The sequence below is a fragment of the Carex rostrata genome, chromosome 12 (genome assembly GCF_964058835.1).
Source record: "Carex rostrata chromosome 12, lpCarRost1.2, whole genome shotgun sequence".
Classification (NCBI taxonomy): Eukaryota; Viridiplantae; Streptophyta; class Magnoliopsida; order Poales; family Cyperaceae; genus Carex; species Carex rostrata.
Window position 1 is genome coordinate 3,002,474 of NC_135929.1, and position 144,179 is coordinate 3,146,652.

General features: G+C 34.2%; 12 protein-coding genes and 2 pseudogenes across 15 annotated transcripts in view; 7 read left to right on the forward strand and 7 right to left on the reverse strand.

The window, feature by feature from the left end:
- Positions 1 to 10,126: 10,126 nt before the first annotated feature.
- On the reverse strand, positions 10,127 to 18,916 carry LOC144562814 (RAD3-like DNA-binding helicase protein). The gene is made up of 24 exons (XM_078312110.1): positions 18,704 to 18,916; positions 17,792 to 18,063; positions 17,347 to 17,486; positions 16,790 to 16,871; positions 16,399 to 16,549; positions 16,155 to 16,317; positions 15,772 to 15,948; positions 14,720 to 14,844; positions 14,583 to 14,628; positions 14,283 to 14,424; positions 13,834 to 13,988; positions 13,604 to 13,695; positions 13,390 to 13,497; positions 13,223 to 13,291; positions 13,043 to 13,129; positions 12,858 to 12,917; positions 12,396 to 12,511; positions 11,733 to 11,790; positions 11,536 to 11,653; positions 11,353 to 11,411; positions 10,842 to 11,264; positions 10,545 to 10,690; positions 10,362 to 10,439; positions 10,127 to 10,266 (listed from the first exon to the last, which is right to left on the reverse strand). The coding sequence occupies exons 1-23, from the start codon at positions 18,803 to 18,805 to the stop codon at positions 10,364 to 10,366; spliced, it is 2,967 nt and encodes a 988-aa protein (XP_078168236.1). The 5' UTR covers positions 18,806 to 18,916; the 3' UTR covers positions 10,127 to 10,266; positions 10,362 to 10,363.
- Positions 18,917 to 22,807: 3,891 nt separating this feature from the next.
- LOC144562696 (zinc finger FYVE domain protein) lies at positions 22,808 to 41,303 on the forward strand. 2 transcript variants are annotated; one of them, XM_078311928.1, is made up of 33 exons: positions 22,808 to 23,664; positions 24,015 to 24,159; positions 24,426 to 24,668; positions 25,125 to 25,292; positions 25,559 to 25,872; positions 26,102 to 26,270; positions 26,665 to 27,050; positions 27,820 to 27,940; positions 28,323 to 28,580; positions 29,202 to 29,355; positions 29,702 to 30,045; positions 30,245 to 30,633; positions 30,937 to 31,239; positions 31,535 to 31,747; positions 32,647 to 32,737; positions 32,819 to 32,896; positions 33,115 to 33,405; positions 33,736 to 33,933; positions 34,321 to 34,791; positions 35,138 to 35,299; positions 35,755 to 36,081; positions 36,378 to 36,460; positions 36,555 to 36,659; positions 37,254 to 37,476; positions 37,986 to 38,345; positions 38,578 to 38,679; positions 39,080 to 39,229; positions 39,311 to 39,399; positions 39,820 to 39,902; positions 40,111 to 40,226; positions 40,594 to 40,679; positions 40,767 to 40,866; positions 41,030 to 41,303. In XM_078311928.1, exons 1-33 carry the CDS (start codon positions 22,976 to 22,978, stop codon positions 41,093 to 41,095), a joined length of 7,077 nt encoding a protein of 2,358 aa, XP_078168054.1. In that variant the 5' UTR covers positions 22,808 to 22,975; the 3' UTR covers positions 41,096 to 41,303. The 2 variants fall into 2 exon arrangements, with proteins under 2 accessions (XP_078168054.1, XP_078168055.1); XM_078311929.1 differs by lacking the exons at positions 37,254 to 37,476; positions 37,986 to 38,345; positions 38,578 to 38,679; ... (5 more) ...; positions 40,767 to 40,866; positions 41,030 to 41,303 and adding an exon at positions 36,807 to 36,904 and having other exon boundaries at positions 22,830 to 23,664.
- A 3,340-nt stretch (positions 41,304 to 44,643) lies between these two features.
- Positions 44,644 to 46,783, forward strand: LOC144563540 (uncharacterized). The gene is made up of 3 exons (XM_078313037.1): positions 44,644 to 44,785; positions 45,206 to 45,907; positions 46,247 to 46,783. The coding sequence occupies exons 2-3, from the start codon at positions 45,210 to 45,212 to the stop codon at positions 46,389 to 46,391; spliced, it is 843 nt and encodes a 280-aa protein (XP_078169163.1). The 5' UTR covers positions 44,644 to 44,785; positions 45,206 to 45,209; the 3' UTR covers positions 46,392 to 46,783.
- A 53-nt stretch (positions 46,784 to 46,836) lies between these two features.
- LOC144563541 (Ribosomal protein L25/Gln-tRNA synthetase, anti-codon-binding domain-containing protein) lies at positions 46,837 to 48,635 on the reverse strand. The gene is made up of 3 exons (XM_078313038.1): positions 48,081 to 48,635; positions 47,588 to 47,717; positions 46,837 to 47,273 (listed from the first exon to the last, which is right to left on the reverse strand). Exons 1-3 carry the CDS (start codon positions 48,531 to 48,533, stop codon positions 47,053 to 47,055), a joined length of 804 nt encoding a protein of 267 aa, XP_078169164.1. The 5' UTR covers positions 48,534 to 48,635; the 3' UTR covers positions 46,837 to 47,052.
- Positions 48,636 to 48,826: 191 nt separating this feature from the next.
- Positions 48,827 to 50,954, forward strand: LOC144563476 (structural molecules protein). The gene is made up of 3 exons (XM_078312951.1): positions 48,827 to 49,331; positions 49,756 to 49,982; positions 50,591 to 50,954. The coding sequence occupies exons 1-3, from the start codon at positions 49,108 to 49,110 to the stop codon at positions 50,596 to 50,598; spliced, it is 459 nt and encodes a 152-aa protein (XP_078169077.1). The 5' UTR covers positions 48,827 to 49,107; the 3' UTR covers positions 50,599 to 50,954.
- Positions 50,955 to 56,248: 5,294 nt separating this feature from the next.
- Positions 56,249 to 57,553, reverse strand: LOC144562995 (leucine-rich repeat extensin-like protein 3). Its single transcript, XM_078312368.1, has one exon. It carries the CDS (start codon positions 57,551 to 57,553, stop codon positions 56,249 to 56,251), a length of 1,305 nt encoding a protein of 434 aa, XP_078168494.1.
- Positions 57,554 to 59,442: 1,889 nt separating this feature from the next.
- On the reverse strand, positions 59,443 to 62,634 carry LOC144562996 (leucine-rich repeat extensin-like protein 7 pseudogene; annotated as a pseudogene).
- A 25,253-nt stretch (positions 62,635 to 87,887) lies between these two features.
- LOC144563423 (leucine-rich repeat extensin-like protein 4 pseudogene) lies at positions 87,888 to 90,040 on the forward strand (annotated as a pseudogene). The gene has a single exon (XR_013514346.1). The product of XR_013514346.1 is annotated as a leucine-rich repeat extensin-like protein 4 pseudogene (transcript).
- Positions 90,041 to 94,553: 4,513 nt separating this feature from the next.
- LOC144562998 (uncharacterized) lies at positions 94,554 to 96,456 on the reverse strand. The gene is made up of 2 exons (XM_078312371.1): positions 95,721 to 96,456; positions 94,554 to 94,684 (listed from the first exon to the last, which is right to left on the reverse strand). The coding sequence occupies exons 1-2, from the start codon at positions 96,454 to 96,456 to the stop codon at positions 94,554 to 94,556; spliced, it is 867 nt and encodes a 288-aa protein (XP_078168497.1).
- On the reverse strand, positions 96,418 to 99,937 carry LOC144563182 (mitogen-activated protein kinase 4-like). Its single transcript, XM_078312592.1, has 5 exons — positions 99,687 to 99,937; positions 99,011 to 99,182; positions 98,435 to 98,607; positions 97,838 to 98,322; positions 96,418 to 96,604 (listed from the first exon to the last, which is right to left on the reverse strand). The coding sequence occupies exons 1-5, from the start codon at positions 99,935 to 99,937 to the stop codon at positions 96,495 to 96,497; spliced, it is 1,191 nt and encodes a 396-aa protein (XP_078168718.1). The 3' UTR covers positions 96,418 to 96,494.
- Positions 99,938 to 106,698: 6,761 nt separating this feature from the next.
- On the forward strand, positions 106,699 to 108,811 carry LOC144563287 (mitogen-activated protein kinase 4-like). The gene is made up of 4 exons (XM_078312737.1): positions 106,699 to 106,958; positions 107,461 to 107,632; positions 108,037 to 108,209; positions 108,322 to 108,811. Exons 1-4 carry the CDS (start codon positions 106,708 to 106,710, stop codon positions 108,809 to 108,811), a joined length of 1,086 nt encoding a protein of 361 aa, XP_078168863.1. The 5' UTR covers positions 106,699 to 106,707.
- Positions 108,812 to 113,935: 5,124 nt separating this feature from the next.
- LOC144563304 (heavy metal-associated isoprenylated plant protein 44-like) lies at positions 113,936 to 115,687 on the forward strand. Its single transcript, XM_078312756.1, has 3 exons — positions 113,936 to 114,225; positions 114,571 to 114,646; positions 115,400 to 115,687. The coding sequence occupies exons 1-3, from the start codon at positions 114,016 to 114,018 to the stop codon at positions 115,576 to 115,578; spliced, it is 465 nt and encodes a 154-aa protein (XP_078168882.1). The 5' UTR covers positions 113,936 to 114,015; the 3' UTR covers positions 115,579 to 115,687.
- Positions 115,688 to 135,639: 19,952 nt separating this feature from the next.
- LOC144563421 (karrikin insensitive 2 receptor IA-like) lies at positions 135,640 to 139,840 on the forward strand. The gene is made up of 2 exons (XM_078312894.1): positions 135,640 to 136,101; positions 139,200 to 139,840. Exons 1-2 carry the CDS (start codon positions 135,758 to 135,760, stop codon positions 139,702 to 139,704), a joined length of 849 nt encoding a protein of 282 aa, XP_078169020.1. The 5' UTR covers positions 135,640 to 135,757; the 3' UTR covers positions 139,705 to 139,840.
- A 3,157-nt stretch (positions 139,841 to 142,997) lies between these two features.
- The window catches only part of LOC144562754 (uncharacterized), a 4,328-nt gene continuing 3,146 nt past the window's right edge, over positions 142,998 to 144,179 (reverse strand). For both annotated transcript variants that reach the window (XM_078312008.1, XM_078312007.1), the window contains exons 4-5: positions 143,828 to 144,095; positions 142,998 to 143,600 (exon numbers count right to left, since the gene is read on the reverse strand). In XM_078312008.1, coding sequence (XP_078168134.1) covers positions 143,254 to 143,600; positions 143,828 to 144,095 — 615 coding nt within the window. In that variant the 3' untranslated portion in view covers positions 142,998 to 143,253. The remainder of the gene's footprint in view (positions 143,601 to 143,827; positions 144,096 to 144,179) is intronic.

The window sequence follows — 144,179 nt, forward strand, 5'->3', positions numbered from 1 at the left end:
GGAACTATGATAAGTTAATTATAAAATAGTAAATTATTATAATTATTACTTATAACTATTTTTATGATACTTTTTTTATGAAATTTTTAGTTTTACTATTTTATAACAACATAAAAAATCTGCTTTTTTTAGAACAGTACAACCGAATTAATTGCCGAATTTAAAAGCGATATAAAAATCTCCTCCCTCATTTTAGTATAAAGAGAAAAAAAAAACCCTCGAAAAATCCTTCTTTTGTTATATATCAGCCCCAAATCAATATCTCTTTTCTCATTCATGGAAACGATAATGGAGAAGAAAACCCAGCTTCGCAAGTCCATCAAGCTGTACCTGTCTAAGAAACTAAAGAAGGTAGCCGTTCTAACCCTAAAGAGGTCGATCACCCCGAGCAGGCTGAGGTCAGCATGCAACCACACCAAAACGCCATCGTTTGACAAGATGGACCCAGATTCTAACCATCACACAATCAACCAAGCAGCTACGCTCTCTGACGCAGACCACGTCGTTTCCGAGAACTTTCAATCCCTCTCCATCAATGACGACGGCACTTCTTTGACTAGTATAGATACAAAACGAACAAAGGTGCATGAAAATTTCTTAGGCAATATAGCCTCAACTTCATCAACGACATCGCCATCAATGGCTGCTTACACCAGTGTGAGGGAGGCGGGTGTGGAGATAAGGACCTTATCCATGGACCCCTGCGAGGATTTCAGGAGTTCAATAAAGAAGATAGTGGAGGCGCACCGTGCAGATGCATCTGAGCCGTTGGATTGGGAATTCATGAATGGATTGGTGACATATTATCAGCAACTGAATGACAACAGCTTGCACAAGCATGTTCTTAAAGCGTCTCATGAGGTAGCTAAAAAATTTTGCTCGAGTCAGAGAACTGTACCAAGTATGAGGAAGCTAAAGGCGGTAGAGAGAGAGGAGCTGCTGGAATCACCTTGCAGCTATTTCCCCGCAGATTTTCCAGAAGATTTTGACAATGAACAAATTAAATGAACTGGTTGGTTTTTTAGATATTTACTATATGTTGAGCGAAGGCAGGGTGTTTACTTTTATTTTAATTTCTTTGATATGTGGTTTAAATATATGAATGAGCACACTGTGTTTACTGCCACCCGATCGCCAATTTCTTGTATTTTATTTTTCAGTTACTTTATAACATTCCTTTTTTTGTCATTTCATGACCCCAATTATATATGTAACTGGAGATTGAAAAACAGAACCAGAATAATTTGAGCGCCTATACTTCCAATTTTTCATGCATACTAGAATAATGCTTATATCGTTTAATTGGTTCAGGGCTAATTTTTCTGAACATGTCACCTTACATGTTATCGCAATTTAATGATATTGGTCTAGTGGTTGTTTGGCAAAAAAGCAAGTAAAGAGGTTTGACATGTTGATCCTACATGTAAGCTCTACAATTTAAGATATAAATATAAATTACAATTTCATGTGTATCTGATTTGATTATTTAAAATTAATTTCCAGATAGCAAATTTAGGATCTTAATTGATATAGTCATTTTTAATTTAACTTTCAGATAAATGTTATATCATGAGGCGTATGTAAATTTGGTGAATATTATATTCCTAAATTTTAGCTTCTGTACTGGAAATTACTTGAAGCCTTATTATAATAAAAAAAAAAGACAAGTTCTATTTTTTAATGATGATGTATAAATTATAATGCTTCACTTGTACCTAAAAAAAAGGTCAACAACATATCTTACAAAAAGTCAGAATTTAGGAACTCTAAGTTATAATCTTTTCCACAATAAACAGGTTTCAATCAGAGTTTAAAATTTCATAATCTACAACATTAAATCTCAAATAGTAAAATAAAAATAGATTTTTTGTTCATCCCTCTTTACCCAATTTCTATATATAAAATTATAGTTAATATAATTCACATCATTGAGAGAATATATAAATAAAGATTAAGTATGACATGCATGATAGATTATGCAAAACTCTCTCTCAATGTGAATTTTTATCTTAACTTCTATATATAAAAATTATAGTTTTATTCACATTTCTCGGAAAATACTTAAAATAATGATTAGGTGAAAAATGCATAATATATAGATCATACAAACTCACCCTGCTCTCTCCTTTACATGCAAAATTTTTCGTAATATATAACATCTCTTATATTTATCATTGCTAAAAATTGAGCACTGTAAGAATTCTTCATAACTTTTTTTAAAAATATTAATAAGAAAAATATATTTGCAAGTTCTTAGGTTTCCTAACTCAAGTGTCTACATCCAGCAGTAGAATTCTGTGTACACCAGAATTTTCTATCATTTAATATGAGATTATCACTTTGCATGTACAAAGAATGTATCACAAAAAAGAGAAATTAACATCTTTCTACAAATATTAGTACAATATATTGTCTAAATAAATGACAACTTTAAATATAAAATTACTTATTCTTTATGCAAGTTGAATTTCAAGTATGAGGATATCATATTATAGGAAGAGAATATAGCAGCAACTAAAAATTATAACAACAAATAAACTATATATATTAATCAACTTCTTCAAATTGTAAAAAAATAACAATAAACGTAAAAATGGCATTGTGTGCCCAACTACAACTACCACAAAATTGTCATAAAATATTTAAATATATACTATTTACTATATATAGCATATATATATATAGATTTACACAAGTTACGACTGATTGTGTAACACAACATAACACATGTCAATGGTTATATACGCATTGTGTGTGTATAATCCTGGTCATAAACGACTGATTGGTTGATATTCTATTATTGTTTAGACATCTGTTTCAAAAGACAATTATTTAAAACATATTTAACTGTATAATATGCAATTAGTTTTCAACTGTATAAAGCCTTAATGCGGTAAACAATGGAGAAAATTGTATTATATATATAGAGAGAGAGAGGTGTGCTATGGTGCATTGCAATGCATGGAGGGGTTTGTGCATTGGACCATAAATCTAAAATTCAAAATCCAAATGACCAATCCAAACCGTTCATCTTGTTTTTCATATTAATATGTGCTTGGAGACCAAATTTTACATTTTTCTGAATTTTTTTACTATTTATTAAGTATTTTACAAAATTGGTGATCCAACGGTGGCTTAACAAAACAGTAAAATCAGCAGCCACCGTTGGATCAACAATTTTGTAAAATACTTAATAAATAGTAAAACAATTCAGAAAAATGTAAAATTTGGTCTCCAAGCACATATTAATACGGAGAACAAGATGAACGGTTTGGATCGGCCATTTGGATTTTAAATTTTAGATTTATGGTCCAATGCACAAACCCCTCCATGCATTGCAATGCACCATAGCCCATCTCTCTCTCTATATATATACTAGTAATTGTGTCCATGCATAGCAACGGGAGCAAATTATGTAGTATAAAATATTAAGCTCCTTAATAAGGAGGAGAGATAATTTAAATCAAATTTGTAGAGAAAAATAGTTAAATACTATATTTATCTACAAGATAACACATGTGAACTCTAGTGTAGTGGTAAAAATTTTTGCACCAACAGAATCCAACTGGGTTCGAATCCCGCCTTCAGCAGAAAAAAAAGAAAAAAGATGCGTGGTGCACAGGTTCGGTCCACAGGTGTCGTGCGTTGTTCAGAGGCGCGGTCCACGGGTGCGGCGCGCGGTCTATGGGCACTGGGATCATATGCAGCGCGACCAATGCATACTTAAGTGTTGAAGCTCATAATTTGAAAAATTCATCTATGTGCGATCTGAAAATTCAACGGCTGAGCATCATTAAAAAAAACAGTAAATCAGGACCCTTGCAGGATCTAGACATTAAACTCCTTAATAATGAGGAGAGATATTGAGAGAAAGAGGGGTTGGCTAATATCAAAACATTTGTTCCTAGGCTGTGGAACAAACGATTCGATTTTTACATTTTCAAAGTTCAAATAGTCGATCCAAACCATTAACATTCAATCTATATTAAAATGTATTTGGAGACCAATTTTTTTTTTGGAACTTTTGAATATTTATTAAGCCAATTTTATTAAAATCATCGATTTTATTAAAAACGTTTTGATATTAACCAATCCCCTCTATATATATGTGTGTGATTTTTTTATATGTATTGAAAAAAATGAACAATATATTATAAGAGTCGAAAATATATAGCTAATAAGTCACTGCTATTTTGAGATATAACTAATTATTTATGAATGTTTTTGCGCCAGCTGGCAACCCTCATCTTCCTCTTTATTAAACCATCAAATTCACTTCCTTTCTTTTTAGCCAAGAAGAAATGGGGAGAAAGAAGATTAATTTTTCCAAGTCCATCAAGCTATACTTGTTCAAACAGCTAAAGAAGGTGCCTGGACTAAACCTAAACAGCTTGATCCACCCCAGGTCGTTGACATCAACATGCAATTACCCGAAAACCCAATCCATTGACAAGCGGAACTCAAACGTTAACTTTATAACTAACCATGAGTCAGGTCTCGCCGAAGTCAACCGCTATTTATTGGAGAACTTCCCTTCCATGGGAATCAGTGACGACGAGTCTTCTTTGATTGACACATCCACAAAACAGTCCCCAAATGAAGAATTCTCATCCTCGACATCAAACTCATTGGTGGTACCATCATCACCAACTGGTGATATTAGAGAGGAGGAGGAAGGGGTGGTGGTGGTGACCTTGTCCAACAACGAGTCTTCTTCAATCGACACGTCGGCAAAACAGTCTCCAGCAAGTCGTGAAGAACTCTCATCCGCGACATCAAACTCATTGGTGGTACCATCATCACCAACTGGTGATATTAGAGAGGGGGAGAACGAGTCTCCAGCAAGTCGTGAAGAATTCTCATCCTCGACATCAAACTCATTGGTGTTACCATCATCACCAACTGGTGATATTAGAGAGGGGGAGGAAGGGGTGGTGGTGGTGACCTTCTCAATCGATCCTTACAAGGATTTCAAAAGGTCGATGAAGACAATGCTGAAAGCTGACAATGCACGCAAATCTCAGCCATCAAATCAGGATAACTGGAATGAGTTGCTGCTTTGTTACCTGGAGCAGAATAATAAGAGCATGCATAAGCATGTCCTTAAAGCATTTAATGACATCACTAACGAAATTAACGAGCATAGTCACAGATACGAGCTAGAGAACTTGAATGGCAAGGAGGCAGCAAAAGACAGAGAAAGAGGACATGCCTGATGCATCCAGCAACTGACAGCAAAATTTTTACAAGATGTTCAGTATTGTTTCAGAAGTGTTTATTATTATTATTTTGATATGTTGGGAACATATGAATTAGCACATTATAATCCAGGCAATGTTTTTTTTTTTATGTACTTTCAACCATATGGTGTTTTATTACTGAAGATTGGCATATGTTTTATCTTGGTATTATCATTACTTAGCTTCCACAAGTATACCCAAATTACAGGTGAAAAAGAAAATCTTTTGGCAGAAATTATTAAGTTAAACAAAGGGCTCTTCAATTATTAGGTAGGATTAAAAAATAGAAAATTCATAATTTACAAATGAACAACTCAGCTTAATCCATAATTGGGTAGGAATGTAGGATTGATAAATATGGCTTTACAAAATCCATAATTAGGAATCCATTTAAAACATGGATTCAATGGCAGAGAAAAGAAAACAGAGAGAGTGCTAACAATCGCAGTAAATTTTCCACCATGCCACGCATCACGTATAAGGCTATAATTATGAAAAATAGGGACGTAAGCTGAAAGAATATAGAATATAGAAAAAAAAAAAAGCTGAAAGGATATAGAAAAATCGAATGCTAGATAATGTGAAGCACTCGGCTTGCTATCAAGTCCCAGTTAATACAAGACCATGCAAGCAAATTTCAAAACGACCTCATATTTTCATTAATATATGATACATATTATGATATCTATATTTCACGAAATAACAAATTAAAACTATACGATTGATACTTGTTAAAAATAGTTCGCACTTGATGAAGTAGATATTATCATATATAAAACATAGAGAGGCTATGGTACTTTGCATAGCACGTATTGGTTCATACTACATATTATTATTTTTGTTTTAAAATTCCTAACGGTTAATCCGAACCGTTCGACATGGTCTCCATATGAATATGTACTTGTAGACTAAATTTCACATTTTTTAGAATTTTTTACTTTTTTTTAGATGGATAGAAAATTATTGTTTTCTATCCATCTAAAAAAGAGCAAGGCTTGGGTGCTATGGATAGCATAAGGCCATCCCGTGCTACGGCCTCAAAAACATATCGTGTAACATTCAAATTTCAATTTAAATAACTCAATAAATTAGTTATATAATAAAATTGTAGAATACTGATTTTTACTATTTTTGAAATTTTTTTACTATTTATTATGATTTATTAAAGATGGTCAAAAATGAATAAGAAAATAAAAGAAAATTTAGGTCATTTTTGGCCATCTTTCTTAAATCATAATAAATAGTAAAAAAAAAAATTCAAAAATAGTAAAAATTAGTATTCTACAATTTTATTATATAACCAATTTATTGAGCTATTTAAATCGAAGTTTGAAGGTTATACGATAGGTTTTTGAGGTTGTAGCACGGGATGGCTTTATGCTATCCATAGCACCCAAGCCTTACTCTCTAAGAAAAAATGGCTCTGATAATTGTCCCCCCACTCTCATCCCCCAATTTTATTTGTTCAATTTTGTCCATATTTCTCACTATCTATAAGGAATTTTGCGAATCTAAAACCACGAACGTCTTCTATGCAATTTTATCTTTCAAATGAGATCCATGATGACATACTTTCGAGCTCGTCGTCACACAAGTATTTATACCTCGTCATTTAAGTATTTATACCTAGTATTTTACATATATGACACTGCTGACATTTAAAATTATTAATATCAAGTATTACAAGTATTTATACCTATGCATTGAAGTATTTATACCTATCTGGTCAACTATTTTTGTTAAAGAAAAAGTTGACGCAAAGACGATTGGAGATAAATACTTACAAGTATAGGTATAAATACTTTAACGATGAGGTATAAATATTTGTGTGACGATGAGCTCGAAAGTATGTCATCATGGATCTCATTTGAAAGATAAAATTGTGTAAAATACGTTTATAGTTTTAGATTCGCAAAATTCCTCATAAATCATGAGAAATATGGACAACATTGAAAAAAAAAATACCTCTAAAAACGTGTATGATTCTTCTCCCCATGTAGTTTGAGTGATCTCCTATATAGTCATATCAAGTTAGACATGCAAGTATTAATATCTTATTTTGCAAATATTAATTTATTATTTTTCAAGTATTTATAGCTATGAATTTAATTAAACTTGGAAGACTATAGTGTTTTGAATAAATTTAATTAAACTAATTAGTTTAATTAGTTTATGGAAGTTAAACACGATTGGGGATAAATACTTACAAGTATAGGTATAAATACTTGAACAATAAGGTATAAATACTTGTATGACGATGAGCCTGAAAGTATGTAATCATGAATCTCATTTGAAAGACAAAAATTACATAAAATACGTTCGTGATTTTAGATTTGCAAAATTCCTCATAGATTGTGAGAAATGTAAATGACATTGAAAAAAAAAACCACCTCTAAAAACGTGTATGGAGAGCTTAAGAAATGGAGAATGATAAGGAGATGGGAGTGGCGGAATTCATATAATTATTTAAGAAAAAAAATAGCAAACAAAATATAAAAAATGTGCAATTTAGTTTACAAGTACATATTTTATATCGACACTATTTTGAATAGTTCGGATCCACCATTAGGACTTCCAATCAAGCAATTCGTTTAATGTATCGTTGCACTTTATTTGCTCATATTTATTAATGAGAAAAGGTTTCTGTCCACTGGCTTTTGTCCACCATCTGTCCACAACCTTATTCAACTTTCATTTTAACTGTCAGTCCCCCCACTTTCTTCTAACGAGCTCTCTTTATCTCTTTCCGATCTCTCTTTCTCTCTTCTTTCTCTCTTTCTGATCTTTCTTTCTCTCTTCTTTTTCTCTTTCTAATCTCTCTTTCCGATCTCTCCTTCCCCTTATTCAATCCAGATCTTCACGACACCGCCTATGACAAGATGAAGAAGGCACTGGTGTTGAAGTCCATTAGCGACAAAGGAAGGGATGAGAATAAGACTTCCATCAATAAAGCGGCTACCAGTATCATTGGGAGCACATAGATATCCACATACTCAAGGTTACACTTATTCTTATAATTTTCTGTAGATTTATGATATTTTGACAAATTTCTTTCTGAAATGTTATGATTTTGTGATTTTCCAGTTTAGATTTGCGATTTTGATATTTTAAAAATGTGAAGTACATTTTTTGTAGGATTTGTTATTTAAGTTACAGCATTGAATGATGAATTTTATAGTATTGGTGCATATTGAAAGTTTCTGGATGTTTGAAAATTTGAATGACATTTTTTATAAGATTTGTTATTTAAGTTACAGTATTGAATGATGAGTTTTAGAAGATTAGTGCAAGTGAAATGACACTTTTTCTTTATGTTTGAAAATTGTTATTATATTATTTTAAGCAATGTCCTAACAGCAAGGTCCTAACAGCGCCAAACAGGTGGCAGCGACGGAGTACGAGCGTACGACTACTCGGTGGCGCTTTCTTCTCTTCGACGGACTTCTCAAACATCTCTCTTAGATTCTAATGGAGAGAGACGATCTAAGAGAGGCGATTTGGTGGAGAGAGATGAGAGCGAGGCGATCTGGAGAAGAGAGATCTAGCAGTAACAGATCTCTGTTGAAGAGCACGGCAAAATTTGTTGAAGAGCACGGCAAAATTCAAATCTAGTAAGTTATTTCTGTTGAATTTGTTTTTTTCGTTGTATGTAGTAACAGATCTAGCATTTCAAATGAAATCTGGAGGAAAAAGATGATAGAGAGGCGATATGGAGTATTGATCTCTTAATTTTACTGTATTGCCCCGTTAATTTTACAGTATTCATCTTGATGAAATCTGGAGGAAATAGATAATAGAGAGGCGATATGGAGTATTAATCTATTAATTTTACAGTATTGCCTTGTTAATTTTACAGTATTCATATTGTCATTTTACAGTATTCATCTGTAAAAATCTGGAAGAAAGAAATGATAGAGAGGCGATATGGAGTATTGATCTGTTAATTTTATAGTATTGCCCCGTTAATTTTACAGTATTCATCTTGTCATTTTACAGTTTTCATCTTGTGAAAATTTGAAGAAAAAAAATGATTGAAAGACGATATGGTGTATTGATTTGTTAATTTTACAGTTATTATCTTGTAATTTTACAGTATTCATCTTGTAAAAATCTGAAAGAAAAAGATAATAGAGAGACTTCTTACTCATCCGAACAAGATTTAATTGAAAATTCTACTGTATACAAGATTCAATTTTACAATTCTGCTGATTCAATTTTACATTATACAAGATTCAATTGTAAATTTTACTGTATAGAAGATTCAATTTTACAGTATACAAGATTCAATTTTACAGTATACAAGATTCTATTAAAAAATTTGCTGTATACAAGATTCAATTTTACTGTATACAAGATTCAACCCAGTGCGGAAGCTAATAATGAACTCTAACTGGCTATAACCGCTAATAACAGCTAATAACTAACTCTAACTGCTAATAACTTCCTATAACTGTAATTTCCGAAAATACAGTTTGAAAGTACATTTATTTTGTCCTGTTGTGCAAGTTGCAATCTTTTTCTAACTATCATGAAACCACTTTAAATAATTGCCGGATGTTTTATGATTAACTATTATATTTTATGTGATATATTGTATAATTATACAGCACGTAGAAGTAAATTTACAGTATTCGCGCAAGTCAAAGCTGTGGACAAATGGTGGACAAAAGACTGTGAACAATTAGACGCTTCCTTTATTAATTATTAATATAAAAATTTAAACCAAAATGCGAAATCTCAGTTGCTTTTCATTTTGCTGGAAGTTTTTTTCTGTTTTTCTCGCAGCATGCCTTAACCCAACAAACCCCTCGTCTGCTTTACCGGTTACCGCTCTTGCTTTTCACAGGGCATAGAATGCATTCATTGATAGCCTTGAGGGAAAATAAAATGAACCAAGACAAGAACAGAGATAAACGAATTGCTTGATTGGAAGGTGAGCAATCGCAAGTACAAAATTGAATTGCTATTCTTGTGAATAAATTTCGCTGTGGTCTTTGGCATAAGATCCTCCCTTGACCCTGCTGATCTGCATTTAACGGAGAGGAAATTGTTTTTCTGTTATAAATTAACATTACAAGATAATTAGTAAAGAAATAATTCGAAGGGAGGAGGTTATTATACGTTTAATCTTGGGATCCATGAACCCGAAGGAGCTCCTCGTACTTTTCATGATGTTTTGTAGGAACAAAATCCTTGAACCTTTTCAAAGTACCACAAAATATGAAAGAAAATTGGAATAATTTGAAAAGATAATTGATGATAGTTAGACAAGAAAAATATGATAATTTAACATGAAAATCTTACATCTTAAGAAGTGAAAACCTCCCTGGAAATGAGAACAATTTTGCAATTGATTCAAGTACAGGTGTTATAGACAAAGTTTTCGATTTTAGTGCCTTCATAAATCCCACAAACTCATTGTATTCCGCTTTACTCAGCTTCTCTCTGACCTATAAAATAAAACAAAACAAAATTAAAGGTCTTGTTTCTGTAAGAAATCCGTCATTTCCCAAATAATTCCTCTTGGCCTGTTTGATGCTTTCTACAAGCCTGTACATATGATTGTTTCGAGCACCGACTGATACAAGAGAAAGAAATTACCAAAGCCAAGAAAGCAGAGCCTTTACTCTCCACTTCGCCCCCACATGTGCTACTTGAAGTATTACCCATGATAACCTCTTTCTTTTCAGATTTTTGCCCACATAATGAAAAAGGCAATACTCTTTTATTCGCTCCCTCCAAATGAGCATTACCAGTTTCCAAAACTTTCGGCTTTTTCAATACCAATAGTGAGTTTACTGGTTCTTCACTAGTCAAGTCAACCACCTCTTCACAGTGAGAGTCAAGGTCTCTTTTAAAATATTTAAATTGCTGCGGAAGTTTATGAAATTTGTCTGGAAGGGTTGCCCGATTAGCTGGAAGAATAGAGCCCAGTGGGGTAAAGTTGTCAATTTTGGTCCTACTTGTACTTGCTTGTATCAGTAACCGAGGTTTTCCAGAACAACTTTGAGCAGCTGAGGAAACCTAGGAAAGCAACATTTTTCATTACTTCGGAGTTTTGACATAGAATAATATATATGGGAAACATGAATATTAAATGGTGAGAATGTACCAAACTGATGGGAGATTGTGATGATCGAACTGTGATCTCAGGAACCCTGTCTTTATCTACTTGGAAATATTAGAAAGTTTAGTTTAGTTTAGTTTGGATAAGTTTTTTCCATGACTCAATGGCTGATAACATGTATTTTATAAATCAAAAGCAACAAGTCTGTAAGTATCTATAAGAAATTACCAGAGCAGTGCTCGTGAACGGAAAAGGTCTCCTTTTTGGGTTTCAACAATGAAGAATTTTTCTTCTCTCGAAAAAATCTTGTCATGGTAAAAATTACATCCCCAAACTTCGAGTAGCACTGTGAAGAGAAAAATGGTAAGCACTAGTATTTTCCTTTTCAATAAATCAACAATAACAGTAATATTGATGCAAAAAACCTTGACATGGGGTCTGAGCCAGTAGGACATCTGCTCTTGACGGCCTTGTTGCACAAACCTAACAAAGGAAGATTGAAGGAAATGAGACATTCAGGAAAGACCACATTAAAACACACACACATGCACGTACCCATGCATGCAAGTGCAGATGCACAAGCGTACACACACGAGCACATACACTAAAAATATTTTTCAGGAATTCTTTTTTAAAGCCCCATATGTCATTTAGATATTACAAAAAAGTCTCTAGATTTTAGTTCTTCAAAAGTGCTTATATATATGCAGAAATTCAAAGAAGGTTTTCTAATACAAGTTAATCTTGTAATTCCTTTGGTACTATAACATTGTGGGTGACTACAAGGAAATGACAGAACTTCGTGTCAAATAAACATACTTGTTTTTAATGCATTGGTATAAAATATTATAAATACTAAAACAAATTGTGAATGTCATCTAGAAACATCTAACATATCTACCACTCATTATGGTCATTTGCTTTATCCTTGATTAATTAAGTGAAAGGAGTCGAATGATCACAAAAGCCAAATAACTCATTTTCAATTTTTTTTTTATCAAGTATGAAGAATAAACTCTTTTTTTTTTATTTCTTAAAATAGTAAAGGGCTTCTTATTTTTCATTTCTTTTAGTATTTGCAATGTGACCTTTCGTCGCAGAAAATGATGGCACCATAATCATTGCGATGTCGGATGACACGGCCAACAGCCTGGTTTACAGCCCTAGCTGCTTGCTGTACATACCACTCTTCCCCAGTCAATCCCTATACAGATAAGATAAGAAACACATATCAGATATATGTATATATAAAAACTGATAAGAAAAATGTACCGTGATGCTTCTTCTTTTCAACTAAATAAATCTAAGATTTTGTTGAAATGCTGAACTGTTGGTCAGGTCTAGCCTGTTATACCAACCCAAAACCAGAGTTAATGCTCATGTTTTATATATTCTTTCTTTTGTTCTTTTGTTCTTTTGTTCTTTTGTAACTTGCAGTATATGTACTGTTGCTAAAATTTATGTCATTCTAGGCATACGAGTTAGGTAGGATGTTGCTTTAAAATTAATGTACTGTAGAACATACATAACCAATTTTAGAGATACATTACCTTCAAGTTTGTTTTTGGTTTGAAAGCCTGCTGGTCCAAGTACTCCCGCTTAAGACGAACCTAGCACCAGAAAATTTAAAATTGAAACATTGATTAAATAATAAGAAAAACTGGAAGTATCTGTGGAATTTACATGTTGATATAAATCAATGAACTCAGCAAGATACTTTTACAAGGAAACAAACCTTGGGGTCAGTCAGCATAGAAAAGGGCATTCCGGTAATTACAACAGCTCTACCGGCCTGGTCAGCAAAATCAAGACCCTCACTGACCTAATCAATAACAAATTCAAAACAACAGAAATCATATTGTCTGGAAATTGCAGTCAATCATATAAATTTCAAATAAGAAAGAATGATACAAACTTTGCCACGACAAACAGCTAAGAATATTGCCCCAGATGTGGATTGATCACGTAATTTTGTCTCAAAATCCTGGAAAAAGAAAAGGCACAGAGAGAAGATAAAAGAAGAGTTTTTTTCGAGAATAATGTCATAATTTACATTAACAGAGGACAATGACAAAACTTTACCTCAATTGCATGTGAAAAGAGTGCGGATTGTTTAGGCTCAATAACAGGATGCTTGTTCTTGCAAATCCTCTCCCAAATAGTACTAGCTTGAGTTGAACATGCATGGCTCTATCAACAAAATTTAGAATCAGATTCTATTAACACTTTAAATATATAATTAATCAGATCCAAAAAGAATCAAAATAATGAAAATGCTGCAATTATAGCACCATACCATACTTTTCCAGCACTCTATGCACTGATTCATCATGTAGTATGAAGGGAAGAATACAAGAAGACCATCTGGCACAATTCTGGCAAAGTTCACTGAAATAAAACCATGAATTAGCGCTTTTACAATAGTTCCCTTAGAAAATCTCCTTTGCATAGCTAGCTCCAACTATTGTAGCTAGGCAAAAGATCGATCTAAAGCATGAAATAAACAGAGATGACATGAAGAGATACCTATGGTGTTCCCAAGTTCTTGCTTATATTCAAGAGAATCCCGGGTCCGGAATGACGAGTTAAGTGGATATCCAGATGGACCTGTTGGTACAACCCCGACCCATATTTGGTCAGGATTTATGACATGAGGGTTCTCTAGCCTGATTGGAAAGTCCCTGTGCTCATAATGTTATATTAATTTTTAGTGAACAGATATACAACAACAACCAAGCCTTTGGTCCCAAACAAGTTGGGTAGGCAAGAAATGAAACGCAACCGGAATCACAAAAAAATAAAAAACATGTAGCTCGCAGATGGACCAAACTGAATTATCACTTAGTACTCCAATTTGCAGGCAATAGCAATTAATTTGTCCCACCCCCCATCCCCCACCCCCTCCTTAGGATGAGGTGCGGAACCAAATAGGTAACATGCATCTGTTTACCAAAACAATCACACCCATAACTTACAGATTTAGCTCCAAAGCAAAGGAATCAAGAGGAGAAAGAGTTCCTGAAGTCAAAATTATGGACCGCACCCCCAACTTTTCAAATTCTTGCATAGCAAGCCCGGGATTAAAGCACCACCAGCTAAGAGTCCTCGAAGTCGTTCCTGCACAAAGAATTATAAATGAAAATAAAAAAGAACCGAAGATTATTATAGTGATAACAATCAGAGAGATCATAACAATATAGATTAACTAAGCAGCTCGAAAATAAATAATTCACCTTAACTTAATTGTTTGAAGACATAATTTGCGATAACAATACCTTTGAAAGATTCTGAATAATTTGATTGAGATTCTTGCACATGGAACTGTCAAAAAGGATGAAAAAAGTGAATGGGACTTTATGTATGGAAGACTACGAGAGAGACAGACAAAGTCATTCTCAGGGAACAGACTTACACGGTAAAACAAAGAATGGGATTTACCACCATCTCTGAAAATTATGTTAAGCACGTCCCTTATAGTCTCTAATCTGCATACGGTCCCCTTTGGCTTTGTTTCAGCACCACTAGCTGCATTATTCCCTGCTAATCAGGCAGCGCAAAATAATATGCCATTAGATATCAGCTAGCAACCAAAGGCAATTCAAAATTTAAATTCACCCTATGAAGTTGGAGGGCGGGGTAGACTATCAGTTGCTTAAGTTGATAACCCGACCCATCCTTATTCAGTATTATATTAAACTTTATTAAAAACATGTATCTTTAATTATTAGTCGACATAATAAAATGAATTACTCATACAAAACTTGTATCTATAATTATTAGTCAACATAAAAAAGTTGACGGATTGGGTCGATTCACAAGTGGGCAGACTTCAACAAATTTGTAATCTAGTATAATCAGGTATAAATTTCAACAAAACTAATATTAATCCGGCCGTTGCACACCCATATTTGAGCCAAAAAAACATGATGTATGGTATTTGAAGAAAAAAAAACAAAGGGAAAACCTACCTTTGATACTGATTCAGGTGTCAGAGGGAAGTAATATACTGTTTAACCCATATTATACTATAACTTATAACTAATAAAACTACAATCCCGGTCAGTCCTGAGTATGGACCGATTATACAACTCCCCATCGATTTCTAACTTAACACCACAATTCAGATTTCTTCTATCTAATTTGAAGCTTCAATGTTTATTCATTCTATCATCCCATTATGAATTCTAAACCTATTTCTTTGGCTAAGGTTTTGGAAGGACTCAAAATTATTTAAGGAAAGACCTCTCATCTTATAAAAACATACGTTGAGTATTCTATTGTTCAATAAAGTGATTAGAATGTCACCATTTTATGTTCATTGAAAAAAGAAAAATACAAAAAGACCCTATTAGAATAATCCAAGTATTTTTTTTTTTGTAAATACAAAGCAAAGTGACTCTGGTACAAAAAAACCATAAATGCATGGACTAATTTAGTTCTTTTCTACTTTCCTATCAGTTGTACCTTCCTCAAGGAGTTGTGCAGCATTCTCAATTGTGTCCATTAGCATGTTAGCAGTTTCAAATGTAATGTTCAGATCAGAGAGAAACTCATAAATATAACTCCCGGGCCGAGTGAAGCCCTGCTCCTTGGATTGGATGACGACCTCCCCAACTTTTTTCTCAAGCTTCGTTAAAAGAGCTACAAAGATAGGGATGACAATAAATCATTTCATAGGAAGAGGAATAATTGCAAAATTGTGATTATTTGGGCTTTGCATTGTACCAAATTTTTGGTACATTACATGCGCACCCTTGGAAACTCAATGTTGCACACCTAAAATAGGTCAATATAGTCGCCTTTTTCTCTCACAATTAATAAAATAGCTTAAGATGAAGATTTATTGCCTTTGAGAATAGCATAATTGTCTGGATCAAACTGCTTGTCAGCCGATTTTTCAGTTACTAGTTTCTTTCCGCAAAGGTCGATGCATTGATTTGCCTCAGAGATACAAGAGGCAATGTAAGTTGATGGAAGGTCAAACGAAGCAGCATCAGCACATATACTCTCCTGCAAGATATTCATTTAATCTAAAAACAGACAGGAAATCAAAAGAAAAGAGAGAGAAAGAAAAACAAAGTGTGATATTACCAAATTATGTGCTTCGTCAAATATGAGAACAGCTTTACTCCAAGGGATGCCAGTTAAAGAACGCCTATTCCCCGGATCAATGAGATAGTTATATGGAGCAAACAATATGTCGGCACTTTTATGCAACTCCCTTGATACATAATAAGGACATCTACATTGAAGAATATGTTAAGAATAGAAAACACAGGTCATAAATTGTACTTTTTTGCTACTGTTGCAACTTTTAACAGTGTCTTCTTTGGACTAGTCATGATCCTGTCTGCAAAACTGTGTCAAGATTGATATCACTGGTATATATTAGCCAGTATGATCAAAACATCATAATCATGAAGTGGAATCTTCGAATATGAATATGGTTGAGCACTTGAGCTGAAAAAAATCCAGCACTTACGGGCCCTTGGTTCTGCCAATATTAACCAGATCCTCTATGTCAAATGGCTCATTGCCTAATGGGTTATGCCTCTTCACGAACTCTACACAAAATATTGCAGAGAGAAATAGTGTAAACAAAAAAAAAGTAAAATACAACAAAAGAAATGCCCCTTATGAGGCATTTAATCAGGATTAAGGAGAATAATAAAGAATATTTTCATATGTACCCTCCAAACCTTGGAACAAACCCGTATACTCCAATAAAAAAAAAAATTCCCTTGCTTGTAAAAAGAAAGGACTCCAGCATTTGACCTCCTTGCGCATTTATGTTTTGAGAGAAAAATTAGGGCAGTTTTGAGATTTGACAGATAGTTGGAAAGTATGGTGATATGAAGTGTTCAGGAAATATCCCAAGGGGATATTACGTATTTCTGGTTAAAAGGGTGCATATGGAACTTTGAGGTTTTTCAAGGGCATATTAGATATTTGTTGTTTACAAAGCTGCATGTGGAATTTTAAAGTTAGGAACTGTAGAATAAAATTTCCAAGAAAATGGGGTATATTTGGATGAAGTACCTGATACAGGGGGGTGGTGACGACATTTTCTCTTTTTGCACATGTATTGGCATGCGTGGTTTTGGGCTTTACCTCTAAGCAACCTTACATCATCATGAATGCACATCTGCTCTCGCGATCCCAATATCGCCATTTTTGGTCTAAAATAAAAAATTGTATTATAATCTTCAGTGTGTCATGCAGTGCCAGTTCATACCTAGGATTACACAATCAGACTAATGGAGTAATGGTAGTGTTCATATGGTAACTAATACTAGCTTGAACATGACTACAACTCTATATTATTTCCTTTTCCCTGGCTACTTTCAGGATCCTCCGTTAACGCACTTATATGAGGCAAAGTAAAACACGATTGATTGGTGATTGGGTTAACTCTGTCTATTTTTTAATTTAATATCAAAAACCTTAGTTATTTAGTCTGTTTAGTTTTAAAGAAAAAATCCACCTATAATTGCTGGTCTTTAGCTCCCTGATGACCTGCTTCAGCTGACTATGTGTACGAGAGGTGTAAATTATGACTGGTAAACCTGATCTTTGACTCTCAGGAGGAGTTGAAGACACTGATTGGCTACTGCTTGGCTGGCTCGAGCCCCATCCCTTCTCTTCACTAGGGTTTGTCGAAAACTCCCCGAAGCTCTTTCGCCATGCTAGAGTGGCACACAACAGGCTCAGTGTCTTTCCTGTCCCAGTTGGGCTCTCTAGCAATGCATTTTTTCCCTAAGTTCAAGCATAGGACGTGAGATTTTAGTAGGCCTAAGAAAAAATTATGTTTGGGATAAATGACGGTGTATTGAGTTCATTTTTGGAACAACGATAATTCAGGGTATTGTCATTGTTTATTTCGTTGTATGATTGGTGGATCAGATATTGACTTGGTTTGATCAAGTCTTAGTTTGTAACTTTGTATATACGGAATTTATAAAGGTATCTAACATGGTAATGACAAATTCTTGGTACACCAATATCATAATGCACCCTGCTACCTACAAGTAGTATCAGTGGCAAATGTACGTTATTACAAACAAAATTTCAGCTTCATAGCTGAAATTGCAATACTTCCTCAAGTGACCATTTGTAGTACCAATTGGGTACCATAAAAAACAAGATGGTATACTAAATTTTACCATACATGTACTGTTTACCGGTATAAACAAGTTGGTTCAATAGTGTTTGGCCTATTGGCCTTCTAACAAGCTTGTTCTGGTTAAACCTATAGATTAATGTGACCCTTTATGGCTGGGCATAGCAGTATACAAAAATCAAGGAACTTTCTGTCATGAGATCTGAAATGGAACGCACAGAAGTAAAATTGAGAATTTCTTCAGGCTAATTGGGAAAAAAAAACAAAGAGACAAACCTCTTGGAGTGATTGAATGACCTTCTCCATATAGACGATTTGGCAATCATAGGCTTGCAATGGGAAATCCACATCGATTCCCCTAATATTGTAGATCGGCATCTCTTAAATTTCTAGATAGGAATAGGAATTGATTGATTCAGTTTACAGAGAGGAGAGGGGTTGTGCTCAAACCCTAGAAAGCTTGTCGAGGAAGGAGGCACTGATATGAGAGTCCGGATCCTCTGAAGTAACTCAAGTTTTGTTTTTAGATGAGGACCGTTCGATCAGAATCTGAGCCGATGCGGCCAAGATGGAATGCACGGGGGTTCTATAATTTCGTGCCGGGACGATATCACGGTCCGGATCTAAACCCAAATATTGAGTTACTTTAGGTAATATGACCTCAGATGACCAAAACTTTTTCCCGCCAAGGTTATGTGGGATGGCATCCGCTACTATCGTAGAAGGATAGTAGAGACTCTGTCTACGGTAATGATCGGGATCAGACAGTTGATATGGAATCAAGAACGGAGGCCAAGATGATAAGGGAAATCGTATCCTCACAGTATTAGTACAGGTATTGTTCCGTAGAGTGAGTAGATCGGGATAATTCTTTTAATTTGGCACGAATCTTAAAAGAATTACGGTCTAAATAGATATTGGATTGAGTTTGGTCTAATTAAAAGTAAATATGGAATATAAAGTTGTGAATCTCATCGTACGGTCCGATAATCAAGGTACCCCAATCTAATCGATCACATTTTGCCTATATTTTCATTCGGATTTTATCCGTAGTAGCTGCATCAGTTTTTATCAATATATTTAATTTAGTTTATGATCTGTAATAGTCAGGTTATAATATTTTCAATTCATAATTAATTATCATAACTTAAAATTTGTTGAATTTGGACCATTGAATTTTGTAAAGTTGACGTCTTTTTGTCAATAAAAAGTGTTATTACTGTTAATAATTAAAAAAATATAATAAATTATAAGTTCAAAAGGAGTAGAGCGGAAATGCACTGTTGGTTTTGTGCATTAATCATACTCTATAACTTTATTTCTGCTCTTAAGGTTCAAAACAGTTTATATGAATTACTCAACATGATATCCATATTAAAATGTATTTAGTGATCAAATTATAATTCAGTCGAACCAGCAAATTATAATTCGTAATACATAAAAAGAATGTTATGCCTTTGAATATTTTAATGATTCAAGTTAATTTAAAGAATTAAATATAAAATTTACAAAAGACGCACAAAAATAATGTAAAGTCGAAAAAAATACACTAACAAACACACAAAATTAATATCAAAACCATAGAAATAAACCATCTAACAAAGAGTGAACACTAATCCCTAAAAAAGCGAACTCTACAGTGTTTACATAGCCAATAAATTCTAACGAAGCTACAACAAATTGTATATTAAGCCGCAAAAACATAAACACTAAGTCTTGCAAAATGAACACCAAGTCAGATGAAGTGAATATTAAACCGCAAAATAGACTAACATGCTTTCACTCGCAATTTCTCTTTTTTGTATTTCAAAGCTTTGTTCTCTTCGTCACGGCACAAACAACTTGTCAAAGTCACATAAAAGAAAATTTAAACCGTAACAAAGTAAATTCCCAAGAGAGATTTTGCTGAACTTTACACCATATTTGGATGGAGAGTAGAGGAAGAGATGGGAGGTAAAGAATAGAAGATAATGGAATGAAATATAAAGGAAAATTAATATATTTAACATCTTTCTGTTTGGATGATTAATGAGAGAAAATAAATTTAACGGAAAGTTTTTGCTTCTTTCCATTCAACGAAAAGTTTTTATTTCTTTCCATTCCCTCCCTTCCTCTACTCTCCATCCAAACAAGGTGTTAGAAAAGAGATATTACTCAAGCGGTTAAATTGCACATTAATTGACCGGTAACTTCGGTTTTTACAACAAAAAAGTTGCAATAAGATTAAGTTGGTTACCTTATCTTATTTATTACATTTTATATTCTATTTGATAGTTTATGTTATAATGTAAATTAATGTGTTTAGAAAAATAAAATATTAGAAAATACTTATGATAGTAGACTCTACAAGGAGAATAAGCGTCAAATAAGTTAATACACTTAAAGATATGGAATAATTTACTCTGGATCGGTTCAGGTTATGAAATTTCGTCCCATTTCAGTTTGCACTGTGCTCTATAAACTGATCTCTAAAATTCACACGTTAAGGTTGAAACCATATATCGGCTGGCTAGTGCATTCCTACCGGATCGTGAGATCTCAGAAAATGTGATTTTGCTCCGTAAGGTGTTACATTCTTTTAGCTTGCCGAGTTATAAGAACAAGGAATTTTGTTTGAAGCTAGACTAATCAAAAGCTTTCGATCGGATGGATTGGAATTTTATTGAGTCACTATTACCAATATATAATTTCCCCCCAAATTTCTCTAGATGGATTTTGGGCTACATTTAGCTCGGTTCACTATTATTTTAAATGATAAAGGCGATGGTTTTCTATAGCCGCATAGCGGTTTGCGGCAAGGTTGCTTCCTTTCGCCTTACATATTAATTATGGGGATGGATGTGCTCTCTAGAAGCTTAGCATATTGGGTAAGCACAAGAGAGTTGCGAGGGGTACGCCTTGCTCCGTTCACTTTGCTTCTAACTGATTGCCTCTACGCCGATAATTTGCTTGTTTTTGGTTCGGCTACCTTGGCTGAAGCTCAAATAATTATGCAATCTATTCAAAAACTAATGTTAAGCATTTATTGATACACAAAATATAGAAATACAAGTTTTTAATTTGATGTCTTAAGCATTTATTTTTGTCTTAGGAAGTAAAACATCAACAAAAACTTATGTTAAATAAATTTATAATTTTTTTTATATTTATACACAACTCTTTTTTTTGGCTAAAAAATAAGTAGAAAGTAAGCCGAAACAACGCGCTATATGCCTAAATCTAGGGCTGCAAATGAATCGAATCTTACTTACCCTAATTTAAATTTGATTTGAATTAATTTCGAATTAAGTTTGGTTTGAAAAAATATCAAATCGAATTTTTTGCGAACTCAATTTCGAATCTTTTACGGACTTTTTTACGACAAAGAAGAGTGACCATAGTCGCCGAAAACGAGGGGTGAAAATCGTCTAGGGTTTTAGAACTGAGAACAAGAGTTACGATTTACGAGTTATGACTTATGGCTGGACGACCTTATGTTTTAACTTTTAAGTCATCAGCGAACATAAGTTATTAGCGGAAATCAACGGTTCACGAAACTTTGAGATTCGAACTAAAATAGTTCACAAACCTATTTCGAACGAACCAGGTCTAGTTTGAATTTGATTTGAATTAATTTCAAACTATTTCGAATCAAATTTTTTGCAAACTTTTTCGAATCAAACTCAAATCGAATCACGAACTACGAATTTTTTGTGTAGCTTTACCTAAATCCACATAGTAGATATATTTGAATTTTGAAGAACAAAAGGACCCACTGCACAAGAATATTGATCGAGGGCATAGTGACAAGATACCCGAATTATACCCGTTTAATTCTTTTTTGGGGTGATGCCGAACCGAACACCGAATTATTCGGTTGACCGAACTTTGACCGAATTAAACCCGAATAATTTCCGAATTTTATGAATTATTCACGAATTATTCATGAATTTTTCCTGAATTTTTCCAAGAACAATTATTTTTTTGCTCCCTTGCAAGACTAAGATTTCTGATCCGGATAATTTCGAATCATTCCCGAATTATACCCGAATTATACCCGAATCACGAATTTTTGATCTCGCCAAACCGAACCCGAATAATTCATTTGTCACTATGATGGAGGGCTTATTTGATCAAGCAGAAGGACCCGCTGCACAAATCGATGCTTCGTGTGAAAATCAGAAAATTTCTATATCCACTTGCAGTCCGGATTCTCGGCCATTCTTCACGTGGGGTTTCAAGTCGATTCTGAACAGTGGGACCCATAAACCAGTTCAAGGAACATACATCTCCTGTGCTCTATTCCATGAGCCGGTGAGATAGCAAGTCATGTCCACCTGGAGCCTGCTAGATACAGACCTCAATTGTATTATGACCCACACCACGAATAACAGTAGCTGAAGCGCTACAGAATATACGCAGCTTACCAGAAACTCTCTCCTCCCTCCTTCCACCATCCTTTCCGATCGAAAGCATGATGCACAATCAGCGCTCTCTTCACTCTGCAGTCATGCAAATGGAAACACCGTAAAGAAGCTAACAAGGCTAATCAGTCTCTCCGTCTCACTCATGGCGACCGAAAAGGAGATCGCACTGCTCTCACGCGTGGCAGCGAATCACCTCTTCCTCGCTCAGTTCGAGCCACTCAGAGCCTCTCTTCTCAGCCTCCGCAAACGCGACCCCGACCTCTCCTTATCCTTTCTCCGTTCGATTGTGTCAGAGGGAGGACAAGTAACAGACGTCCACTGGTCGACCACCTGCCCCTCGCCTTCCCACCTCGCTTGGCTGGCCTCTCTCGAGCTCAGCGAGCCCCACTCTAATCGCCGCCAAGTGGAGTTCTTGATTTTAATCCATACTGTTTTATCTAAACTGACAGAAGAGATTACTACAGACGTGGAAAAGAAATGTCTAAACATTTTAAGTAGGCTGTTGGATCTAGGACAAAAGAGATTAAAAAGAGAAAGTCAGTTGGATGAGGTGTCAGAGGAAGAATTGACATGTCTTTGGGAGGTTTTTTTAAAACATGCTGAGATTTTTGATGCAATTTCTGTCAATATCAGAAATCAAGCAGTTTTGCAAGAAAAAGGATCAAGCTTGTCTAGGGAGGGAACAGAGGTCATATTGAAAATACAAAGGAGCGTGCAATTGGCAAATTTGCGAGCAATTAAGGGTTGCTTAAACGATGGTGCAATCGAGGGGGCATTTTGGTACCTTCCATTCCTTCATCACGGTTTTGGTGTAGCAGAAGAAGAATACAAGTAAGTTAATGCATATTAGTATGATAATGTAATGCTTATTGTTAACAATGCAACATAATTATATACATAATCCTAATCCTCCAGCGGGGAAACTGGGTTGAATTGCATAATGTTATAAATGACAATTCATATATGTTACCATGTATGCTGGTTTTGGTGATACCAGACCAGATTCATATGATCTAGGAAGACAAGTGTTGCGATTATATACCTCCTTAGTTGATCAAAGTACTGGAATTTTTTAGCAGATTTTAACTTCTTCAAAATGATTGCCAAATTTCCCTTAAGACAGCGAGCAGTACACATTCCGGAAATTGGAAGTTCCTTCTGACTCTTCTATGTTGTCACAGGAATGCCTTTAAAGAACTAGTCATGAAATGCAGCACAGCAAGCTGTTCTTACAACAAAACATTTATTACATCAAGGAGAAAAATGAGTCAAGTATATGCAGGTCTGGTTCAATCCAGCGACATTCAACTTCTATACATGCTCCAGGTGCATTTATTTTCTTGTATCATATATTATTTTTACGCAAAAGCACGGGCTGTACAAGCTTGTGCAACACATTTCAGAGCACCACCATGCTCCTGGTAATTGTTTTGCTTTGAACTCTAACACCCTGACCCTACCCACATAATCACACAGAAAGAAAGGTAAAAAGAAAAAGAAAACCCACCAAACCAACAATACTCTCATAACAATTAGATTAACCGCTCGTGCCTCTTTAGATCTAAGCTTTTATTCATTTCTCCTTTTACTAGGTGATTCAAGATGAGGTTTTTTCTGAAGAAATAAAGGAAAATGGTGCTGCCACTTCTGAACCAGTTCCTTTTCCCCTGAAGAAGTTTCTAGCGACAACACCTCTAGAACAAGAAAAATATGCTGGGTCTTGTATGAGAGATCTCTACCATTATTCACGAGTGTTGGAAAAACATGTGCTTGAGATTGTGGTTGAAACTTGTCTATCTCTGATCCGTAAGGAGCAGCTCCAAGAAGCTAATGATGTATGTGGTTTTTTTTTTTCATAAGATTAATTTTCATGACTAATATTTTAAAGTTCATCTCAAAATCCCAAATCCAAACAATCCATTTTAGTTATTTACTTTTTTTTTATATATATATTTGGTGTTTTGTCATTTGAGGCATGTTTTTTGTTATGTTCACTTGTATTCTAAGGTACACACTGTCCATACCAGTAACTACTTCTTTAAATTTTATTTTTTTATTTTTTATAAAAGTGGGTTTGTCCCGCTGATTTCATTAGAAATCCATGAGTTTAATTACAGATGCTGGTACCGAAACAGTACCAATCATCTATGAACAGATTACAACTACAATATTCAGAAAAGTAACTACATGTATTTAAAAAAAAAAAAGATGGCATTGCCTATAGCATCAAATTATATCTGTCAGATAGCTTAGCTGCGTATAATGGAGGCCGGTTTCTATTTCTTCTCCAGGTCATATCTCTATTTCCCCTTCTGTACCCTTTGGTTGCTGTGCTGGGGTGGGATATGTTATCCGGTAACACACTGTTACGAAGGAAACTTATGTGGCTATATTGGAGAAGTAAATCAAAATTATTAACAGCAGAAAAACTCTCCCTCCATGATGGATCAAGTGAGAAGGTAACTTAAAATTTCCAATGTGTGGTAATATTTAAGATAAGTTCAACTTCAAATTGATGAAATCTGTTTTAAACCAAGGACGATATCTTATGTAATTGTACAGTGCACTGGTGGCAGTCCATAATGGCTTTATTGAGGTTTTGAATGAAATGAACTCCTGGATTAAATAGTTACAAGACCATTGTCTTGTGTAATGCAATGCTTTGTCTTGTTTTAGACGTACTCTATCGTCACTTGGTAAAGGGTCTAACACTTTCTGTTGTCAGATCTCATGCTTCGACCATCTCTGCGATCTTCTATGCTTTCAGCTTGATGTGGCAAACTACATTGCTCATGAAAAATCTTGTCAACTGTGGGGTTCAAAAAATATGTTATTCTTTTCTGAAACTGACGAAATTTCTTCTGAGGAGGCTGTTTTAGGCTGCTTAGATTCTTTTGTTGAAAATTTGATACTTGAGAGGCTGTCCTTCCAATCTCCTATTAGGGTTTTGTTTGAGGCGGTACCTGGGATAAGATTTCAAGATGCAATTAAGTTTATCAAGAGCCAGCCAATTTCATCTGATAGAGATGCTGAAAAGAGGTATGAACCAAAAGAAAAGAAAATAACAGGAAAAAACTTGATTAGGCATTGAAACTTATGTATATAGCATTACTACCCTTCATGGCACCACATCTATGCATTACCTCAGTGAATTTTTGGCAGAATCAGCGGAAACAGTCAGGCTTTTTATGATAGTTACTGTGTTGACTCTATAATGTATCTTACTGAAATTTTAAATCTATTTGAAAAGTTTTTCAATGTATGGCAGGTTGCGAGATGTGGAACTCATGCACATGCAGTATGCTCTTGAATCAGCCGTTTTATCTCTTAGTTACATTGGAAGGAGTTCTGACAATGAGGAAAACTTTCAGATAGCTATGTCATATCTAGGGCAGATGCAAAGTCATATTGTGTCTATTCAAGATTTTTCTCGAAAGGTTATTTTCTCCTATTTGCCTGTCTAATATTATCTTATTAGTTGTGTTACTTGTATGGAGCTTTAGAGAGAGCCATACTGGTACTAGCTAGTAGGGGACGTAAGTTTAACATAATATAGCGGGGAATTATTCTGGGTGTTTCATGCTAAATGCTAATACTTCAAGTTTAAATAAACTTTAATTGACAGTTAAAACTCCAGCATACAAAAAATAAAAAGACGAGAAAAATAAAAGTCATATTGTCTGGTTAAATACCTAGCAGGTGTATGCCCAGATCCATACCATTTTGGCATCTCAACCTTAATCATAATGTTCGTTATAGTTAAATGTGGATTTTTTGTTTTTTCAAAAAAAATATTTACCACTTTTTCATGTTTCATATGTCACGATTTAGGTCTTTATGGTGAGCATCATAACATCACTTTTACAAATTGATGGCATATCCATCAAAGAACCATTTTCCATCCCTCTCTCAAGCCTCAACCAAGGCACTTCACCCGTGGCAAGCACCGATTTGGTCATCTCCTTTATCAAAACTCTACTCAACATAATGAGGAATAGTTTGCCAGGGATGGATTCCAAGACTGAACTTCTGAATGCTGAACTGAGCTCATCAGGAAAGCAAGTGTTAGAATGGAGGCACTCTAATGCTAGAGATACTGTGGACAATATCGGGTGGAGGTTCTCTCTTTTGCAGCGGTTGAAACCCATTTCTGACAAGTGGTCTTGGAAAGAGGCTCTGGTTATCTTAAGGGGCTCTCCTCCAAAATTATTAACCTTGTGAGTGTTTCTTTAATTTTTAAAGCATGATTAAGTTTTGGCTGAGATGTAAACAGAAAGAGAACCCTGTAGGCTCCAAATTCTTTTCTTATAAGTTTATTGTTGTAATTACAAATTTATAATTGCACCAAAGATCATATAGAAATTGGCTTGTCCTTATAACGTATCTGTTAAGACCATTTTTAGAGGTCCAATGCTGCTTGAGTGGTGTTTGTGAACAGTATTTTTAAGCATCAAGGTAGTCTTTTCCTGCATACAAGGAGAGCAATTAGCTGCCCCAAGTAGTCTGAAGACCGTTTTTTTATTAATATTGCAAAATATATCTCCAAAATCCATACTTTAATATGTTTTCTGTGATTTGCATGCATGCAAATAGATTTGTTAATTATTTTATTTAGTTTTGCATGATATCAAGAGGCCGAAAATGAACGCATCAAATTTATCCTTTCTAATAAACAGTCCAAACATATCTTCTTGAATATGCTTAAAGATCATTGCAGTCATTTTGCTGCAATGATTTTCAGCCTGTTGATCTTACACAAAACAAACTGAAATTTTTACAATACTTTTGCGTGCATGTGGACACGAGATGAAAAAATTAATATTAATAGTTTGATTCGTCGTATAAGTTTTTTGTATTAGCACCTGAAGGTTTGGAACTCATCTATACATGTATGCTATTTATATTCCCTATCTTAGATTGTATGCTTTCCTCTCTTTTCTTTCTCCATTTTTATGATCCTTATTATAATAAAAACATCATGAACAGGTGCATGCAAAGGGGGGAATACGGCATAGGGGAAGAAATTGTCCATAGGTTTTTATTGCCACCTGAAGAGAAAGCTACTCTTAAACTCACTAGATGGATTGCTGGCACTTCCTGCAAAGAAGTATGGCCATGATTTTTTTTATAATGAGTAGGGAAGGATTTTTGATAATAAGTTATGCTCACCAAAATCACGTACATAATGCAAACACACATCAAACAAATCACAAAAGAATGACTGCAAAAGATATACAAGGAGACTTGTGATTTACTGACCAGAAGTTTCAGACTTGTAATTTACTGACCTGTGGTACTCTTGAAATGAAACCAAATAAATTGTGGTAATAATCAACACCTTTGAGATTGTTGAATTGATTCACAGTGATTATGTTCTTTGCAAATGGTTGAAAAGCTAGGCACCTTTTCAACTTAACTGTGGGTTAATTCGCAAGGAATCCTGCAATGAATGTATCGATGTTAAGAGTTTTGTAACTATTGACATGTAGGATTTGGATGTTAAATCCTATCGAGACCAGCTCGGACGGTTAGCTACTGCCTTTCTTTTTATTGATGGGGCTGCAACTGTTGCAACATCTCGAGATAAATGCAGAGTGCTTCTTGATTGGGCAAGGAAGTTATTGTCTGAGATTGATACTGTGAAGCTGCCGAAGATGGGACCCACTTACTGGGATCAGATTCAAGAAGCTGTGCTTGTGGCTATGATGAAGCGTGTTATTCAACGGCTCCAAGAAATTTTGGAATCAGTAGGTTTCTTACATATATTTAACTATACACATTCTCCATGTGTAAATTTGTATGACTTGTCTATGACATTGTTTGACTCCAGTATTCACCTGTGTTTTGCCTTGTTATTATTCAATTTAGTCAATAAAGAAACTAAAGAAAGAGTGAAAATAATATATAAATCTGAAAAACCAAGTAATCATAAAACAAACATAGAAGGAATTGAAGCGGAAAATTGTCAGTACTTAAATGGAAGCCATCTACTGCTTTTATCATCACCTGTAGTAATTGGGTTGCAACCATTCTTGATATTATTTCTGTAAAACATTATATACTTTTTCAAATGATTAATGAAATTGTTAGATGACACTTCTTTTCTGCGTGACAAAGTTCAACCACAATTCTTCTCTTTCTCTCAACACTTGGCTTTTGATTTCTACAATGCCTCTATTTACTACCTCCTCTATTCTTAGTGGCCTATTACCCAACTCAGTGCACTCACAACAAAGCCTGCCTCTTTTGGACGGTATATCCATGTGAACAATCCTTGACGTTATGTGAAAACTCTTTCATAGATTAAACTTTGGTGTTACCTAACTCTGACATTCGGTACCTTTTTTATTTATTTTTTTTATTTTCAGGAGCAATCTCAGAGCATCAGGGATATGTTTGTACAGTACATCCCTATTTTACCATCAAATGACACCAGCAAATCAGGCCAAATGCAACGTCCTCTTGTGCTTCTTCACCAGACTATAGATGATGCTTTCAAAGGGAAGACTCAATTTTTAAATGGTAATTAAGACAACATATTGATCATAGTAAATCATTGAATGTGTTGCAGAATTGTGCTGTCATGTACTGGCCTGTACATATAGCGATTTACTTTACTTCAAGGAATATACTTGAAGTTTAGTACTGCTTCTGGTACAGTTGCACCTAAGTTGTTACCTAGTGTTATGTGCCAGTGGAAGTTGAAAAATAATTGATTCTTTCGTAGATTTGACTAGCTTGTTGGTTACTATGGTACTGGAGTGGACTTCTTGGGTCTCTATTAATCTGCTTGCATGTAACTCAATTTCTTTCTGGATACATAGCTTGTCAATACAACTTTTATGGACTTATCATCTTTGAATCACAGGTAAGTTGCATAATATTGCTAAAGCTCTCACTGATGAGGACTCAGATGGTTCAAAGAGAGAAGCCCCCTGTTACAAAAAAGGCATGATTTTTGGTCTTGGTCTCCAGGTTGATAAAACTGGGTTGAATGTTACTGAAAAGCCGATAACAGTTCCACCTATTTCTGGAAACGGGTTGGAAAGCAAGGATCCGGGTAATAGGATCTTCGCACCATTACCTGCTAATCCTTCTGCTTATCTCTCAAACTTCATTATATATATAGCGACAATTGGTGACATTTTTGATGGGGTTGATACGACACATAATTTCAATTACTTTTCACTCATCTATGACTGGCCTAAAGATGTAAGTTAAAGCAATAGTTTAAATATGTTCATTTTTTATTTAATCACGTCTTTGCTGAGTCTTTATGTTTGTATGTAATACCTACCAGAAGTTCTCTGGTACGGCAATTTATTTTTTGTACTAACACCCCCTTCCTCACATTATTTCAAGAATAACATTTTTTTTTTTTTCCCTTCTATTGTCTTTCTTTTGCTGATAGCTCCTGACACAACTGGTGTTTGAGAAAAGAAGCACTGATGCCGCTGAAATGGCTGCGGAAGCCATGGGCGTAAACTTTGTACATGAGGTCATCTCCTCGTGTGTACCCCCAGTTTTTCCTCCAAGGTCAGGCCACAGCTGGGCCTGGATGCCAGTATATCCTTCAATGTCCGAGAACAATAACTCACCTAAAAGTGAGGGTTCATACAAGTCGGCGTTGACAACATTTCAGAAGCCGCTTTATCCTCTTCAGCTTGAGATTTTGAAGACCCTGGCCAATCTTTCTCCCGTGAGGGCAGTTTTGGCAGGCGTTTTTGGGAGCTCCCTAATTGCTGGAGATAGTGAGGCTGAGCGGTCATTTTATGAGTTTGCGCTGGAGCAGTCTGAAAGGTAAATTATTATTGCCTTGTGCAACAGAATTGCAAATTTATGCTACCTCTGAGAGTATCTGTTTTGGAATGAGGGTGGGTTATCCCCTTTGCCCTGCAGTATCACAAAACTAATGTGCAATCCTTGTCTTCTTGGGTTATATCATTCCTTTGAGAGTTGTACCTATTCTGCTGGAAATATTGTTATTGTCTGCAAGAGCTAAAATGAAACGAGCTATATTTTCCTCTTTATGTTTCAATTTGCAAGACAGAGAGAATTTGCAAAAATAGAATATTTAACAGTATTTATAATGTTTTATTTCAGATTTCCAACTTTGAACCGGTGGATTCAGGTGCAATCTAACCTTCATCGAGTATCAGAATCAGCCTTAGCATCCAAAGCTGGAACTGAACAAAAGAAGGAAAGATCTTGTCTGAAGAGGTTAAGAGAACCAGAACCTGAAACCAAAACCAGTGGATCATTTATGGCTGAAACTCTATCTACTGGTGTTGAATCTAATTATTTAATCTCAAAAGAAGAATCTGAAGTAACAGATGCATGTTTTGATCAGAATGCTTGCATTTCATTTGATGACGACGAAGGCCCATACAAAACAGCTGTTGAGAAGTACTCAATTTTTTTCCTAAATCGGCAAATTCCTTTCATAATCCTCCTAATTCTGAAAGTATCTCATATACCTTGTGGAAATATCTTGTCCTACAAAACACGGGAGCTGTCTCTTGCCAGATTTCCCATCCCTCTTCTTTATATGCTCAATATACCCTTGTCAATTATTCATGAAGTGGGTATTTAGGGCATTTCAATATACAAGATATTTCTCATTTTACAGGATATGGGATTTGTGTGTATGCATGCTCATGTATGATAATATTATTTGACATAATTTTTTCTTTATCCGGAGATTAATCAATGAAGGTAAACTGATGGATGCTCTGGCGGTATCTGATAAGTGCCTCCGAGATGGTGCGTCTGATCGGTTGCTCCAGCTTTTGATTGAAAGTGATGAGGAGACATATGACCAACTGCAGTCTAGTTACTGTAATTTTGAGAGTGTTACGTGGCAATACTGTTTGAGGCTCAGAGAAAAGCACCTAGCTGCTCAGCTTGCCCTCAAGTATGTTATAAAACATCTTTCCCCAGAATGAATGGGAACCCTTACAATTTAGAAAAGCCATTGAATATGTGTCTGTATCAATTGTCCTTGGATATTAATATAGGTTACAATCAGGAAAGTCAGTTCGGGTTTGGGTTGGGTCATATCTGGTTTGGTTCATTTCAGATTTGGGTTAGAATTCGGGTTTGAGTCGTCTTTGGTCTGGTGAGGTTATCTCAAATTTGGGTTGACTTGGGTTCAGGTCAATCGGGGTGATGGTTAGTTGCGTCTAGGTCAAGTTTAGTGCTCGGGATATTTGGGTTCGGGGTTCTTCAAGTTGTTGGCAGTTGGGTCTGGGTCAATTTGGGTGTGTGGATCAAATTCGGTTTCGATTTGTTCACGGTAAGGGCCAGTCGAATCTGGGTCTATTTAAATTCGAAGTTTAATTGGGTTCAGTTGTTTTTTTATACATTTTTTAAAAAGTTAAACATGTAGTTTGTAGGTTTGGTTTGAGTATAAATTGGTTCAAGGTCGGGTAGGCTTCCAGTGGAGTTATTGTCAAATACATGGATCACTATTAGGTTATGCACGACTTGTAAGGATCACGTTTTGTTCAGTTATCTTGATCTCCGGCAATTCAGATTTTCGGTCATTTGTGTTCCAGTTGTCTCAGGTTTTGTGTCAGGTTGGTTTTAGAATCAGAATTTGGGTCAGCTTTAGGAATTAAGATTCTGAGTTGGTTTCAGGCAATTCAGATTTCAGGTCGGGTCCATTGGGTCTGGTCAAGGTTTGCGCCCTTTAGATTTTAGGGCATAGTTGGAACTGAAATGACTGATCAAAACATATCTTTTAGATCTTAGGGCATCACTAAAAGTTCTTCTCTTTTAGTATGGGAGTACTAATGAGAGAAATGAATGCAGGCACTTGCACAAATGGAACCTTGATGCTGCAATAAAGGTGCTCAGCATGTGTATTTGCCACCTGCCTGAAGCTGATCCCTTGAGGAATGAGGTACCTCCTATGCTGCAATATGTGTATTATATGCACACTTTCAGAATTTCTAATTGTTTGTTTTTGTCATTTGTGTGCCAGATTGTTCAAAAAAGACAAGCATTGCAGAGATACCGCCACATTTTAAGTGCCGATGACTGTTATAACAATTGGCAGGAGGTCTATTTCTCCCTCTAATTCCTTTAACCATATAGTACTCAATCAAGGAGTATTGTACTAGATGTTCCATTGGGAGAACTCATTAGAACAAAGTAACCCATTTATTGCCTCTCTGTACCAGTATATGTGTCCTACCTATCCCATCATGTTAGATTTGGTACTTGTTGTGTTAGCTTAGATTTCAATGTTGTGCAAACATCAGTCGTTACAATTTTCAGGTGGAAGCTTCATGCAAGGCTGACGGCGAAGGACTTGCATTAAGACTTGCAAGTAAAGGTGCTGTTTCGGCTGCTCTGGAAGTGGCAGAGGGTGCATCTCTATCTGCCAATTTTCGTAGAGAGCTCCAAGGCCGCCAGCTTGTCAAGTTGTTAACCACTGACCCTCTGAGTGGTGGGGGCCCGGCTGCAGCCTCACGCTTTCTCTCCTCTTTGCATGATTCTGATGATGCCCTTCCTGTTGCCATTGGGGCCATGGAGTTGTTGCCTGATCTGCGCTCCAAGCAGCTTTTGGTATGATCAATAGCCCATTTGTATTGTAATCTGGCATGTACTAGTATGAGGCATAGCTGGTATTATATTGATTTTAAATGTTAAATATTATTCAGTATTTTTAAAATTGTAAGCTAAGAAACAATTGAAGTAGATATACAGAAAAATACTCAATAAGCCTAAAAAAATGGTAGGTGAAATTGGAATTAGCTATTCTAGATTAGTCCACAAAGATACATACAAATTAGCTATTCAAGTGGGAAGATTTTTTCTCAGAATTAAGCCCAAACAAGCAATTTAGGTTTGATTCTCACCTGCGTGCCATTTGGCCTTCACTCTCTCTTTACACAGGTCCACTTTTTCCTTAAAAGAACAGTGGGGAACCTCTCACCGACAGATCTAGAAAGGCTCAATTCTTGGGCCTTGGGACTGCGTGTCTTGGCCCTTTTGCCATTGCCTCAGCAACAGAAATGCTCTGCATTGCATGAGCACCCTCGGTTGATTCTAGAAGTTCTTTTGATGATGAAGCAGCTCCAATCTGCTTCTTTGGTAAATTTATTCGTCTTTTCTTTTCCCTCTTGTATAATTTTACATGTTAGCCTCTCTTATAATTCCTCTATTATCTATTGTTGATAGCCTTTTTTATTATGTACAATCGATAAGCCTTTTTAGGCCTATTAACGTTTGGTTGTAAAGCAAGGGTTGCCCTAGAGGCCGGTTCATTCCGTTCATGGCTGGAAGTTTGCCGTGGATGTTGTAACCAATTTTTGCCAAAACAACCTTCTAAAAGGAAAATACCACAGAGGCAAGTCCTAGTATAGGCATCTGTTTTGTACAACAAACAGCATAAGAGAATTATATCATATTATTGCTACTTGCTGATCACTTTAGCATTTGCATTATATTTGTGGATTACGAAATCTTCTCCTTTAATAGGTCTTGAAAGAATTCCCGACACTGAGAGATGACAACCTGATACTAAAGTACGCTCAAAAGGCCATCTCAGTCAATGTCAGCTCTGTTCCCAGAGAAAACCGCATATCAATATCCAGCACGAGACAAAAGCAGAAGAAACTGAGCACCGCTGCTCAGCCACCTAAACTAAGCATTACAGAGAGCATAGGCAACCTTCAGAAAAGGGCATTTTCATGGGGCTCACGTGACAATGGTGGTTCCAGCACTCCAGTCAAGAGTACACCAAATAGCGACCAAAGGAAGAGAAAAAGCTCGAATCTCGGGCCAACAGAAAGTGGCTTGCTAGGTGATCGATCGCCTAATGATGGGGCGGAGAGGGTCCAGTTTGTCTCAGTTTCGGAGGAGTGGGTCTTAACAGGTGACCTGATAAAGGATGATGAGATTCGGTCAGCTCACCGATATAGTTCTTCTCCTGATATTACACTATTTAAGGTCTTTTTCTCCTTCCTGAAGTTTTTACTTGGTTTTCTGACATTACTAGTCATTTTTGGTAGCCATATGTGCCTGGCAGTACCAGACCATTACTGGTGTTTTTTTTCTCTCTCTCTCTGCTAGTTGGTAACAAACTGCCTGCAAGAAGTACTGCTAAGAGTCTATGACTCTATTGTAGCTTTAACATCAAGCTAGGGCCAGAGAGTCTCCTAATTCTTTTTTTTTATGGCAGTTGTTTGTTGAACTCCATATCTTGACCCGCAGGGATAAATTGTTTATTTTTTGCTATGAATGCTAAACTATTGTTTAGCTTCCTACTTATGCTTGCTCTTTTTCAAAATACAAGGCTTTGCTTTCTTTGTGTTCTGATGAAATGGTGGCAGCCAAGGGAGCACTGAATCTGTGTATCACTCAGATGCAAACTGTACTAAGCTCCCAGTACCTGCCACGTGGTGCTTCAATGGAAATCATGTCACGGGCATATCATGCCACAGAGACCTATGTGCAGGTATGTTTCCTTCCATTAGGTGGATATAAAGTGAACAAACAATGTACTTATATTTTACATTTTGGTTCCTACATTGCTTTCATGCTTACACAAGGATAGAAATCTTTGCTGATACACCAAAATCTCAGCTCCTATATGCTGGTACTTCTTGGGATGTTTATATAGTGCTGATATTGGCTCTTTACAGACATTTTTGAATTTATCATGATATTTCGGCATCAACTTAGCTATAATATGTCTTAATCTAATGACTTAACATCATTACCTGATATTCAAAATAGATCGGTAAATTCATACACCATATTTACAATTACCAAACACATTTGGTTGGATCAACCTAAAACTTGAAACTGGTAGGAATAACATACCTTTAATTCAGGATCTACTGGTAAGTTTCATATACTGCAAACCTTGTTTACAATCAATTGCTTGATATGTAACAATCTGGTGTTTAGGCATTAGCATATGCAAGAAGTCAGCTGAGAAAGAACCCAGAAACTGGTACTGACACATCAAGTAGTTCTGAAAGGAGCCAATTTGAAGGTGACCGTGTATCAATAGCATCTGGCGGCATAAGCCCAAGTCAAGGTGAAATTTCAGATCTTTTGGGCCAGGCTGAGCTTTGGCTGGGCCGGGCTGAGCTGTTACAGAGCTTGCTGGGTTCTGGAATTTTAGCGTCACTTGATGACACTGCCGACAAGGATTCATCTAGTCAGCTGAGAGATCAGTTGATAAAGGATGAACTGTACAGCATGGCCATCTATACTTGTAAGAAATGCAAGGTATTTACACTTTCCTGATATCCAAAAGTAAATGGTGACAAATATTGATTTGGACTGTTCATTTGAGAGTATTTGGACTTCCCTCACATACTTCATAGAAAATAATAATTTTTTGATTGAGAACTCATTAATCATTATCTGGTCTTTTGTAAAAGGAAAGCAAAGGTGTTTTTACTCTTTGGTGTCTGGCTTTTGGAGAAATGGGAGGGGAAAGGGCGAGGAGGTGGGGGTATTAAGGAAAGTTTCTGTTTATTTAACTCTTCTGACAACGGGAAAATTATTTTTTCGAATTTTAGATCGATGCCTTTCCTGTTTGGAATGCATGGGGTCATGCCTTAATTCGTATGGAGCACTATGCTCAGGCTCGTGTAAAATTCAAGTTAGTGACATTTATCTTATTACTAGTGTTTATTTCCATTTAGCTAAGATATCTTTAGGTTAGGTGTCTTACACCTGTTCAATGTGCAATAAAGGCAAGCTGTGCATTTACACAAAGGAGATGCCACTCAAGTTGTTTTAGATATCATCAATGCTGTTGAAGGAAGCCCACCTGTTGATCTCTCAGCCGCTCGTTCCATGTAATTATCCTTTTATTTACATATTGTTTTAGTATAGTTCAAAAAAAAAGGTATAGCCATTGTTTGTTGCAATATTCGATGCTTAATGTTATTACTGTTCGGTATATGACCTCCTATATCATGGCTGGGAAAAACTCAAAATTGTAGGAACATGTGCATATAGGAAGAAGAGAGCTGATAACACTAGAAGAATAAAGATAAAAGTAAAAGAATAAGGAATCAGTGAAGTACTTCCATAACACTTGATGTAGAAATGACAAAGTTATGGACAAAGGAATGCAGCATATACTATTGAGACAAAAGGAATGCCTTGTTGAAAGAAGGCATGCCAAACAAAGTATGGCACTAAAAGAAGGAATGCCTTGTGAAAAGTATCTTGGTTAACTTTAATTTGCATTGACCTGCGACTTCTGTCAGACTAAATCATTTCAAAAAGAATTCCAATTATGAATAGGAAAAGGAAAATTTATAAGCACCAAAATACATGAAATTGCATTTGATGAAATACTACCTGATGTTAGTATGTTATTATAGATGGTCATTATTAGGATAATGCATAGGTGGCTTTAGAAGATAATTAAAATAAGATTGCAGGTATGAGAACTTGGCTAAAAGCGCTGCAAGCATCCTAGACGACTCTCTCTCAGCTGATGCATACCTAAATGTTTTGTACATGCCATCTACCTTCCCAAGATCAGAGAAGTCGAGGCAGTCAATTAATAGCCGTTCAATTTTGTCTGGAACAGATATCAATGTAGGCCCACGTAGCAATCTTGATGCTGTGCGCTATGCAGAGTGCATCTACTATTTGCAAGAGGCAAGCAGTCATTTCTCCTTGTTTTTGTTTCAGTTCACCATTTTTCCTTCTTTGCCCCCCTTATTATGAAAATGATCCTTATGTTTATTATTGTGAATTGTAGCCTCCTATGGCCTATGGGTGTACTGAGTACTAGGGAAAATTTACCACCACCAAGAACAGCTGGTACTATTAAGGCAGTTTGGTATGATGGCACTCAGTAAAAAAAAAAAAAAAGAAAAAAAAGAAGAAGAAAAAAACACTCCCCCACCTCCTCCACCAACACACACATGCACATATACACATGCAAAGGTTACCCATTGGAAAGAGAAAACAAGTACCATATAAAAAACAGAAGTTGAGATCTGCAGGTGGTGGCAAGAAAATAGAACAATGTCATTGTATGCCTGCAGCCTGTTGTATAATTCTTGTCAAATGTGTGGTATCAGATAGTTGTTGTTGTTGTTGTTGTTGTTCCATTTTATCTAATGGGCATGTTGTTTTATTCAATTTTTTTGTTTCATTCTCAGTATGCACGGCCTCAGCTGCTTCTGTTCATGTTCAAACATGGCCACTATGACGAGGCTTGCTCTCTCTTCCTGCAGTCAAATTTCCCTTCTTTACAACTGGAGGGAGGCGGGGCGGGATCTACATCCTCCATCCAAAGATCTGATTCTCTGGCAAACGACTATGGCGCGGTGGATGATTTGTGCGACCTATGCATTGGTTATGGTGCCATGTCAGAATTGGCTGGCACACTCAAATCAAATATAGAATCACCAACTGTTCAGCAAGACCAGATAATGAAAGAGCATGTGCTTAACTTACTTATACGCATATGCAACTACTGTGAAACACATCGTCATTTCAATTATCTATATCAGTTTTTGGTAAGCTTTTTTTTTTTTTTTTTTTCTGTATTTGTGTGTGTGTTTACTGTATTATATATTTTGCAACGAACTTCACAGCAAAAGCATCTCAAAATAGTCCACAGTATAATTAAATCTAGATCAGTACTAAAACATCATGTTTGAATGAATATATGCAATAGGGAAAATCCTCAAAGTATAGTTTGTTTTCCAAATAAATATCCTAACTCTAACCTATCTTCGGTGGAGCTAGGTCATCAGAGGGGATGATGTTGCTGCTGGTCTCTGTTGCATACAGTTGTTTATGAATTCTATGTCTCAGGAGGAAGCTCTAAAGCATCTCGTTAATGCAAAAGTACTACTCCTAAACTCTCCGTTTTGCTTCGCTAATGCAAAAGTATTAGCCCGAAATTCTCCTTTTTAATATTTCATGTTGGTTCACTGCTTTTATTATATAAGATTTTTAATACCAGTTGGTTTAGATATTCTTTTACTGATGGTTGTTTACGGAGATGATTTTCCAAGCTGAATGCCCATTATGATACATTTGTAGAAGTCATACATTGTGATCTATTGTCAACTTACACCTAACCTACATCAGTACCAATCACATTGCACATTGCTTATATACATCATTTTCTAATTCTAATACAAACCCTAAAATTGTCTATTTGGAAATATTAAATTTCCTGCTCAGAGAATTACGATAATCTATTTTTTTTAATTTTTGAATATTTTTATTGTTTTGGAAATAGATGCATTTTGATGAAGCTGCACTAGCACGAGATAAGCCTGCTGGCCCCATGCCAAGAATGGTTCCCAAGAATGCCCCTCGTATAAAGAGCGCATCAGATAAAATTACAAATGAAATGATTATAAAGTTTTCACCCCGTGTTTCCTTTCAGGTACTTTTCATCATTTTTGCGTAAACCTAGATGTCAAAAGTGTTATGTACATGTTCGTCATGTTTCATTATTATTTTTCAGATTGATGTGGTTAAAGCATTAAATGCTGCCGAGGGGCCTCAGTGGAAAACTTCTCTTTTTGGAAATCCAAATGACCCTGAAACTTTCAGGTTTAAACATTTATTATTATCTGTTGATTATGAAGTTTGTGGTGCACTTTAAAATTTTCAAAATTTCAGAAGTTTGAACTGGATTTTTTACCCCTCCCGTTTTTGTCAAATATGTGTCAAACTTGCTTGTATATAAATGATCAAATGGCGAAAAAGTTTCTTGCCTTCATTAATATACATGCGCGCGCGTGTGTATAGAGGTTAAAAGAGCATTTTCCTGTGGTGGTATGCTTGATATTTTCCATTTTCTAGTCTAAACATAATAGTTTGAGGTGTGGGATCACAGAATGAACTTTTCTTGAAGCGATTCATTATATATATATATATATATATATTTTTTTTTCCAGTTATAAGCTTTTCTAAACTTTTTTTTTTTTTAATTTGAGTTTTTATAACTCAATGTATGACTTCTAATCACAGGAGAAGGTGTGGGGTTGTAGAGACATTGGCTGAGAAGCATTTTAACCTAGCATTCCAAATTTTGCACGAGTTCAACCTCCCAGGTAGTCTTTATTTTCTGATTCAATACTATTCAGTTTTTTGTGCTAATTTGATGCTCTCCCTTTGCTCAATTACATCTGTGCTGGTTAGAATGAATTGAAATTTAATTCTGTAGTCAATATTTGTATTGATTGTTAAATCATTACTATAAGTTGTAAGTCACTTGTTCATACAAGAACTTTTACTTAAAAACTATTATTGAATTTTCAGCTGTGGATATATATGCGGGAGTAGTAACTAACCTTGGTCTAAAGAAAAGAAGCAGAGATATAACAGAGTTTTTAAAGAACATTAAGGGCACTATAGAAGATGATGACTGGGATCAGGTAATTATTTGGCCTTTCCACCTTATAATCAAGTTTCTGATTAAAAAGATAACAGTATAGTTTTGAATCTGAAACATTATTGTACTGATTTTTTTAGAGCTGAGTTTTTATGTCTACAAATACTATAGCTAATGCCAATAAAATATTTCAAAGATTTTGGTATAGTTTGGTACTGGTATGGTAATGTAGAAACCCTTTGATGGTGGATCCAACCTGGTGAGTTTCTGTAAAGACATTGATAAAAAACAACAGTAAAATTCAGAATGGTGGCTCTCGGTTCTGATGAGGGGTCCCAGTTATTGTGCCAGAATAATTGCTAATTAGATGCATTATGAACGTTAGTGTCATTATTTTATGTCAACAACAGGTTGTAAGTACTGCGATAAGTATCTACGCCACTAGGCATAGAGAGCGGCCTGATAAACTTGTAGATATGTTGAAGAGCAGCCACAGGTAGTCTTCTACTAATTTGAAGAGAGACTTACTTTATGTAGTACGTAAATTGGCTTTTTGACCGCTGTTCTCTTTAAGCAAATGCAGGAAAGTACTTGCTCTTGTGATTTGTAATCGGCTGAAAGGTGCCTTTCAGGTTGCTTCGAGAAGTGGAAGTGTTGCTGATGTACAATATGTTGCACATCAGGTCCTCTATTTTAAATTATTCTTTAAGAAATAAAATTGAGATCTGGCCAGTATTGATAGTTACATTATCAATATATGAGATGAAAATTTTGCATTTGATATTAATTTTTGTTCATTCCTCTTAACAGCAGTAAATGATCATCTTTATTCATTTTACTGTGTAGGCAATGACTGCAAATTCACCGCAGGTGGTTGACTTGTGCAAGAATTGGTTGCGTCAGTATATGTAGCTTCACCAAGTACATCAAAGACAATGTGTATATACATGTATGAACGATAGTGAAAATGCAAATTTCAACAGATGTATAGAGAAAACAAGAAAATTTTGGTAGTTTTATTGTATCTGCCTTATTTCTGTTAGTCATGTAGCGAGAAATCAGGTAGGCAATTATATTGTTTTCTTTTGCAGTAGTTCAAAATGATGAAAAATGTTGCATAGGTCTTTTTGCTAAGCTGCTCATACTTTGATTTCGTATCGACGAACCGTGAATTCTTCACTCGGTAGACATCATATAATTTTTTTGGAGCACGAGCTTATCAAAGTTTTCTGGTGAGCTTGATTTTAAAATCTATTGAAATAACTACAAACGATGAATTCAAATCATCGAAACTGATTTTATTAATGCATTGATGTGTTTACATATAAAATTTATGAACTTTCAAATTATTTAGAGTAAAGTCAAGCGGTTAAAAAATGATGAAAAATATATGTATTAAAATTAACTTATAAATCTTTTTTTTTTTTACAGTTGGACTTTATACTTAATTATTCAAAAATTAATAAATTTTGTATGTAAATGCACTATTTTAAAAATAAATCAGATTCACCGGTTGGATTCGCCATTTGATGTCATTTCGACAGATTTTGTAGCTTAGCTCACTTAAGAACACTCTGGTTCTACTCCAAGCCGTATATCCATTCCCTGAGGTTAAAACTTCTGAAAAATGGCCCTTTAAATCCTTCCCTAATTTGGTTCCTTTGTACCTGAAATAATAACAGCGAAAGTGGGCAGCTGTTTTGTGAGTTTATGGTTGCAGGCCCATCTGTATTTATGGTTTTCAAGGTTTACATACAGCACATATTTGTTCATTATATTATACTCTGGTAATACGATAGCCAGGTAGTGAAGATGGCTGCACACTTGCACATTATGTCAAAGTAACATTCGTTGAAGAAAAAAGATTATTTTTTCGGGAACCTTTAATATTGAATTTCAATGCACAATAGTAGGAGTGCTTTATAAGTCGATCTATGTTTTCTTTCCTTGGCTGAACTTGTATAAAACAAATCCACCGTGCTATTTGTTTTGAGCAAAGTTGGAGGTTAAGTCACTCAATTGTTTAATATCTACAAATAATTGGGCAAAATCCATTCTATCTTTTTTGGTATACGTATTATAAATTAGTCGTGGTATCAATAAAATGGTCCAAAAAGTTACAATAGTAATTAATTCTTTCTTTTTAAAATTTTATGAATACAAAAAAACTTGTAAATATTTTTTTTTTCCTTGCTTCATTCTAAACAATAAAAATATATTGCTTGCAATTCAGTATCGATGATATGCCTCAGATTTTTTTTTTCTTTGAACTAAAGAATTTCTAAAATTGCAAAACAAATATACTGTTTATTTGATGTTGGTTAAGTGATAAACGAAATACTACAAAAAATAAGAAGGTTCATTATGGGTAATTAAGTGGTATACAGAGAGACTTTTTACGCATGTCTATATTCTAGTGAATTGCTGATTACAAAACATGAAATATTATAATTTTTTGTTCGTATTGATCATCAGATGATATGTAATAATAATTGCATAGAAGTTGTTACATTTGTTTGGATGCTCGAATTATAAAATTAATTGTTGAAGCGAAATAGATCTAGAAAATTTGAAGTGAAAATACAATTTGGAAAGACATTATGACTTTAAGAAAATTTACAAGTTTTATAGATAATTGTCTTTCTTGACTTGTTTGTTCTAAAATTGGAAATATCTTTTTAGGTAATTGGTATCTATTGCATGATACAAAAAGGAATAAACTCTCTATACATTTTAGTTAGAGAAGTGGTTTGTAAAAAAGGAGGTGACATCTTTTTAAATTTAGATTTGCATATTTTGGAATCTAAAAAATCTTGATGGATTCTGGAATTAGGAAATATGGTTGAAACAATTAATTGAAGGATAAAAATGTAGAATGCATAATGAGTTAATTCTTTAACTGGCGCATTATGATGTTTATTTGTTTATTATGATTAGACAGTGTACAAAAAAAATTGTTACAATTTCCGGGGCTTACACAGTCTGGAATAGTGTACAAAACTGTTGTTGAATAAACAAAACTAATAGTATTATCTGCAGCGATTAATACTGATCAAAACACATTTACATCTTCAATCATAAACATTAATATAATAATGAAATCCAGTTATGCCCTGTTGCGATTTGAATTTGAAGTCCCATCTTATATTAAAAAAAAATGATATTATTAACCTCAGAACTTATGTTAAAAAAAATGATATTATTAACGAGTTAGGCTACTATGACATTGGTGTTATTTGAAATTAAATAACACCAACTTTTAAACTCTTAGATCTGCCTTGAGATTCGTAATATCCGCTTTTACTGTTCAAGCACTTTATTTTGTACGAATCTCAAGGCAGATCTAAGGGTTTAAAAGTTGGTGTTATTTAATTTCAAATAACACCAATGTCATAGTAGCCTAGCCCATTATTAACCTAAGAGCTTAGCCTTTCCGATTGCTACATGTTAATTGCTGTTATCTCACTCTATGACTGTTCTTGCCTCTGCTTCTTCTAGATAGGGATGGAAAGGGATTGGATAGTGTAATGAGTAGAAGAGAAGATATAATAGAAGAAAGTGCTTTATTGATCTTGATTCGTACTATTATATTAATGTAGTAATGTCTAACAAACTGTAACCAAAACTCCTGTAACTTACTAATATATAGAAGGTCAAGCTATCCTCAATCAGTTACTCTAACATATATGGGGCTGTTCGGCTGGAGAGGATTAAGCCTCCTTAAGGCTAAAGGAGCTTCCTTAGCCGCTTAATCCTGCCGAACACCGGTTCCTTAGCACGGATTAAGCTTACCTCCTTTAGCCTCCTTTTGCCCGGATCTTAATCCGCTACCCATTCCTTAAGGCACGTTTCCCCCTCCTTTAGCTTCCTTTAGCTTACCGAACACCGGTTCCTTAAGCTTCCTTAGGACTTAATCCTAACTAGGATTAAGGGGTGTTGCCGAACAGCCCCATAGGGATCAAATAGTGGTCAAAATCATATGCGTATTTGTTTTAATTTTTCGCCTATACATTGATTTAGATAGTGTCTCTTTGAATTCCTTGTGTTAGACTAATTAAACAATGGAGCGGATCCCCTTTTTTCATGCCAGCCCAGAAATTTTAACATAAAACAATAGCTTGGAAAAATCCTAGTTTTACTACCTGGATAATTCTATTGAAAGAAAAAGGACAAATATCCTCTTTAGCATTGTACGGCTACCAAGGGGGCCTTAAATGGCATCTCTGTCTCCACAAATAAAAGTACTACAACCTATCTTTAGGCAAATAATTTGCAAACGTCCATAAAATATTATGTTGACTTTGAAATTTTGGAAAGCATGCGTTATATATGTAGTAATTGTGCATACGGAAGGAAAAAAAAAGACTTAGGTATATTAAAATGAGGGTTCAAATGTCATAATTATAAGTTGAAGGACTAAATAGGAAAATTAATCAGTTTTGCTATAACAAAGGCGCCTTTTACACATATATATACTTTTTATAACTTCCATTTTGCAGTTAGAGAAGAGGTTCAAAATTCTTATTCTAGCATTTTCTAAGAGTTCCACCATTTGTGAAAGGAAAAGAGGTAGCGAGAGAGAGGAGAAACATTTGGAAGAAGGTATTTATATCGTTTATGTTCATTCTTTTAAATAATCCTTTTTCTATTTGCCTAAAACAGATGTTGAATCTTCTTCTTTAAAGAAACACACAGACAAAGGTAAATTATGTTGGTAGGATTGATTGTCTTGAGACATAAAACAGGTTCTATTTCACATTCATTCATGCAAAAAACATGGAACATGTTCTATTTCCTGTTAATTTGCAATTGAAGTGTTATGTTTTTCTTCATTTCATTAACAAGGCGAGTGCTTAGTAGAACAATCTGCAGGAACATTTAGTTTATAGTTAAATGCACTTCATTTCATCTAACATCGAGAGTTCGATTCCCCCTCATGACATCGCAGCTTCTGCGAAGGTTTTCAAAAAAGATAAGCTCCGTAATGATAATATTTTGTTATCTTATTTGTTCATTCTTCAGGGCCATGATGGAACAAGCTGCATTGGCTGCCCCCTCGGATCATGTTGCACGAAAAACTGACAAACCTCTCTCTGTTAAGCTTAGTGACAAGGCGTCATGTGATTCGAATGTTAAGCTTAGTGATAAGGCTACTTGGAGCCCGACAACACCTTTTGAACTTGATTTTTCATATCTCGATATCAATTCCCCAAAATCACCATACACCCAAGAGGAACAAAATTTGAAAACTGAGCTTGGATCCACTGAGCTAGATTTTTCATACTTGAGCATTAACACCCCTAAATCGCGAATCTCTGATGAGAAATATAATTCAAAATCAGGTCTTGAACAAGGAAACTCCCATCGCAAACATGTCCATTCACAGGCTGAATTTCGAATTGACATCCCAAACGTTGCACCACAGAATGAAATTGAATGTCATCGCTTTTATGAAGAATGGGTATCTCCTTTCTCGAATGGAGAAGAGACGAGTTCAAGCGAAACTTTGGCCAGTTCAATTTACATTACTCATATGGAGAAGTTAGAACCGCTAACGACCTATGTTTTTGGGGATCAGAATCCGGAGATGTGCAGTAATCTTTCACATCTTGGTAGCAGTAATATTTCAGATTTGTTGGAGCTTTGTAGAAGCAGTAGTTCATTGGGCGGTTGCGGCCTCTGCAATGTGGAACTAGTGGAAGACAGAGACATTTTCATATACATGTATGCCTATATCTTATTGTCATTTTAGTTGGTTGGAGGATCTATGTGCAAAGTTCATTTCAAGCCTCTAACAGTCATTAATATTTATACCTTAATATCAGTATGTATATATCTTGGATTTCTCATATTTCATGTATTTTCTATGTATATTTAAACTTCTGAACAAAATGCTCATTACCATATTAAATAACAATTCAACAATCTCTCTGCAAACTTAATCTCTCTCCCTCTCTAATAAATAAACTATCAAATAAATAAAAAAAGAGAAAAATCAAAGGCAAGTTTCATCATTTTCTTTCGTAGAATAACAAAGCATATTCTTCTTATGTATTATTTCAGGGATAAACCATTTTGCAGTGAGGAATGCCGTGATATTTTCATCGAGGGTGAGAGCGGGTACGAGACAATGGTTGATGAAGAAGAAGTCCCAGTTGCTAAGTTACACAAACACGACGGTCCCATTTTTCTACCTATCAATGAATAATTCATCCACTTGAGCAAGATAAAGTAGAAGGTCATCCATTGCTAAGAGCGATTCGATGCCAGCAAAGAATCTCATGAACTATTTTGGAGGTTTTATAGTTTCATTTGCTTAATTAAAAATTTATTTTTCCTTATTTTTTGGGAAGTAAGTTCTTCCCATTTATCATAAAATATTTGTTCAGCAGATTTTGTTTAGAGCCGTTAAGTTTTGTTTGATATTTCTAACGGCTCTTTATGTACCCATTTAAGCATTGTATTTATGAATTTTGCACAAGCAGAACTTTTTATATAACATTGCAGATATATTTGTTTTGCTAATTGTTTTTTCAAAATAAAATATGCACAGCCGGTTAATGCTGAATCATATTGAGGGTTCTACCACCAATATTCATGCCTCAAGAATGAAGGATAGAAAAACCATTGTATCTCAAAGTTGTGAGCAAAAATTTGCATCAAAATAAAAAAAATAATAAAAGAAATCCAGACCACCTCAATTTATACAGTCTTGCTCTTATTCGGACAAAAATAAAATAAAAACCACTTCTCTAATTAAAGAGAAAACAAGCCACCTTTCTCAAAGTACACTACTTCTAGCTTGACTTGATCAAAAATTTGAAAAACAAAATGCCTTTTCTAACAAAGAAAGGTAAAATCATGTTAAATTATTTTGATTTCTTCTGGTCAGTTGCCCGAGCACCCATAAGGGTACAAACAGGTTGTTGGGGTGATAGAAGAAGTTTAAGTGCGGGATGCACCTTTAGGTCACCTATGACTATTTTGTCACCTGCATCCAATCCGCTTACATCCACATCTATATAAGGGGGTATGATATCAGCTGGGCATAAATATTTCACCGTCCTTTTTATTGTATTGAAGTATGCACCTGAAATATTTATTCATTTCAGTTCATTTATCCGTCTACAGTATATGTGCCAATTAGAAATATGGGGAAGGTTGATGTAAATTAAAATTTTGATTCTTCATGAGGGTTAATTCAAGGTTTAGGTTTCTAGATGTTAGATCAAAACCAGTGATCCCTGGATTTAGGGTTAACACCTACTGGTACCCAACAGGCCGGAGCTGGGTTACAATGTCTGGTACCATTTCCTTTTCAAAGTAAACCTCTATTTTTTTTTCTTGAGAGAGAACTAGGCTTGGAAAGTGGATAAGAAGGAAAGAGAGCCGAGAGAGAGATACCTTTCTTAAGACCAGGGGAAGAATCTTCTCCTCTAAAAACAAGAGGTACATCTATCTTCAGCAATGCTGAAGAAGGAGCTCTCAAAAATGTTACATTTAGTGGTGCATCATTTCCTGCATGGAGATGTATCTGCCACGTGACAAACAATGATAACTTTAACTGTACTATTGTACAATCAAATCGATCCAAGTACAGAATGTAATATGTTTCAGATAAATTTTAGAATATGAAATTCCGTTCCAGGTCTGGTGGATTTTGGTAAAACAGCAAGCACTGGAATTGTAAAAGTTGTATGTTGTCATTGCGAATAGGGAAGAGTAAATTGGTAACACCTAATAGGAATTTCAATGCAAATATAACCTAAATAAAACCAATTAAACACAAAAAAATCAAACCAATCAATCATAAATTGCCACCAGAACTGCATTAGTACCAACTGGTACAGACACATCAATACCACCAAAATAAAAAAGAGAACAAAATCCAACTCACCAATCGAGGCAAGACTCGAACTTTCTCTACTAATTCCCCAGACCCATGAAACTCTGACCAAACCTCCAATTCAAAAAGCCTGGAGAGAAAGAAAGATCTTCCCAAGTGATCTACCAACTTGCGAATCTGATTCGCCTCAACAGATATAAGCCTCTTATTACCTCCCTCCTGGCCATTCTCTTGTTCAAACACTATAGCGGGTACACGACCCGCCTTTCTCTCCTTAGCCGAAATGTTCTTTCCTGAGATGCTCCGGGGTATGGCAAGAATCTTCTCGTTGTACTTCGGATCGGGTCGAGGGAAACCCGGCATGTAATCGAGAGGTGCTAGCGGGTCGAAAGAGGTTACAGGCGGGTCGGAGGGGATAGGTGCCGCGGCGGTGGCGGCTGAAAGGGAACGGATTTGGTGGCGGAGAAAGAGGAGGGGTTGATATGTGCGCCGTAGGATCGACATCTGGCGGTGGAGAGAGACTAGTGGCGAGAGGGAGGGAGAAGAACGGAGAAGGGTTTTAGAGTTTAGACTTGCTAGGTTTTCTACCTGAGTCCTTCAGTTCTTAGTTAATTACGAAACTACTATTGCAAAATATGGGCTTTTGTTTTGTAATCGTTTGCCGTCCAATTTAAATCGTATGGTACAGAATAAAGATTTTGACAGATGTTTGTCTGATTAAGATCGGACGGTCCTTAAACTAGAAGTCTCTCCATCTTTTGACATTACAAATTAGAGATCTACTCAGAACCAAATTATATCGTTTGTTGCTGTTAGACTTGGGGCGAAGCATATTCTCTCTCCTCAGTGAAGAATCACCATCTGCTCTACCAAACCTTTTCTCCTGATCCAAAATCTAATTTGCAACCATTTTTCTTCCCTCCTGGAATTCGAATACAGTTTTCCTCGTTTGATTGAATTGAAATGGAGGCGATATCCGGTTGGATGCGGATTTGCGGACGCTAGGGTTTGCGGCTGGGATCAAGAACTGGGCCGAAAGGCACAGAATTGACGATTTAACATATTGAATAGGTTGGAAATGTTTTACGGAGCGTTAGTATGGGATCCATGGCTGATTTTGGCTCAGATCGTCTGCCTCCAGTGTATGTACTACCTGACGGTCGGGCTGTTCATGTCCGTCTTGGTCGGTACACGTGTCGAGCATATGAGCCTTGTATATTTCTTTGATTTTTCTACGCTTACTATTTCTACTGTGACCGGTTGCTTCGTGATTGTCTCCTTCTTGCTCAGTTCTATTGTGGGGTAACTCTAATCTCCATCTTTTTTTATAACAATACGAAGCAATCTATACATTGTTTATTTTCTGTTGTTTTCTGTAATAATGAACCGTTTTTTTTTAAATCCTGGATACTTAGTTGAAATTTTTGTTGTTCAGGAGAGACATTGATGCAGTAATTCTGCTTGGACCAATTTAAGAAATCCTTATTGATTGTTGACCTTGTTGTTTGTAACTCACAGTAATTCTAAAATGTCATTGTAGCAGTTGGCAGCAGAACATTTTTATAACCTATACATAGAAAGGCAAAGCAGACCACCAAAAGATAGACATATATAAATTTTAATCCTCATCAATACCCTACATAAACAGAAATTAAACATCTATAAGTAATTGAAGCAAATGGTCAATTTGTTTTATTTCCTTTTCTTGTTCTTTTCTTTCCAATAGAGCTGGGTATATGCTATATGTGATAGAGAGAGCAATGAAGTGTTTTGATCACTCTGCGACCTTATATATAATACATCTCTTCATATGCTTAATATATGGTGGTTGGCCTGTTTCTCTGACATGGTGGGTTGTGAACCTTATTGGGTTAGCGAGTATGTCTTTACTTGGTGAATGGATATGCATCAAGCGTGAACAAAGAGAAATACCTCTGACTCGGCTTCGTTCGAGTAAGTCTTTGTATCAATTCCTCTATTGGTTGTATTTTCTCATGTTATTCTTCGTTAGAGAAATACCTCTGACTGGACTGGCTCATTTTGGGATCAATTACTGGTTGGGTAAAGACCTCAGTTATAATAGTTGTTACTAAATTTATTGTATGTTAAGGATTTTATCATAACCTTGTTTTGATATAGAATAGTTATTATTGAGCATTGAACAAAATCTATGTCATAGTATCGTCAATATTACTTCTGGTTTGGGTTGAGTATAGGTAAGGTCCATTTTTGGCCTGAACTATGAATTGCTAGATGTGACCCAATGTAAAACTGTTCTCTGTTAGTGGACTCTTGTTTTGGTTGTTTGTAATTGACCCAACAATTAAGATAAAAACTTGGCTTAGTATTGAGAGATGCTTGAGTTTTGGAGTGAGCTTACTGCTTAAGCTTCAAGTACCATTTACTTTGCCTTGAAGCATCAATTAGACTCCACAAAATTGAGTTAAAGAAGGATAAACCTTGAGATTGTACTGAATTTTACTTGTTAAAATAGGCATATTTTATCTTTTCATATTTCAGATAAGTTGCTTGTCTTTAATTCTTGGGTTATATTCATGTAGGTGTCTAATGGCAATTAGATTGAAGGACATTAGAACCTCTGTCTTGTATCTCCTCACAAGGCTTAGGATGTTTTCCTTTTATGGTACTCCAGTCAATACTGTTTATACTTCGCATTTTCTGATTTGATGATGGTATTAATCTTGGCATGACTTGTAGCTCTAGAGTCATGAAAGATTTAAGAAAGAGTAAAAAGAAGCCTCTTGATAAATATCATTTGATTGATTGCCATTTTAGGTTGCCTCTTTGATGATTTATTATGTTCTGTATTTATTTTTCAGAAATATTTCATTTTTTTTTTATTTTCTTAGTCTATTGAATTATGTATACGTATTTTTTTTTTCTTGATTTTTGTCTTGTGCAATTTTGAACATTTGTACTTTCATTTTGTTTTAGATCATTCTGAATGTGTCTATGCGACATGCCGTGTTACTGAGAAAGTGAAAATATGTCCGATTCAAATTATTCTCTTATGTATTGACAAATGGGTACAAGCAGCGCGCAGAGTGGCTTAAGGTGCCGATTTTTTTATTATAGCTTTTAAAAATAATGATTTATGATATCAAAATATCAAATCAACAAATGTATGTGCAAGAATACCATCCTTGACAGCTTTCTCTGCTTAGTACAACGTTTCCCCTCAGCACAAAAACAACATTTTACTTCAAATTCTCAAAGTAATATTTATTTTAGGGTGAAACATTGTATGTATGTTATAGCGTTTCTCTAAAAACAAAACACTATCAATGACAATGTTTTATTTTAGCAAAAATAATAATAATGTATTATATAATTGATAGCATTTTTTTATGAGTGAAGCGCTATGTCAATGACAGTGTTTTATCTCAACACGGAAACAATATTTTACTTCCCTTTTTTCTAATTAATGTTTGTTTTAAAGTGAAGCGTTGTATGTATCATTGACAACATTTTTCTAGGAGTGAAACACTAAGAATGACATCGTTTTGTCTCATTAAAAAACAATATTTTTGGTCCAATTTTTTTAAGTAATGTTTTCTTTAGGAAGAAATGTTGTTATATATCGTTTCTACGCTGAGGTGAAACGATGTCATTCTTCAAAGAAACACTGTTATTGACAGCATTTTATCTCAGCTGAAAATTGCGGTCGATGACGTTTGTATGTTTCGAAATTTTTGCTGATTTGATGACATGTTTAAATTTATTTTGTGTGTAAATGCTACGGATAAAAAAAATCAGCTTTAGGTGCGTTTGTCACTTCGATTGTGATTTTCTGTGTCAGATACAAGTATCCTACTCTTCTTCTTCTTTTTTCTTTTTTTTTGAAAATGTACTGACAGTCTGACAAGTATCCTACTTAATAGACGGTTATGTATACTAAATCACATAAACATTAAAAAAAAATTAAATTTTAATATACATAATTAAAAAAAATTAAAATTGCAAGCAGCAGTTGATATGTAAGAAATTGTAACAATTAAGTTTGAATCGTTTGATTGGGGCCGAATTTGAGTTTGAAAATTGAGTTGAGATTATCTCATTTTTTTTTTAAGTAAAGTTGGGGAGTTAAGCTATTTAACTAGTAGTTTAATATTAGAAAAAAAAAAATGAGAAATGGTTTTCATCCAATGACTGTTGTCTATGATTTGTCCACAGATTAATCGGATAAGCTTTAAACTGCCATTAACCGTAATTAATGAACGGCCCCGTAACTCTCCCAAACTATCGTATTTAAAATTTTTGCTCTTCTCTTTCTCTCTCTTCAAATTTACCAATCATTTCATTTTTAGAAACAAAATCCATTACGCTTTCTTCCCGATTGGTTCTCTTTCTTCATTGACTTTCTCTCCGACAGTCTCTCCTCCGACAAAATCCAGGTCGCGTCGAACCCCTTCCCTCCGACGACCTCTCCTTTGACAGTCTCCTCTCCTTTAGCGGTTCTCCTCTTCTTTGGCGGTTCTCCTCTCCTCAACCCCTTTCCTCCGACGACCTCTCCTTTGACGGTCTCTTCTTCGACGGGTTCTTGATCGTGCAGATCTAAACGGCCTCCTCTCCTACAATTCATTTTTCAACGGCAACACCACTACTCGCCGCTCGCCCATACTCGTCGGCGCTTTCTTCTCTCCGACGGACTTCTCTGGCATTTCTCTTAGATTCTAATGGAGAGAGACGATCTAAGAGAGGCGATCTGGAGGAGCGATCTGGTGGAGCGAGGTGATCTGGAGAAGAGATATAAGAGCGAGGCGATCTGGATCATAATTGGATTATTTTACAATATTCACTTTGTAGTTTTATAATATGCATCTTGTGGTTTTACAGTATTCAAAACAACTTGTTTATTTACTAATCTATTTAAGTTTCGTTCCTTCTATTGATTTGAATTGATAATCATGATTTCCTTGCTTCTATTGAAGTTTCATTTGAATTGATGTAGTCTCAGACGTGTATGCATTATATGAACATTGATTTGAATTTTAATTGTATCATTTATTGTTCAATAACGGATCTCGCATTATCTGATGGTCTGATTTGAAATGCATAGTTTATTTTCTTTATGTCGTTGTTTTGAATTGTCTGATGTACGAAATTACATGATTTTATATTTTTGTTTTATAGTATTCGATTTCACCTTCGAAAGAAGAACACGACGGGATTTTGTCGTCTCTGAAGTAATCAATTAACATATACCACTTCAGATCTGGTGAAATATGTAGAGTATTTTTACAGGATATAGTTCACATTTTTACATGATATATGAACTATTTTATAGTATCTATTATTATTGATGTTTACAAGTTTACAGTATATAGTTCCCAATTTTACATGATATAGTTCACTGTTTTACATGATATAGTTCACTATTTTACATGATACATAGAGTGTTTTATATGATATAGTTCACAGTTTTACAGTACCTACATGTAATAAATCCAATTTGTTTCATTGTTTATTTAATTTGTATGCAGGATGATATCTCAAAAGAACGTGTGGTTCTTATGATGAGGCTTCTTACTTATCCGAACAATGATCACAGGAGGTTTTTAATGTAGAAGTTTTATCTTTCCATAGTTTTTTTGATGCTATTCTGGATGTTGAATGATATAATTAGATTTGCTATTGTGTGGTGAATATTATTATTTGTGTTGAACAGATACTGTTGAACTGATGTGAATATTTGGTTTGTGTTGAACAGATACTGTGTGGTCAATTTTATGATTTTGTTGAACATATGATGGATGTATGTTTAGATTTAGAAATTTTACAGTATACATTGAATTGATTTATATTTTAGATTTAGAAATTTTACAGTATTGATTGTTTGTAGGTTGTATGTTTTATTTTTGTAGTTTAAGTTGACAATTTTATAGTATTGAAATTTTGTATTTTTTACATTTTGTTTTATTGTTTTCATATGCTTATTTTACATTATTGAAATTTTATAGTTTTTACGTTTTCTTTTTACAGTTTAAGTTCACAATTTTATAGTATTGAAAATTTATATTTTTTAAATTGTATTTAATCTTTTTCATCTGATAATTTTACAATGTTGTAAATTTATAGTTTTTACTTTTTGTTTTCACAGTTTTAGTTGACTATTTTACAGTATTGTAAATTAATATTTTTTAAATTTTGTTTAATCTGCTAATTTTACAATTTTGTAATTTTATAGTTTTTACCTTTTGATTTCACAATTTAACTTGATATTTTGACAGTATTGAAAATTGATATTTTTCAACATTTTATTTTATCGTTTTCATATATGAATTTTGCATGTATGTAATTTTATAGTTTGTACATTTTATTTTTATAGTTAAAGTGATCAATTTTACAATATTCATTATTTTGATGATTTATTTGTGTGTTCATTAAATCGAGAAAAAAGAATAAAAAAAGAATTAATCGTAAAATTTAATTTTGCCTTTTTATCACGTTTTTTTTATCAAAATAACTGCTAATAATTAACACTAACTGCCAATAACTTCTTATAATTGTAATTTCCGAAAGTACAGTTTGAAAGTTCATTTTTTTGTCCTATTGTGCAAGTTGCAATCTGTTTCTAACATCATGGGACCACTTCAAATAGTTACTGGATGTTTTTGTGATTAACTGATATATTTTATGTGATATATTGTATAATTATACAGCTTGTAGAAGTAGTTTTACAGTATTCGCGTAAGTCAAATATGTAGACAAAAGTCTGTGAATAATTAGACACTTTCGAAAAAAATTCATATAAATTTTAAACATGCAACCTTCTCATATAGAACATCATTTTGTTATTAGATCAAAAACTGATTTTCAAGATCAGCTCTCATTTAAAAAAAAAAAGGAAAAAAAGAAAAGAAAAAAAGATCAGCTCTCAAGTTTGAATCAGCTCGTGTTAGAATCAATTCGAGTGGAAAGTTAGTAGGGTCCTAATCAACTTGGATAAATGAGTTCGAGTTGCTTCGAGTTTGAGATAAGGATCAACTAGAGTGCGCGAGTAAACTTTTTCTTATGTATATATTGTTTTTCTTCTCAATCAGGCATTTAAAGGGTTCGATCAACCATGAGAACCGGTCTTGATTCATTTAAAAACGAACTTAACCGATAATGGTCGTGGTACCTGAACCTAACCGAACCGATCTTGATTCACGAATCCTGACCCCATACGCGCTTGCACTGTTTTTAAGTTTGACAAAGGTTAGAGAAGACATTGTTTCATCCAATCCTTGTATCAATTAATTAACTCTTTTTTCCATACACAAAAACACAAAACAATATTTAAACTTCTAAAAAGTGATTCTAGAAAGAAAAACATGAGAGAAAATTTGCTTGATTTTAAGATAATTATTCAATAGGGGGTGTCAGAAACCCATGACAACGTGTTATTCCTTTTTCTTTCTTTTTTTTTTTTTTTGAGGAAAGACAACGTGTTATTCAACTTTTGAGTGATAACCGCGGATATTTTTACCTGTTCGATTTGAATTTAATTTCCGGTTTTGGAGGTTTCAAACAAGGAATAAAATTTGCGAAAAGTTAGTTTAGAATCGTAATTTTTTTTCTCTGATTTGAGCAGATTTCGAATTCTCAGTTAGGGGTGTAGATTTTGAAATTAATTTTGTTTTTTTTTTAATATTAATAAAAATTTCCGAAATTTAGCCTTCTTCCCATTCAATTTAATTTCCCCTATCTCCCTTTCTAAACTGAGCATGCAATTGGGATCAACTGTCAAGAATTATAGCCTCTGTTATTCTCGTCGATGAATAATTACATCATTTATTTGTCAATTTAATAAAATCTGTCACAAATGTAATATTTTTTCCAATAAGTACAACTTTGTGGTCACTAGCTAATTGGATCAGCTCAATGGACTATCCTGTAAAAATAATGGAGAGCAGGAAGAAACTTTTATAAAATACTCAAATTGTTTGGTGTACAAAAAAAGGAATTCAAGATACATGATTTAAAGGTAAAAAAAAATGCAGGGAAAGCTTGAACAAAGAGAAAACAAATAACTGAATAAGATCATACATTTTACTAAAAAAAAATCGTACACTCTATGATCAATTTGTTCCTCGTGCCATTTGTTTGTATGATAAATAGTCTCACCAAAAATAATTAAAAGGAAAGATATAAAATTTACGAGATCCAACTTCACACCTTTAAACCATTAACAAGATTTTCATACGTGGTAATCATTACTGGGATGGAGGTGGTGGTGATCCATAAGTCCAGACAGGAATTACGAGAGGTGGTGGAGGAGGTGAAAGGTACCGGTCTTCAGGAGATACTTCAGAAGTCGGTGGTGGCGGAGGTGAAAGGTACCGGTCTTCGGGTGAAACTTCTGAAGGACACTTCTTGCACTTGAATGAGTCGCAATTTACTTGATTCGACAAAGCCGCCTTGCACTCACCCTCGGATTTCTGATGTGGCCGTCCCTGGATGCAGTTTAATTCATCAGCATACGAACTTAGATGGAGACACGACGATGACTCGCTTGTTAGATAGTTGTAGGAGAGATTGAGGTCCTTCAGTTTTGGAAGAGAGCAGATCGAGTCAGGTGTGCTCCCTGTGATCCTGTTATGTGCCAAGTTGAGTACCTCGATCTTCTCTAAACTGCCAAATTGATCGGGCAGTGGGCCCGCAAGGTTGTTGAGGGAGAGGTCAAGCACGGTAAGGGATTTAAGCAACCCGAACTCAGACGGGATGCATGAATTTAGGCCATTGTTCATGAGAATTATCTCGTTCAACGTGTTTGACATGTTGGCAATGCCGGAAGGCAGGCAACCACTGAATTTATTATTAGCTAGAACGATCACCGACACCGGAGAGTTTCCAATGTTGTCAGGTATCTCAAACTTGAATCTATTGCTGTTTATAAATATGGCATCTAGAGGGAGATCGAAAAGCTCCTTGGGCACGGAACCCTCAAATTCATTGTATCTTATGTCCAAATACTTGAGGGAAGGAAGCCGAAGAAGGACTTCGGGAAATTTACCTGAGAGCTTGTTGTTGCTGAGGTCGAGCTCGTGGAGTAACTTGAGCTGATCAAACTTAGACGGCAATGTGCAACAAAATCGATTTGAGTTGATATGTAATACAGATAGGTCAACAAGGAGGCCGAGCTCCTCTGGCAAGTACCCGGCAATGTCACCATGGTTTAGGTCAATGCTTGCTACCACGGTGAGGTATGGGTCATAGGGGGCCGGTGCACAGAACACACGGTTATAGTTACACACATCGGGGCCCACCCAGCTGGCGGTCATGTTGTAGGGGTCGGATATAATGGCATGCTTTAAAGCCTGCAACGCAATGTATGCATCCTTGAGATGTGGATTCGCGAATTGGTAGTCTGAGAGAAGATGTCGTCGGTGCGAATGCCTTATATTGCTAGCTGTAACGCCGGCAATGCCATGATCCCCGGAAAATGCTGAGGCCAGGAAGAGAATTGCCAAGAGAAAAGGAATTCTTGAAATTAGGCATTCTCCCATGCATTTGTTCATCTCTCAATTTTTTTGTTTCCTTTAAGAGTATTATATTACCAAACAATGATGGTGTATTAGGAGGGAGAAGCGAAGGAATGTTGGTAGAAAGCAAGCTATATATGATATGCCTTTGAAATGTTTGGGTACTATATGATTATGATACAAGAAAAATTTCTATAGGTGTCCATTACGTTTTTCATTTTTGTAGAAAATATATACGTAGAAAGCAACTTTAGCAAATTTTAAGCGTTTAGTCCAACATTGTATTTTTTTGAGACATGAATTCACAATTGTCCAGTATTATATCTTTTTATTATATATGAGTTTATTTGTTCAAATCGTTTGTTCTATGATATCGCAAACTGGACAAAGAAAAAGTTTAAGGACCATTTTGAATAATTTCTATAAGTTCAGAAAAAGATACACAATTTCCCCTTCAAGGACTAAATCCTAGTATAATATTTATCTAATATATTATATATTGATATTTAGTTTAGTTTTAGATAGTTGGATGCACGTCAATTAAATATGGGTGAGATGTATGGCGATGTACAGTACCACAACTATTATTTTCAATTTAAATTCAATATTATCAGACCTTTATTGAATATATTTTTTGTGTCAATTTCCCCAGTTGCGACGAGAGAAAACCACGTACTGATCAGCATATATATATAAAAAAGAACATTATTCCTTTTGCCCCTTCCAAAAGCACAAAAACAAAAACTTATCCCTGTGTAGAGGTACCATATAATAAGTCTCTTCCCAAACAAATTACAGTGATATATGCTTATTACTAAACTTGTTGCATAGATGGAATAGAACCAAGGTCTATCTTTATAATTAGAGGTTAAATCGATCATCAGAAGAAGAATGAGGCCGAAAAAAAATGATACATTCTTCAGTGACTAAAAATGATGGATCTGTATCCTCCCAGATACCTGACTCAACACAATTGAAATGGACGGTTCAGATTTAATTTCAGTCGGTGGGTACTCGGAATCGTGTTAGGGGGGCATTATTATTTGTGCATTGAGATTCGTGCCAATTTAAAAATTCAATTTCAGATCGTCCGATTCAATTGTACTCAGTCAGCTGAGGGGATGTGAATTCAAAAACGCTTTCAATATATGAGGATCAAGGTTTCAAATGTTTTTTTTTTTTCCTTTTTTCTTTTTTGCCTCCGTCATTTCTATATATGAGGATCAAGGTTTCAAATGCTTTTTTTTTTTTTTGCCTCCGTCATTTCTATAATGCAATTGCCAAAAAGGGAAATTTTGAACTCAAGTGTTGAGGAATTGAATTAAAAATTATAACATTATATATGAGTTTTCAATATTTTACGAGGATTACAAAGCGCATGACAAGAGATATACCACAAGAATGATCCACATCAATCAATTATTTTTGCCAATACTTTTGGCACTCACAATTCACAAAAAAAATATATAGATCATAGTAATACATGTGCTTAATTTTAGAAGCAGTGAATGACATATATGGTCAACTGGTCAGGGCTAATAATGCATTACCTACTAAAGAACTACACGGGCCACAATTTCAGCCCTTAAATAGAATTTGTATCATTTGTAGCTTTAATTTTCTGATTAATGTGTCTATTTGCATCAGGCCTTATTTTGATCAAGCCCACAATTCTCAGTGAATCTGATCATGCATATCTACTTAATTAATTTCAACAAATTTTCAGAATTTTATTTAGATATATATTAAACATAGCCATGTCCCTAAAATAATTTCCTCTCTTTTCGCCTGTAAAACTGCTATTGTAAAAATAATCTTCTGAGCAGTGTTAGTATAGCTACTTGTCCTTAAATAGTTGGATTATAAGGTTTCGTCAACACAAATTACCAGCATGACATATATACTAGTATGTTGCAACATATATATTACATCCGGAAATTACAAGACACCCAACGGCCAACACTTAACACAAAAATATTTAAAGAGCAAACAAACAATTTGCAAATAGATATTGAAATTTAAAGAAAAAATTAACACAAAAGGATGATCCTCAAGGAAACTAAAGAAAAAAAAAATACAATCATTGTCAACAAGATACTCTTATGTTGTGTGCTTCTGCTTACACTCCATGTACACAAATTATTTTTCGCCAAAGCAAACATACACCATGTATATTAGATACTTCACGTTTGAACAGTCGTTCAAAAAAAATATTACAAAAAATTATATTATGACTCCGATTAATATGTTACTTTACGCTTATTAGTATCAGTCCATCCAAATCATTATATGGATGAGCGGAAAAAGAGAGTTTAAGGTTGTAGTGGTGGACCGGAAAGAGATGATGGAGATGGAGGTAAAAGTGGTAGAACTTATGTTTCATTAATAATTTCTTCAGGTGAGGGTGGTGGTAAAGAAGGAGGAGATGGAGGTGTATTAACTTCTGAAGGTGAAGGTGGTGGTAAAAAGGGAGGTGGTGGCGAATGATAAAAAGATTGTGGAGGTGAAGATGAAAAATTAGATTCAGGAGGTGGAGGTGGAGGTGAGGTGATAACTTCTGGAGGTGGAGGTGAAGGTGAAGGTGGTGGTGGGGAAGAGAGAGGAGGTGGAGCTGAGGAAATAACTTCTGGAGGTGGAGATGGAGGTGAAGGTGGTGGTGGGGAAGAGAGAGGAGGTGGAGCTGAGGAAATAACTTCTGGAGGTGGAGGTGAAGGTGAAGGTGGTGGTGGGGAAGAGAGAGGAGGTGGAGGTGAGGAAATAACTTCTGGAGGTGGAGGCGGTGGTGGTGAATAAAGAGGAGGTGGAGGTGAAGAAGAAATATTAGATTGAGATGGTGGTGGTGGTGGTGGTGAAGAGGGAGGAGGTGGAGGTGAGGAAATAACTTTTGGAGGTGGAGGCGGTGGTGGTGAATAGAGAGGAGGTGGAGGTGAAGAAGAAATATTAAATTGAGGTGGTGGAGGAGGTGAAGATGGTGGTGGTGGTGGTGGTGAAAAGGGAGGAGGTGAGGGTGAATACGAAATATTAACTTCTGGAGTTGGAGCTGGTGGTTGAGATGGAGGAGGCGCATAAAAGGGAGGAGGTGCCAATGACGGTATTGATGGAGGATTATTTAGGGGAGGATATATCGGTGGAAGCAATGGAGGTATCGATGGAGAGTTATATATGGGAGGATACGTAGGTGGAATCGACGGATGATTAATTTGTGGAGATATTGATGGAGGATTATTTGCGGTAGGATATGCAGGTGGAACCAATGGATAATTAATTTGTGGAGGTGGAATATGTGGTGAAGGAACAGGCGAAAGTGAAGGGTTATGGTATGAAGGAGGGATAGTTGGCAGTGATTTAGGTGGTTGATGTACATATGATGATGGTGTAGGTGGAATTGACACATAAGGTGTCTCTATTGGCGGGTTAGATGTGCTAACATGTGGAGGGGGAGGAGTTTCTGATGATGGTGTATGTGAAGATGGATATGGAGGTGGAGGCAACAAAACTTGTGGTGGAGATGAAAAATATTGTTTTGGTGGAGGTGTGAGAGAACTTTGTGGTGATAGAGGAGAGTTATAGTTAGCATGGGGTGATGAATGTTCTGTTGGAGGAGTAGAATGTGTTGATTGTGGTGGCGAGTATTGCATTGGAGAAACAATTGTTTCTGGTGAAAATGTTGACGGTACACTAGGGTGATACGTTGTTGGAGGAGATGGATATGCTTGTGGCGAAGGTGTGAGTTCTGATGATGAATATGGTGTATTAGGAGATGAAGGTTGTGAAAGAGGTGATTGTGTCGTAGGTGATGATGGTAGTGGAGAAGGTGATTGATAATTAGATAGTGGTGGTGGTGGTGAATAATGAGATGGAGGTGGTGGTGATGAATAGTGCCATACCGGTAGTGTTAGTGGTGGAGGTGGCGTAAGATATCGATCTTCAGGAGAGACTTCAGAATACGGTGGTGATTGTGACACAGTAAATTTTTTGCATCCGCAGGGGTCACAATTTACATCTTTTGTCATGGAAGAATTACATTGCTTGAGTGACTTCTGATTTGGCTTACAAGATATACAATTTTTACTATCGTCGAATGCCTTCAGATTAAGGCATATCGGTGGTTCCTCGGTGAAGAAGTTGTAGGCAAATGTGAAATTCTTAAGGTACTGTAAATGACAGATAGACTCTGAAATGCTTCCAGTGAGCAAATTATGTGCAATGTTAAGTTGCTCTAGGCTTTTTATTTGTCCAAAAACCTCTGGTAGAGGACCCTTAAGTTGGTTAAATGAGACATCAAAAACCTTGAGGTTTTTAAGATAGGCAATCTCTATTGGAATGCATGAACTAAGGTCATTGTTCATCAGAATTATCTCATTTAGTGTTGTGGACATGTTAGCAATTCCAGCCGGTAGGCAACCATGAAAATGATTGTTGGCAAGCACAATAACAGAAACAGGCGAGTTGCCGATGTTGTCAGGTATCTCAAGTTGAAATCTATTGTTGTTAATGAATATTGCATCTAATGGAAAATCGAACAACTCCTTGGGCACAAGCCCCTCAAACTCATTGTACCTTATGTCAAGATACTTGAGCGAGGTGAGGCGAAGAATAACATCAGGAAACTTACCAGAAAACCGGTTGTTGCTAAGATCAAGCTCATGGAGCAACTTCAGTTGATCGAACCTCGATGGAATTGTGCTACAAAATCTGTTCGAGTTGACATGAAATAGAGTTAGATCCACAAGCAAGCTGAGCTCTTCTGGTAGGTAACCGGCAATGTCTCCATGATTTACATCAATGCCAGCAACGACAATAAGGTATGAGTCATACGGGGCCGGTGCACAATACACATGTGTGTAGTTACACACATTTGGCCCAATCCAAGTAGAGGTAAAATTGTATGGGTCTGACAGGATTGCATGCTTCCATGCCTGTAATGCGATATAGGCATCCTTGAGATGAGAATTAGGGAACTGAAATGTAGGATTCACATTGTTGTCATGGTACTGGAGCAATTGTCGCCGTCGTATGTAGCTAGCCTCGGTACTGGTAAGGCCATGGCTTACAAAAGCTGAAATACATGGCTGAAGCAAGGCAATAAAAACTAGAATAAGTCTTTCATTGCCCATTTATTTTTGTTTATTTTTGATTGATGTATTTCATTTGAACTTGTTTTCTCAGGAAGAGGAGGGAACTAATTATATAAGAAAGTGTACTACGAAGTGGGAGGGATGTAACATATTGTTAGCTATACAAATATGTACAGTACTTTATCTATAATAAATACAAAATTTCATTTTTACATTCCTTTTGCTTTGTTAATGAGAAAAATGAAACAAGGTCAATTCATGTGCCAATAATTTTCTATTAATGTTCAAGGTACACGAGATAATTTACTACACTAAGATCAGAGGCCACCGGCCGGAAGCTACAAAACCTTTTTTACTCGAAAAGTTCTTTATCTAGAAAAAAATTTAATTAAATACATTTAACAATCAAAATTCATTTGCATGGAAAAAAAATTCTTTATCTTAAACTTACTGAACAGATAAAACTGTTAGAAATATATTTTGAAAACACAAAATTTATTTAAATAAATATTTATGTTAATATTATTGTTTTAATTTTATGAATTATGGAGCTAACGGTGAATCATTTGATCCAATTCATACATGAAACTTACTATCCACTGCCACAGAAAATCGAATCATAGTATGGTAGAGAGCAAGCTGTCAATGCAATTTCTAATCTTGGCATTTACTCATAATCAATTGAGTTAATTGGCACAACTTGCACCAGAGGTTGCGCAGGAAATAAATCCATTTTCCATTTGAGTTTCTATATATACATGATTACCATTTATTCATTTATTACCGTTTTATTTCCATTGATGCATTTCGGTTCAATTTCTTATTAACAAAAGAAACGGTAATATATATTGAATATTATTTTTAATAGTCATGAATGCACAAATTGATTGATATCTATGGTTCTGCCTATAAATAACACATACCATTTGGAAAGCAATCATCCAATAATTGATATCTCTTCTTCCTGTTAGCTCCATATATCATAAACTCAATTTCTATTCTTCCACAAACAAATATATTCTTTATAAATAAAAATATACTTCTGCTATCATTGTTGAAAGAAGCTACATCAACCTCTACCACGGTTGCGCCCGCAGGCAGAGGAATACCGGCGTAACTTGGGGCAGTCTTAACCGATTATTCCTGCGCTTAGGACGGGAAGTTGCCTTAGGTCCGCATTTTGCAACTCCGGGTAACAAAGTTTTAATTTTTATATTCTTGATTAAATTTTTAAATATATATTTTTATTTATTTTATTGATTAAAATTCAGATTTAAATTAGTTGGTTAGTTCATATTTTTTCCAACAATCTAAGGCAACTAACTCGTAGTCTGAATTTGATCAAAGTAAAATTCTGATTTTAACTAGTTTATAAATTTTAGAGTTTACTGGAAAAAAAATTATAGTTAATTAATTTTGAATTTTCGAATTATTTAATTAGTTGCTGCAATTGAATAATTAAATTAGTGGTTTTATTGAATTTGTTTTGCAGCATATATCTCTCAACTTTTCTCTTCTAATTTTCATCAGTAGATTAAATATATATTAAAAAAAAATATGGGTTATGATGATGCATCTAGTCTCAAACCAGAAAAGTTTAGTGGTTCATATTTTGCTAGGTGGCAAGAACAATTAAAAGCTTGGCTTGTTACGTTGGGTCTTATAACAGCTGTTGGTTTACCTATGCCATATCAAATTATTACAAATTCTGAAACCACAGTTGATGATACTGCCGGTGATACTAGCAAATCTAAAACTAAATCTAAATCTGAGAAATCTTCCGAAGAAATAGAATATCATTGTAGGTTTAGGATCTTAAGTTGTTTAACAGATGATTTATATGAAACATTTAGCAAATACAAAACTGCTAAAGAAATTTGGGATGCATTAGAAGATACATATAAAAGGGATAATGAAGGAGCCATGCGTTTTACTGTGTCCGACTTTCATAATTTTAAAATGGTTGATAATTTGCCTCTAAATGACCAAATTCATCATTTTCTAAATCTAATTCAAGAAATTCACAGAGGAGGTTCTAACTTAGATGACACATATCAAGTTGCATGTTTTATAGATAAGTTACCACCATCTTGGTCTAATTTTGCACGTGATCTTAGAAAAACACAAGAAAAATTAAATTTAAAAACTACCCTAGAATATGTGAGAATTGAACATCAACATCGTCTTAGAGAGTTAAAAGAAAATGAAATGAAAACAAAAATTAATCTGACCGAAATCCAAGATAATAATCAAAATAAAAATAATGGGAAATTTTTTAACAAAAACTTTAGGTCCAAAAATAATAATTTCAAATCTAGGGGTAAAAGTTTTAAGGGGAAATATAATAATAACAATAATTCAAAATATAAATCGAATAATCAATCTAATGAGAATAAGAAGAGAAATGATGGGAGATTTTGTCTCATATGCGGAAGAGACAACCATCTTGCTCCAAAATGTTTTTATAGGAAAAAACAGAAGGTTGAATACAAGAATGATCAAAAGAAGAACAAATCTGAAGTGAACGTAATTGACGGAGACAAATCAAATCTAGGAAAAGCTGAAACATCGTTTAGGTCAGTATCTTTTAATCCTTCAGTAAATCTTACACATCATGATTCCGAATGGTGGTTAGATTCAGGTGCTAATGTACATATATGTACTAATCGTGCCTGGTTTAATTCTTACCAGATCACAAGTGGAGGATGTGTAACTGTAGGAAACGGCACTGCTGTCGAAGTGCTAGGAAAAGGAACAATAAATTTGAAGCTTACTTCAGGAAAAATAATTAAATTATATGAAGTTCAACATGTACCTGAGATTAGAAGAAATTTAATTAGTGGATCTTTGTTAGTGCAATTAGGTTATAAAGTTGTTTTAGAATCCAATAAAGTTGTAATTTCCAGAGGAGAAATTTTTATAGGAAAAGGTTTTGTTCAAGATGGAATGTTTAAAATTAATGTAGAACCTTTACAGTTGAATAAAATTTCAAGTTCATCTCAAGCTATTGTTTATAATTCAGAATCTTGTGACGTTTGGCATGGCAGACTTGGACATGTTAATTTACAATCAATTAAGAAAATGACATCATTAGATCTTATACCTCAATTTCAAATTAATCCTAATAATAAATGTGAAATATGTGTCCAAGCTAAACAACCTAGAAAACAATTCAAATCTATAGAATTTAGAAATTCACAAATATTAGAACTTATTCACAGTGATGTGTGTGATTCAAATCGAGGTCCAACTAGAGCCGGAAGTCGATATTTTGTGACATTTATAGATGATTACTCTAGATATTGCTATGTTTACCTTTTGAAAACCAAAGATGAAGTATTCAATAAATTTAAAATATACAAGGCAGAAGCCGAAAATCAATTAGAAAGAAAAATTAAAATCTTAAGATCAGATAGAGGTGGTGAATATACTTCAAATGAAATGAATCAATTTTGTCAAGACAATGGAATTATTCATGAAATAACTGCTCCCTACTCACCACAATCTAATGGTGTAGCTGAAAGAAAAAATAGAACATTATTAGACATGGTTAATTCTATGATTTTAAGTTCTGGAATACCTCAAAATTTGTGGGGGGAAGCACTTTTATCGGCATGTTTTATTTTAAATAGAATTCCATTTAAAGATAAAAATCAAACACCTTATGAACTTTGGAAAGGTCATATACCAAAATTAAATTACTTTAAAGTGTGGGGGTGTTTAGCTAAAGTAGGAATACCTGAACCGAAAAGAAAGAAAATAGGCCCTAAAACAATTGATGCTGTTTTTATAGGATATTCACTAGATAGTAATACATATAGGTTTCTCGTCATTAATTCTGAAATTAGTGAAATTTCAAATAATACATTAATAGAATCTAGAGATGCTACATTTTTTGAAAATATATTTCCATTTAAAAACCAAACCAATCATGAAGTATCAAACTATAACCAATCTGTAGATACGTCCAAATTAATAGATACCATTCCAGCCACTTCATCAATTCATAATTATAATGATACACATGATCTACAAGAAATTAGAAGAAGCAAAAGAATGAGAATTCAAAAGAACATAGGAAATGACTTCTTAACATATATAGTAGAAGATACACCTAAAACTTATAAAGAAGCTATAAATTCACCTGATTATCCATATTGGAAAGAAGCTATTAATAGTGAAATAGAATCAATTATAACAAATAATACTTGGATTCTTACTGATTTACCACAAGGTACTAAACCTTTAGGTTGTCGTTGGATATTTAAAAAGAAACTTAGAACAGATGGTTCAATTGAAAAATATAAAGCAAGATTAGTAGTTCAAGGTTTTGGCCAAAAAGAAGGATTTGATTTCTTTGATACTTATGCACCAGTAGCACGTATAACTACAATTAGAACTCTGTTAGCTTTAGCTTCTATTCACAAACTTTTTGTACATCAAATGGATGTAAAAACTGCATTTTTGCATGGTGATTTAGAAGAAGAAATTTATATGAAACAACCCGAGGGTTATATTGTACATGGACAAGAACACAAGGTGTGTAAGCTTGTTAGATCACTTTATGGTTTGAAACAGGCACCCAAACAATGGCATGAAAAGTTTGATAGTGTTATTCTTTCATATGATTTTAAAATTAGTGAGTTTGATAATTGTCTTTACTATAAGCTAGAAAAAAATAAATATATAATTCTTTGTCTTTATGTGGATGACATTTTAATTTTAGCTCATGAATTAGAAACCATAAACCAAATTAAAGAATTTTTATTTCAAAAATTTGACATGAAAGATTTAGGAGAAGCAGATGTGATTTTAGGCATGAAAATTATTAGGTCATCAAATTCAATAAAATTATCACAATCACACTATACAAATATAATTTTGGATAAGTTTGGTTATTCAAACTGCACACCAGTTTCTACCCCTTATGACTCAACTGTAGCTTTGGTTAAAAATAATGGCCAATCAATTAATCAAGAAAAATATGCTCAAATAATTGGTTCTCTTATGTACCTTACAACTAGAACTAGACCAGATATTTCATATGCCATATCTAGACTAAGTAGGTACACAAATAATCCAAGTACTTCTCACTGGATAGCATTAGAAAGGGTATTTAAATATTTAAAAGGTACAATTGAATATGGACTTAATTATGTTGGATATCCTGCTGTACTTGAGGGATACACAGATGCTAATTGGATTTCTGATTCAGTTGACACTAAATCAACATCGGGTTATGTTTTTATTTTGGGTGGTGCAGCTATTTCTTGGCAATCCACCAAACAAACCATAATTGCTAAAAGTACCATGGAAGCTGAATTAATTGCCCTTGATACCACTTGTACAGAAGCCGAATGGCTAAAAGAACTTTTGTCTGATATTCCTTTAATTCCATCACCTATACCTGCTGTATCTATTCATTGTGATTCTAGAGCCGCCATTGACTTTTGTAAAAAGAAATTGGTGAATTCAAAATTAAATAGACACATTAAAAGAAGACAAAAGTCAGTGAGGCAACAAAGTGTTCGACAAATTATTTCATTAAATTTTGTAAAGTCTGAACAAAATCTTGCCGATTGTTTTACAAAAGGCTTAAATAGGACGAAAGTCCTAGAGTCATCGAGGGGGATGGGACTTAGCCTAATGGGCCAATCTGGTGTGGGAACCCAACCTCTGTGATGGGCGATCCCCTGAAGGGGGTTCAATGGGTAAGAACAAGCAGATAGGTTGGCCAAGGAGCACAAGAATATTTTAGATATGGAACTTCCGTTCCAAACCCATCCCTATGATGATCAGTGCTCCTGTGTAGTGTAATAAGATGAGTATCCCAAGTCGGTAATTCACGAGATGTGACTCTACACACATCCCAGAGGGAACTTTTCTATATGAGAATGACCGTATATAAAAGGCCGCGGCTACTGAGTTTAGGCAACCAGTAGAATATTCTCATGAAAAAATCAAGTTAATGTGCATGGCCTCAAACGCACAACCCGCAATGTAGTTTTTTGTACTGTGTGTGTAATAATGTAAATTCCGATCAAAGGAATCGTTGTTCAAGACCTGGTTCACTCCGATCTCCTCGGACTGAAATTATTGACACTAAGCGAAATCAAAACATTTTGCCCAATGCACAGTATAAACAATGGTAGCAGAAATATTTATATATATATATGGTTTTAGTTTATTTTATTTTAATTAAATTTTGAGTTTTGTGGGGGATTGTTAGAAATATATTTTGAAAACACAAAATTTATTTAAATAAATATTTATGTTAATATTATTGTTTTAATTTTATGAATTATGGAGCTAACGGTGAATCATTTGATCCAATTCATACATGAAACTTACTATCCACTGCCACAGAAAATCGAATCATAGTATGGTAGAGAGCAAGCTGTCAATGCAATTTCTAATCTTGGCATTTACTCATAATCAATTGAGTTAATTGGCACAACTTGCACCAGAGGTTGCGCAGGAAATAAATCCATTTTCCATTTGAGTTTCTATATATACATGATTACCATTTATTCATTTATTACCGTTTTATTTCCATTGATGCATTTCGGTTCAATTTCTTATTAACAAAAGAAACGGTAATATATATTGAATATTATTTTTAATAGTCATGAATGCACAAATTGATTGATATCTATGGTTCTGCCTATAAATAACACATACCATTTGGAAAGCAATCATCCAATAATTGATATCTCTTCTTCCTGTTAGCTCCATATATCATAAACTCAATTTCTATTCTTCCACAAACAAATATATTCTTTATAAATAAAAATATACTTCTGCTATCATTGTTGAAAGAAGCTACATCAACCTCTACCACGGTTGTGCCCGCAGGCAGAGGAATACCGGCGTAACTTGGGGCAGTCTTAACCGATTATTCCTGCGCTTAGGACGGGAAGTTGCCTTAGGTCCGCATTTTGCAACTCCGGGTAACAAAGTTTTAATTTTTATATTCTTGATTAAATTTTTAAATATATATTTTTATTTATTTTATTGATTAAAATTCAGATTTAAATTAGTTGGTTAGTTCATATTTTTTCCAACAAAAACTCCACGCATATGTCCAATCATATTGTAAATCAATATAAGTTTATTGCAATTTACCCATTTAAAATGGTTCAATTGTCAAACTTAAAATGCAGCTTGTAATATTTTTTTAAAGTTAATTGAAATTCTCGGTATTATCTATCATTCTATCCAAAACGCCAGCTAATAAGCCTTCCCGGTTTTATTGATTTAAAAATTTGCTTAAAGTCATATTTCCCATAAAAATGCTTTTTAATTAATGATGTCCGTTGGAAAGTCTAAGGGTCGGGTACATTGTATCATGACTAACGAGTTTAACGATCTTAATTAATTTATTGGCCGTATCATCAGTTTAATATTTGTCGTGGATCCAAGACTTGGATACTAATTGAGATAAATGATTAAATAAGTAGTCACAAACTTTTATTGAAGTAGGAGTAGAAGGTTGAATGTTTTAGTGTCGAGGGTTAAAATAATTAAAATAGTTTATCCGAATAGATTAATACGATCACTATTTTAAAATGTGTTTGGGACCAAATTTTATATTGATTTTAGAAATTATTTACTATTTTTTAAATAGGTACAAAATTATTGTTTTTGGATGGTAAGTGATTTTGTACCTATCTAGAAAATAGTAAAATAGTAAAAACAAAATTAAAAAAAATATAAAATTCAAGACAAATTTTAGTATGGAGATCGGTTTAGGTCAACTGCTTGAACTTTAAGAACAAAAATAAAGAATATGAAGCACAAAAGATAAAAGTTTCTTGTGTGTTTTAATCCCTTTTTCTAAAGATAAATGTTTACCAAACGAGGCAAATTCCTAGGGATATTAACAGTGTTCTAAATAGCTAGCTATAGTTTTTTCGAACCATGACAATTAGGTTACGGGATAAAAATGCGCTAATTCAGCTATGACCGCTATAGCTGTAATAGCTTACCACTATTACCGCTACGCACTTTTGCTAACCGCAATGCTATATGGGCTTCTTTCTTATTTATTTTTGCAATTTACATGGAGTTCTGTGCTTTTGTTCCTATTTGAAATGCTACATGGTATGCTATGCTAAGTATGCTCAACCAAATTATGTGTGTCTGTTTCTATTTGTGATTTAGTCTCTCCTTCTATATTGAATAATATTCAAATATTAATTCTTCATTTTGCTTGTTCTTGATCTAGTATTCACTTGTAAAATTATTACCTTTTGTTTCAATTTTGTTACTCTAATTTTCCAATGTTAATAATGTTGACAATTAATAGAAATATAGAATATAATTTTTGAAAAGAAAAAAAAAAGCTATGTACAATAGCTTCCGTTATTACTACGCTATTCATGATAGCTTTTTTTTTAACCTCCGAAACGACACAATAATCACAATTTAGAACCTTTATTAAATATATAAAATATTTGCCTGCAAGAAACAACCACATAAAATCAGAAAAATATAAACTTTCTTTTTTTTTAAGCATGAATATTAATTTTTTTTTCTCAGTATTAGCAGATGTTTGTTGCTTGACAAAAAGTTAACTGCGAGAGTATGGTGCAGCTGCGGTCCAGTATTTGTTGTTTATGCCTCTAGATTTTGTTATGTATTAAAAGAAAAATAGTTATACTTCATAAAAAGTGTTAGGACTTCAAGTTCTATAATCATGTTCCATCATTGATATATTCATGGGTTCAATTTAATTTTTCTCTTCTTATTTTTTGATCGGATGATTTTAAATCATTTTTTCTCTCCTTATTTAAAATATTTATGTTTGATGCCGAAATTTTTATTAGTATCCAAAACATATTAAATTTCAAATACTAACGAGCAATTCCACTTATTTTGAAATCTACCCAAACCGCAAAATTTATTTGTTGTTTTATTCCGAGTTACCGCAAAAAAAAAATTGCAGTTCAATGGGATCCAAAACCACAAAACAAAATTGCGCTATAAGGCTGCACCATCCCTTTCCCTTGGCTGCATTGTCTCTACATCCCCTGCTCCATCCCTTTCCCTTTCGGAGCTCTAACTGTCTGATCAATTGGCTCTTAGATTCAGGTATTTTTTTTTAACTTAAATTTAAATTTAGAATATAAGTAATTAGTTTATTTTAAATGATTTAGAATATTGTCCGAATAATTTAGAAATTTCAAAAATGGTTTAGAATAATTTAGAAATTTCAAAATAGTTTAGAATAATTTAGAAAATTCCAAAATAGTTTAGAATATTTTAGAAAATTCCAAAATGGATTAGAATAGTGTCCTATGAATTTATAAATTCCAAATGGTTTAGAATAATTTAGTAAATGATTTATAATATTTTCCGATTAATTTAGAAAATTCTAAAATGGTTTATAATTTTTTAGATAATTCCAAAATGGTTTAGAATATTGCCCTATTAATTTATAAATTTTTAAAATTGTTTAGAATATTGCCCTATTAATTTAGAAATTTTCAAACTAGTTTAGAATATTACCCTATTAATTTAGAAAATTCCAAAATAGTTTAGAATAATTTAGGAAATGGTTTAGTATTGTCCGATTAATTTAAAAAATTCCAAAATAATTTATAATAATTTAGAAAATTCCTTCAGAATATTGTTTGATTAATTTAGAAAATTCTAAAATATTTTAGAATAATTTAGAAAATCCAAAATGGTTTAGAATATTGTCCGATTAATATAGAATAATTTATGACGAGCGGCCACGACAGTGACTACAGCATAATTGTGGTTCCCCAGACCCGAAATTTTTAAATATACCATTATCCTAAAAAAGATAAATCAAACCACCACTTTTCTGCGGGCCGCATCTAGGGGATGCGGCCACCTTTTTTTTTTTTTTTTTTTTTTTCTTTCTTCTTCATCGTGTAGTTCAATCTGAATGGGAAAAAAAAGGGTGGTCGCATTCCCTAGATGCGGTCCAAAAAAAGGTGGCCGCATCCCCTAGATGTGGCCCGAAAAAAGGTGGCCGCACCTAGGAGATGCGGCCATGTCAAAAATCGAATTTTTCAGCAATCGTGGTTGTTTGCTTTATTTTTTTTGGAAGTATGGTATATTTAAAAATTTTCGGTCCCCATACCGCTTCCTCTATCTGCACACATCTCGGACAGTCCTTTTTTTTTTTTTAAGCATAAGTAACAGTTATTTTTTTCTCATTCTTTCCTCAATTTAATTAAAAATAATAATTAATAAAATATGCAGCATAATAAAATACTAAAAATCTGCAACATTAAAATATTACAACTTAAAATAGTTGGATCCAGTCTACAACATAAAAAATAAAGTCCAGTCAACAACATAAAAACTACAATCTAGTTTAAAATCTAAAAAAAAAAAAATCAACGCTGCCGTTTGCTGGAAGAAGATCATCTTTCTAATCTTCTTGAAGATGATGGTCCGGTTTTTGCATGTCTTGTTGCCTCCTCTACATTACAAGTAGAACATATATTAAATTATGAATTTAATTAAAACAAGTATTTCTAACTGGTTGATTAATTATACCTGATGTATTCCGATCAATTGTCTCACGAGGAGCCTGATATTCGAGTATCCAACCTTGCATTCTGTCCATTTCCATCGTTATGCGGTTGTGCCGTCTCCTCCCCTTTTTGATTAGTCTCTTCTCAGGTTTAATTGTTGGGCCGTTGTATGCAGGCCATTAACACTGGTTGCCTTTCGATTCAAAATTTGCACCCCATGTTTGTGCCAGTATTGACATACTGTACAAGGGGTTGATGTATAAATTTTTATCATATTTCATTTCTCAAACCACCGCCATGAAATGAGAACATGGTATACCGGTCAATTGAGACTTCTGACATTCACATTCAACCTTATTGTTATCCTTAACAACAACCCAATACCCGAAATCCCTACGGGTATACTCAAGTCTCTCAGCTGACCACGTATTGCTGGAATTTTTTCACACCTAACCATAACCTCAAAAACCCCATGTTGTGTAGCATAAGAAATCATAGTCATGTTCAGATATTAGTCTGACTGAATCGGTTAGTTAGATATTGATTATTTACTTTCATGCCATCGAGCTTAGCATTAATCTTAATTAATAATTTCGTCAGATATTGATCATTCACTTTAATCTAAATTAATCTAATTTTATTCTAAAATAATTTATATTTTTAATAATTTAATTTGAAGATAAATTGCTTGTAAAAATTATAGTGTCAAAATATTCGCAAAATAATTAGTCGTGAGCTACGGTAATTTTATATGTGTTCTACCTCATTAATATATCCTAACTACTTATCTACTTGATAGGCCTAAATTATATACATATTCGATCTGATTTTTATTACGAAATAACACCAAATATCTTGTATTTTGAATATAAAGTGAATATAATACACCTTGGATCAAGTTACTGCGTTTGTTTGGTTTTAATTTGTAGGAAATGAAGAAAAATGAAGAAAACCGAAGGAAACTACTCATTGCGGACACACAGTTTGTGATATGGCCAAAATAAGTACTTAGATGGATTTCTGGACGCGCGCCAATTTTAAAAAGATATAATAAGCTATACATCAAAATCCGTGCGGATGCACGGATATCGATGCGGACGCACGGATCGCGATGCAGCCGCACTCTGGTCGCACAGGAAAAGTCCGAGCCTAGTGCGGATCTCGATGCAACCGCAGTGCGGGTGGTTCAGACGCAGTGCGGATGATACTGTAGCAGTGCGGACGCACTGTAGCAGTCAGCATAACGGGAGCCTGATCTTAAAATAGCCATAACTTTTGACTCGTAACTCCGATTAAGGCTTGCGACCACTTTTTGGAAAGCTAGGAAGAAGATCTACAACATGAGAAACTAAAAAAGGAAATTTGGAGTCGGTCGGATGCATTAAACTCGCAGACAGCCAGAAATATACGTTTTTGGACAGCGTTTCTATTTTTGGCGCATGATGGACACGTTTTTACAGCAAAACATGGACAAGGCATCCTGAGAAACAATCCAAATATAGCACCCACTAACTCCACTTCCTAGCCTCTTAATTGGGCATGATCATTGGCTATAAAAGAGGGTGTTCATTCTCCATTCAGCATCTCTTCCCATCCATCATCTCACACAACATCTCTTTTCTCATCCATTTTTTCTCTCTACATACATACCATTCTTAGCGATAAAATTCTGGAGAAAAGGAAAGCTTTCAAGCAAGGAGAAGAAGGGTTTCCTGAGCAAGAAATCGGCAAGACAGAGGTTTTAGATTTGTCAAAGGGTGTATTTACTTCCTTTATTTCATTTCTTCTTACTTTGCCAATTTTTGTAATGGATCTCTCCATGAGGGAGTAGATCTCTCTCTAGGGGTTTAGGTCAATGCATGAACTTGTTTAATTCTATTTTATTCGGTTATTTGTTTTTATTATGATTGTTTTATGAGATTTGATTGTTATTTTCTGTGATTTATCATTTGTGTTGATTACATAGTTTAGTACTTGAAATCGTTGTAGTCCCGCTTTGGAATCGGTTTGTTAGGCAAAAGATCCAAAGAAGTTAGGATGAGAGGAGAGTACCAAATTATGAACACAAATATCTTAGGTTTTAGGTTAGAAGCGACCGTACTTTGATACCTATAACCGGAACTATAGAAATTAAGGGTTAGGGTTTGGTGAAGAACGACCGTGAAGTCAAACCCCTACTTAGGACACCTATATTGATTAAGTAATTAGTCAATATAGGCTAACAAGAGCTTAATGGGTCTAGATAATTAGGGTGAAGAACGACCGTGAAGTCCGAAGTTATCTAGGCACGTTATTAATTCACGACCGTGACCCTTTTTAACATTTTAGGTTAGAAACCTCATCAAATCATACATGAATTCAAACAAATACCGAATAGATAGAATAAGCAAGGGATTGTAGACCAAAGACCCCTAGATCTCTAAATCTTGAAAACAAATCAATTCTTTTTCATTCATTTACTTTTATTGTTTTAAACTCTCTATTCGGGTATTGAACCCAAATCTAGGAATTGTTAGAACAAACCCCCCCTCATTTACTTTTATTGCACTTTATTTTATTTTATTTTCTGAAATTTACTACTAAGGTTTAAGCATAGTAATTAAACATTCTCCCTGCGGATCGACACCTCAAATACTACTTTGATATAATTGTGCACTTGCAATTTAACTCAAACGTGTGTTGAAGGTTTAAAAAGTACATCTTTGTACTGAAACTTGTGCATACGCTTTGCGCGCATCACTACTTTGATTTATTTTAATGAAATGTAAATAATTCCTTCGTTCGAAGTGCGGTTTCAAAAGCTAATCTACTATTAAAAATTACTAATCCTAATATTTTAATATAACATATAAAATATATAATTATTACTAATTTTGTATTTATTTTAGTATAGTATAGTTGTTCTATATTTTAAAAATGCAAAATTTGGATTATAAAATTTTAAATGAAATATTTAACTAATTTACGTGTCTTTTAATTATTTCTAAGTCTTGCACTTCGTTATTTTATAACTAATCTAATTTTACGTGTAATTTGTCGTTTTGAATCTAAGTCAAAAATAAATATTTTTTGTCGCAAATTAATTGTTCTTATTAATTTACAGAGAAACTTAATCGCCATTTTTAATTCACTACGGAGTAGATGCTTTAATGTGTTATATACTCTATTTAGGATTAACAAGTAGTAAAATAATATTTTAAATAGTTCATGTCTTATAGATTCCTACATATGCAATTGATCTATATTGCGCCAATAATCATGATATATTTATTTATACTATAGTTAATCAAATTTTATTTTAATAATATCATTATAAGTTAAATAATATTCATATACTACATGGTGTTATAAAGAATATAATATTTGGTTGAGCTTATACCCATGTATTATAAAGTAATATACATATACATAGTTTAATCTTACGTTTCTATTATCACCTACTATTCTATATGTCTTTAGAATGTATATATATAAATACATTAACACATTATCATACTTTAATTAATAAACTACTTCTAACTAATAGTATCCTTTATAATTCATTAATTTGTCATTATTAATTAACGACTTTATAAAATTATGTCTTGAATTAAAACTTTATAGTGCAACTTTTATATAACTACGGGTTGAGTGTTTTTATTTAATTCCTTATTAAAATCTAAATTTATAAAGCCGCATTTCTATCCGATAATTATGCCTTTTTGGAATAATCTAAATACTATAATTTTATTTCAAATGCCAAATCAAAGTCCAATTCAATTCTAACAATTCAAGGTATGCATTTATTAAAGGCCCAAAGCCTTTAATCCATTGACTCAACAAATTTCAGATTGGCCTCATTTATTTTAATAATAATTCGGCCCAGCAAAGAGAGGCCCAAAGTCCAAATAATTCACAATCAATTCAAGGCCGCATTTACACTCAAAAATTTCAAATTTGCATAGAGAACCCTACTCTTAATTTATTCAAGTCAGGCAATTTTCACACAACACCCCTTAATCTTATACCAATTTGCAACAAGCTCCTTATCACAACATTTACTGGTAAGCATCAGAATACACATAATCATCACAGCAAGTCAGAGAGGGTAATTTGCACAATGCCGGCATGGCATCAAGCACCAAAATCAATCTCAACAATTGGGGTGATTAGCATCATCTGTTTACTTTTATTCTATACATCTTTTTTATATTGTTTACGTGTAAAAGTTTTAATTTATTTAGACATATACCCACTAAACATACTCGTCACATGTACTTGTTACTTGTTTTTATAAATTTAAAATGATAAAAGACAATAAAATGAATAAATTGTGAGTTTTTGAAAGTTCATAGGAGAAAATACATAATTTTAAAATTTATACAGAAAAATATATCATTTTGCAGTTTTTTAGGGGTATACGTTAAATCCCCCAGGAAAAACATATAGGCTAGTTGGATGGATAGACGAAATAAGTTGTCTAGAGCAATGAACTGTGATGAACTTGCTATTTCTGATCTCAAAGCACATTATTGACGGCTCTCAACATTCTGAATAGGCACCGAAAGAAATAGACCTGACTTTAGGGATCCGAATCTGTTGCTATTCTAAGAAAAATAGCAACTCCATGCTATCTATTTTTCTCTCTATCTCTCTTCAAAAGTGGAGAAGAGTGAGAGAGAGAAGAGAGAAGATAGAGAATACAGAGGAGAGAGATAGAGAGGATAGCAGGAAGAGTAGGAATTTTTGGAGAGCAGAGGATTTCGTTCCGACTTTAGATAAACTAAAAATTTGAGATATCTTAGAGGAGACAAACTCGTGACTAAGCACCCCACCATTAATGTAAATTCACCCCTACCAACAAGTATAATTTCGATTAGATGTGATAATATTATTTCTTTGTTTTTTCTCATACAAGTATAGATTCAATCCGAGAATTAGCCTTTAGTCTAATGATAAAGACAATGCTTTTCGTATAGGAGATCAGATGTTCGAAATTCAGATATAGTATAATATTAAACATATAGTTGAAAGACTTGAACTCCAATCTTTACTTTAAAAAAAAAATGATCCGACTTGAATCACGGGTTAACTGGACCATATCATCATATTTGATAAATGTTTTAATAGGGATGCAAACGGATCGGATATTATCTATCTGTTTTCAGATATTTAAATTAGATACAGATATCTAAATATTTGTGTGGATATCGTGCGGATACGGATATTGTTTCAAATTTTAATTATCCGTATTCAAATAATAGATAAATATCATATTGTTTGATATATATTATAAAAAAATTATGTTATGCACCGTTATAAAGAAGCGAATATATGATCCGTATCCGTCTTATACCTAATCCATATTCATCTAATACATGATCTGTATCTGTATTAAAAAAAAATACGGATATAATTTTACCACTATATGAACCTATCCGATCCGTTTGCACCTCTATGTTTTAATCATTTGCAAATTGTATTTTTTTAAAAGAAGTGAAAGTGATATATTGTTAAGGTGACAAAGATATTATTTTTCTTTATGAAAAGTGGCAGGATAGAAATTTAATGCATATTATTAGAGGTCATTTGTAAGTTTTAAACTCCCACTCATCCTAAAAAAAATTATAATTTAGTTTATTAGAATAGCTAATTTTTAAAATTTTACTTTTCTGTCAAGAACATATATTTTAGAAACTTTATTCTTTCCTAGTTGCTCTTTTGTTAAGGAAGAATTTGTTCGGTTTTGTTACAAATGATGACACACGCTGGAAATGAAAAAAACAAGACAAAAGTAGCTTTCGTAACAAATTCAAACACACCAACAAGTCTCCAAGTACAACTGTCCATGATTTCATACCTTAGACCGGTGTAACGAATTGGATTCGACCTGAACCAACGATGTGGGCCCCAGTCACATGGTGGGCCCTGTCTTTCCTCTTCACACAAAACGCTTTTGTCTGACCTTTACGGCTTTACCCTAAAAATAGTTATTTATTAAGATAAAAAAGAAAAGCGCTAATAGCTATTCCTAGGAGGAACTTCAAAATATTCCTACTGGGGCTGGTAACGAGCCGGCTCGGTCCGAGCTAGACCAAGTTCATGGCTCGCTCGTTTTAGCAACGAGCGAGTCATGAGCGAGCGAGCCAACATTTGGATCCAAGCTGAAATAGTGGCTCATGGCTCGCTTGTTTTGACAACGAGCGAGCCGAGCCAGCTCGTGAAAGCTCGTGGATCAAAAGTCCAAATGTTTTAGATAATATATTATAAAGTCAACTGTCATAAATTAAGTTTGTAACTAAATTCATACATATTAAATTACTAAATCTTCAAATTCATACAAACACAGTTCACAAAATAAATTCATGCATACTAAATTCACACAAATTTATACCAATTTACAAATTCATACTTGGACCGAGCTGGCTCGCCAGCTCGCGAGCGAGCTAGGCCTTAGCTCAAACTTGTTAATTTTGAGTCGAGCTAGTGATGAGGTGGCTCGTTAATAGCTCGGTCCACTAACGAACGAGTTGTTAGCGAGCGAGCCAGATGCGAGTCACAATCGATCCACGAGCTACGAGCTTTTTTGCCACCCCTAATTCCTACATTTTCAGTTTTCGAAATCCACCGAAAACGTGGATAGTTTTTAAAATTAATATATTTTTTTGGATATTAATAAAAAAAAAGTTGAACAGAAAACTATATAAATATGTATGATCGTATGATAATAATTTTTTTTTTTTTGTATTATAGGGACTATGGTAGGAAATTTTTAGTTCAAAACTTATTTTGTTTCTTTTGTTAAATAAGTTTAGTATACAAGGCCCAGCTCAGCGAATACATTTTTGTGCAGGTAATTTTAATTACCGAATTAAATTTCAATTAATATTATCATTTCGCTATTATTAAATTTATTATTATTATTATTATTTATTATATAAAATGTTCCACCATCATGTAAGTTTGAACTTTGAACTTTGAAATGAACGTAACCATTATCATGATGATGTAACATCATCAGTTGATAAATTTCTCAAAATTAAAAGATTGTCAAAGATGACAAGTTAAATTATTATGCACATTACATTCAACTGGACCATTATTTCTTTGAAATGAAATATGATTATTTATACGAAGATCGACCAAAAATACATGAAAGGTATTCGGGGGACACAGATTCGGGGCTAAATATAAAAGTTCAAAATAAAGCAGGAATTGATGAAAGATGATTATCCAATGAATTATTTCCACGCTACCGTTCCGAATTTTTTATTAATAGAAATAAAATAAATATTTAAAAAAACATTACTTTTGAATATTTTCCAAAACTAAGTAGAACGGGTTGTGAGGACCCGTCCCACCGGACGGGATTATACAACCCGTCCCGGTTAATCATCGTTATTCCTAATTAAATTCGCTAAAAAAAAAAAAAAAAAAAAAAAGGCGGACGGGACTACAAAATCCGTCCCGATTTTAAAAAGAAAAAAAAAAAAAAAGGCGGACGGGACTACAAAACCCGTCCCGATTTAAAAAAAAAAAAAAAAAACGGACGGGACTACACAACCCGTCCCGAATTTAAAAAAAAAAAAACTCGGACGGCTTGTTTTATACCCTCCCGAAACGCTTTTAATTCATTTCCACTCGAAGGCCAAGACGTCCGTCTGAGAAAATGTTTCATTTCTACTCAAACAGAAGGCAAGACGTTCAGACGAAGACATCACTCAAATAGCAGCAGATAGAAAAAAGTTGTTGTTGTTAATGGCGAAATTAAATTTCAAACAGGTAATTCTTTAATTATATTTTATGCTATATTATTCAATAATTTTTATAAAATAATTTAATTAATATTAGTTTTTATTAATGTAATAATAATAATATGTAATTTATTCATTATTGTGTAGGTTAATAATATGTAATTTCTATTTAATTAATATTAGTTATGAATATATTTCAATAGGTAAATTTGGTAAGGTATTACTAAAATGTTATGAAATTTAATTTGTTTTTACGTAATTATTGAACTTTATATTTGTTTAATTAAATGATTTTATTATTTTCTGCTATGCCATTCAGTAATTTTTGTAAAATAATTTAATTAATATTAGTTTTTATTAATGTAATAATAATAACATGTAATTTATTCATTATTGTGCAGGTTAATTTATAAAAAGAATTAATCATGTTGATGCTGAGAATTTATTTTGGTGGTGAAATACGACACGGTCGTAAAGGAGTAGAGTATAGTATTAGTCCTCGATTCTCATTGAGTGTGACTGATGAATACGGTTGGTATGATGTGAAAGGTGAAATTTATCGCCAACTTGGATATTCTGAGAATGAGTATAACCTAAAAGCACATGCACGGGTTAATGTTGGTACAACAGCCCGACGTTATTATGAGAAAATTGAAATCGTGTGCGATTAGAGTTGGAGAGGTATTTATATCCAAAGTATGCGTGCCCAAAACCAGTATACTTTTCTCGATTTATACATTGAGTTGGTTCCAATCATCGGTGAAATATAACCGCAGTTATTCGTTAATAGTATGGTGCCGGAAACAAATCCAGAACCTCGACAGACCCATTATAGTGATAACTATGCGGGTCCCAGTTTCTTCGAACCCTATCAGACACAACAAACACCGAGGCAAGACCCTCGACATACCCAATATAGTGGTAACTATGCGGATCCCAGTTTCTTTGAACCCTATCCGACACAACAAACACCGAGGCGAGACCTTTATCTGCATCCTTATCCCAATCTGAATGAGTCGTCACCGTCTGTTCAGACAGAATACAATAATCAGAATAGCCCATGGATCGATCCACCGGAGGCAGCTGATCCTAATACTGATTTTGATGATGTGCCTCAAAGTGATGATGAAGAGGACGCTAACTCATGTGAGGATGACGCCGACTGGGATAATGAAGCTGATTCAGAAGGGGATGTCCGGGATGATACCTCGACACAATCACACCAAACACCACGCATTCAGGCTGAACATTTTCCCATAAGTGACCGTGGTGTAAGTCACCCTGTGGCAAGCTTCAATGACACCTCAGCATTTCAACCCGCAGATGTCAACTTCTTCAGTAGGCCGAAACATGTTCATGATACACTTGCTGTAGGTAATGAATTCTCTTCAAAAGAGGCTCTGCAATTGAAAATAAATAGTTATCACATCAAAAAGAATATTGAAGTAAAAATTACGGGGAGCAATAGAACTAGCATGGTAGTCAATTGCAAGGACACCAGGTGTGCGTGGCGTTTGTATGCTAAGTCTGGATTATTTTCATCTAAGTGGGAAATTAGAACAATTTCAGGACCGCATACATGCCATGCCGATGCTTCTCGTACCGATCATGCACAATTAACTGCAAAAATGGTCGCCGATGTTATACGAGAAGATATTAGGGAGAATGTTGCTTTAACCATTAAAAGCGTTAAAGGGCTAGTTCGTAAAAAATACAAGGGAATCATACCCAAATATAACAAGTTGTGGCGTGGTCGAGAGCTAGCAATCGCACAACTATTCGGTAGTTGGGAAAAATCTTACGACCTTCTCACTCCATTGTTGGAAGCAATTAAAAAAGACAATCCAGGAACAAAATTCGGAGTTGCGCACGAACCCACAGGAGATCCAACAGAAAGGTTGTTTAAGGCAGCTGCGTGGGCTTACGGTCCGTGCATTGCTGCAGTGCCTCATCTCAGGCCAATCATTAGTATTGATGCATGCTTCCTTTCTGGTAGGTATCAAGGGAGATTGTTGATAGCGTGCGGTTACGATGCTGAGAACCAGTTGCTTCCTCTGGCTTTTGCATTAGTCGGGGAAGAGAGTTTCCAGACATGGGGATGGTTCATGAGGTGGCTGCGTCTGGAGGTAATTGGTAATAAGTTCATGTGCGTTGTTTCTGATCGGCACATGGGGATCAAGAAAGTATTCACCGATAGATACGGTGGTTGGTACGAGGATGGTGGCGAGTGCGTTCACAGATTGTGCTCACAACACATTGCCGAGAATTTGATGAAAAAAGTACACAATAGAAAACTTTGTGACCTATTTAAAATACTTTGCAACAAAAAGAAGCCACAGAGGTTTGAGGAGTTCTTCGAAATATTACGAAAGAAAAATCCAGATGCAGTTGCGTACTTAAATAATGTCGGTAAATATCAAGATACCAATCATAATGAGATCCCTAAACCATGGAAGGTGTATCAATGTATGGACAACGGCGCTCGTTGGGGAATTATGACTACTAACGGATCTGAATCGTTGAATAATGTATTCAAATTTAGCCGGAGACTACCAGTCGTTGCACTGGTGGAAGACACATATTACAAGTGTCTTGCGTGGTTTAGGGATAGACAAGAGAAAGCAATGGCTCGCTTAGCTAGTCAACAACTTTGGTCAGAGCGAGTTGAAAAACTATTGGCAAAAAGAATCAAAAAGTGTCTGGAAATGAATTCCATGCCACTCGGTGTGCACGGTGAACACGAGGTCAAGGTGCATGATGAGAGGGTCGTGTACAAAGAACGAGATGAAAATTTTACTTATAAAAAAGAAACTTTCCGGTATAAGGTCATCATAAGTAATGGAAACATAGCACAATGTGCATGTCTCAAACCACAGCTTACCGGTATACCGTGTGCTCATGTACTTGCCGTGTGTCGAGAACGGAGATACAACCACAACATATTCGTGAATCATTTGTATTCCGCAAAGACACTTACCGAAACTTGGAGTGGCCAATTTCACGGCTATGCCAACCAATGTGAATGGCCTCGCTATAATGGTCTAACTATTGTTCCGGATAATAACAAAATCAAGAAGGGTAGGAGAAAACACGCTCGTATAGTCATGACGATGGACGAAATGCAAGGAAGGACCGTGGGACACCAAGCTAGATGTTCGACGTCCGATAGACGTGCGGAAGTAACTAACTCCACTCCGATTGTGACCTTGGCGATAATCATGGAGACAACACCACTTATCTCCGAATGCTGGACACTCTTGCTCATTTGGATTGGACCAATTTGGACTCCAATCATTTAAGGGACGAGGACGGCCGGTCGGTAAACGAGACCAACACCAATGTTGTAGAAGCACAACTGGCCCTGACATAAGCTTTGTTTTACGCTGAACCGCAACACAAAGGCTTCTGTAGAGATAAGCCAGAACAGCCCCACCCCAGTTGTACTGTTCCGGGGAATCAAGATCTTGTAGAAATTGCAAATACATTGCCGGAACCGAATCTCCCGACGAATCAGCAAAAAACATAGACCCGAACAAATCGAGTACATACACCCTTGTGTACTGGCGTATCTGCTCCTCTGTTGGTATTGCAGCAAATCGAATACGCAACTCCTTCAAACTTATAGCATACCCAGAAGTCGTTCGAACCTCTTGCGTGTCGATTGGCCCCGATCTCTTTTTCTTTTTAAGCACCGCACTTGCGGTCCCATTTCCAAGAAGTTGATCCACTAAGATAGACCAAGTACGGTCTGAAGCACCTGTCACCGGTAACCCTGTGATCGGTAGCACCCAGAGACAAGAAACATCCTGCAACGTAATTGTCATCTCTCCCACGGGAAGATGAAAACTGTGAGTCTCTGGTCTCCATCGCTCCACGAGACCAGCGAGGAGTGCTGGATCAATTTTTATGTGAGTCATTTGAGAAACCTGATACAAACCGAGTCTAATTAAGAATGGTTTGCAAAGGTCGTTGTACTTAATCCCAGTCCAGATACCTCGAGGGTCCACTCCTACATCTCTGTAATCCTGTCAATGTTATACAATTTAATTAAAGTAAAATATTGTAATTCAAATAGTTATATCATTCTATAAAAAAAAAAATTATATGATTCATGGAGTAACTTACATCATCATGGATTCGTGAGACCTTATGTTGGTCATGCGGCATCCATAATAATTTGCTAAAATTATTTGCTGACCATGCTGATTCAAAACTAAAATCATCATGTGCAGCTGCAGCATGTGAAGGGCCACCCGGATCACGACTACTTGACATTCTGCATGCATGATATTTAAAAAATAATAATAACAATCTAAATTTACTAACCACTAATATTATTAAATAAATTACTAAATTAAGAATAGAACCGAACCAAACCAAACCAAACCAAACCAAACTTGGCAAACCACTAATAAAAATTAAGAATATTATTAAATAAATTACTAAAATTACTAACCACTAATAAAAATTAATGACATTCTGCATGCATGATATTCGTGAAACCGAACCGAACTTGGCAAACCAAAGTTATCATTTAGTTTTAAAAATATAATCGAACCAGCCCGAATTAGCATTGCAACCGAACCGAACCAAAGTTTTATTTCGGTTTGATTGGTTTGTTCGGTTCAAACCGAAATATATTAATTTTTTAATTAAAACAATGGATTATAAACCGGACTATTAAGAAATAAACTAAGTTATTTAGAAATAAACCAGTTATTTCGGTTTCAAATTTTTTTTCAAACCAAACCGAACCGAAGTTATAATTCAATTTTGAAAAACCAACCGAATTGATCTAATAAACCAAAATAACCGAACCGATCCAATAAACCGAAATAACCGAACCGATCCAATAAACCGAAATAACCGAACTAATTAGGTTCAATCCAAAACCGAAATAACCGAACTAATTAGGTTCAATCCAAAACCGAAATAATCGAACTAATTAGGTTCAATCCAAAACCGAAATAACCGAACTAATTTGGTTCAATCCAAAACCGAAATAACCGAACTAATTCGGTTCGATCCAAAACTGAACCGTTCGAACACTCCTAATGAATTCTTTTAAAATGCAATTAACAAATTAATTAAGTTTACTATAATCAATAGTTTGATAATAAATCAAATTAGAAATTAACACACTTATATACTAATTTAATTTAATTATATTTCAAACAAACCTGAAATAATTGATGACAGAGACAGTTTGAGATGACAGAGGCGGTGCTTATTTTTACAAAATTTCCGGACGGGTTGCGTTAGTCCGTCCCATGCGCCGATTGCCTTCTGCCTACGGAGCGGAGTTGGCGGAGTTGCTTCTGCTGGGAAAAAGAACGAAGGAAGGGTGGGTAGTGAAAAAGAAATGAGGGGACGGGTTAAGAGGACCCGTCCAGGGTTTATTTTTTTTTTTTTCGGCGTGGGACGGGTTAAGAGGACCCGGCTAGATTTTGTTTTTTTTTTTTTCGGTGTGGGACGGGTTAACAGGACCTGGCCAGGTTTTTTTTTTTTTTTTTTTTTACGGAACGGGACGGGTTAACAGGACCCGGCCAGGTATTTTGTTTTTTTTTTTTTTCGTCATGGTGATTAAGGATTAACTACAATTAACCGGGACAGGTTAATTGGACCCGTCCGGTGGGACGGGTTTAGAAAACCCGATCTACCTAGTTTTGACAAATAACCAAAAGTAGTGTTGTTTTTAAATATTTAATTTATTTTATTTCTATTAATAAAAAAACCGGCGCTACCGTTACACATATGTCCAGCAGTCCATTTTCTTTTCTGCTGAGAAACTTATTATTATTATCTTTTTTTTGAGGAACATCCGCCAGTGGTGGGTATAATTCTCTGGGAATTTAATTCATAAAAACAAAAAAAAGGTGGGTGCAATGTTGTTAAGATTATATCCTTTACCCTTATTATATGTTCAATGTTGTTCTCATACAGGTACAAAATGGTCATTTATACAAGTTCGGTGGTAACCACCTTAGCCAACCCATATCCTGCCACCAAAGCAAAATTAGCAAGTCCTGAAAACAATAAAAGGAAATAAAAATGAGAAACTGTTTCAAAGCTTTTAGTTTTTCTAATTAATTTTATGATGTGATGGTTGTATTATAAGAAGAGATGATATATCATCTTCTTCTTTAAAATTTTGATAATATATGAAATATTTTTTTTTATCTCTCTTTTGAATTCTCTTAAGTTCTTATTTTATTCTTCAATATCTTACTAAATTAAACAAAATCTATATATACAGATTAGAGTTTGGAATGTAATCTCGTTAAGTAGAATAAAAGTAAGTTCGATAGCCACCTTTAGATTTATGTAAATCCGTATCTCCATGAGTAGCCTAATTAGTTATGTTCAATTGTTACATTAATCGTTTAATGATCCATTTACAATTTCAATTTGAAATGGTAAATATGACCCAATTATCTAGACAACTTGAGTGTATTGATATTATTTGTGCATAACTACAACTGCAGTGTTAACAATAAATCAAGGAACAAAAACGGGAGACTGTTAACAAAAAGAATTAAATAAATAAGAATATCATTGAAACCTTGTTGCACCGTCGTCGGCTGCTCGGAGCCAAAAGTGTAATTGGAAATGAAATAACAGAAATAAAAGAATATGATTTCTTGATTAGAGATTTTAGAGTGGTTTCCCACTAAGCGCGTTAGATGTATACACGTTCTACAGGGCCCCTCTCTATTGTTAGCCTATTCTGAAAAAAATATATACTTGATAATTATATTCATATTCCAATCTTGCACCTTGCAAAACTTTGAATAGTATAAGATCCCAAGCGGCTCTTCGGAGACTTCTTACAATAAATTAATTCAAAATGCCAAGTTATGGAGCGCAACTCAGAAATGTTTGAATAAGAATCATCCTTCCATTGTCTAACATCCCAGCCGTCCATAATTGATTAATTTATTCACGCTTGAGCTGTGATATAGCTGTCCCCTCTCGTTTATTTCTTTCAGTCACAGCCTCACAGGCTCCTTTCAAACCCAGAGCGGTACATCCTTTGGTTATAACATCCATCTCTTCTGAGTTCTGACAATGAGATAATGAGGAAGAACAGAAAGGATCCCCTGTTCTGGCCTCCTGCTATTCTTTTTCTTCTTGCTATCCTCCTTCCTTCTGCCTCGGCATTTGTTAGTCATGGACTAACCGATGTTGAGGCCGGGCATATTCGTCGCCGGCAACTTCTTTACTACCTCGATGAAAAGGGAGACCGGGGCGAGTACGTATATGTGGACCCCAGCTACCAGTTTGCCAACGATCACCTCAAGGCTGCCTACATTGCCTTACAGGCGTGGAAGCATGCCATCCTGTCTGACCCGTTCAATCTAACCGCCAACTGGGTGGGTCCTGATGTGTGCAACTATTCGAGAGTGTACTGTGCACCGGCTCCTTACGACCCGTACCTCACTGTAGTTGCCGGCATTGACCTCAACCATGGAGACATTGCCGGGTATCTCCCAGAGGAGCTCGGTCTATTGGATGAATTGACCCTGCTCCACATCAACTCAAACCGGTTTTGTGGTACATTGCCACACAAGTTCGAGAACTTGAAGTTACTCCACGAGCTTGACCTCAGCAACAACCGGTTCGAAGGCAAGTTTCCTGAGCTGCTCCTTCGGCTTCCTTCTCTCAAATTCCTTGACTTGAGATTCAACGAGTTTGAGGGAGCCGTGCCTAAGGAGTTGTTTGACCTTCCTCTTGACGCATTGTTCATAAACAGCAACAGGTTCCAGTTTCAGATACCCGACAACATTGGCAACTCACCGGTTTCGGTGCTTGTGCTAGCTAACAACAAATTCAGTGGGTGTCTACCAGCTGGCATAGCGAACATGTCGAAGACATTGAACGAGATAATTCTCATGAACTGCGGGCTCAACTCTTGCGTTCCTCCCGAGTTTGGTTTGCTTAAAGAGCTCACTGTGCTTGATGTCTCTTTCAACAAGTTGATGGGCAATTTGCCCGAGTTTTTTGGCGGGTTGGAGAAAATCGAGCAGCTTGACGTTGCGCACAACATGCTCACCGGGACCATACCAGAGTCTATCTGCCATCTGCCGAAACTGAAGAATTTCACGGCTTCGTACAATTTTTTCACCGGCGAACCAGCAATATGTCATCATCTCCAGTCATATTCTGACCAAAGAAATTGCATCCCATGGCAGCCGAATCAACGGGCGGAGAAACAATGTCAATACTACAACAGCATCCAGCATGTTGATTGTGGTTCGTTCAACTGTAAGAAGTTTGTACTACCTTCGCCGCCTCCACCACCGCCATCACCACCTCCTCCATCTCCTCCTCCACCATCACCACCTCCACCATCCCCACCACCACCATCCCCACCTCCACCATCACCGCCACCACCGTCCCCTCCTCCCCCATCTCCTCCTCCACCATCTCCTCCTCCACCATCACCACCTCCACCATCTCCTCCTCCACCATCACCACCTCCACCTTCACCACCTCCACCGTCGCCACCTCCACCGTCCCCACCTCCACCATCACCTCCTCCACCTTCACCACCTCCACCATCACCTCCTCCACCTTCACCACCTCCACCATCACCATCACCACCTCCACCATCTCCACCTCCTTGCGGGGAGTCAGCACCACCGCCGCCGCCTTACTCAGAGGTGTCACCCGAAGAACGATACTTATCTCCGCCTCCACCACCTTACTCGGAAGTATCACCCAAAGATCGGTATCTATCCCCGCCTCCGCCTCCTTCTCTTGTTATTCCCGTCTGGCATTACGGATCACCGCCGCCACCAACCGAAGATCAATCTCCACCTTAATTAATTCTTTGAGACATTTTCCATTTTGCATTTACGTCGGCGATCGATCAAGACATGATTCTCTCGTCATTCCATATGTTCGCTGTCATGTTAATACTTTCCTTTCTGCTTTTAGAAAGGAGGTACGAGGAAAATTTAATTTAAGTTATCTATTTTTTTTTTCATTTGTGTTACTAAATATGCTTTTATTTGTGAATAAATGGATGCTAAAAATATAAAAATTAAAGTATGATAGATATTCAGTTAAACTACAGATTGTATAGGGTTTGTGATACAGGTACGTAGACTATTATTTGGAATTGTAATTTTTGCTTTCTTTTCATCTCTTTTCTTTGCTTTATGTGATTCCTTCATTTATTGGTGGAACTGTGCATTGATGAGATTGTTATGGATTTTGAGCTTTACAAAAATTGTTTCAATGTTGATATTCAAAAATGCGATTGACATTTTAGCTTTCAATTTAATTTGTCTTTTAACTAGATGAGAAACATCACATATAATTGAAATAATACGGCATAAAATTATGGAAAGGATCTTATTAATGTCCCCTTAGAAATGTAAGCTAATTATATCTCTCAAAGTCATTTCTGAATTTCGGTGCTAATGCAAAGAAGCATTGAAGATAAAACCATATATAGCTGTTCCTGTACTGTTAATTAGTTGTCTATATTTTGACTTTTGAGAGAATGTATATCAGTCGAAATAGAAAAATATGTTTAGCATGTAATCTACATTAATTAATAGCCCAATTGAATTTAAATAATTATTTGGAAAAAAAATTCTAGGCAACTATATTAAATTACAGACACAAAATCCAATGATGTAATTTTAATGTGGGTGCCAATAAGTCATAAGTATATGAATGTGCTAATTGGCTCAAAGTCGTTTAGACATCTGACCTAATATGGTCTATAAGAGATAATTAAATAAGGCACAAATCATGCAAATTAATCATAACCTTTTTTATTGGTTGGCCTCTGCATTTTTAATATATCTTTCTGTTTCAATTACGTGTAGTTGGTAGGAAGGCATGTGCTCTGCCCTTCTGGAATCATGTCTGGACTAACACCTTTGCATGATTTCAGCTTAAAATAAATGAACGAGTTGAAAAGAATCCAATTACAAAATTTTGAACTAAAGACTTTGCTGTCATGTGCATGAATAGTTAGCTTTGGTTGTTAATTTTTGACCCAATTAAGGCACCAAAGTCAAAAGCACATGGAGCCCCTCGTTCTGTCCTTTATTCCCTCTTTTCCTTTGATTAGTTTGCATTTGTAAAATAGGGATCAATTTGCATAGTTGGGTTGAAGAACAATATAACTAGCAATTTAATCGAGGGCTGAAACATAAAATATATAATATGTGGTCCGAAAAATTTAAACAAGTTTTCACAACTACAAAATAAAAAATCTAGCCATAAGTACGTATTTAGCATTTTACAAGAGGCCCGAACCATATAATTTTTTAAAAATATACATAATTTTATTAAACTTGAATATACAATTAAAATTTTAAAATCATAAGACTAAGCATCTTATGATTGGCTGTAAATTAATCTGCCCCCCTATACACTGCCATTCTAATGATTTTGGCAACAAGATGTTTAACCATCTGATTAAAATCGAACGGCCCATGAAGGCCGATATTGTGCACCAGTTAAAAAAACAGACATGGTTAACACAAATATACCAAAAAAACTGAAAAATAAATAGACAGAAGTAAATAAAATCAATAAATAAGTAAATATAACAAAATTGATAGAGACTTGGGTTCACATCGGGCAATCACCGATTAGAAAATCATGTAGCTGGCTACGGTCACAACTCACGAGTCACATATAATAAAAAAGTATATCGTGACCAATTTCTCTCTATTTTTTTTTTTTTTCTAAACTGAAAACGACACAAAAGCTATAAGTAATTTTACAGATTACCAAAGCCCCCATCGCACTAATGATGAAATTAAATTTTTTTTTTTAAACCAAACAATGTAATTTAATATTCTGGTCTCAACTCACGAGTCAACGGCGAACACTTTCTCTTTGGTAACATCTTTTTGATAATTAAGGGTCTGTTCGGCATTTACTGTTCACGTGGGAAAAAACAAATTCACTCAGACTGAATTTTTTTTTTTCCTACAGGAACAGTAATTTTTCAGTTCAAAATTTCCCGTTCCTATTTCTATTTCTATTTCCAAGCCTCCGCCGAACAGGCCCTTAAATGTTATTACGTAATCCATCAATAGTATTTGAATTTAGGTCCATACTAATAGGCCTATTCTCACCAGCCCAATATCCTTGGATTAGGCTTTATTCTGACCAGCCCAATACAAATATTTTTTTGATTTAGTATAAATATAATGTTTATAAAGGAACAAGCCGAATTTTTTATTAATAGAAATAAAATAAATAAAATATTTAAAAAGAACACTACTGTTGAGTTTTTTCGAAAACTAAGTAGACTGGGTCCTGTAAACCCGTCCCACCGGACGGGTCCAATTGACCCGTCCCGGTTAATCGGATTAGCCGTTAACTAACATCACGGAAAAAAAAAAAAATTCCCGGACGGGTTTAAGCATCCCGTCCCGAGTCTGTAAAAAAAAAAAAAAAAAAAAAAAAAAAAAAAAAAAATTCCGGACGGATTTAAGCATCCCGTCCCGAGTCTGTCAAAAAAAAAAAAAAAAAAAATCTGGACGGGTTAAGTAAACCCGTCCAGAATTTGAAATATTATATTTATATTATATTATTATATTATATTATATTATATTATTATATTATATTATTATATTATATTATATTATTATATTATATTATATTATATTATATTATATTATTATATTATATTATATTATATTATATTATCATATTATATTATATTATGATTTTATATATATTATATTTTTTTGTTTTTTATATTATATTATTATATTAATATACTTATATATATATATTATATTATGAATAGAACTAGTTTAGTTGTGCTTAAGTTCACCAAAGTGTTTGGTGAGCTTAACTCCAAAACTTATTAAATCGTTTTCAAATGACGAATCCAAACCGTTAGAACCTGCCTATCTTGCGAGTGATGCATCTACATGTGAAAATTTTAAACGTTCAAATTAATTTAGTATAAAGTCAAGCGGTAAGAAAACGTTCAAAAAATAAATGCACTAAAATTAATTTATTAATCTTTTAATCTTGACCGATTGACTTTATACTAAATTAATTCAAATGTTTAAAATCATAATATAATAATATAATAATATAATAATATAATATAAAAAACAAAAAAATATAATATATATAAAATCATAATATAATATAATATAATAATATAATATAATATAATATAATATAATAATATAATATAATAATATAATATAATATAATATAATAATATAATATAATATAATATAATATAATAATATAATATAATATAATATAATATAATATAATAATATAATATAATATAATATAATATAATATAATAATATAATATAATATAATATAATATAATATAATAATATAATATAAATATAATATTTCAAATTCTGGACGGGTTTACTTAACCCGTCCAGATTTAATTTTTTTTTTTTTTTTTTTTTTTTTTTAACAGACTCGGGATGGGATGCTTAAACCCGTCCGGAATTTTTTTTTTTTTTTTTAACAGACTCGGGACGGGATGCTTAAACCCGTCCGGGAATTTTTTTTTTTTTTTTTTTTTTTTCTGTGATGTTAGTTAACGGCTAATCCGATTAACCGGGACGGGTCAATTGGACCCGTCCGGTGGGACGGGTTTACAGGGCCCGGTCTACTTAGTTTTCGAAAAAACTCAACAGTAGTGTTCTTTTTAAATATTTTATTTATTTTATTTCTATTAATAAAAAATTCGGAAGGAACAAGTGGAGAAAGGAAATAATAAGCAGCCAAAAAGGTACTGTTAATAGCGAAGAGAATTTCTCCCTGGGCTCTTGCTCTACCATCTATTCAACTATATCCTCACAGGTTCTGATACCATATAAATTCCTAAACGAATTGGCCCTTTCATTAGTTAATGAGATAGCACACTAATTTGCTTGTTGAGTTTAAAAGTAAATAAGTTTAGCCCAAGTAGATAATGAGATGGATTTTATTCTCTGTGCATGAAACTAACTAGTTTTTTTTTTTTTTTTGTAATTTTTATCTAAATTAGTTGATTACAAATTTAGTCATTTTTTTAAAAAAATATATATAGGCTTTGGCTAATTTGTTGCCGGCAACATTTCTGCCGACGGTGCTGTCGCCTTTTTTTTTATTTTGTGATGTCCAAACAACAAATCCAAACTGTTAGATATTTAATCTATACTATAATCTACTTGGAGACCAAATTTTATATTTTTTGAAATTTTTTTACTAGGTTTGAAAACCGCTGATTTCAATGCTGCAGAAATTTACTGAAATCAGCAGTTTTCAAACCAGCTTAATAAATAGTAAAAAAAATTCCAAAAAATGTAAAATTTGGTCTCCAAGTAGATTATAATATAGATTAAACATCTAAAGGTTTGAATTTGTTGTTTGGACATCACAAAAATAAAAAAGAGCGGTAGCACCTCCGGCTAAAATGCTGCCGGCAACAAATTAGCCGGACCCTATATATATATATATAGCCCATTTGCATTATGCAAATAGATGATAGTTGTAATTACAGACAAGCAACAAGTATTCTCAAAACTAAATGACTCGCAACGAAAAAACACAGTGAATGTAACAAAAACTAAAAACTGCTGTTATAGAGCAGCAACCCAGGGCAGATGATACCACCACTTATTAAGATGAACTACGGACTCGTAAGCATATTATCACTATAAACTACAATAACTGTTCAAGCTGTCGTCATGAGCCCTCTTTCTCATTAGATTGTCACCTCCTCTATATCACCCGTCATGTCATCCTCAAACTCAATGATTGAAGTTGCATGAGCATCCGCCCATTCACGCAGAGAAATAATCTCCGTACTCTCTGGCATCCAGTCGGCAGCATGCTCTATTCCAATATTGAATCAAAGAGCAAATTAGAAAGATTAAAGATCTATTAGAAGACACTTGTACTCCATTAAAACAAATATCGTTGCGATGTTTTCAAAGCGACCAACACACACATGCAATTGTAATAAGAGCATCAGCTTGTAATGTTTTGGTAAACTATGAGTAAATGAGAGTAAATTATCAAAGGAACCCCATGTTGAAAAATAATTTTGAAATATGACGGTCCTTAGGTAACCAAGAAAAGCACAGAAACTGAACATATATTTTTCTCTTAAGAAAAATACAGTCTATGTGCCTTCTCTTCTTCTTATACCATCAAAAAATAGAGAAGAAAAATTAATTAGGAAAATTTGGAGATGATTTCTCAAGGGCCACACCTTCCTGTTTTGGAAGACTTATTCCTCGACCCGACAACAAAATGCGAGAAGGACTTCTTGCCATTGAAGACTTGTCTCGTGCTCACGGAGACGGCTTGCTCTACAAGGTTTTGGTTATTCCATGACAAACGACATGGAATTAGGTATTATGTTCCGCACTTATGATTTATATTTTGGGTCTCTTTGGCATAGGACGGTCCTTAGGTTAAGATGAAGATCTATTTCTCCTTCTCCGGAGTGTAAGTGTTTGACCTCTAGATGAGATGTAATTGTTTCATCTCTAAATAAGGCATAATTGTTTGGCCTTTATGATTCCCCAACATATTTCACAATTGGTGTGTCCTTTGTGACTTTTCAAGTATCTCAACCTACTGATATGCTCGCGGACACATGCAAGAGTAAATATAAAATTAAACAAGATACCATAAATGAATCTTACATAATCATACATAACATAATTAACTAATTCTTGTCATTAATCTTTTTTTTTTTTTTTGCAATGCAACATGCCCGTAGGCTTTTCATTTCAATAGAGTTTTCAAGTTACAGTGTTTCGCATATTACAACAGATATCATATTAATCCAATGCCTGCTCTAAACTTCATATTTTAAATGTTGGATAGGAGTATCCAGTAAACCCCTCACTCAACTTGCTACCTACTTTAGCTAGATGGTCAGCCACGCAATTTTGGCTTCTAGGAATATGCCTGCACTCATAATCAAATTCTTTTAGTAACCTCCAGACCTCATTTATCTCCCTATACGCTCTCCAGTCAGCATCAACTGGTGGGTGCAGCTCCATACAGACTTTAGCAAGATCTTGATTATCTGTTAAGAAAATACACGATGGCAAATTAAGGCTCTTGACAAAGTGTATCGCCTCTCTTAAGGCCACAGCTTCAGCTTGCATCGGAGAACATACAACACTGGGCGCGGCCCGATATCCTTTCAACAATTCCCCATCCTCTACGACAAACCCCAATCCACCTATCCATGGAGACCGCCAAGATCCGTCCACTTTGCATCTATATTGTGAATTACACACATTACTTACCTCCAACTGAACCTCCTTCTTTTTATTAGCAGCAGCAGCTATTCTTGTTTCGACTCCCACTGAGTTGAGAATAGATAGAAACCTTTCAAAAGTTGGTACCTTTCCACCGTAAGTTTTTTCGTTCCTGCATCTCCATATTGCCCAAGCCGAATTAGCTAGCATAGTCCAAACCTCATCTGTTTTATGCTTAAAGAGGCTATCCAAAATTATAGATAGATCTCGCGGCAACTCATCAGTACGTAAAGCAAGCGGACCCATCAACCAGCAAGCTTGTGCAAACGGGCAATGAAACAGCATATGTAAAACATCCTCCTCCCCTTGATTACACACAGCACACATAGGGTCCCCTCTTGATGTTCTTGTGCACAGAATCTTAGCTAAAGGCAATGCCCCATGCAACAATTTCCATAAAAACACTCGTATCCTTGGTAGAATATTTCCCTTCCTCCAAATAAGCTTCCAAACCTCACTACCCTGCTGCTGCCCGAGCCCCTCTTGTGTGATCCCCTTATAGGCATGTTTGACTGAAAATCTCCCGTTAGAAGACTCTGTGAAAATGAGAGAGTCAGCCCCTGCTTCATCCAAAGGAGGTCTCACATTTCCCATAATGCTCATACAATTAACATGCCCATACAGTTGAATTAATAAGTTTGCATCCCAAGTACCAGTACATTCTAGTACCAAGTCTCTTACACTCAGCTTTTTATGTTCTGGATTTTGAATCAAACAATTTACCGCTCCCTCAAACCACGGTTGCACCATAGCTCTACAGGTTCTACCATCACCAAGCCGCCACATCAACATTGGCAATAGTCTCTCTCTAGCAGCCATAATAGCCTTCCAACATGGGGTACAATTATAATTTCTCTTTGCTACCCATAATTCAGATCTCGGAATATATTTGGCACGTACCACATCCACCCACAGTGCCGGACTATCTGAGGCAATTTTCCACAGCAGCTTCATCATAAGAGCTTCATTCATTTTATTAAGATCCCGAATGCCTAGGCCTCCAAGTTCAACCGGTCGAGTAATTTTACTCCAAGCGACATAAGACAAAAATTTATCCTTGTCCATTGCTCCCCAAAAAAATCTCCTCATCAATCCCGTAATCTGCTTAATTACAGAATCAGGAATTCTATCGGTTGACATAAAATAAGTTGGCAAAGCTTGAAGCACCGACTTAATCAGTACCACTCTCCCGGCATGAGACAACATACGGCCTTTCCAAGTCTTTAGTCTAGATGCCACCTTTTCGATTAGAAAATCGTATGCTTTCTTTGACGAAACTACAGGTGCTCCTAGATATTTTCCTTCCACATTACTTACAGATACCTCAAAAATTTGTGTGATCAACAACTTAACTTCCTCCGATGTGCATCTACTGAACCAAATGCTGCTTTTTTGGGGGCCTATTTGCTGACCCGAAACAGAAGAAAAATCAATCAACATTTGTTTTATCAATTCAGCCTCACCACTTGTAGCCTCCCCGAACAACAACAGGTCATCAGCATAGACACACGACGTTAGATGTCATTAATCTTTAATAATCTTCAAACAGACAGCACAGTGTTTAACTTTTAGAAGAAAAAAAAAAGTCGTCCAGTTCAAACTAAAATTAGATTTAGCAAAAGGAAAAATTGAAATAAAAAAGACATGCCACAAAATTGTACTAAAATTAATAATCACAAAAAAAAAAAAAAAAAACATGATTCTTATTGATGGTATAGAGCCTCCTGCCATATTTTCTCACGTAGCACCTCTATCCCCATCTTCTCATCTATCGGTAGATCAATCACCGCATTAGATGGATGGTCCATGGCAGGATCATATAAGTTGGAAATGTACGGGTGTCGTAGAGCCTCGTCCACTCTAATCCGCTTGCTTGGATCCAAAACGAGCATCCTTTGCAATAAATCAATTGCGAGAGGATTTGCCATTGGATATAGCCTCTGTAGTGGCACATTAGGTGTGTACGGTAGGGAAGTGATGTACATCAGTGATCTGGGATTGTCTATGAAGTTCATATCCTCCTTTGAAGGTGTCCCAAGTACACTGAAAATTGTATTTAATTGGGATAAACAGTCGGTGCCAGGAAATATTGCCTTGCGGCCAAGTAATTCAGCAAAAATGCAGCCGACAGACCATATATCAATGGCTGTATTGTACATGCCACAGCACAAAAGAACCTCCGGTGCGCGGTACCTATTAAAAATTTATGATGTTAATTATCATTGAATTTGATGTAAATGTTCTGAAATCAAGCAAGAAGGAATAAATATATAAAGTGTTAAATGAAAGGGGAACAAACACTCACCATCTAGTGACCACGTATTCTGTCATAAATTGACCATCTTTTGTGGAGTTTGTTCTTGCAAGACCAAAATCACATATTTTTAAATCACAATTCGCATTCACTAAAATGTTGCCTGGCTTGAGATCTCTATGAAGAATGTTAGCTCTGTGGAGATAATTAAGACCTCGAAGAATCTGCAATTAAATAAAATTATGACTTAGCTGAGATTTATTTTCACAGAGCTAGCTAGACATATGGAATTGGAATTTTCTATTTTCTTTTGTCTAAAGCTCACTTTGGTTATCATTTACTGAGAAACACCTAAAAATATTGAATAATATATTAAACAAACATAACACATCCAAAAGATAATGCTACTCTACATTTTTATCAATTTTAACCGAGCAATGTATTTTTCCTATCGAAACACATTTTTAATGAAGTTTGGTTCAGATTTATTATAATCAGTGTTGAGTTTCATTGATAATATAAATTAAATTGCCGACAAAGAAAGAAAGATAACCGTATTCCACTAATAGTATATATTCAATAGTCAAATCAGGTCATGAATCATTGATTTAGACAAACTTTAATTACCTGAAGAAGAAAATATTGTAAATGGTAATCTGAGATAGGCTGAGGGGATTGGATGATCTGGTGCAGATCGGTCTGCATCAGATCGCACACCACATATATGTCTTTATATGTTCGCCTGTGTGGTGGCATCATGATGTCTTTAAGGGCAATGATATTTTCATGCCTCATCTGTCTGATCATAGAAATGAATTTTAATGTTAGTTTGTGATTTAGTTTATAATCAGCTTTTGATATTGCCTTTGTTCTTTTAAATAATAACATCATGTATATATTTCATTCCACAAGTTGTACATTTAATCATCTTCCTTTTGCCAGATACTCATATTTATAATCTAAACACTTCAGTTCTTTCCAATAAAGGAAAAGTTAAAAAAGCTAAACTTTGTTGATCATCCGAGGTATGTTTCATTGAAATCTCTGTTGTTTTATTATATTTGTTCAAATACAAGATGAAGAGCTATTTTGAGACATACAAAATTAAGGAGACAAGGCGGATATATGCATAAATGTTTGATAAATGAAAAAAAATAAAAATAAAAACTACATTCTGGCGTAGATTTGAAGAAAAAGATAGTTTTCATGCATAAAAAAAATGTCCTCTATTAATTTTAAAGAATCCATTATATATGCCACGAAGATAAAAATATATTATGTAAATGATAGTGAAATAATTTACCTAAGAAGCATCAATTCACGCAGTGTTCGGAGTGCAACGTCACGGTTATCGAAAATATTCGCGATCTTCTTTATCGCAACTTTCTCTTTCGTTTTTTCGTTAATTGCAGAGCAGACAACACCATAAGCCCCACGGCCGATCATCTTTGATGGAATATATTTCGTATCAATTTCAAACAATATGTGAGACATTGTGAAATAATTCTTTCCTGAATTTCCGATGCCGGGTGGTGGTTTCACCGTATTGGCCATATCAAACGTTTCCAAATGCAAAGATGCAAAGGAGGCCTCGACTATTAGCTTATATATAAGAAGGTACTTTCTATTTATTAAAGTGTGACAAAATTAAATTTTCTATTAATATAGAGATAATTAAATAAGGAAAGAAATTATCGGTGAGTGTACTCATAAGCTATCTTTAATTAGCTAGTTGAGAGAGGAATTGACGCCATTTAGATTAAAAAGGAAATATTTTTATTGTAAATATTGTGCCAACCAAATTACACAGAAGCGTGTGTGCTTGCCGTTTATAAGATGTGACGAAAATTAATGTTTTTATTTTTATTTTTGGAACATAGAAACAAATGATATAATTAAATTAGAAAAGAACACTTATAGGCGAGTTAACGTCAGACGCTATTTTTAATTTATATTTTGTTGCAACTGACAGAAACAGAGCCGAAGCACTTGAAATTACATCACCATTCAAAGAGATATATGTTAGGGATCGAAAGAATATATTGAAGGCTTATTTCTTCCCTTATCACTTTTATCTCAGTAGAATTGTTGCGTTCATATTAATTTCAAACAACATATATTTTTTACTAAGATAATATATATATCTATATTTTTTAGATTATAGTTTTCTCTAAAAATAAATTATCGCCTGATATTTTCATTGTAGATGTTTAAAAATTAATTCGAATGTTTAAAAATTTCACATGTAGATGCATCACACGTAAGATAGGCGGGTTTCAACGGTTCGAATTCATCATTTGAAATTAATTTGATGAATTTTAGAGTCAGGGGACGTTTGGTTGGTGCTTTAGAGAGATTATTCTCTGGCATCTTCATTCCATTCCTGCGTTTAGCAGAAATAGCATGGACTGGAAACGGTAATACATGATTCCCGCTGTAATCATGATTCCTTAGTTAGTGGCTATCCCGCTAGCCCAAAAAAAGATGGATTTTCAGAATTCCCGTCGGACGGGAATTCCTCCTTAGCGCTTTTTGTAATTTTGTCGCTCCCTGTCATTACAACTTGACTTCTTTCTGTGCTCTCCTCTCTGTCTCCGTCTCCGGCCTCACAGGTTTGCCCTCTCTCCCTTCTTCGATATCACAGGTTTCTTGTTTCTTTCCGATTCTCTCTCTCCTCCGACTTCAGATCTAATTTTCTTTTATGAAAGATACGACTCTCATATCTAAGTTAGGCATTCCTATTTGTCCGATTCAGTTAAATTGATTTAACAACTAAATTATTGAAGATTACATATATTATTTAAATTGAAAGATACGGAAGATATGACTTTCGCATTTAAGTTGAAAGCATCAAAAGTTAAAAATAAGTTTAATTGCAGTAAAAGAAAGTTTATTGAGAAAATTCAACATGAAAATGAAAAATGTTACATATATTGAACATGAAAAGGAAAATTCAACATGAAGCAGTTTGATTACCACAATATTGCATCTGATCAGTTTAATGTTGCCTAGCTCTTTCATAATACATGATGCACGAACGATCAAGAAATTGGAAAAAAGTAATGGAAAGATAGATTTGGTTTTGAGATCACACAGATTCTCAATTCTTTGATAAAAACTGATACCTAAAAACTAACTTCTGCCAAAAGACCTGACGTCTGTTTAAATACAAATCCTAAAAACAGAAAAATACATAAAAGATAGATAAAAGACCCTAAAAACTCTAAAATTATAAAAAAGGGTCCAAAAGTCCATGAAGGAAGACTCGGATCGCGAATCTGAGCCCGCAAAATGGGCAAAACGAATCTATGATTCGTTCCAAATCCGGTTTTGGGCTGTGGAGTTCCTGTCAAAATTTCAGCCCGATCCGACGGATGGATCAAAAGTTACACCCCTTTTCGTGAAGCATGCGCAGGACCATATTGCATCAATACATTTAACTCTCGAGATTGGATATCAGTAAATGAGTGTGGACTGGGATGCAAATGAGAAATGTTGACTGCTGTTTTCAAATACACTTTTAAGTCTCGAGATTGGTTCCCAAAAAAACTTTCATATAGTCTTGTACCGAACCTGCAGGATCAGAGGCGCTGTTGGCTGGTACCGAACTGTCAGTACCAGAAACGCTGGTTCGTACCAGTAACCGTCGAATGAAATTGGTTAGTATCAGTAACCGTCAAATGAAATTGGTTCGTACCAGTAACCAGTTGGCTGATACCAAACTGTCCAGACGAGAAACTGTTGCATACCATAAAACTCTGATTCGTATCAGTAACCATTGAAAATTTGTGCTTCCTGTTCTAACACTTACAGGGCTGTGGTACCCTTACACAGGTTGCATTGTATATTGATTTAACTTTATTATAATTATTTTATTATATTTTTTCTTGTAGGAAGCCCCGGCTTTGGTACCCTTACACAACTTGCCACCTGGGACTATGCTGAATGATGGAGATAGTGATTTTCAAGCCTCAAAGTTAGTTAGTATAGACTGTAATAAAAATGTATTGTTGTGTGTAAGCATTAAAATGCTAGTTTAGGAATTAGTATTTTTCTTAAGCTTGTGTCATTCGTAAGATCTTCTCATGTATAATTATTCATATAGTACAGAGGCACATTTATAATCTTGTTATACATAATCTTCTAAAATTAAAACACTTGTTTCACGTTATGTGATTTTTTTATATTAATTTAATTTCTGATTTATAATTTATCTTTAAATAATACATAAAAAGTTTAGTAACGTAACATTATTTAGTTAATAATTAAAAAATAATGTAGATATGTCTTGATAGTCATTATATTAGTTACGTGCGAATCAAACATGGTAATGACACATTTCTTGGAATGTTGAAGCAATAGTCATGCGCAAACCAAACATGGTAATGAGGCATTCCCTGGCATTACATTGCCTGGAATCCTTCTATTCCCTGGAATGATCTATAGTGCGAACCAAACTTTTGTGAGCTTAAGAGCACCCTAGTTCTACTCATATACATACATATACATACATATATATACATATATATACATATATATAGAGAGTGACTAATATGCATTCGGTTGCATATGGACCGAAGTGCTTACGGTCCAAATTTGATTTTTCAAAATCCAAACGGTCGATCTGAACCGTTCATCTTGTTCTCCATATTAATATGTGCTTGGAAACCAAATTTTATATTTTTTCTGAATTTGTTTACTATTTATTAAGTATTTTACAAAATTGTTGATCCAACGGTAGCTTACCAAACCGTAAAATCAGCAGCTACCGTTGGATCAGCAATTTTCAAAGTGGCTTAATAAATAGTAAAAAAATTCAAAAAAATGTAAAATTTGGTCTCCAAGCACATTTTAATATGGAGATGACATCTAACGGTTTGGATCGATCATTTGGACTTTAAAAATTAAAAAATGAATCGGTAGCACTTCGGCCGAAGTGCTACCGAATGCATATTAGTCACACTATATATATATATATATATATATATATATATAGGAATATGCTAGCATGCTATGCATAGCATAGAGCCCCTCCATGCAACGGCTCGGATTTTGAGTTTTCAAAATCCTAACGGTCGATCCGAACCATTCATTTTGTTCTCCATATTAATATGTGTTTGGAGACCAAATTTTACATTTTTTGGAATTGTTTTACTATTTCTTTAGATTTATTGAAAATCACTGTTTTCAGCAAATCTGTTGCAAGACACAGGTGCATACACTTTAATGAGTAAAGCTAGCGTGTGACATGCTCACCAAGAAAGTTTGGTGAGCATAACTCCAAAAGTATATCGGATCGACGTCAAATGCCAAATCCAAACCGTTGAAATTCATGTACTTCATGAGTGATGCATATATATGCAAAATTTTGAAAGTTTCGAGTTTATTTGCTACACGGTCAAGTGGTCAAAGAAATAATAAAAATTGAATATATAAAATAACTTATAATAAAATGTTCATTTCTTTGACCACTTGACCGTGTAGCAAATAAACTCGAAACTTTCAAAATTTTGCATATATATGCATCACTCATGAAGTACATGGATTTCAACGGTTTGGATTTGGCATTTGACGTCGATCCGATATACTTTTGGAGTTATGCTCACCAAACTTTCTTGGTGAGCATGTCACACGCTAGCTTTACTCCACTTTAATAGTTGCATGCAAACATAATATGTCTTGTCAGATCAAATGGACAAAATATTCTTAAGAACATATATTATATATCTTGTGTTGTACATTAGAAATTTAGAACAAACAAATTACAAGCATCATATAAAGTGACAAACCATATATGTTGCATCATGAGGTCCGAAATTGGATATGGGCTCGGCCCATTTTGCATTTCGGGAAAGGCTTCTTCTTTAATTAAGAGGTGGACAATACTCTCTTTCTTGCCAAGATCTCTACATTATATCAGAGTTTGGCTAGTATAATATTGGTGTCATTTCAGTCTAAATAATACTAACTCTAAAATCTATTAAATCGACTTCGAACGACTAATGCAAACCGTTAAAACCGATTTACATTATGAGTGATGCTTTTACATACAAATTTTTTATATTTTCGAGTTATTTTAGTATCAAATCAAGCGGTAAAAATATTGAAAAATTAATGTATTAAAATTAACTTAAAAACTCACACATTTGACCGCTTGACTTAGTACTAAATAAATTCGAAAAGTTATAAATTTTACATGTATACAACTAATGAAGTAGATCGGTTTGAACGGTTTGGATTCACCGTTTAAAGTCGATTTGATAGGTTTTAGAGTTGGTATTATATAGGTTGAAATGACACTGATGTTATACTAGCCAAACTCATCAATAAGCTATTTGAAGATTGATGTAATTTCAATTTCTTCAGTTCTATTTTCTGTTCATTAATTGCATCTAATAATAAAAAATAGCTTCTGAGTTTCACTCGCATTGATTAGTGTTCTTTTCTAATTAAATTATCACTTGTTTCCATTAAAAAAAAATCATTTTTGTCACACCACAAAATAGCAAGCACGCCCATGTTTAAGTCGGTTAGCATGACAGTCACAGTAAAATCTTTCCTATTTAATCTAAGACATCTAGAATGAAAATATCCGGCGATAAAATTTATTTTTAGAGAAAACTATAATCTAATATATATATATATATATATATATATAGGATTTGGCTAATATGCTATGGGTAGCTAAGAGACCTCCCGTGCTACGGCTCAATATTTGACTTTTGAAAATCCTAACGGTCGATCCGAACCGTTCATCTTGTTCTCCATATTAATATGTGTTTGGAGACCAAATTTTACATTTTTTGGAAATTGTTTACTATTTTTTTAGATTTATTGAATATCGTTGTTTGTTATGGTCCAGATTTGTCTGAAAACAGCGATTTTCAATAAATCTAAAAAAATAGTAAAAAATTTCCAAAAAATGTAAAATTTGGTCTCCAAGCACATATTAATATGGAGAACAAGATGAACGGTTCGGATCGACCGTTAGGATTTTGAAAAGTCGAATATTGAGCCGTAGCACGGGAGGCCTCTTAGCTACCCATAGCACCGTAGCCAAGTCCTATATATATATATATATAGAGTACGGCTAACGTGCTTCCTCTAGCATATGGGCCGAAATGCTTCTGGTGGAAATTTGAAATTTCAAAATCCAAAAAGTCGATCTGAACCGTTCATCTTCTTCTCCATATTAATATCTGCTTGGAGACCAAATTTTACATTTTTCTGAAATTTTTTACTATTTATTAAGCCACTTTGAAAATCGCTGATCCAATGGTTTTACTGTTTTGTTAAGCCACCGTTGGATCAGCGATTTTCAAAGTGGCTTAATAAATAGTAAAAAATTTCAGAAAAATGTAAAATTTGGTCTCCAAGCAGATATTAATATGGAGAAGAAGATGAACGGTTCAGATCGACTTTTTGGATTTTGAAATTTCAAATTTCCACCAGAAGTATTTCGGCCCATATGCTAGAGGAAGCGCGTTAGCCGTACTCTATATATATATATATAAATATATATATATATATATTATCTTAGTAAAAAATACATGTTGTTTGAAATTAATATGAACGCAACAATTCTACTGAGATAAAAGTGACAAGGGAAGAAATAAGCCTTCAATTTTTTTTATACAAAAAAAAAGGATCGGAAACATTTGAGGCTATTTGAAATTTTTCATGATGCAAGAGATTTCTCCCTAAGGGAACAGACACAATTATTAATTATATTCAATTTTCATTGACTAACAATGGGAGAAAATACTAGAAAGTTCCATTTTTCTTACTCAAAAAAGAAAGTTCCATTTTTAAACGGTCAGCACACAAGTAATTTCCTTTTTTAATTAGAATGTGGTCAATATATTCTCTCCCTAACATATATCTCTTTGAATGGTGATGTAATTTCAAGTGCTTCGGCTCTGTTTTTGTCAGTTGCAACAAAATATAAATTAAAAATAGCTTCTGAGGTTAACTCGCCTATAAGTGTTCTTTTCTAATTTAATTATATCATTTGTTTCTATGTTCCAAAAATAAAAATAAAAACATTTTCGTCACATCTTATAAACGGCAAGCACACACGCTTCTGCGTAATTTGGTTGGCACAATATTTCCTTTTTAATCTAAATGGCGTCAATTTCTCTCTCAACTAGCTAATTAAAGATAGCTTATGAGTACACTCACCGATAATTTCTTTCCTTATTTAATTATCTCTATATTAATAGAAAATTTAATTTTGTCACACTTCAATAAATAGAAAGTACCTTCTTATATATAAGCTAATAGTCGAGGCCTCCTTTGCATCTTTGCATTTACAAACGTTTGATATGGCCAATACGGTGAAACCACCACCCGGCATCGGAAATTCAGGAAAGAATTATTTCACAATGTCTCAAATATTGTTTGAAATTGATACGAAATATATTCCATCAAAGATGATCGGCCGTGGGGCTTATGGTGTTGTCTGCTCTGCAATTAACGAAGAAACGAAAGAGAAAGTTGCGATAAAGAAGATCGCGAATATTTTCGATAACCGTGACGTTGCACTCCGAACACTGCGTGAATTGATGCTTCTTAGGTAAATTATTTCACTATCATTTACATAATATATTTTTAACTTCGTGGCATATATAATGGATTCTTTAAAATTAATAGAGGACATTTTTTTATGCATGAAAACTGTCTTTTTTCTTCAAATCTACGCCAGAATGTAGTTTTATTTTTATTTTTTTCATTTATCAAACATTTTTGCATATATCCGCCTTGTCTCCTTAATCTTGCACGTCTCAAAATAGCTCTTCATCTTGTATTTGAACAAATATAATAAAACAACAGAGATTTCAATGAAACATACCTCGGATGATCAACAAAGTCTAGCTTTTTTAACTTTTCCTTTATTGGAAAGAACTGAAGTGTTTAGATTATAAATATGAGTATCTGGCAAAAGGAAGATGATTAAATGTACAACTTGTGGAATGAAATATATACATGATGTTATTATTTAAAAGAACAAAGGCAATATCAAAAGCTGATTATAAACTAAATCACAAACTAACATTAAAATTCATTTCTATGATCAGACAGATGAGGCATGAAAATATCATTGCCCTTAGAGACATCATGATGCCACCACACAGGCGAACATATAAAGACATATATGTGGTGTGCGATCTGATGCAGACCGATCTGCACCAGATCATCCAATCCCCTCAGCCTATCTCAGATTACCATTTACAATATTTTCTTCTTCAGGTAATTAAAGTTTGTCTAAATCAATGATTCATGACCTGATTTGACTATTGAATATATACTATTAGTGGAATACGATTATCTTTCTTTCTTTGTCGGCAATTTAATTTATATTATCAATGAAACTCAACACTGATTATAATAAATCTGAACCAAACTTCATTAAAAATGTGTTTCGATAGGAAAAATACATTGCTCGGTTAAAATTGATAAAAAATGTAGAGTAGCATTATCTTTTGGATGTGTTATGTTTGTTTAATATATTATTCAATATTTTTAGGTGTTTCCCCGTAAATGATAACCAAAGTGAGCTTTAGACAAAAGAAAATAGAAAATTCCAATTCCATATGTCTAGCTAGCTCTGTGAAAATAAATCTCAGCTAAGTCATAATTTTATTTAATTGCAGATTCTTCGAGGTCTTAATTATCTCCACAGGGCTAACATTCTTCATAGAGATCTCAAGCCAGGCAACATTTTAGTGAATGCGAATTGTGATTTAAAAATATGTGATTTTGGTCTTGCAAGAACAAACTCCACAAAAGATGGTCAATTTATGACAGAATACGTGGTCACCAGATGGTGAGTGTTTGTTCCCCTTTCATTTAACACTTTATATATTTATTCCTTCTTGCTTGATTTCAGAACATTTATATCAAATTCAATGATAATTAACATCATAAATTTTTAATAGGTACCGCGCACCGGAGGTTCTTTTGTGTTGCGGCGTGTACAATACAGCCATTGATATATGGTCTGTCGGCTGCATTTTTGCTGAATTACTTGGCCGCAAGGCAATATTTCCTGGCACGGACTGTTTATCCCAATTAAGTACAATTTTCAGTGTACTTGGGACACCTTCAAAGGAGGATATGAACTTCATAGACAATCCCAGATCACTGATGTACATCACTTCCCTACCGTACACACCTAATGTGCCACTACAGAGGCTATATCCAATGGCAAATCCTCTCGCAATTGATTTATTGCAAAGGATGCTCGTTTTGGATCCAAGCAAGCGGATTAGAGTGGACGAGGCTCTACGACACCCGTACATTTCCAACTTATATGATCCTGCCATGGACCATCCATCAAATGTGGTGATTGATCTAGCGATAGATGAGAAGATGGGGATAGAGGTGCTACGCGAGAAAATATGGCAGGAGGCGCTATACCATCAATAAGAATCATTTTTTTTTTTTTTTTTGTGATTATTAATTTTAGTACAATTTTGTGGCATGTCTTTTTTATTTCAATTTTTCCTTTTGCTAAATCTAATTTTAGTTTGAACTGGACGACTTTTTTTTTTCTTCTAAAAGTTAAACACTGTGCTGTCTGTTTGAAGATTATTAAAGATTAATGACAAGAATTAGTTAATTATGTTATGTATGATTATGTAAGATTCATTTATGGTATCTTGTTTAATTTTATATTTACTCTTGCATGTGTCCGCGAGCATATCAGTAGGTTGAGATACTTGAAAAGTCACAAAGGACACACCAATAGTGAAATATGTAAAAAAAAAAAAAATTGACCTCAGTTGGAAGAGGTAGAAATGTGAAGAGGCCGAAGGAGGCAAAAAGATTAGGTTTTAAAGCAGGGTTTCGAGGTATGATCAGAGCGGTTTTGAGGAAACAATATAATTGTGCTCATTACGTTGGCTATCCATTCAATTGACATCTATTTTCTGATCCTATGCCTAGCTATGATTTTGTTTTGGTCAATGCTAGTAATCTAAATTCTAGTAATGTTTGAGAGATAAATGTGTAAATGGGAGACAACACACCGAGGAGAGACAACATGATGAACTGGTACGGGAAGACCCCATACTGGTACGGGAAGACCCCATACTGGTACTGGAAGATGTTGGAAAGGGGACTGGTACGCATTAGGATTGATACTGGTACGGTACGGACCTGGTATATCTCTGAGAATACACAACATGAGCTACTGGTACGGTTCTAACCAGTATTGGAATAACATGGCATGTGCTCGAGACAGACTTCGATCCAACTTACAATTTTTTGGTTTTCTGTCTTTTTTAAATTGTTATGGACTTTGCTTATTTTAATTGTAATCTTTTTCTTCTTTGTTTTAGCTCAAATGTATTGGGCTCTTTGTATTTACTTTATCTTAAAATGTAGGTACAAACTCTGTAACTACAAATTATTAATCAAATGTGGGCAAGACTCACATTTCTCTCGTATATTATCACAAAATTTAATTTCCTTAAAGTTTTGTTAATAAAATACATTATTTTGTTTTTCTCTCGTACATTATCATATTATTTCTTTTCTTAAAAGTTAGATTTATGTATTTCGTCACATATTTTAAGGTTTCAAAGAGAATACAAGAGTGAAATATTTTATTATATTATGAATATATATCAATTTAATTGATCCAACTCCACAAATTTTATAGACAATTAACATTTTATCTCCATTTTTGCAAAAATCAATAAAGTAAATGGCTTAATTAGTTTCATAATACTAAGCATCAATTGATCATAAAAATTCCTTCTTGGCAGAGGTTAAGGAGGTATGGTAGAGTATTGGATGTAGCTTGCTTGTCGCTTAGGAGGAGGTTTTTTCTTAGTGAGTTTTGAGAAAGATAGTGTGAGCTCCAACGAAGCTTCCAAACAAAATTCTCAACTGAATCAAAGACCAAATGCAGAGTTGTTATTTTTAAAATACAGAAGTCTCAGGTAAACTGTCCAGAAAGATATTTTGACAGAATACGCTTTCCCATTTTCTGGAATGCCTTGGACTCTAAAGTTCTCAAGTAGTTAGCTAGCGTTCGTTTTGAAGCGGACTTCCTTTTGTAGCGCGCGTACTCTTCTGGAGTCGCACGGAAATCCATGGAGCTATTCTGAGATAGCAAGAGGTTTGGTTTCAAGGCTTGTGGAATAAGCCTTATGTTTACTTTTCCTATTGCGTAATTTCTTACTTAGAATGATATGAATTAACCACTTTTTTCAGTTTCTCAGAGCACACTAAACCTCGTAGGGAGTGTAGAATTGGTCTTTCTTTTTCTTTTCATCATATATGTTTTGTTCTTTGTAGTCTTTTTTTTTTCTTGTGGAAAATATATATATTATATGGATGTGATGCATCGGTAATTGTGGCATCCTCTGGAAATAAGAAAAACTGAGATTGGATTTCTCTCATGGTATAGATGGAGAAGTCATATTTTGATCTAATTTCACTATTACTGTACCCAACTTTATGTGTAGCAGTAACTAAGCTTTCTGACTTTAAGGGCAGGTCTCCGGCTGCTGCACTCTTCCTTATTATGGGCTAGGCATAATTTCTTTTTTAACTATGTATGAGAGCTTTTTGTATAATTGTGTAAGAGGCTTTTTCCCTGATTCCAGGGATTCGGGTTAAGCAACTCAGTAAAACGAAATTAAACAATCCTCTTTCAATAACTCAGCTGGTTTGAGGCTTCAAGCCGCAGCATCATCTTCTCTAGTGATTTGCAGTCGAAAAGCAACTCAGGTAAATCTATCTCTTGATATTTGTCGACATTGAAATATAGCACCCGAGGATTGCAGGAGGTTAGACGGAACACCTAGTAAGGTTATCCATTTAGACAAGGGGGGAATAGGTGAAGTAGCCTTCCTTCTCCTACTCCTTTCTGCGTTGGCTCAAACTTACCACTAGCTTTGAGACTATTTTGAATGCAAATTATTATGAATAATTTTGACAGTGGACTTATGATTATAAATAAATAAAAATAACATTACAACCTAATTCTACAATAAAAAAAAATTACATCAACCATGCCAGGTAAAGGAATATTGTAAATACATATCTTGACTTCACAACTTGATATTTGAAGGTCCTGTTCAGTAACAAAACACAAATTACTGTTCACATGGGAAAAACAAAATTCACTCAGACTAATTTTTTTTTCCCATGTGAATAGTAATTTTCAGTTCAAAATTTTTGATTCCTATTCTCAATAGGGCTGCCGAACAGGGCCGAATTTTGAATTGATGTATTCTCTTTTGTAAATTATTTAGCTATATTTCTATGAGTTTTAATCCATAGTTTAAAATAAATTGGAATGCTTTTAAGTAAGAACTTTATTCCTAATATGTTTTTGTGATGCTAAACATCGAGTGAGTCCAAAAATTTTCATACAAATTCAATGGAAATCAGAAATAAAGGAAATTGTATCTAGCAATTATGAAAATCAAATAATTAATAAATTGTCACAACAAATATTATATTATGGAAATTAGTAATCCGATCATTTTAGTTTACAAATTTTTAGAAATTAGAGGTAAAAAAATCACTTATGTGATGAATTAAAAAATAAGATACATAGCTTACCTTCTTAACTTTTGCTCGAGAATTTATGAATAACAACAGAGCTCGTCTTTAATTAACTTATGTTGTTTTCTTGCTTGAAGTATGAGCCATTAAACGTGTCAAGAATTTCAGCATATATGAGAATCACACAATTTGATGTCATTCTAAGTTATTATTCTGATTCTACGATATGATTCATTTCCATTCTTGGATACACACTGAAGAACAACTTTTAATTAAAAAGAAATTTGGAGAAGAAAAGACATACAAGAATTGCAAAGATATTTAGAATCACCGAAAGGGGGTGCGCGGTATTTCTCACAGAAGGGGAAAGATTAATTTTCTTTCTTCTTCTATTAAATAGATATAAGAGAGAAAGTGAACGGACAAAATTAGTATTTAGAGAAAAATATAGTTCTCAACTCAATAGATGCGCTAAATATAGTGCTGCCACCCCGCATTTTCTAATGGCTCAAAGATCCATTTTCTTTTTGTCATGGATTTTTATGTCCTATAATGAACAATTAATTCATACCCTGATATGGGTAATGGTTTTCTATACTTTATATAATTATCATTTAAATGCTAAAGATATGTAATATAATTATAAGAACTCGGATTAGTGATCAATGTGGAGCTAGGATATAGGGGTAGATGCAACAAAAAAAATAAGGATGTGATATAAATTTATAATTATTTTTAATAAGAGAACAAATACTCCATTCTGCCACTAGTGCCTCCGTCCTGTTAGTGCTTCATATTTAGCACGCAGTCAAGAAATATAATGGTTCTTTTCTTCCAAAAAAAAGTATTAAATGTTAAACACTGGTTTTAATATACATTTTCAAGCAAATAAAAAATATTTAATGCTATGTTTCGCCTACCATACAAAAACAGAACAAACTTGTTTAACGACTACAACTACCGAGACTTTTTTTTTGTTTGATCCAAGGGGTAGGCTACAATAATTGATGGTCAATTATTAGTTGGACAGATTTAATCAAACCGAGTTCAAATCATTAAATCTGCATTGAGATTTGTACAAATTATTTGGAACTTAATACATTTCAACAGCCTCATAAATTTAAATCTTTCGGATTTTGACACCAATCCAACAATTTAGAATCGACTGTAGATATATGATTATACCCAATGGACAAAAATTCCACTCTTACCTTTTTGCACTTTCAAGTCTTTCACTGATCTAAGCGGTCTTTTGTCAACTAAAAACTTGATTCTTGTCAATTTTATGCATTGCAACATCAGCTTTTTGTTTCCAAACAAACTATTACAGCAGTTCGTGTTGCAATCGGTGTAGCGGATCGCTAGAAAATTCATGATGCATTGCTTGTCAACTCTTCGACCACTTGATATATGAGAGTGCCGGGAATTAGTGATGGCAATTGGTTGGGTTCAACAAATATCTCTCTCTATATTTACTAGTATTTTTTCAGTAGTCTGTATAAACATTATAGACAATGCATCATTATTTATATTGTTTCAAAAAATTATACATACGTGATAGATGCAGTATTTGTTATTTAATTTGACTAGGTCCACATAAAGTATCAATTTATTTATATATTATTATGTAATTTGAGCGGTTCTTTTTTCTTTTTTTTTCCTAGTTTTATGTTATTTATAATTTTTTGAAATATTCCACAAATTACTTTTCAGAGAAGAACTTGCACCGACGCGAAACAAGTCCAATTTAGCTTTACATTTTGCTAAATCTATAGCATTTTTGTTTGGTACCTCTTTCTTTGCTTCGAAGATTTAATGAGAACGACCCGCTCCAAATTTATCACATTACCGTTGCTGCAGAAAACTTAAGGATTAAATCCCTACCATCATTTTTCTCTTTTGCGGTTGGTCACATGGAAAAAAAATATCAAATCACAGGAGCGTTCCCTTTGTTTAATTATAAGCTTTTGTCAAAGTAGGTCTACTAGTTCTCCAAACTTAGATCTCTTTTAAATTCATTCATGTATACTCTCTCAAAATTCATTCATGGCAATATCATTAATTTGTCTCCACACATATTCTTAGGTAGAACGAAAGGTTGATCAGAAATGAAAAGGGTAGGTTTTAGCAAGATTTTTGAGTATCTGTCTATGTCATTAGTTTCTCCAATTTCATGCAATTCATGTAAGGTTTATATAGATGAAGAAGAAGATAAAGATCAGAGAAAATCATTGCTTAAGAGCCACTGGGATCAAATGTTGGATCATAGAGATCTCTTTGGTGGGGAAAAGGTGATTGCTCTCCACCTAGAGCCTCAGGTGATTTTCACGTTCTTTTTATAGATAAAAATGAAAAACAAGTTTTTCAACTATGAATATCTACGCAAAAAAACTTTAATTGAGTTCTAAAACATACATTTTTTTACACAGCGGACATTATTTTAATCACTAGATTAAAGACTAATTCTTTTTTTAACTAAAAATATGTATGTTGCCCAGATTTATGATCAAATTAGTATTTTTAGTCAACAACATATGAGCTATCATATCAACTAAGGGAAAATAACAATAATTAAAACGGGCGTTTTTTTTTTTTAATTTCACTTGTGTAATGGTTAAATTATTAATTTTTAATCTTTTTATATGTTGTTCTGCACTCCACAGACTGTAGAATTGAGGGTTTCAATGCATTGTATTGGTTGTGCGAGAAAAGTCGAGAAGCACATTTCAAAGATGGAAGGTACCATGTTTCCCCAGTTTCTTTAATTGATCAAAATTTTGATATATAGTATTTCAGACAATTTCGAAAAAATATTAAATTTAACCTGCACATGATTTGTTCTTTGTTGTTTATTTATTTTGAAACCTTAAGCTGAGCTCAAAATGCGACTCTCAGTTATTATTTTATTAAATTGAAATAATTAGGCTCATACAGAGAAACTCCTAGCATGCATGTAAATGGAATCAGAGGCGATTTGATATAGGCATCAGCCAAATTCGGTCTGATTAAAGGTTATCGCCGCCCGATTATCATCAAGATTCGCACAAATAACTTTAAAATTAGTGTAGAACAAGTGTGCATGAATATCGATGCAAATCAGATAGTTCCGATTGGACATCGGGCTGAATTTTGTCCAACGCCCATCAAACGGTACCACTCTGCATGTAAAAAAGTCTTGATGGAAAAAAAAAATCATGACTTTGCAGCTTCTGCGAAGATTTTCAAAAAAAGAAAAAGAAAATGTCAAACACAGTTAGCTTTTTAAAACTAATATTCCTATACAAACACAATTAGGGCCTGTTCGGATGTAATCCCGAAAATACTGTTCACGTGGGGAAAAAAAAATTCACTCAGACTGAATTTTTTTTTTCCCACGTGAACAGTAAATTTCAGTTCAAACTTTTTCTATTCCTGTTCCTATTCCCATTCCCACTGTGCAGCCGAACAATGTGCATGTGTATATAATGCTAAATATGTTGTCCTTTTACACAGGAGTGACTTCCTTTCAAGTAGACTTAGAAAACAAGAAGGTGGTCGTTACTGGAGAGATAACTCCTGGAGAGATACTGGAGAGCATCTCCAAGGTGATGAAGTTTGCTGAGCTCTTGGTGGATTCTAAACCAGCAATGAATGAAGTCACTGATGTCAATCATCAATTGATCAGCTTGTAATTGCACTTGAAATCTTGATTGATTGTTTGTTTATGTTGAATTTCGTTATGTGGGCTTGGTTTCTTTCTGATTGTATGTAATTTATTGGAAGAACCAAGGCAAATTCGGCCCATCCATTTCATATAAAACAACCCAATATTAATTTATGGACGGTCCATATAAGAATTTTGTCACATTAATTTCCTTAAATAGTAGACGGCCTGTTTGACTGGAGAGGAACGGGGAATAAAATAAAATTAAGATTTTATTTCAGTTGAATAAGAATAAAATTTAGTGAAATTCCCATGGCTGTCATGTTTTAAAAAAAAAAAAAAATAGTGAAATAATTAGTTTGATTCTTGATTTTTACTAATTGATCCCTTCTTATTATGTCATGAGGCGAATCTCTATTCCGTGAAGTTCTGGAATTGACAAATTGATATTTTTCAAGAAATGAAATTGATTCATTCATTGATATATTTTCATTCTTCCACTACTTCACGTTTTCATTCTCAACCGAATACAACTAAAATAGTGCAATAGAAGTCTATTTCAAATTTCACCTTTCCTCTATTCTATTACTGTTCTATCTTTTAGATTTTATTGTTCATCATATTTTAATATTTATTGATGCTCTATGTAGCATGTAACCGCTATGGGCCTGTTGGGTGGTACAGTAGTCGGTGCATAGGGGAATGAGCCTGTGAGAAGCTCATCAAACATCGGTTCGGCGCGGTCCCTCGATCGACATGGCAGGGGGAACCATGGTCTTGGTGGCCCGGTTAGGGTTTGGCTGCAAGCATCTTGTGCTAGGGTGGCCATCCTTCCAGCACTTACCGCACTTCAGTTGGTTACGGCAAGCGGCAGCAACGAAAACACCGGCCTCGCCATTCCTCGTAACGGGAAGATAGTGGAAGCGTAAGGTGGTGGGGCTATGGGGGGATATGTAGTAGGTGGGTCTGGATACTATCTGGGCATAGGAGGGGAAGGTGCAGTAAGGGATGTAAGGCTTGGTTTGTGGTGGTTGCTCTTCGGTGGCCGTGGTTGTCTTCCAGTGGTGGTTGCATCGCCATCTACGTGTCGACCTAATTAATGTTAGTTGGTCGTTGGGTGCTTGAGTTGAATATATTATTTTCTTTTAGTACATTTTTTGTAATTTTCTAGGTCGTTCAATTTAATTAACACTTAATCGCTGACTTATTTTTTTTTATATTGTATTAAATTTAACATGTGGTGTCTATCTAATTGATTAAAATAATAATAAATATATTTTAGCTTTCAGATTTGATGAATTTTAGCATTTAAATTAAAATTATTATCAAATAAATTTAGTCGTCGCGTTTTTAATAACTAACAAGTAATATAAACTAAAAAAAAAACATATAAATTAATAAAAGAAGAATATCTACCATAAGCAAAAAGATCTCCTGCAACGAGCTCACTATATATGTATTCTACAATATGAGGCTATGGTACTCTTTAGCGCGAATTGGTTCATACAATGGACTAATATTTTCATTTATATAGTTTAAATAGTTAATTTGAATTGTTCAATATAATTTTCATATCTAAAAAAACTTACTTGTAGACAAAATTTTACACTATTTGGAATTTTTTGTTTTTAAGTGAGTATAAAATCACTACTTTTGAATGGTATATACTTTTTAGATCAAGCAATTCTACTTAATTATTTGAAAAAATAATAAACACATTTTAAAAATATAAAATTTGACATACACGTAATTTTTGCATATGAAAATTATATTAAATATTATTTGAACTTTAAAAATTAAAATGTTAATTCATAGTATGAACAAATATGCGCCTGTACATTACCGTAGCCTCACTTCTATTAATAATACAGACTTGCGAAATAGAAATTCTGGCTTGAGTTTTAGTGCCCGGTTGTCAAGCATTACTATTAAAGAAGAGATGCTGAGATATTTATCATGTCATTTAATGCGGAAAGGCGATCTCCTCAATCCTCATATCCAGAGCACATCATTTGGCAGCTGGTGAGCTGGCCACTTAAATGTAAAATGCTTAAAATATTTAGCAAAACAATTTTTTTATAACATCTTATTTAGAGAGCACCTAGCTACTGGCACAATCTCCAATTTCATCTCTCAGCCATTAACCACTTTAATAACTACAAACTAGAGGGATCATTTACTATTTAAGAATCACCTAATATTTGAAAATTTTTACAATCGGTGCGCGCAAGTATTTATCTATAACACATAAAATATTCATACATAAGATATCAAGTATTTAAAAAAAAAAAAAAATGGACACGTTTTTGGAAGTGATTGTTTTTTCTCCGTTCAATCTAATCAATATTTCTGACGATCGGTGAGGAATTTTGCAAATCTAAAACCACGAATGTTTTCTACATAATTTTATCTTTCAAATGAGATCCATGATGATATACTTTCGAGTTGTCCGTTGCACAAGTATTCATCCTCGTCGTACAAGTGCAAATATAAAAACTGGACACATCACTCATTCATCTTTTACACATTTTTAGAGATGGTTTTTTTTTCTCTGTTCAATCTAACCAATATTTCTGACGATCTGTGTGGAATTTTGCAAATCTAAAATCACGAATATTTTCTACACAATTTTATCTTTCAAATGAGATCCATGATAACATACTTTCGAGTTATCCGTTGCACAAGTATTCATATCTCATCACTCAAGTATTCATACCTCATCGAGAAAATATTCATTCTCGTCGTGTAAGTGTAAATACAAAAATTGAACACATCACTCATCTATCTTTTACACGTTTTTAGATGTGGTTTTTTCTTCTCCGTTCAATCTAAACAATATTTCTGACGATATATGAGAAATTTTGCAAATCTAAAATCACGAATATTTCCTACACAATTTTATTTTTCAAATGAGATCCATTATGACATACTTTCAAGTTGTCCGTAGCACAAGTATTCATACCTAAGATATCAAATATTCATTCATACACGTTGAAGTATTCATAACTAAGAAATCAAGTATTCATTCGTATATCTTTATTTTTTTTCAAAAAAAAAAATTATGTCATTTCTTTGTACGTAGTGGCTTAATTCACCATTAATAAAACTTTGTTCTTTGCAAATAACTCGGTACTTCATGAGGAAGGAGAACATAGACATGAAAGGGATTAATTGCATCCACAGATACAAATATATTTTGATACGTCGACAGTTATAGATCTGACCCAGCAGAGGTGTACTCAAGTATTCATTCATACACGTTGAAGTATTTATTCATACACGTTGAAGTATTCATTCATAGACATTGAAGTATTCAATCCCGGCAGAGGCGTGCTTGATTGGGATGGAGTGACGGATGATCTCCGGCAGAACATCCGCTGGAGCGGGAGCAACAGGCATAGACGGGAAAAATGAAGGCGGAGGTAGAGGTGGGAGATGGAGGAAGCTTATCGATGAAAAAATGGAGGCGGAGGTGGGAGAGAGAGGCAGACGCAGAGGTAGGAGAGAGAGGTGGGAGAGAAAGGCGGAGGCATAGGTGGGGAAGGGAGGTGGGAGGTGGGAGGTAGAGGTGGGAGAGGGAGGTGGGGGCGGAGGTGGGAGAGGGAGGTGGGAGGTGAGAGGTAGAGGTGAGAGAGGTAGGTGAAAGAGGAAGATAGAGGTGCAAGAAAAAGAAGAAAGAAATAAAAGTTGTTAAAAATAGTAGTTATAGTTAAAATAAAAAGTTAATTAGTTGGGAGATGAAACGAGGGATAGATAGGTGAGGAATATTATAATTACTCTTTTATTTATTTATTTGCGAATGCATTTTTGTTTTATTTAGATAAAATAATCTTTTATTACTAATGATGGTACGCATTTAAAATTATTACATTTTGAGTTCGATTTATGCATAAGATATTCTAATATATGTTTTAACTAGTGGTTTTAAATAGCGATTATAGTGGTATAGTGGGACGGTTAAAAAAAAAAGAAGCGATTGCACTAAGTAGCTAGCTATATATTGTCCATAGCGCCATAGCTTTTAGGGTCCGAAAAAGCTATAGCTAACTATTTAAAACACTGGTTTTAACTATATATGTTTTTCTTTATTTACCTTCTTCTTTCCCAGCGTTAAATAAATGAAAAATCTAATAATTTCTTTATAGAGTGAGACTATGGTAATATGCATATTACATCAATATATGTTATGGATCCATGTCTATATTTTTTAAAGTTCAAACAGTCCATATAAACTATTAAACATGATCTTCATATGTAATTGTATTTATATACCAAATTTCACAATTTTTTTTTTTTTTTGCTATTTTTTAGGAGGATAGAAAATTAGTACTTTCATATAGTCCAAATTTTTTATATTAAAAATAGTAAAAAAAATGTAAAATTTAGTCTTCAGCTATATTTTCATATAGACATCATGTTAAAAAGTTTGTCGAATGTTTAAAATTTGAGAATAAACATATAATTCTATAATACAGGTTGATCTGCAGTATGCATATTATCATTAGTCTCACTCTTTCTTTATGTCTCCATTCAGTGCAACTCAAAAGGTGCTTAGTCATTCTGATGATTTTAATTTTTTAATTATATATACTAAAATTTGCCTGTGTAGTTTTTACACAGTTTGTCCCAAGTCAGAATAAAAAGGAGAGTTGTGATAGGCGTGGCGAACTAATGTAAAATATGACATTTTCATGAAAATGAAACCCTTACGAAGACTACAGCTGGCTTTCATTTCTAACTTACTTCAACTTGTTTGGAACAAGTTATTTTTGAATTATATATAATCAAATTAATTGAATATTTTCTTTTAACTTCTATATAGTTCGTTATTCTCAAAAAATATTAAATGTGTGTTTATAGTCTAGTGACTAGAATTCTACATTATAATTTTGAAAATTTGTATTCAAATCTCATCTAACAAAAATTAATATTTTTACATTTTACATTTCTAGTCTCCTATATATCTCAATTTTTTAATTTTCTAATTATGCCCTGTTTTCATCTTAAACAAAATATAGTTTGTAACGGTTCTTGATATGTGTGTGTATCACTTCAGAACCTCATATCTAAATTTTTTCTAGTTAGGGCGTTTACATCTTAAACAAAATATAGTTTAAATTAACGGTTCTTCATATGTGTGCATTATTTCAGTTATCCCAGCATGCATGGCTGCATGGGGCAGGCGGGCAGCTAGAGTCCGGTAATACGATATCAGTATTATTTCAGTCTATATAATATTAATTTTAAAATTTATTGAATCAACTTGAAATGATAAATTTAAATCGTTCAAACCTATCTACTGCATTAGTTGTTCATTTAAATGCAAAATTTGTAATTTTTTTAATTTGTTTAGTATCAAATTGATAGACCTAAATTATATACATATTCGATCTGATTTTTTATCACGAAATAACACCAAATATCTTGTATTTTGAATATAAAGTGAATAGAATACATTTAGGATCAAGTTACTGCGTTTGCTTGGTTTTAATTTGCAGGAAATGAAGAAAAATTAAGAAAACCGAAGAAAAATGCTCAGTGCAGACACACGGTTTGCGATATGGCCGCAATAAGTACTTAGATGGATTTATGGACGCATGCCAATTTTAAAAACATATAATAAGTTATTCATCAAAATCCGTGTGGACAACGGATTTCGATGCGGACGAAATCTGGACGCACAGGAACAAACCGAGCCTATTGCTGTCCGCACTGTAGCACCAGTGCGGGTGGCCTGGTCCGCACTGTAGCAGAACGCGTAACTGGAGTCTGATTTTAAAATAGCCATAACTTTTGACTCGTAACTCCGATTTAGAATTGCGACCACTTTTTGGAAGGCTAGCAAGAAGATCTACAACATGAGAAACTAAAAAAGGAATTTTGGAGTCGGTCGGATACACTAATCTCGCAAACAGCCAGAAATACACGTTTTCAACACGGTTTCTATTTTTGGCACATCATGGACACGTTTTTACAGTCAAACATGAACAAGACATCCTGGAAAATAAGCCAAATATAGCACCCACTAACTCCACTTCCTAGCCTCTTTATTGGGCATATCCCTTGGCTATAAAATGGGAGGTTAATTCCCATTCAAGATCATCCATCCATAATCATCTCTTCCCATCTATTATCTCATTCTCTCTCTCCACACATAGCGATAATTTCTGGTTTTGAACAAGGAAAAGCAAGGAAAAGCAAGAAGAGAGAAGAAGGGAGAAGAGATTGATCAACCGGTTTTATTAATTTCTTTCCTTTGGAACTCTTTTATTCTTTTGACTTCATTTGTGTCTTAGTCATGACTGGCTAAGGGCTTTTCTAGGGTTTATTAGGGTTGTACTTGAAACTTTTGTTATGATTTAATTGGTTTTATTTTATATATTCTTGTTCTTTGTTATGATCTATTCTTTATTTTAATTGATTGTAAAGACTTAATCGAAATCACATGAAACCCTAGGATTTAGTATTTGCAATTGAGAAATTGAATATTAGGTCCAGACCATAAGGAATAGAGTATTTGATAGGCTAAGTACCGAGAGGTGACGCTTGTCTTATACGAGTTTTACGTAATAGTTTAGAAAATTGTGCCAAGTACCGAGAGGTGAAAGATAGTTTTCTAGATCAATTGGGACAGTAAGAACTTAATGACTTTAGATTAGAGTAGCCAACTATCGAGATGTGACGTTTATTATAATTTAAAAATGGTATTAATATAGAGATATCACTTTGTACCTACAATAGCCAACTGTGCCTTCATAAATATTAGAACAAAATTTATAAACCAATTAGTCGTAACATTAGTGGATAGGAACCCTAAGAAACCCTAATTTCTAATACTTGTTGAAAAACAGACTTTATCTTAAAAACTTTAGTTTAATTCAGTTTAATCACAATCAAACCAACCTTTTGAACAAACAAAAATCTTTTTATTTTCTTTTACTAAATTAAATTGTTAGGTTAGATTTCATATTCCAACTTGTCCCTGTGGAGACGATTCCTAAGTACTACTCGATAAGGTTGTACACTTGCAACCGAATTGAGCGTAAATTAGGATTTATTACTTGTATTGTAATAATCTACATCACAAATCAAGTGGTAAAATGTGGATTTTTAAGTTAATTTTATTGCATTTAATTTTCAACATTTTTTGCCACTTCACTTGATACTAAAATATCTTGAAAAAACTATAAAGTTTGCATGTAAACACATCACTTATACAGTAAATCGGTTTGAACGGTTTGAATTCGTCATTTAAAGTCTATCCAATAATTTTTAAAGTTAGTGTTATATAACACCGATGTTTACTATGACTCGGAATAGAGTAAAATAATCACAAGAATTTTACTCATGAAATATAATAAGGTAAAATTAATCTGGTAACGTAGTCCACTTTTGTGATTTTTGTCCTTGATAAAGTGTTGAAAAAAAAAAACAGAGAGAGAAATATCTGCATAAGTTGTTATGAATGATGAGTAGAATTAGAGTGTTATTAAGTTCATTATTTTTTTTTATTTTGTAAATTTAACTTTAAAATTTATTGAATTGGTTTTAAATGACAAATTTAAAATGTTAAAATTTATCTACCTTACAAGTGATGTGTCTATATGCGAAAAATTTAAAATTTAAAATTAATTTTACATAGAATCAAGTGGTCAAAACATGTTAAACAAATAAATGTATTAAAAATAATTTATAAACCTCCTAAATTTGACCATGTAGACGCATCACTTGTACAATAGATAAGTTTCAACGGTTTGGATTAATGTGAAGTCAATCCGATAAATTTTGAAATTGAATTCACAAAGGAGCTTGATAAACTTAAGAACACCATAATTCTACTCGCGAATGATTCGATGAAATGGGTCTACATCAAAGAAATTAAATACTTATCGTAGAAATAAAAAATAATAATTAGAGCATCTTCTTCATTTCTAAAATTAATTAGAAATTGTCAATTAGCTAGATTAAAAATAAAAAAATAATAATTCATAAATGTGCCAATGGAAATTATAAAATGATTTCTTTTAAAAAAACTTGTTAATTATGAAATTCTCATACATTCTGATATAAAAAAAATTGTCATATTAAATTCGAAATTATAATAAAAAAAATCAATGTAAATGCTCTACTCCGCAAGCACAAGTGATCGATCTTGCATAATAAATTAGTAAATATACTAAGAAATAGAATGGTCTATTTAGCAGATAATAGACATATATATATATGTGTCGGCGATTTTTATTAATATCCCTAAAACAAATCAAAATTTTAAAAATGCCCCTGCTCCCAATTTTTTTTTTAAAAATGCCCTGACCGCCTGGGCTTCGGGCGGCCCAAAAAAGCCTGTGAGGCGCCGGCCCAAATGGCGGCCCACAACACCAGTAAGGCGCCCCCCCATCTGGCGCCCCATAAGGCAAGTGAGGCGCCCCCCCATCTGGCGCCCCACTGCTCAGCTACTAACCCCACCCGTGAGCCGCCCCTCCTCTCTCTCCCCCATTGTTTCTGCCGAAAAAAAGAGGAAAAAAAGAGAAAAACAGAGAAGAAAGAAGAAGAAAGAAGCCGTTCCGAGCCGACCCCTCTCTGCCTCGCACCACGCTCGTCACTGCCTCGCGCCTCGATTCGCTTCTCTCTCGATCGAACAAGTGAGTTTTCTTTTTTTCGATTCGATTAGGGTTTAGGGTTTCGGTTAAATGTGATTAAATGATGTAATGTGATTCGGTTTTGTTTGATTCGATGTTTAGGGTGAAATGTTAGTAATTAGTTGAATTGATTGAATTGGTCGAATTTGTTCGATTGGATGCTTGAATTAGATGATTGAATTGCTTGATTGCTTGAATTAGATGGTTGAATTGCTTGATTGCTTGAATTAGATGGTTGAATTGCTTGATTGCTTGAATTGGATGCTTGAATTGCTTGAATTGGTGCAATTGCTCGAATTTAGGATTATGATTTATGGTAAAATTGCTTGAATGACATATGGTTGAATTTAGGGTTTGTAGTTGTGAATTGTGATTTTTTTTTAAATTTAGGGTTTATAGTTAAATTTAGGGTTTATGGTTGTCAATTGTGAATTACTTACAAATTTAGGGTTTACACTTCAATTTAGGGTTTATGATTTAAAAATATGCATATTTATTTTTTGAAAATTATTTTTGTGATAGTTTATAAAAAACATGTATATATGAATATAAAAGATTTGAAGTAAAACTAATTATTTTGAAGTATCACAAAAATAATTTTTTATTGTATGCATGCATATGTTTATAAAACATGCATTTGTTTATAAAAAACATCTATATCTCATTTTTTTTATTGTAAGTAAATTGCATGCATTTGTTTACAAAAAAAAAAATGCATGTACATGCAAAATTAATTTTGTAAACAAATTGCATATACACCCAAAAAATAAACCCAGAATTGTATATGCATTTTTTTTTGTAAAGTTTATTTATTTTCAACAAAATTAATTTTTGTAAAATGCGTATGCATGCAATTTACTTACATGCAAAGTGTAAATTAATTGTATATGCATGCAACAAAATTAATTGTATATTTTTGAACATCATATAAATGCAATTTATTTACATACAATTATTTTTGGATTATATACATGCAATTCTTATTAAAAAAATTATATAAATTGTATGTTTGCATGTATATGATTTTCAATAAATCTAAAAAAAGTAAACCCAGAATTGTATGTAAATTGCATGTATATGCATTTTTTTTGTTTAAACAAATTGCATAAATTGTATATGCTTCTTATTAATTATGTAAAAAAAGTAAACCCAGAATTAATTATGTAAACAAATTGCATATACACCCAAAAAGTAAACCCAGAATTGTATATGCTTCTTATTAAAAAAAATTTATATAAATTGTATGTTTTGATTAATATTTTTTGGCAAATGTAGTATGCCTAGAGTTAGACGGTGGGGAGTACGAGCTGAGCCTGCAGAGGGTGCAGATCCTGTGGATCCGAGTGGAGCTGGCACGTCCTCGGTGGATCCGACTGGAGAGGGCCCGTCGTCGTATGATGATACGACTGGCAGGGGTTTTGAGGATCCGACTGGAGCGGATCCGTCATCTCAGGCCGATTTTCCAGATGGTGTGCATGATCCGGACACATTTAGTCCTCTTCTATGGACCCATCATGTTAAGCACCGCGTCTCATTGGCATCTCTTGAGGTACGTGAATTTTATACTTTAAAAAATGACATTCTGTTGAGTTATTAAAAAAAATGCACGATTTGAGTCTGACAAATTGATAATAAATACAGGACGATGTCATGCTTACGGTGAGGCAGTTTGGCTTGGATGCTTTCATCCCGGAGCACCCGTTGATGGGCAAGGATGCTACCGACAAGTTCCACAAGTAAGTACCATCTACTTAATTAATTTTTAACTTTAATATATCCACTGTTTCTCTACTTTCTAATTAATTGCACTTGCAGAACGGCGCACACTAAGGCTAAAGTCGACTGGAGCCAGCATTTCGTCATGCAGTACAACTGGGCTCGACATCCGGAGCAGCACTTATGGAGCCCGCCAGATACTACATCGTTGGGTGCTGGTCCCGGGGATCTGAGATATGCCGTATGGTACCAGAGATGGGGCATGCCGTCAGTCTACCTGACAGGCCATTATGGCGAGACCCTACGACGTAGGCTGATGGATTCATCCAGCAATTATATGCCCTGGGGTCCGATCAATGCTCGCGCGGTAAGTAAAACCGAAACATACTTTTATTTTAAAGTGCAAATCCAGATTACTTACTGTAGGCATAATCATGTTGTGTGCAGCTGTTGACCGCTATGAGAGGAGTTGGACACAGCTTGGCGTGCATGGCGAAGGATGCTTGGCGATATATAGGATGCCAGATGCTCGAGCACACTGCACCAATCGTGGAGACAGGCGGTTTTGAAGGCCGCCTCGTTGGCATGCTGCGGGATGCTGGGGAGAACATCAATTGGCGGGAGATACAGTCTGCACCGCGAAATCCAGATTATCAACGAGTCCCTGTCTACGGCGATGAGATGCCGCAAGCTCCTGCAGGTAATTACAAGTTAATATTAAAAGTACGACACACACAATATTCGTATTTTCGTTGAATTGTTCGTTCTAACTCAGTTAACTTCCAATTATGCAGCTGATGACTCAGGTTGGGCGTTCCACGACTGGGTGCTGAATACCCAAGGATGGGATGCTTATAAAAATAAATACGGAGTTGCAGTAGAGCTTGGCACGGTCAGTCGCCAATTGATCGGCGTAAAAGCGCAACGCAAGTTTCGGTACGCTTGGGAGCGTACCTTTTAAACCGCGGTTACACCTTCCGATTAGGGTTGCAAGTGCACAACCCTATCGAGGAGTATAATCGGGTATCGATCCACAGGGACGGTTTCTTTATCTAGAATTTTACTTAGCTTAGCTAAAGACTAGAAGTGAGAAAAAGGGGTTCTGGTGTTTAATTTTCCTAAGGAATCAACTCAAGCAATCACACAATGATATAGAATAGTAAATGTGCAAGAAAAGGTATAAACTGTGTTTTGATTTGGGATAAAAGGTGTTTCAAGGGTTTCAGACTTCATCTCTGATTTGCCTCTAGTGGTACGGCCCTTACCAAGTTGGTACGGCCAGGCCGCACCAACCTGGTATGACCAAGCCGTATGGGGCTTGGTACGGGTAGGCCGCACCACTCTTGTAAGGGCCGTACTGGTTTACCAGAACAGAGCTTACAAGTTCGAGTTGATGCATTTCTTGCTGGTACCTCGTATTAAACTCTTGATAAAGGTTCAATTGACCATACCTAAGGTTCCTAAACCTCAACTCTCGTTTGTTGGTTCAAGATCTAAGTTTTGGATTCAATTCTTCACCTTCTAGGGTTTCTAAACCTCAACTCTCGTGTTTTGGTCCAGATCCTCTAGTTGATTGATTGGAGATCTAAGGTAACCTCTAATCTGTCGATTAGAGGAGAATTCAACCTTTCGGCTTCAATTCGATCAAGTCTACCTAAAGGGATTGGTTTGGTTGAGAGAAGGCAATGGTCACATGACCTTGTTAGGGTTGATCTACCACTATAGGCACACCACATGCAATCACAGAAACACAAAGCAATCAAGAAAAGCAAATTCACAATCAATTCAATCACAAGAGTTCATACAAGATCCAAATCAAGAAAAGCAACACAAATCAAGAAAATCCATCTACAAACCCTAGAAACGAAAGTCTACTACTCACAAGTCATGGATCTGTCCAGATATACAAGAAAAGAGATAGAGAAAGTCATGAAAGAACTAGATTGAAGATCGGGAATGAAGAAGGTGTAGATCCGTCGATTCTCGCCTCTTCCTCTTCCTTGATCTTCTCTTCTTGCTCCTTTGCTCTCTTTCTCTCTTTCACTGAGCTCTCAATCTGGAATGAAGTGGGATCCCCGAAAATGGAGAGATCCCCCGCTATATATAGCCTCTGTCAAGATTTGAATTCTGTCAGGCGGCACCTATGTACGGCCCGTACCAATTTGGTACGGCCAGGCCGTACAAGGTGGAAAGAAGGCTGAAACGGCTAAGTTTGGTACAGGCCGTACCAAGTTTGGTAAGGGCCGTACCAAGGTGTCCAAAAACACTGTTTCTTCGTGTATTTTGCTCCAATCCTGCAGAAAACAAACAAACTCTCAGCAGTACCGAATTCTAAGAATATATCAATGAAATGCACATGGTTTTGACAATTTGGAACATGAATTTGGTATGAAATCAGGTCAAATAAAGGCTAAATATGCGAGGTATCACCAATTATACCATTATTTGTTGCAGAGTTCTTTGTATGTAGCAAAACTAACATTATTTTAATCTAGGATGGAGCACCTCGTTGGAATGCCGATCCCATATTTAGCATAAATGAGCTGGACCCGGCAAATACAGATGCAGAGGCGTATGACTCCCACAGACCACGATATGGAGTGGAGATGGAGCATGACTTTGAGGCTGGTGGGAGTTCATCTCAGACTGCAGATGGCTTTGTCTCTGCATTATTTGGCGCACCGCCTCCTTCCACGTATTCTGCAAGCTGGGAGCAAGATCCATGGGAGCTGTGTACACAGCCCGCCAATGCAGAGTCAGCTGCTGGATTTGATCCACGGGCAGCTAGGACATGTACGCAGCACATGTATACGGGGGACGAGGATGAGGATATGGGGGACGATGAGGAGGATTTGGGAGAGGATGCACTCCGAGATGTGAGTCCGCAGAGGCGCGTGCAGCCGCACAGGCATGGCAAGGGCGTAGCGGCTCCTAGGTTGTCTCTATCCGGAAGGAGACGAAGATGATGATTGTAGAGTTTTTGTTTATTGTGATATATTTCTGACTGTAGTATTTTGACTATGGGACTGCTGTATTATGTTGACATTACGTTTTTTTATTTTATGTTCATGTTGGTATTATGTTGTTTGCACTTTGCATTTCATTATTATAACACAGTTCAACAATACAATTAAAGTTCAACAATACAATTAAAGTTCAACAATACAATTAAAGTTCAACAATATAATTAAAAGCTTAACAGTATACTTCAAGTAATTACATTCAAACTAAGAAATTATATTCAAGTAATTACAATTTCTTCACTATTTGCGACCCACACTCCCAGCAGACCGCCTGTGACAGGGGCGGTTTGCTAGGGTCCTGACCGCCTGGGCCACGGGCGGTCCAATAGGGATGCTTGTTTATTCGTTTTTTCTCTCTCTCTTCTCACTCCAACATCAGTCTACCTTCCACCTCAAAGGCAGAAAGAAGGGAGAAAGCGCTCAAGGCGATTTCGGGCGCTTTTTTGGGTGACTACAGCTACAGGTAATTTAAATATTTTTTAAATTATTCTTTAAATATTTTTGGTAATTATTTTTTAAATATTTCTTTTAATTATTTTTAAAATATTTATTTCAATTATTTTTTATATATTTTCTAATTATTTTCTAATTAGCCGTTGATTACTGTACAGTTAGTATTTAATTACGCACATAATTAGCCTTCCTAATTAATTGCTGTCACTTGAAACCCTAGTTATAATGGCACCCAAAGTTGGAAAAAATAGAGGAAGAACTGAAACCGAACGCGAAGCAAAAAGAGCACTCATTAATAATTTTTGGACGGCTGAAGCCTACGCGATGAGGAATTTGGAAAGATTGTTTTCACCCAAAAATAAAGAAGCATTTCTGAGCACTCTTGATCCATCAATTAGAAAAATGCTGATGGAAGGCTGGGTGGACAGGGTCCCTCCACCTGGATGGGGACAGTGCTGCTTATGTGAGCTGAACGGAGATATGGTGGATATGTTCTTCTGTTATAAATGTGGCAAAGCTGTTCATCCCAATTGCATGGACCCGCATGCAGATCTGCTGAACGACGCTCGTCTCACTACGTGGGAGTGTCCTGCGTGCGTCCGTCGGGCTGAGGAAAAAAAGGGAGCAAGCTCCTCGTCTCGTAAGGCTTAGACCCCAATTGTATGTTGTTGTAGTATTTTATGTTTTAACTGTAACGGTTTGTATAATTGATATTTGAACTGGTTGTTGCTGTATGAATTTTATGTTACCTTATTATATGGACTCGACGGTACTGTATTATTTAGTAATGTATTTGAATTTTAAATTCCTGGATTTATTATGAATTTTAATCCGTTTTTCTTCACAAAATTCTTCAAATCAAAATTATAAGATCTATATTAAAAAAAAAAAAAAAAACCATGGGGCGCCCTTAGGGATGGCGCCTCACAGGCTTTTTTGGGCCGCCCGAAGCCCAGGCGGTCAGGGCATTTTTAAAAAAAAATTGGGAGCAGGGGCATTTTTAAAATTTTGATTTGTTTTAGGGATATTAATAAAAATCGCCGTATATGTGTTGTCAAGAAAGAGAAAAGATGAAATGTATCATTGAAAAGTGAAAACGAATGCATTGACATATATGGCCAATAATGCAGCCGCAAAAATAATTGTTTTCTGTAGAATTTTTTTTTTCCTTTTTTGGTTGGAAGGCCGTAGGCTATACCAGACGACAATACATAACATATTTCATTTAATTGGATGAAAATTGAACCTTCAAGAGTTTAAATTGAATTCTAGTGGAATAATAATTTCCAATTAGATACGCAAATTGAAGACGCAGGTTCTGTTAGATTCACACTTAACATCGATCAATGCCAGAATCTGGAATGTTTCAACAAGTGGATATGATATGACATGATATATCTCGCCATCTCAATAACAAAATTAATTAGCTCTTGATGAAATTTAAAGTATGATTGTAACGTCCCGAAAAATTAGTCCATTATTAATTAGTTATATTTAATAATAATTTGTTTTAACATTGAATACACTATATAAAAAAAAAATTGTTTAATTGTAAATTCGATTCTCCATCTATTTCTATTTTCATTTGATTTTCCAAATCATGGAATTAGTCCTGCAATTATTTTCATTTAAAATTAAAATAATATAAATGGAAACCAAGGGGCGCTAGAAACGGACCTCTATTTCATTCTTAATATTTATCCAATTACCATATTTGTTTTATTTAATAATTATCTTTAATATGCATCTCCAGATAATTAAATCTCTCCGATTAATCCACCTTTTCATATACAGATGACATAGCAAAACTGTTAAGCTTCCCTTCTCTCTCTGTTTTATATTCGCCAACGCTTCCTGGCCTTCTCTCATTTTGTTATATGAGATAAAAACAAAAATATGAAAATTCCTTTTTCTTACTACCACTCGATAATCACGTTGATTGATACCTCATTTTCCAACGTACTCAATTAAAATTCTCATTTCAATCATTGATGGATTGTCTATCTGATTCGAACTCCGACTACATCACAGTGATTTTGAGTTGTTACAATCGAATTTGAAGTTCTTAATATCTCGCTATCAGGTAACCGGACTTCTCTATAACTGTGTTTTTGTTTTGTATGGTTGATTTGAATATTGGTATTGCATATTGAATTATGATGGCATATTTAACGGGATAGCGGGTCTGAGGTTGGAATTTGATGTGTGATTGTAACCTCTCATTGTTGGATGGATTTCCCAGTGGGTTGACGGCCTTCCAATGTTGGATGGATTTCCCATTGGATTGGCGGATTAAAGGAATTGTGTTATGAGAATGTGGGAATCGCCTGTGACAGGGATTACACATGTGTGAATATGATATGACTGGTTTTATGGATAACCTAGACCGACGTGCTATTGTTGGTTAAATATGCGTGCATAATTAGATGTGTATTTGTGTGGATTAATCCGGTCTAATTGAATAGTTGTTAAATTAAGCCAATTGTAGAGAAGCGCGTCGTTAAATAACCGGTTACTGAGCTTTGTAGCTGACTCCGTTTTGCTATTTTGTTTTCCTTTTGTTGGCGACGTAGGTTGACGGGCCAAGGAAAGGTGTGAAGATGCTTATATAATCACGCTCCGGATGGTAAAAATCTGGGGTGTGACAATGATAACATAGAACCATGCAAGATACGGCACTGATTTTGGCCATCAAAGATGTTGTACAATTTTTAAGGCTCCGGTTTATGTTTATTAGGATATTTTCTGAGTGGGAATATTAAGACTTATTTTTTAAAACGTGATCATTAAATGAACGAATTAAGGGGGAAATTGGGGAGATCGCGAGCATAACTACATCTGACCGATATTGATTGTATTAGTTGCTCCATAAACAAAAATTTTGAGGAAGTGAGTTGCGTATATAAAGTTAGTTATTTTGTTCATTTCTAATTCGAGATGTAGCGAGGTTGAACTATTGCGTGCCTTTTCTCGTCTTTTTGTTTATTTTCAATCTAAATCATTAGCAATTTCATTAACAAAAAATTATAGTTAGAACTTGAGTGATAAAAAATAATAATGTACCTCCAAGCTGTATAATTTTATAATAAAAGAGCGTGGTTTAATGTACTATGACTAGCATTTATCAGGTTATACTATATTCATATCTTCATTTTTAAAGTTTATGAAATCGATCTAAACCGCACAATATGATCTTTATATGAAAATATATCTAGTGATCAAATTTTTAATTTATTTTAAAATCTTTTACTATTTTTGGATAGGTATCAATGTATCATACTTTTGGATGGTTAGACCAAGAGATTTTCTACTTATATAAAATAGTAAAAAAGTTATATAATTTGTAAAATTTAGTATGCAAGTAAATTTTCATACGAAAATTATATTGAGCGATTAGAATCAATTCTTTAAAATTTGATAGAAATGTAAATTCATAATACAGACCGATGCACACTATACATGATACTGTAGCCTTATTCATAATAAAATATGAGGCTAATAAAATAGTTCTTATTATATTTTCACAAAAAAAAAAAATTGTCTGTCCTTATCCACTATTTCTGGCTAAACATGCCTCCTAGTGATAAGAAATTATGGCCCCAATAGTGAAAAATGTACAATTAGTATTGTCTCATTAGAGCATCTACATTATCATTAGAGCATCTACAATTATGGCAGCAATTTAGCCGGACTATATATATATATATATAGGAAAATGATAATATGCTATGCGTAGCATAGAGGACCTCTGTGCAATGGCTCAATATTTGAATTTTAAAAATCTTAACAGTCGATCCAAACCGTTCAACATGTTCTCCATATGAATATGTACTTGCAAACCAAATTTTACATTTTTTAGAATTTTTTTCTATTTTTTTAGATAGGTAGAAAATCACTTGATCTGAAAATTCTGTACCATTTAGATCAAGTGATTTTCTACCTATTTAAAAAATATAATAATTTTAAAAAATGTAAAATTTGGTTTGCAAGTACATATTCATATGGAGATTATGTTGAACGTTCGGATCGACTGTTAGGATTTTGAAAACTCAAATATTGAGTCATTGCACGGAGACCCTCTATGCTACGCGTAGCACCGTAGCCAACTCACATATATATATATAGAGAGAGAGTAAGGCTTGGGTGCTATGGATAACATAGAGGGCTACGGTGCTACGGCTCAATATTCGAGTTTTCAAAATCCTAACGGTCGATCCGAGCCGTTCATCTTGTTCTCCATATTAATATGTGTTTGGAGATCAAATTTTACATTATTTGAAATTTTTTTACTATTTTTTTAGATAGTTAGAAAATCAAATATCTGAATGGTGCAGAATTATTTAGATCAAGTAATTTTCTACCTAGCTAAAAAAATAGTAAAAAATTTCCAAAAAATGTAAAATTTGATCTCCAAACACATATTAATATGGAGAACAAGATGAACGGTTTGGATCGACCGTTAGGATTTTGAAAACTCAAATATTAAGCCGTAGCACCGTAGCTCTCTATGCTATCCATAGCACCCAAGGCTTACTCTCTCTCTCTCTCTCTCTCTCTATATATATATATATATATATATATATATATATATATGAGGAGGGATCAAGTTACAACAATTTTTGAGTTACAACAAGTTACCACAACCATTTCTACATTTTCAAAGTCCAAATCGTTGATCCAAATCGTTAGATGTGATCTCTACAATAAAATGTGCTTGGAGACCAAATTTTACATTTTTTGAATTTTTTTTACTATATATTAAGATGGGTACAAAAACTAGTCAAATTCATACCATTGAATTTTGTACCCATCTTAATAAATAGTAAAAAAATTTCAAACGTCGATCCAAACTGTTTAAGTTGATATCCATATTAAATTGTGCTTGGAGACCAAATTTTATATTTTTTTGGAAAATTTTTATTATTTTTTTAGAATTTTTGAAAATCGATGTTTTTTATGGTTCAGAATTTTCTTAAAAACAGTGATTTTCAAATATTCTAAAAAAATAGTAAATTTTTTCCAAAAATTATAAAATTTAGTCTACAAGTACAATTTAATATAGAAATCAACTTAAACAGTTTGAATCGACGTTTTGAGCTTTAAAATTAAAAATATAGACATGAAATAAAACTCTCGCTTTACTTCACGAATTACCGTACCCGAACTCTAATAGAAAAGCATATTACCGACTAATAATTGAAATGGGAATCCATTAGTAAGCATATTACCGACTAATAATTGAAATGGGAATCCATTAGTAAGCATATTACCGACTAATAATTGAAATGGGAACCCATTAGTTGGGACAAAAGTTGGTCAATTTATTATGGCGACGAAAAGGTATGTTTTGGAAATATCTGGATGATAATCATTTCATATATTAATTGGCCCCGGAGACTTTTTTGTATGCTAAAATTAAATGCCTCGTCTCTTTAATGTGGCCAATATTAAGTCTACTGAGCTGTGGCATCTGTGTTCTTTTTTGGCAGTTTAAAGCCACATGTATTTATGTGCGTGTCGTGTTTATACGTGAAAAATATTAAAGTATTTATCAGATATATGTTTTGTGTGCTTTATATAATTTTGTTCGAAACAAATACACAATATTTTGTTGAAAAATAAATTATTATTTTTTATTTGTTGTTTATTACATGATCATTTCATGTAGTTAATAAATTATTAAGACAAATTTATTGCAAATTGATTGCAATTATTTTTATTTGTTGTATGAATTTCATTGACATAAGATTTCTCCAAATAAAATATTAAACATAACTAGTTTAATACCTTATATGCTCATCATCCATTCATGCTCTTCGGATCCAATATAATATCAATAGTTTCAAAGTTGTTGTAATATAAATTTATTAATATATAAACAGGGGTGGATCTAAAATCTAATTAGAGGTGATTTAGTCATCCCTACAAAATTAAAAAATAACAGTTATGCTCTATATATTTCATAATGTTTTACAAGTACTTGTACCTTTTAGCTCTTTTAATAAATAAAATTACATTACATTAACTTATATATTCAGCATCTCCAATCTTAATTTCTAGTTCAATCTTTGTATATAAGAATTACAAGAAATGATTCATATATAATTGATGCACACTCCTTGTTGCAGAGAAGATCAATACTACAGAACATTCCAAAAGTATCCTTTTTAACATTTTTTTTTTTTTTGCCAAATGTCCTTTTTAACATTGGCTTGTAAAAGGCCAGCACAACTAGTATTTGACTATCACATTTTCTAAGAAATTAACAACTTGTGATCATAATCAGCCAACCTTATAAATGTGTTCTTATCTCCTACAACCAAAAACCACTGCCCAGAAAACCAATACACACCTTTTTCATTCTAAAACAAAATAAATGGCCTTGTACAAGAATACAAAAATAATAGGAAAAGGGGAACAAACCATAGTACTGTCCCATGGATTTGGAGCTAGCCAACATTTATGGGACAACATGCTCTCTTTCCTCCAAGAGAGGTACCAATTGGTGCTCTTTGATTGGGATTTCTCTAACAAGGCTATAGAGACCTCAAACTACACCTTGGAGCTTCTCTCTGAGGCTCTTATCTCTTTACTTGATGACTTGAAAGTGGAAAAGGTCATATTTGTTGGGCACTCCATGGCTGGAATGATCAGTTGCATTGCTTCGATCCGACGGCCTGATTTGTTCGTCCACCTTTTGCTCCTTGGTGCATCTCCTAGGTGAGAATTGATATATTGATATAGTATTTGTGACATATATATACGATGCAGGGACATATATAGCTAGTGAATTTTCACAAAATCCTTATAATTATATGAATTTAAAAAAATAATCAGAATTTTTTTGTTAACAATCCTCTTAATAATACCGCTAATTTTATTTTTTTTGGCTCCGTCAATTACATGGATTTTTTTTTTTTGCATATTTTATTAACAATTATTTATATTCTTCTTTGTTTTCTTCCAAAGAACTGCATGTTATATATAGATTTGCATCTATTATTAGTATATTATTGCTTCCTCTACAGGCATATGTCATTCTTGAATCTTGCATGTATTTTGAAAATTTCAAAAATCATTACACAACGGTAATTATCCCCCAATAAAGAAAGTATGAGAATATGAGATTGTCCACCTTATATGTGAAGTTATGAACAAATAGAAGCCTAGGTAGAGGCTATTATTTGAAAATGATTAATCTATATTTTGTGAGTAATTTACAGAGGTTGATATAGTTTGGATAAAAGTTAAAGTTAGATGATTATAAGTAGATAAAATGAAATTATGCAAGTAAAAATTTGATAAAGAAAAAGATAGAGTACCTTAAAAAATTCTTGGATAATTCTAGCTTGTATCAAAATTTTATGGTACATCAACTTGATATCCTAAAAATTATTGCACAAATTTTTAAACAAAATTGTAGATGTGTTCTTAATTATTTAAAATTTGATTGGTCATTCATCATCAAGCTATTTGAAACTCTACTCTTAGAAATTTTAAATTTTTTAAGAGACTGAACTTTATTAAAATCAATTCAAATTTATACACATGCTACATGACAATAAAAAGCATAAGCATATCTAGAATTTCAGTTTTCTAATTAAACAATAGTTCGCCACCTATCAAATTAATGGATGTATATTTGAAAGTTGAAACTGCAAAAAAAATACAGATCTGATCAGCTTTTTGACCGGTGCTAGAGAATTATTATCTTTTTATTTTAAAAATTAAAAAATAACTTATTTCATCCTTAAATTAAATCCTTTATTTTTTATTTTTCGAGCATTTGATGCAGTTAAAGCTGTCAACTAAACCTCCAAGTTCTCATATGAAACATAAAGTGCTGTACTTTTTTATTTTTTCCAAATAGTTATGTTATTTTTATGAAAAATCCTACAGTAGTCTTTTGAGATTTGAAATACTAAACCTCCATGGTAATAAAACTATGGAATAAAATAGCAGTCAAATCAAGCAATACACCATCAACAACAATTTAGTCTCAACTGGCACCTAAAATAGATAGCTAAACACTGCATTAGTAGCTCCTGACATGAACCAGGTCTAGCTTTAGACAATAAACTAATAAAGCCAAGTTGCCAGTAGCTGATCATAATATATATATATTTTTAATTACTTATTTAGAAACCTAAATGAGTAATTAAAAACATATATATATTATGATCAGTTACTGGCGACTTGGCTTTGTTAGTTTATTGTCTAAAGCTAGACCCGGTTCATGTCAGAAGCTACTAACGCGGTGTTTAGCTCGGTTTATGCAGATAAAATCAGGTCCATATTTTTTTATTTGTATGTAATGTTGTCAGCAGATCAATAATCTCCGTCACTGTCAAGATTTTAGAAAAAAAAAAAAAGGTCAATAATGTCCACATTACTGGCAAATTGGCAAATGTCAATTGTCAATTGTCGGGCCCACCATCTATATGAAAAATATCTTTACAAAAGATTAAATATATCATAGTGTATTAATATTAGGGACGACTAGAAGCTTTGAAATTTTTTATACTAGCTCCGAATACAAGAAATTCTACATATAAATTATATGTACAATTAGGCTACATCACTTCTAGTCCTTCTCAAGTTCTCAATTGTTAGAACTGAGACCTCTACAATAAAGTGACAAAATCCGTGAATAGTTTGTGCATTAATTTGTTTCGAGGTATTTCTAAATTAATAGCCCAATTAAAGAGATCTTTGAAAAAAAATTCGAACTTTTTTCGAATTATCTATGAATTATTTGTGAATTTATGAATTTACTAGTTACTTTTGAATTATTCACAAATTATTTAATATTTTTTTCCTTCCTTAAAACTTCAGAATTTTAATATATTTATATGCATTTTTAAATAAGAAATTATTTATAAATTTTAAATTTGTCACTATATCTCCGATTGACTTGTTGCTGCACTAATCAAAATTCAATAGTAAATACACTATTGTATTCACAGAAGAACCCAAGTCAAATAAAACAAATTATAGCTTTTCTTTAGAAGCCTATAGCCTCCACCCTCCATGAAAGACGATATACTATGATAAATGCACGAATCATGCTTCACCAAACCAAAGTTTCACTGTCGTTTTCTTTAAATAAATTTCTGTCAGAAAAGCGAAATGGATCTGTTCAATGACTTGCATTAATAGGGAAGACAAATTTTAGGATAATCGGTCAAACATCTTAATTTTATGCATGAATTATTTTTGAGCCTCAGTTTTTGTCCTATAATTAAAAGAAAAATATTTTGTTGTGTGATTGATTCAGCAACAATCTAAGCAATATTATACTTTTGCACATCTATCCTTTATTAATTAAGAGTAGAACTAGGGTGTTCTTAAGTTGACTAAGTTCTTTGGTGAATTCAAGTCTAAAATATGTTAAATTAGCTTCAAATGACGAATCCGAACCGTTAAAACCTGCCAATCTTACGAGTGATGCGTCTACATGTGAAAATTTTAAACATTTGAATTAATTTAGTATAATGTCAAGCGGTCAATATTAGAAGATTAATAAATGATTTTTAATGCATTTATTTTTTGAAATTTTTTTGAACTTTTGACTCTATACAAATTTTATTTCAAAATTAAATTTTTTACATGTAGACGCATTTCTCGTAAGATATGTGAATTTCAACGGTTCAAATTCGTCATTTGAAGCCGATTTAAAGGGTTTTAGACTTGAGTTCACCAAGGGCTTGGTGAACTTAAGAACACCCTAGTTCTACTCATTAATTGATAATAATAAAAAGATGAACAAAAATGAAGATTCAGAAAGTTCTATGAATTATATAAACCTTGTGTGCTAGGTACTTGAACTCTGACGATTACGAAGGAGGGTTCGAAAGAGCCGACATAGAAAAGATGCTGCCCCAAATCACCTCTGATTTTCATATGTGGGCAGAGAACATGATTTCGCGGATTGTCGGAGTAGATGATCATTCTTCGATAGAAAAACTATCAAGAAGCTTTCTTGCAATGAGGCCAGAGGTGGCGCAATCGCTTTCATCAGACATTTTTCTCAAGGACCGAAGAGACGTGCTCGAAAAAATCGAGATACCTTGCACAATTATCGGGACATCGAAAGATTTTGCCGTACCAGTTGCAGTTGGTGGGTACATGCAGAGCAAGATAAAAGGAGAAACTACATTGGAGATAATAGATGCTGAGGGGCATTGTCCATCCATGACTGCACACCACAAACTCATTGAAGTTTTTGAGAGGGTTCTTTCGTCAAAAATGATGATAAATGATGCCAAAAACATAGCTATGGAAGTTAAGGGCAGTATCACTCCATCTTATATATCCTCCTGATAGTGGGGAAGTATATTTTTTTTGTTTGTATTATTAATAAATAATGTCCAGCTTTCCTTCAGATGCTTATGTGGATGTGTCTAGTTGATATCCTCTGTTTCTGTAAAGGAATTGTGTGAAATGTACCATCTCTATTGATATTACTTCTAGCGTAGCCAGGATTTTTATCAGGGGTATATTAATTATTATTATTTTATTTTATTTAAATTATTAAATATTATTAAATAATTTTCATTGGAAGCGGAATCAGTAATTAACTATGAATTAAAATCGAGAAAATGGTAGGAATCCACCGAATTAGATCGAAAACTCGATTTTTTTGAAAGTTTACTTTGAAGCATAGTTCACAAGACTCTTCTATTAAAATTCAGCTCATTTTGAATAGTTAAACATAATAAAAATAATTTAATGCATTACATTAAATTTCAGTATATTACTTTATAAAACAGTTTAGTCTATTCCTTTCACAAAAATATAACAAATTTATTGTAGTTCCACTATCATACCATTCTTATTAACATTCTTCTTGTCATAATATTTCAAAATAGATTGATGAAAGACTACTAAAATTGTAACGACTCGGCCAATTTCACTAATCGAGAGCTTCGACTCAATCAAGAGTAAACAAAACTCAAATCCAAACCAACTATATACAAATTTGATACCGTATTTCAAAATCCAGGGGTAGGCGACTGCCTACCCCTGGATATAAGTGGCTCCGCCACTGCTTCTACGAGTAGAACTAGGGTGTTCTTAAGTTCACCAAGTCACTTTGTGAACTCAACTCTAAAATTTATTAGATTGGTTTCAAACGACGAATCTAATTTATGAACCAAAAGAGTTTCAAAAATATTATTTTGCAATTTATGCTGAAACAGGACACAATAAATATATATTGTTTGTTGTATGAAATGAGTGTCAAAGTTTTTTAAATTAAAAATAATAATATATGGCTTGGATTATACTTTGGGATTCAAAATATATTGAACTAAATTATTTGCTAACAACGTATTTTATTGGCTAATAAATTACAAATATATATTTGCTGGTTAATTGCGTCCTTGCTCAAGGTCGACCTATGGCTATAATTCTACCTATAGAATATATTTACTATTATCTGTTTAAAGCCAACGTGATAATTTCAGACAGACCATGTTAATCCAGGTTGATGGCTGAGACAAGACCACATTTTCTTGGTCAAAATAGAAAAATGAACGCCTCATCTCACTCCAGTACAGTCAACTTTGTCATGCGCGAAAAACGGAGATAGCCATTGTCAAAAAAAAAAAAAAAAAAAAGAGGTTTCCAGAGATATACTACTTTGATTAATTGTAGCAAGACAAGTCAATTGGGATAAGCTGAGATTTTCAATTTTTATTCTTCCAGAAGAAAGCTGCAAGGGAAATTAAATTTAAGAAGCTTAATTAAATTCTTTCAAATAATGAAACAAAAGAACAAACAACAGAACTTAACAGAGTACTCAACTGTAATAACCCTATATAACAAAAATGAAGTGAGCCATCCATTTTACAGCCAAGTCAGGTAGTGCATAGCCACCTCCATGATTTTAAAACTTTTAATCATGTATATTAAAATTTAATTAAATTATTTTTAAAAAGATTATATACGTTTCAGTCTCACTCATAAAATGTTAAATGTGTGCTTGTAACTTAGTGAATAGAATTTTACTGTGTTGTGAAGGCTTGAGGTCAAATTCTAACTATGATATATACATTTTATGTTTAATCTCCTAATCTGAATTTTCTTATTCCGTCCCTATTTCTTTGCATATGCTTTTTTTTTTTCTAATCCTGTCAGAGGCTGACAAGGAAATTTGGCATATGATTACTAAATTATTTTATTACAAGCATACTGTTGAGAATATAAACCTCTTCACTGTAGAACACAGTGAACTACTAGCATATATACTGCGACTTCAATTACTGTTAATGACAGATACCAAAACAAAAGCTCTTGAAGTTTCTGAGAGGGTTCTTTTATCAAAAAAAGAAAATGACAGATACCAAACTAAAGATAAGTTAATCATAACATTAAGGTCTGACTGAATTGGGTCCGATCAGCTTGTGGCTGTAAACATGTGAAAAAAAACTAACATTTAATGTTGAAAATTAATTATAATATATTTCCTATTTAAAAGTGATATACTGGAGCAAATTTCTTATTAATTAATATAATTAGCTAATAATTTGTGGTTTTCCTTGATTCAATCTATTTGCATCTATCTGCATTATTAACTAAAAATATGTAGCTTTCTCAATGGATGAGTTAGCATCAGTTATGCTATTATGCACTATCTACTTGTTAGAATGTGTACAAGGGAATGTAAATAAATGCTTTGTCAGTATTCGAACATATGCTTCCAAATTGATAGGTTAAGGTTGGTCGGCTTTTGTATAAATGGTTGTAGTTAATTCTCTGATTGCTGGTAGTTGCTGAATTCACATCCTCTCCTCTTCAATACTGCACAAGGGAATCTTTTACAATTAATGGATCTGGGTTGTTCTTTTTAACTTGGCACGAATTGCTAGCTCGAATCCCAAAGCGATGAGATTTAATCTCAAACCGTAAAGTGAGACCCATCCTCTTGGAGAGGAGCTGAATTGCTGTCATTTTGAATTGTCTAATCACTGTTTTGTTGTTGTTATTAGGTCAGCAACTCAGCTTATACAATCAATCCAAAAACAAAAAAATCAGCTTACAGGAAATTTATGAGTTGTTGTACTTGTCTAAGGAGCTTCGTTTCTTTCTTGGAAATATCTGTCTGTCCCAATTTTTAGAAGAAACATATAAATGTAATTGCAAAAAAAGGAGGCATCTGAAACTGAGACAGTTTTATTTCGTAATCTTTTTGAGCAAAGTAGGAACAATTTCACTTGAAAACTATGATAGGCAGGAGCAATACTTTCTTTTTTGTTTCATGATTTATTGATATTTCACAAGAAACGACATATATTTTCTGAACAAGAAATGATGCTTTATACAACAATTTTAAAATATGTATATCGGGTTTAATGCAACTGATATACTGTGCCAGGAATCCAGGATGATTTGTATAGTGTAAAGCCCAATAAAACGACATTTCTCGGCCCCAACAAAGAAGGTAACCTCTCCTGTCACTCGAGCATTATTAACTTTGTCATGCACATAAAAAGAAATGGTTGAAAAAAGTTATCCAATATACCCTCCAATTTATTTGATTGATTGGCTGTCATAAGGCAAGTCAATTGAGATAAACTAAGCTTTGCAAAAATGTAAGTGCTGCGGAAGTGAAATTTTACAAACTCAGATCATTTAAATTTAATAAAATTGAAGAACCCACAATAAACCTTAACAGACTAGCTCATTTAACAGAGTATTTGTTATAATAACCCTACAAGTTATAAAAAAATAAAGAAAAAAAATATTCTTTTGATAGTTCATTACAATAAATAAGACAAAATGGTAAGCTATACTATACACCATCTTTTCATAACATGCTAAAAAAAAGATGTGACTTGCACCACTGCTATACAAAGGAAGACTAAACTATCACTTGCTAGTTATATCGTTTCCAGATTTCTCTATTGCATCAGCAATTACATGCGCACATGCAGCCTTGTAAAGGGCCAGGTCAGCTTTTTGAAACAACAGGTGTGCTTTCTCTCTCTTCAATTTTGCAATTTTTGCTGCATGAATGGCTGCTGCAGATGCATCGTGCACCTTGAACTCAGACATATCAGGTTCTACTCGACAACCCCTTGGAGATTGAATAATGCCATGATGCCTTCTTGTTTTGACCAATTCTGTGCTGATTCCTGTCCTTGCCATATCTTTTGGAGATGAGATATTTAAGGGGCTATGCATACGAGGGGAGAAAGATTCACACGATTTCTTTCCTGATGATATTAACAAAAAATTCAAGTCAAAACAAAACATAAAGTAAGATACCAAGTAAAAGAAGCATTTATTCAAGCATTCCTACTCGCAAGCATGCAAAAATATTACAGACCCCATATAAAACAGAGGTACTTTGGGAAGGGTCCGATCAACAAGACAACAGAAATTTGGGTAGGTACTAACAAAAATGTAAACCATATGCTAACACGAGCACGGAAAAGCATACCAAAGGCATATAATACAGAATCAAGGTCTCTAGGAGAGGAACAGCAGTGGGGCTCGCTTGTAAGGAACTTCTTGTGAGGCCGATGTTTGGCACCCTTGTTGACTAATTCAAGGCCACGGGGTTTCAAGCAAAAAGCAAATGGAGCAGGCTTCTCTTTCTGTTCGACGCATGCCTTGTCAGAGAAATCATGTGGTAAGCTGGTACAGAGTCTGCTGGTAGACAGCTCCCATTCACGTAACTGCTTTTGATACACTTCCCATAATGGAGGCTGAATCAAAAGTACAAAAGAAACAGGTAACAGTCAAAATATTAGCCAGAAAATAGAAAATCAGAGATTTGTTTCAAGTATATC

Bases quoted from the DNA above. Each gene is read 5' to 3' on its own strand.
- LOC144563541 (XM_078313038.1), bottom strand. From the start codon at position 48,533: ATGTCGATCCTACGGCGCACATATCAACCCCTCCTCTTTCTCCGCCAC. The intron at 47,718-48,080 runs GTGAGTTGGATT...GTCACGTGGCAG, and splicing joins TTCGAGTCTTGCCTCGATTG to ATACATCTCCATGCAGGAAA. The intron at 47,274-47,587 runs GTATCTCTCTCT...TAAATATTTCAG, and splicing joins TTCCCCTGGTCTTAAGAAAG to GTGCATACTTCAATACAATA.
- LOC144563421 (XM_078312894.1), top strand. From the start codon at position 135,758: ATGGCCTTGTACAAGAATACAAAAATAATAGGAAAAGGGGAACAAACC. The intron at 136,102-139,199 runs GTGAGAATTGAT...CTTGTGTGCTAG, and splicing joins CTCCTTGGTGCATCTCCTAG to GTACTTGAACTCTGACGATT.
- LOC144563476 (XM_078312951.1), top strand. From the start codon at position 49,108: ATGTTTTACGGAGCGTTAGTATGGGATCCATGGCTGATTTTGGCTCAG. The intron at 49,332-49,755 runs GTAACTCTAATC...TCTTTCCAATAG, and splicing joins TTGCTCAGTTCTATTGTGGG to AGCTGGGTATATGCTATATG.
- LOC144562998 (XM_078312371.1), bottom strand. From the start codon at position 96,456: ATGTGTGCTGTGTGTAATCAAGGGGAGGAGGATGTTTTACATATGCTG. The intron at 94,685-95,720 runs GTAGCAAGTTGA...ATATTGGAATAG, and splicing joins TGACCATCTAGCTAAAGTAG to AGCATGCTGCCGACTGGATG.
- LOC144563182 (XM_078312592.1), bottom strand. From the start codon at position 99,937: ATGGCCAATACGGTGAAACCACCACCCGGCATCGGAAATTCAGGAAAG. The intron at 99,183-99,686 runs GTAAATTATTTC...TTCTATGATCAG, and splicing joins CGTGAATTGATGCTTCTTAG to ACAGATGAGGCATGAAAATA. The intron at 96,605-97,837 runs AATAAGAATCAT...ACAAGAGGGGCT, and splicing joins GCAGGAGGCTCTATACCATC to CGGGCAGCAGCAGGGTAGTG.
- LOC144563287 (XM_078312737.1), top strand. From the start codon at position 106,708: ATGGCCAATACGGTGAAACCACCACCCGGCATCGGAAATTCAGGAAAG. The intron at 106,959-107,460 runs GTAAATTATTTC...TTCTATGATCAG, and splicing joins CGTGAATTGATGCTTCTTAG to ACAGATGAGGCATGAAAATA. The intron at 108,210-108,321 runs GTGAGTGTTTGT...AATTTTTAATAG, and splicing joins GAATACGTGGTCACCAGATG to GTACCGCGCACCGGAGGTTC.
- LOC144562995 (XM_078312368.1), bottom strand. From the start codon at position 57,553: ATGAACAAATGCATGGGAGAATGCCTAATTTCAAGAATTCCTTTTCTC.
- LOC144562696 (XM_078311928.1), top strand. From the start codon at position 22,976: ATGGCGACCGAAAAGGAGATCGCACTGCTCTCACGCGTGGCAGCGAAT. The intron at 34,792-35,137 runs GTCTTTTTCTCC...TCAAAATACAAG, and splicing joins CTGATATTACACTATTTAAG to GCTTTGCTTTCTTTGTGTTC. The intron at 38,346-38,577 runs GTAAGCTTTTTT...CGGTGGAGCTAG, and splicing joins ATTATCTATATCAGTTTTTG to GTCATCAGAGGGGATGATGT.
- LOC144563540 (XM_078313037.1), top strand. From the start codon at position 45,210: ATGATGGAACAAGCTGCATTGGCTGCCCCCTCGGATCATGTTGCACGA. The intron at 45,908-46,246 runs GTATGCCTATAT...GTATTATTTCAG, and splicing joins AGAGACATTTTCATATACAT to GGATAAACCATTTTGCAGTG.
- LOC144562814 (XM_078312110.1), bottom strand. From the start codon at position 18,805: ATGCCGATCTACAATATTAGGGGAATCGATGTGGATTTCCCATTGCAA. The intron at 14,629-14,719 runs GTAAGTCTGTTC...CCTTTTTGACAG, and splicing joins CCCATTCTTTGTTTTACCGT to TTCCATGTGCAAGAATCTCA. The intron at 13,696-13,833 runs GTATCTCTTCAT...GTTTTATTTCAG, and splicing joins AGAACTTGGGAACACCATAG to TGAACTTTGCCAGAATTGTG.
- LOC144563304 (XM_078312756.1), top strand. From the start codon at position 114,016: ATGAAAAGGGTAGGTTTTAGCAAGATTTTTGAGTATCTGTCTATGTCA. The intron at 114,226-114,570 runs GTGATTTTCACG...TGCACTCCACAG, and splicing joins CTCTCCACCTAGAGCCTCAG to ACTGTAGAATTGAGGGTTTC. The intron at 114,647-115,399 runs GTACCATGTTTC...CCTTTTACACAG, and splicing joins GCACATTTCAAAGATGGAAG to GAGTGACTTCCTTTCAAGTA.